At 43.8% G+C, this 124,644-nt stretch overlaps 1 protein-coding gene across 1 annotated transcript; it reads right to left on the bottom strand.

Moving 5' to 3' along the window:
- Positions 1–25,720: 25,720 nt before the first annotated feature.
- On the bottom strand, positions 25,721–73,413 carry LOC311234040 (uncharacterized protein). Its single transcript, XM_084321128.1, has 3 exons — positions 73,321–73,413; positions 59,601–59,746; positions 25,721–27,394 (listed from the first exon to the last, which is right to left on the bottom strand). Exon 3 carries the CDS (start codon positions 27,350–27,352, stop codon positions 26,138–26,140), a length of 1,215 nt encoding a protein of 404 aa, XP_084177254.1. The 5' UTR covers positions 27,353–27,394; positions 59,601–59,746; positions 73,321–73,413; the 3' UTR covers positions 25,721–26,137.
- Positions 73,414–124,644: the final 51,231 nt, after the last annotated feature.

Below are 124,644 nucleotides of genomic sequence, written 5' to 3'. Positions count from 1 at the left end.
CATGCCCGGAGCAAGCGGGGTGGGGACAAGACCGTCGGTTTCTAAACTGAGTGGCTGATAGGTACTACGGACAGTCAGCCGCTTGGGGTCCTGACTTGATGACGGACTATGAGGTCGCTATCGACTGGGTCGCCAGCCGGTTGGGAGAGCGTTATGACCCTGTTTATAGTCACAGACACGCGGGATGTGGGACCGTGAGTGACTGGACAACAGTGGCATGAATGCACCTGGCTCAATGTACAGTCAGGCCACAGTAACCTTACTAACCGATACAGGGTTAGTAGGCGAGTTGTGCTTCTGTGATCAGCAGGTTTGAAAAGAACCACTGGGAAGCAGAAGGGTAAGGGGTGTCAATTCAGAGGAATCTGGATTGTCTCTCCTAAGGTTGGAAAGGGACCCAGCCTTAAACTGCACCTGAAGGTAAAATAAGGGGACTGCTCCCGTTCATGAGAGGAGACCTTACCGCCGGAAGTGGAGACCTGCATCTCTGTTGGGGGAGAGGGGCCGACGTCGGACAAGGCAGTCCTAAGAAAGGAGCTGGTTGTTGCGTCGTAGCGGACTGCCTAAACCTTACGGGGAGAGGTGCATCTAAGTAGGGGAAGGAGTGCATCCGAACGGGAGGAGGGTACTCTTAACTGGAAGGAGGTTAAAAGGGTCAAAGCGAGGAAGCTTTAGCGCTAAATCAGAGAGAGACGGATATAGGGAAACCAACATCCCCACCTTATGTCACGCAATTGCCGGTGGGCACTGTGACAATAAGAGGAGAATATGAGGAGACGGAATTAGGGACCCCCGCTAGGTCAGAAACCCCCGCTAGATCAGAGACCTCCCTTAGGCGAGATACCCCCCCCAAACTGACCCCGCAGGATCTCTATCCGAAAGACCTGGCGGCATATGGCGAGACAGTACGTCGGAAGTTGTATACTGCAGAGGAAGAGGAGGTAGAGAACCTGGGCAGGCAGAGGGAGGGAGTCGGGAGGAAGATAGAGGAAGAGCCCCGTCAAAATGTGGCACAGCAGACATCAGAGGAACACGGAGCGTGTGGCCACACTAAACTGTTGACTGAGGAGGAAGATGAGAATGACACGAAACCAGGACAGGAGAAAGGAAACATTACAGGAACCCTGACTTTCGCCCCTACATTCGTGGGAAGTGTGACAAGCACAGGCCAGTTTCCCCTGCTAATAAAGGGGAACGATATCTTTCACATGCCATGGTCACCTCTAGACATCGATGGTTTAATAGTAAGACTACCGGACCTTTCAGAAGGAGCCTCCAGGTGGATCACGCAGTTTGAGGAAAATACGTCATCTTTTCTGCTAGCAGTGGGTGACGTCAAATCCCTGTTGACGCGTTTGCTAGGAGTTGGTGCCTGCCGGGACATCATGGGTGATACATCGATGCGAGTGGCATGCGACACGCAGGCCCATGATGGAGACATATTCAACGCGCATAGAGCGGCGTTGTGGTACAAACTCAGGAATCAATATCCATCACGTATTAATCCGGCAAAACTGGCAGGCAACCCCATAATGGAGACGGAAGGGCCTGGCGCCTATGTGAACAAAGTACTGAAGGAGTGGAGAGGACACAACCCAGAAATTGACCCGTTGCAGAGAGCGATGTTTAGAGAAAGTGTGATGAGAGGGCTTCCAGAGGTGGTTAAGAATAGACTGGAAGACGTGGTGGGGTTAATGGACATGACTTATCCTTTGTTCTGTGCACATGTAACACATAGTGTGGAGAAGCAAAGGGCTCAGGAGCAGAAAGTCAGGGATCAGGATAGAAATGACGCAAGGAAGTTAACTCAGCAACAACTGCAGCCCCAAAGCAGGCTGCAGGCAGTAATGGTGTCATCTGCTACCTCTCCACCCATGCAGGACCAGGGACCCCCGCCTGCACCTCAGGTAGTGAGAAGCTATGGCTATAGTTCACAGAACCAGGCGTCCAGGCGGCAGGCAGGGAATGGGCAATCAGGCCCACGGTTTACACAGGGACCGGGGAACGAACAACAGTTTCCCCGTTTTCACTGTTGGAACTGCGGCATGCAGGGACACAGGGAAATGAGATGTGGGCAACCATACCGTCCCGGCTCGGAGTATGGAAGACCCGTGCGCCAGGGGGAGTCACAAGGGCCCTACAACCAGGGGGAGACAGGAGGGCCCCGAAACCAGGGGGGTAATCACTAGGGGTGCCCAGAGAATGCGACGGGGGGAAATCAAATGATTGTGGTTTCCAAGGGAGCTGAGCAAGAACCTATTCTGCAGGTCCTAGTGGAGGGCAAATTAACAGAGATGATGGCAGACACTGGAGCAGGTTTTTCCTGCATAAAGCAAAAATACGCCGCTCACTTACCCCAGTCTGGACAGTATGTTCGGACGGTCGGATTCTCGGGAAAAACACAATTAATACCCACGTCAGATCCAATCTCTATGACGTATAACAACAAGACCATAACAATACCTGTATTAATTTCGGACAGCACCCCGCGCAATCTCTTGGGACGAGATGCAATGTGTAAACTAGGCTGTAAAATCCTATGTACGCCTGAGGGGATTCAAATTGAACAAGACGTGTACCAAATGATGTTACAAGGGACAGGGGAGAAAGAGGCCACTGTGTTCTGGCTGGGCAACATAGATGCAGAGCTGCAAAGGGTCTGTGACCCCTGGGAGCCATTTCTGAAAACCCAACTGCCTCAGTCTAGACAAACAAACATGGAGGCACATTGCACACTACAGTATTTGACGAATAGTGACCTAGTTAGGAACAAGGCATGGTTGCAGGGACAGCCCGAGCAGGTGCAGATTAACTCATCTACGATAATTGTAGGGAGACAGGGCGCGGCGTTGAGGGTTAACACAAGTACGTATCTACGGGAACAACATAGACTAAGAGACGCCGCCCCACACATCACTCTGAGAATAAATCCTGGTTACGAATCCGAACATCTAGGTTCAATGATACAGGAATCCGAGACTCAAAGGTGGGTCTCCACGGAATCTCCGCTAATTTGGAACAGCGCAGATGGGAGTTTCATAAAAATAATGATTTCCTTTTCAGTTTTGGCAAAACCGCAAGTAATCAGATTACCAGGAGACCCTTGCGTTATTCCAGAGGCGGATGCTTTGCTGGAACAGGACATGTTGGCGCGCACCCCAGAACGGTTGTGGTCAAAACACGACACAGATGTGGGTCTAATATTGTCGGCACAGCCAGTGAAGGTCAGGTTAAAGAAGGGTTGTAGACCACCCTTTATCAGACAGTATACAATGAAGCCAGAGTCGGAGGAAGCTATATCACATCAGATTGAGGGACTGTTAAAGGGGGGAGTGCTCGTCCCTTTCAAATCCAGATGTAATACACCTATCCACCCAGTGCTAAAGGCGGACAGGGCTAGGTACAGACTGGTACACGATTTGAGGGCGGTGAACGACGTGGTGTCTGGACCAGAGGCGGAAGTCGCTAATCCACACACCCTCCTGACAAACATCCCGAGTAGCTCGCAGTACTATACGGTCATTGATCTCACGCAGGCATTCTTCAGTGTTCCATTGGAAAAAGAGTCTCAGTATCTGTTTGCTTTTACCCACAGGGGGAAACAATACTCTTACACCCGGTTTCCACAAGGGTTCGCGCACTCGCCACATTACTTCTCGAAGGCGCTCAAGGAAGACTTGCAAGGAGTGTGCGACACACTACTCAGCACGGTCTTACTGTATGCAGATGACATTCTAATCTGCTCGGATACACGTCAGCAGTGCCATGAGGACTCCATCAAAGTTTTGAGTGGATTGGCCGTGGGAGGCCACAAGGCATCCCGTTCAAAACTGCAGTACTGCCAGCCAAAAGTTGAGTACTTGTCTCGCGTCATTCAAAAGGGCATAAAAAACATCTCACCCACGCAGCTCGAAGCTGTATCCAAGGCACCTAGGCCATTGACGGTCCGACAGATGATGACGTTTTTAGGGATGACTGGGTACAGCTCTGAGTGGGTGGAGGACTATACGATAGCGACAGCGCCGTTGAGGATGATGATAAAAGAGGCGGGTACAGACAAGCTTCGCGCTCCCTTGACATGGACCGAGGAGGGGGAGGACACGTTCATAAACATTAAGCGTCTGTTGTTACAGGCCCCTGCCCTGGCGCTGCCGGATTATGAGAAGTGTTTCCACCTATTCGTCTCACATAGAGCGCAGCATGCGACAGCTGTCCTGACTCAAACACAGGGGGGGAGTGGGAAAAAACAACCGATAGCATATTACTCTAGAGCTCTTTCGCCGGTAGAGCAGGGTCTGCCACCTTGTTATCAGGCCCTGGCCGCAGCACATTTGATGTATGAGAAAGCAACGGCCGTGACAATGGGATATGACATTTGCATTTGGACACATCACAAATTGGCAAACTTGATTGAAAGAGGCAAATTTGTTCTGACCAGCCAACGGCAACAGGCTTACATGAGGCTCCTGCAGTACTCGGATGTTACGATAAAAACATGCCACGGCAGTAACCCGGCGGATCTGGTACCACTCCCGAGCGAGGGTCAACCGCATGAGTGCGAGGTGGAGGTACAGGCTTTCGTGAAACTCCGTCCTGATTTGGGAGTCGACCCGCTCGCGATAGCAGAACTCTCGCTTTTTGTGGATGGGTCCTGCTATCGGGAGGGGGAAAATTTAAGGTCAGGATACGCCGTCGTACAGTGCAAACCTAACGGAGAAACACTAACAAGAAAGGCCGGACAATGCATGCAACCATGTTCGGCCCAGCTTGCAGAACTAATAGCACTAACAGAAGCATGCATAATAGCTAAAGATCGCACGGTTAACATCTTTACAGACTCTGCTTATGCGCATGGCGTATGCCACCTATTCGCGGCCATTTGGAAGGCAAGAGGCTTTAAGAAATCGGACGGCTCACCGATCCTTCACCACAAGCAGGTTGTGGCGCTTATTCAGGCTGTAAAGTTGCCCAAAAGCATTGCTATCGTAAAGTGCCAGGCACACAGAAAAGACCTGTCCTTTGTGACGACGGGAAACAACGCGGCGGACGAGGCCGCGAAGGCGGCGGCTGCGGTGCCGTCCACGGCTGTTCTGATGTTTGCGGCCGAACTGACGACTGAGGTAACTGAGGATAATTTGAGTGATCTTCAGGACTCAGCCACGCAGGCAGAGAAACAGTCGTGGACGGAAAGGGGGGCTGTAAGGGGGGCAGATGGTCTGTGGAGGAGTCATAACGGTTTGATAGTCGCCTCCATCGATCTTCTGTCCTTGGTGATACCTGAGGCTCATGGTGTTGATCACTGTGGAAGAGCAGAGACCCTGAAACGAATCACGAAAATGGGATTTTGGTCCCCAAAGCTTCAGGCACAAATTGACGTTACACTAGCCAGGTGTTTAACATGCTTACAGGGCAATGTGCGCAAAGGAGTACCGACAGTGGCGGCTTACACACCCCTCCCTGAGGGACCATTCAGACACCTGATTATGGACTACACGGATATGATAACGCCAGTGCAGGGCAAACGATACCTCCTGGTAGTAGAGGACTGCTTTAGTCGCTGGATTGAGGCCATTCCATCTAAACACAAGAACGCGGACACAGTGATCAAGTTCCTGTGTCGCGAGGTCGTTCCGAGATTTGGAATTCCCACGATATTACAAAGCGATAATGGCCGTGAGTTCATCGACAAGGTGGTTAAAGGGCTGATGCAGAAATTAGGTATAAGACAGCGCCTTTCCTGTGTCTATAGTCCCGGGTCGCAGGGAAAGGTGGAAAGGGCCAATCTGGTCATTAAAAACAAACTGTTGAAAATCTGTATGCAAACTAAGCTTAACTGGATTGATGCTTTGCCACTTGCTCTGATGGCTATTAGAAGCAGCGTAAACCGCCAAACACAGCTAACACCGCATGAAATGCTTACAGGCCGCAGCATGCCAACACCGCCATTTAGACACCTGGCTAGGGGCCCGGCATTAGATATTTTTGAGCAAGATCTGAAAAAATATCTTCAGCAAGTGACTAAAATACATGAAGCTGTGTTTCGACAGGAGCAGAGAAAGGAGAAAAAGGGGGTGAAGGAGGCGGAGAAGGAAGCCACCAAACCGAGGCTGATCCCTGGGGACCTGGTCTTTGTAAAGGTCCACAAGAGAAAGTGGTCATCACCCCGGAGAGAGGGCCCGTACGAGGTGATCCGATCGACTGGAACGGCAGTCCAAGTCAAAGGATCAGCGACCTGGTTCCACTTCAATCACTGCATAAAGGCCAGCGGCGATCTCTTGGGGGATACAATCGATCGCAGTTATGCAGAACCCGACATGGAGGGCCCGAGACGGCAACTGGAAGGTGCAGTGCCTGCTGATGCTCCCGCAGATGTTGGCAGCAGTGTGCGGACGGTCGGCCGGGGGCAACGACGTCATTGAGAACCGTCACGGTCGACCCGTCCTTGAGGATGACGGGTTTGAGTGGGTAGGAGTCCCACGGGGTCCCGCTCAGGCTCAAGTACCGGCAGGCTTTCATGACCAGGCTCAGAATCAGGCGCCCCCTCTGCCCTCCATCGAGGAAGGGGGGGAGAAGATAAGACTACAACCAAAAGGGGTGTTTCCCGGAGGACCGCAAGGGCATGTTTTTGATTTTGACCATTCCCCCGTTACAGGCGGGGATACTTACCACTATACTAACGAGGATCGGGTTGTGGGGGTAGATAGGAGGGTTGAGCCTGTCCCGAACCAAGCACAGGGGACAGGGGTGAGGGGAAAAAGGGAGGTCAAGGACACTGAGTCGGAAGAGGTGGGGGGACAGGATATGTTCCAGAGGATAGCCGGAACGTTGAGGGACTCAGTGGGCTCACTCTGGGCCAGGTTGAGGGGTTTGCTTCCTTCCGGGGAACAAGATGGGGGCGACTATGACTATGACGAGGAAGACCCGGAGGCTGACCCCATTTATAGGGCGGCTTTAGGGAATGAGTGGTTTAAGTGGGTCCAGTACACGAGCGCGCAGAATCAAATAGAGGATTGTTATGTCTGCTCCAAGGCACGTCTGGATAGGCTGCTGGTGAAGGGCACGAAGTTCAGTTGGGCTCAGTGTGACAGGGACGCAGAGGCATGGGAGGGGCCCCATAATAGTCGCCCTTGGTGCGAGGCAGAGTGTTTGGGGTTTCTCGGCTCTAGTCGTTTTAAGGCGGCAGGAAACGTCACGGATTTCAAGGATGTCACTATGCGGGAACGTTGTAGGAAATTGGATGTACGTGTGCAGGGGGTAGCGACGGGGTTGCCAATACCCAGAGGTGTCAAACTATGGCTGACCAAGGATTTCGAGTGCTTGCAAAAGGAGGGGACCCGGGACGTAGGGGAGGTGGCAGAGGGGCGGTGCACTACTATTTGGAGCATCACGACTAACTGCACGAAAGAAGGAAAGTGTGGACACGGGGTCGTGTTAAAGGGAGTGGATACCAACCCACGGCCTGTAGCTTGCCCTTTTCATGTCCAGGATATAGCACTGGCGGACCAATACTGGCGGACCAATACTGGCTCTGCGGCGGTAGGAGGTTGAGGAATACACTTCCTTTAGATTGGTCAGGTAGATGTGCCCGGGTTCAGGCGATCATGCCAATGGTGGTCCTACCATTATCAGTGACGGAAGGACCTTCTGAGTCTCCTATCTCTCGAACGAAGCGTAGCTACAAGGCAGACCCAAGGGTGTATCTGGACAGCATAGGACAGCCAAGGGGCATTCCAGCCGAGTTCATGGCTAAGAATGAGATTGCGGCAGGGTTTGAGTCTATTCTGCCATGGATATCGGTCAATAAGAACACCGGGTGGATCAACTATTTGTTTTACAATCAGCAGCGGTATCTCAACTACACCGAGGAGGCGTTGGATGCAATGGGGGACCAGATGCACGCGACCAGTACGGTGGCGTGGCAGAATAGACAGGCTCTGAACTGGTTAATGGCGGAGAAGGGTGGAGTCTGTTCCATGTTTGGACAGTACTGCTGCACATTCATTCCGACGAATGTGGGGCCAGGGGGAAAGTTCTCCGAGGCCATGGCTAAGCTGAAGGATTTGAGGGAGGAGTTGAGGGGGAATTCTGGCCGGAATGAAGAATGGTGGGGGAGTGGGGTGTTGGAAAGATTGGGACAGTGGGGAAGCATAGTGATGCAGACGGGGATATCCATTGGGGTGGCAGGGTTGATATTGGTTCTCCTTTTCTGTTGTGGTATGCCTCTCTTGGGTAGGCTGGTAACTTCACACGTAACGAGCCGAATGCTGATGGTGGGGCAGAAAGAGATTGAGCCACAAATCGGGCCATGCCCTCAGCTTTATGCTGCCTTAGAGGGAGACGAGGGGATAGAGAATTAGGGGTATGGTGAGGTAGGGACATTTTCTTTCTGTTTGGTTCAGTTTTGTTTGTTTTATTCCTTTAACTAGGCGTATGGTGAGGAAGGGACATTTTCTTTCTGTTTGGTTCAGTTTTGTTTGTTTTATTCCTTTTACTTCAAAAAAATAAAAAATAAAAAAAAAAACATGTAAAGGTTTTTTGAAGACATTTTGTATTGGTTCTTTCCTTTAAGAGTGACGGGGGATGGTCTGAGTGATGGTTTATTTTTTATTATTTTTGTTTATTTTACTCATGGTCCTGGTCAAACCGGAATGGGAAGGGGCATCGGTATGGAATGGTACGGAGTGTCGGTTCTGAGCCTGAGGAAGCATTGAGAAGAAGTGTTCTGGGGATCGGTTCTGGGGACGGAAGGGACAAAGGGGGGGCTAACGCAGTGGGCAAGATGGGCACCTCCCGTCGAAGATGGGGGGACACGTGGTGAGGTCGGGACCAGCGCCTCCCGTCCAGGCATGGGGACATGCTTCTACGGGGACTGGAGGTGTGGCGTGGTGGTTGCTGTATTGGCAAAATGTGACTTTTGGCAATACGGTGAGGAGACTATGGCGTGGGCATGGAAGGGGGGCTGAGCGATGGACACTAGGACTCAATGTTATGGAAGAGACAATGTCATTTTTTTTTGGGGGAGGGATGTTCTATGTTTAGTTCTGACGGTCAACTTCTCCTTTCCCTGATGAGAGTCGCGGTTTCCGGCCGGAACTGTGGCTCATTTGGTAAGCGGTGGAGGTTGGGGGGATTTGTCTGTCAGGTTAGGATTATAAGTTGGGGTGTTTTTTTGATGTTTTATTATTACTCTTGTTTTGAGCGGTTTTGTGTTTATTGTGAGAACGGTAGTCAGCCTTTGTTGGTCCGTTAGGGGTCCAGTGAATGAAGTAAGCGTTCTTGTTTAGTTAGACATTTAAAATGTATTAGGTTTCTTGTTTAGATTAGGCATTTAAACTTTTATTATGTAAATATGGTTTCTCATTTAGTTAGACGTTCACATTTTCTTGGTTATATGATTTGGGTGGGACTAGGGATAGCCCCAAATGGGGGAATGTTGGGGAAAATGTGTATATGAAGTGAACTAGTTTAATATGGGTCAACTAAGCAGTACTGAAAGACGGTCTGGCTGATGTTCTTAAAACAACTTGGAGATAGGCAGATAGACATTTCAGTACATCACGTCGTGTGCTTTTAATCTTGTACATCATATCGTGTGCTTTAATCTTGTACATCATATCTTGTCCTTTTCTCTCTTTCATACACACACATATACACACACACATCTCACTAATCTTTTCTCTCTTTCATACACACACATATACACACACACATCTCACTAATCTTGACTCTCTCTTTCATACACACACATATACACACACACATCTCACTAATCTTGACTCTCTCTTTCACACACATACATATACACACACACATCTCACTCAATCGCATCTCTCTTCGATGTTAAATCTATGTGTCATTTTAATGTACGTCATGTCATATCTGATATAATATGTCACGTCATCATATCTGTCATGGGGGGGCAGGGCTGAGAAGGGATTTATGGGACAAGCAGAGGGATTGAGAAGTCAGAGTGTTTTTCTTCAACTGTGGTGACCGTCTGCTGATCCATAGCTTCTGCTGTTAAACCTTCTGTCCTTAAATAAATTGCCTGTTGAAACTGGAAATAACGTCTCCTGCTGTGTTAAACGACTACTCAGCCACAACAGTAGCCAGCTCACAGACTAACGTTACGTTAGCATTTTAACTTTCTCAGATAGCAATCTAACATTACGTTAGTGTAAATCAAACAACTCTAACCCAATACTAATAATAGTAACTTGTTTCACATTCTTGCTGTGTGTTACACTATGGTATAGCGGTATGTGTTGTTGCCTGTGACGTTGTACTGCTACATCTATTTATGACATACCAGATTTGTAAATACAGTACTGTTTGTCACAAGACGTTGTCGCAACCGTTACATATGTACAAAATATACTGTCTCATAAATATACTCTTCCAATATATAAATATACATATAAATATATTGTTTTAGATGCTGTTGTCACTATGAATTACAAATGGGGGGCCCTGATGTAAACAAGACAAACGTCTTTCTCTGGTCTGCATCCCCTTAACAATAGTTTGATATTGGATGGTCCCTGTGCTGTTGTTTACTGTCTATCTGTATGTCATGTATGTAATATGTTATGATGAATTGAAAATGGGGGACCCTGATGTAAACAAGATGAAAGTCTTTCTCTGGTCTGCATCCCATTAACAATTGTGTGTATTGAGCTGTACTGTACTGTACCCATTCTGCAATCTGTTAATATGATGAATAACGTTATCTATTGTAGTAACAATGTTCCAAAATGTATTGATTGTTTTTGTTTCCCCAGATGATCAACCCTGGACCACACAACAGATATATTCTAGGCCTAATTAACCCTAGCCTGAGGGTTCTATAGTAATCAATCATGCAAGCTCAAAGATTGAGCTCTTGAGGTGACTGGCCCTGCTCTATATCAAGAACCATTATCAGAGTGGCAACTGCAGGACCTGTATTTCCCAAAACAATGAATATCATGATTGAATGAGAGGCCATGGTAAACAGCACAGTGAATAAACAATGTGCAGTCCCCTTATATATTGTTCTGGATATGTATATATTGAACACTTGTCTACGTACTTGACTTCTATTTTATACTTATCTATTTTTATCTAGCACAATCTCTGGAGAAAAACAGAAAGAAGCATTTTATATAAAAGTATTCTGTACTTCTGTATGACAACTAATAAAGAAACTTGAACATCAAAAAATCAACATTCTGTTCTCTATGCCAGGCTAGATCTGACCTTGACTCATTTACATTTACATTTACATTTAGTCATTTAGCTGACGCTTTTATCCAAAGCGACTTACAAGTTCTGTACGACAAGCCATCAGGAAGAGCACAACTCTATCAGCTGAGTAACAATGTTCATCAAAGTGTTGAGTGCTACAGTGTAGGTTAGTTTATTAGGACAAGTGCATGACAGTATGGTTAGTTAGGGTTAGATTTTTTTTTTTTTTTTTTTTTTTTTATTCAGATAATGGTTGAAGAAGTGAGTCTTTAGTCGACGGCGAAAGATTGGACGTGTTTCGGCTGTCCTAACTGGGGTGGGTAGTTCATTCCACCATTGTGGGGCAAGGACTGAGAATAGGCGACTTCTCTTTGATGACCCTCCCGGAGCTTGGATAGGAGTAGGTCTGAGGCGGCCAGAAGATGCAGAGCGTAGGGGTCTTGAGGGTGTGTAGTTAGAGACCATTGACCGGAGGTAGGCGGGATTAATACACACTTTATACACAAATTGCATATAGCATTCTCTTTGGTAGCATTCATTCTGTGTTTATTGTGTCATACTGGGGAATAATATTAATATTATTATGTCCTATTGGGGACATAATTTTAAATTCTGAGCAATTCAATCGTTTTTTTTATAGAGGACGTCTGACATTGATTGAAAACGGTTAACAGATTGCAGAATGGGTACAATACAGTACAGCTCAATACACACAATTGTTAAGGGGATGCAGACCAGAGGAAGACTTTCGTGAGAGACCAACAAAGTGAGGCATGTAATACATTTCGAATCAAATTGTGGTCGGTTAGATCTAACGTTAATATCACGTTATCCATCTAATGGATAGCAAGCTCACCTGACGTCGGTATGGCTTGCGAAATACAATCTTATAGTAAGAAACAAAACACAAGTTGAACATAGTTTTGAACGTTTTATTTAGAGCTGGGCCGTTAACGGCGTTAACGTGCTGCGTTAACGCTATACTAGTATCGCGCGATAATATAATTAACGCATTAATCTAAAAAAAAAAAAAAAAACACACATTTTTTTTTACCTTTATTTACCCAGGGTAGGTTCGCTGAGCACAGATGCTCTTTTTCAGGAACACCCTGCTTCACATTCACACAGTTCCATTCACACCTGGGAGCTGCCCAGTACAACCACAGTTGACACCATTGGCCACTGAGCAACTCCACTGGAGCAGTTGATTCAAGCCATGTCACATAGTTCAAGTTTGAAATGATTCTTTCTGTTTTGCTCCTGAGCGTGTGCTAGATACTGTACTGGTAATATTATTTATTTGTGTTAACTTCTGAATAAAACAACTTATTAAACACAAGTACATCTTATTGAACATTATTTTGATATTTCATTACCATTTATCATAGCAAAACAGCTTTTTCAAACAGTCTGTAATGCATTTTGGAAACGGGAGATGGGCTCATGGTGTAATGGGCCACCTGGCCTGAGAAACATAAGGAGGAAAGAAAAAGTAAGGACTTACTTCTGGTCATTATTTGGGTAGAACACACATATTTTGAATGCCTTCGGCAGGGTTTTTCTTTTTTTTTGAGCCATTTTAATCTAGATTAATCTAGATTAAATCCAGGATTGCAGATAGATTAATCTAGATTAAAAAAATTAATCTATTCCCACCTCTAGTTTTATTACAATAGTATTTAGGTCGGACCGTCGGATAGATCTAACGTTAATATCACGTTAACCATCTAAAGCTCATCTGTGACGTCGTTATGGTTAATACAGTGCGAAATACAATCTTATATAGTAACAAAACAATACACAAATTGAACATAGTTTTGAACGTTTTATTACAATAGTATTTACTGTCTCATGTTGTGTATAATCCAGCTAGCGTTCCAGTCAGATCCATTCTCCGTTGTTCTTGTTGACAATTTTGGGGTCCCGAAATCCCGTTTCTGTATCCTGATTGGTTTATCAGCTAGAGGTGTCCAAAGATATGCATGAGCAAACATTTAATTTAAATGTAAGATTACGAACACCGATGACCAACAGACGGCTGGCCAACAAACGTATTTTGACTCAACATAATAACTAGATATCACACACAAAGAATTGTGTAGTCTGCCAACATGGATCAATCAAGTTCACTTTAGACAGACTCGGCCTCCCATCTAAACTGTACAACTGTGCTTCTGACTGTTGACTCCATTGTTTACTACTGCCTGCGACCAGTGACTCAGCCGCAAAAGGAGCTCCAGTTGGGGCAACGGCTGACTGGGACAAGATGGAGGGTGTAGATGTGGAAGAGTTGTGTTGAACCTAGCAATTACATTGTTGCTCCAAACGCCGTGAACATTATCATTGACACACCTATGCCTTGGCTGTGTTGAACCTAGCAATTATATTATTGCTCCAAACGCCGTGAACATTATCATTGACACACCTATGCAGGGCTTGACGTTAACTTTTTGGCTCACTAGCCACTGTAAAAAAAAATGGCAGTGCATTTTTTTTTCTTCAAAACTGGCCAAGTGACAGCTCTGAGCTCTCTGATCAGGCCTGATCATAACTGCAGTAATGGCCAGCTGTCAATCACTCAGTGCAAAATAACTGCACTGGGTTGGGCTTAAGAATGTAATTATCCAATCAAAATATGATAGGGTAGGCGGTCTAGTGAGACTTTGCGCACGAGACTGATTGGCGTTCACGCCGTGCCACACAAACTTAAGATCCAATCAGAGACGCACAGCGGCGTGATTTTTTTCCGTAGCCTCTTCGCAAACATAGGCTATGGAAAAAAAAACACGCGGCTCGTTCTGTCCAGGAGGCGTGTAGCCTTTTTACAACGCATCCGCATTTCCGGCGCTCTGATTGGCCAGGTCATGTGACATGTGCGCCCAATAGCGTGTTTGCCCATTTCCGCATCGAACAGCCTGCAAACTACCTGGCGTTCTATCGCCATGCTCTAAGACAAACTCTAACCTTAACCAACTTCGAAAGAGTGCCTAATCTTAACCGGCGAAAGAACTTGCCGTCACGCTCTAAGACAAACTCTAACCTTAACCAACTTCGAAGAGTGCCTAAGCTTAACCAGTGTAGAAACTTGCCGTCCCACGATTGGCGCTCATGTCACATGACCTGGCCAATCAGAGCGCAAAACGGGAACCCGGAAACGCGGATGCGTTGTAAAAAGGCTTCAAGCGTCCAGGAGCCTGGAGAGAGGCTGAAAACCTGCAGTTCTTGCCCGACTGTTGGGAGCTGAATCGCGGATCCGATTTTGACGATGAAGACCCCCAAAACATGGAGGTCCCGAACATTTTTAAAAGTCAGAAAAACCTTTTTAATAAGTTCTTTTTTTTATATATATATATTTTTTTCATAAACATATTTTTTTGGATGAAGAGTTTGTTTTTCAGTCCGATTTCAGGGAAAGTGGTCAGTTCGGCCCGGGGAGGTCGAAGTGTGGTTTGTTGACTTTGTGGTCAACATGAGAATGTGCGAATGGGTAGGTGGTGTGGGTGGTGATGGCAGTGGAGCAGGAGGGGTGGTTGTAGTGTGGGTGGTGATGGCAGTGGAGCAGGAGGGGTGGTGGTGATGTGCGAATGAGGAGCCTGACATCTGGGAGGAATGGGGTGTTGCAGCCTTGGGGATGTTTTAAAAATATAATTTAATATATAATATAATATAATAATTTGTGCTTCACCAAAAAATTTGGTCAGCAGCCGCCACTGGTATATGCCTTAGTATCAGTATATATACAGTACCTATATTATTTAAAGGTTTCTGAAACACAAGTTAGTGGTGGTGACTAGTGGTCTCCACTCCCAGAGCAGACAATATTGATGGTCGACTCTTTGTGAACTGCAATACATTTGATTGCTAAAGATCGAAAATGTTCTGCCAAAGTGCTGTATCGTTTTAAATCAAGACGTTTCTTCCATTCAATCACATAATACAATCTTTTCTATGGCAGTTGTGTCCCGAGTGTCTTTCCACCTAAATGGAACTTTAAGTACCTGGGAGTCCACATCTCAGAGGATCTGACATGGACAACACACACTCAGTCGTAAAAAAGGCGAAGCAGCGCCTCTACCACCTGAGACAGTTAAGGAAGTTGAGAGTATCGGGGAAGATACTCCAGTCCTTCTACTCCGGAGCTGTAAAGAGCATCTTGACTGGAAACATCACTGCCTGGTATGGAAACAGCACGGCACAGGACAAGAAGGCCCTACAGAGAGTGGTGCGCTCAGCTGAGCGTACTACGGGTATTGCACTACCACCCCTGCAGGTCTTATACAACAAGAGGTGCAAATCCAGAGCCTGCAGAATAATGAAAGACCCTCACCACCCCAATAACAGCCTGTTCAAGCTGCTGCGGTCAGGCAAACGCCTGTGCACACCAGCAACTAGGACAGAGAGACTTCGGCTCAGCTTCTTCCCCCAGGCCATCAGAGTATTGAACACTGAACTCTCCACACATGAGCACACACACAACACACATACTGTATACGCTCACACACTAACAGTCACTTTAGCACAAACACACACACATGCTGCACACGCTCACACTAAACGGTCACTTTACAAAATGAAAAGGTCACATTACTTTATAAAAAAAAGAAAAAAAAACGGGAGTGGTTCTTGTATAGCAATAGATGGATATACCGTACTTTTCGCACTATAAGCCGCACCTGACTATAAGCCGCAGCAGCTAAATTGAATAGTGTGTACATATATAAGCCGCACTGGACTATAAGCCGCAGGTGTTTTAATGTTTAATTACCATATGTAATTAGCATTGGGACACAATACTGTCGGACAAATAACAAGAATTAACTCATTTACAAGTTGTATTAAGTTTAGCAAATAAGGGAACAGATAAATAACATTTCAATGCAGTCAAAAAAGCAATATTTAGATTTTTACATTTTCGGGTTTGGTCACGTCGAGTCACATATAAGCCGCACCGTTATATAAGCCGCAGGGTCGAAAGATGGGGGGAAAAGCCACGGCTTATAGTCCGAAAAGTACGGTAGCAAGATAGCATAAGGATATATAGTATAACTGTATATTGTATAGTATAGTAGTGTACATAAGACCCAGTGCCTCATCTGTAGCTTAACACTGTATTGCACTATCACAGGACCTTAGCATGTCTTTTACCATGCATTTTAAACTTTATGTACATTATACCTGTTATGTTTTATTCTTATTACTTGTATTATTGCACAATCGCTGCGGGCATGACCACTCGCATTTCACTGTATGCCCTGTATGCCGTGACAAATAAAACTCTTGACTTGAGATAAGCAGAGGTGGGACCAAGTCATTGTTTTGCAAGTCTCAAGTCAGTCTCAAGTCTTGGTACTCAAGTCCAGAGTCAAGTCCCAAGTCAAGACAGGCAAGTCCCGAGTCAAGTCCCAAGTCAAGAGTAAGACAGGCAAGTCCCAAGTCGAGTCCCAAGTCCTAACCTTTGAATTTCGAGTCCTAAACAAGTCATAATGCGCGCTTCACCAAAAAATGTCATTATCAACTTGTTGGCAAAACATAATCTAATTTTTTTTTTTTTGATCTTTTCCCCCCTCCATTTTCCTCCGATTTTCTCCCATCCCAATGTTAGTCGTTATGCCAATTCCCAATCCCCTTCCTGGTCGCTGCGCACTTACCCCCCACAGTCGGTCTGGGAGAGTGGAGGCTATCACGTGCTTCCTCCGACACACGTCCAGCCAATCAACCGCTTCTTTTCACCTGGCAGCGCAGATTCTCATTGAGAGGGCGTAGCGTGTGGAAGGATCACACTATCCCACTCAAGTCCTATCCGCGCTTAGCAGGTACCCCGACCGAACTGTAGGAGTCGCTGTTTACAACGACCCGGACCCACCCCGCCAGCTTCTCCCACCCTCTAATACTGCCAATTGTATTAGTGTGAACGGCCAGCCAAGCTGGTGACAACCCCGGAGCTGTGAGCTGGATTCGAACAGGCGAATCTAGCCGCTCCGGGGTTTGGTGACGAACGCAATCTCCGTTACGCCACCTGACCGCCCTCATAATCTAATTTCTATAAATGTAATACTATTCAGATTCATTGTTAGTCTTACAGATACATTTGGGCAAGAGCTGCTTGAGAAAACCAGTTCAGGAGTATATTGGAAAAAAATAATAAGGATCACCATATCCATTTTAAAAGGTAGGATAACAATAACGAACATATTGTCCTCCCACTTGGACCAATCATTTATTTAACGTCTGCCTGCCCTGTATATATACAGTCTATGGCACATTATCCATAATAGCAGACCTCGGTTCAACTAACTAGTCTACCTTAACCCTTTATCAATTTTGGGGTATAAAAAATCTTGTATTGAAATGACAAGGCATCTCTGCTTTTCGTACACACAGGTGCCCAATAGCCCAGGACCAAGACGCACAAGATGTGGGAGGGTTGTAAACAGACCAGATTATTACAAAGACTATGTGACATGAGCACATAATATTGCACAAAATATTATAATAGATTCATAAGAAGACAAATAATCCTCTGTATTTTGTAGTATACCCACTACAGAGGGCCAGAACAACACCGGGGCCCTCATTCATCAACGTGTTCTACGCACAGATCTGTGCTTACCCTGTGCGTACGATCATTTCTAAGCAAAGAGTGGGATTCATCAATTTCGATTTGAACTTGACTCCGTGCTTACATCTACGCACATGTCAGACCAGGCGTACCTGGCGCCCAGTGGTAGAATATATTATTACAACAAGGAAATGAGCTTCTGTGCATAATAACACTGGCATGTTCTGTACGAACCGTAGTTCATTATAGTTCATTGTAAAATAGCAACAGTAGTGTAATTATGGTCAAAACCCTATAAATAGCATTTGGAATAATAGATCTTTCTCTCAGAATGAATGCAGCATGGTTTATATAGCGTTATCGGAATATACGGGGTGTAGGCTACTGACTGACTGCGCTCCGCGTAGCTTGATTGATTGATTGATTGATTGAAAAGTTTATTAACAGATTGCAGAATGGGTACAGTACACAGTACAGCTTAGTACATACAATTGTTAATTGGGGATGCAGACCAGAGAAAGACTTTCGTATTGTTTACATCAGGGTCCCCCATTTTCAATTCATCATAAATCATAAAGCTCAACTCGTTATTATTTTGCGCAGACCGCAGAAACACGGGAACGTTTTGATTATATTTAAAAGGCTTTACGTTAAACGAAACAAGTGGAATTTCGAAGCTGTAAGCAGAATACAAGTCATATGAATATAGTGTTCTTCCCCCTTTTTACTGTATAAGAAAGAATAGAAAACGCATTGCAATGACACCAGATAGTGGACAGACTATGTATATCATAGGTGTCAAACTCACGGCCCGCGGGCCAAATCCGGCCCGCCACGTCATTTGATGTGGCCCCCCAAGAGCTCAGGTAAAAAAAATTTTTTTTTTTACATTAATATTGGGTGTAAAATAGCAGTGTTAAAATAATTGTGGGTTAATGCGTTAATAAAGCTTTGACTTTGACAGCCTTAGTTATTACACATTCTTACACATACATGTATGTTGAACATCTGAGGTATTGATGAAGTAACAAAGGAAAAAAGCCAAAAGCACTTACTCCTCAGACATTCTTTGACAATTTTACAGCCCAAAATACAAAAAAGATCCAGGCGGAATAGGTAACAAAGGGTTGAAGAAATATTGTCTGAACTGTCAGATGCAAACTGGCTGTGTGACATAACCGAGCATCTCGCTCAATTGAATAAGAAGCTGTAGGGACGCAAACAAGTCCCACCCAAAACTTTACCAATATAGTTGTGAACTGAGACAACCCTTATTTTGTTATTTTTGAGTACAGTTACAGTTGTGTGTTCATGCAGACACATAATAGCAATTTCATTACGAATTGAAAATGGGGGACCCTGATGTAAACAAGTCGAAAGTCTTTCTCTGGTCTGCATCCCCTTAACAATTGTGTGTATTGAGCTGTACTGTACTGTACACATTCTGCAATCTGTTAATTAAAGTTAATAATTAATCTTCTATTAGTTGGATGTATGGCCTCTGCAAGGTTGTGTGCAGCCATTTGTTTTTGTAACATCTGCTACATCTGTCCCACGTGTTCTTTGCAGCTCACAGTTGTTAGTTCTGCCCCTCTTGACTGTGACAAAAAGGTTTTGAACAAACTTAATGTCATAGCTTGTATTTGATGATATTCTTCTTTGTTATTTACTTGAATGGTTTGATCATTGATTGATGGAGTAATATGGGGTTCTGATAAACTAAAATTATTTGTTAAAATAACATAAGCTAACATATATTTTTACATTTATGCAATGCATATGCAATATGTATAACTTGAATAAGTAATAAATACAGAAACAACATGTTTAACAATATGTAAATGAGTAGCTACATTTATTTTACATTACATTAACATTTATACGGTCTTTGGCCCTTTGAGGGCAACCATAATGCTGATGTGGCCCTCTGTGAAAATGAGTTTGACACCCCTGATGTATATGATGGGATTCAAGTTCGCGTTTTTGTTGATCATAGGCATGCTGTCAGAGTATGATATCAGAACATTTGTCGTCACAGATCATGTCCTAATAGAACATAGGCTATGGCATGGATCGTGATATTGTGTGGACTGTTATTATTACTGTCTGTACCGGTACCACCCATTGTGACAACAGCCTTGTGAGTCCCGCACACAAACATGATGGAATTCAAGTTCATGTATTGAAAGGCAGGCTACATCATACATGCAGTGAGATTCATTGCTACCCAATACTGACATCAAAATAGATTGTAGTATGCCTCTAGAAATCATATGCAGCAGGTAGAAAATTGACGGGAGATCCATCGCGATTTGGAATAAAATTGAGGAGAACTTTAATCCCTGGGTATTAATCAAACAACACGGGAAAAGGCAGTCATATTCCAGCGCGGTATTTATTAGTGTTTGCGCTGCCCAGGCAGCAATGGTTAATAGATATCATATCCGACATCACCGTAAGTGTACACGTCTGTCAGCCTGTCTCATGACACGCTTCCCTCGGCTTAGTCCATTTTTCCACATTTCATGGGTGTATTCCATTACCGTATATGGTTAATCGGGGCGTTTCTGGTATGCAAATACGTGAAAGCGTGCACGAGCCGCGGCGCAGAGCCAAGGTGGGATTCATCATGACAGGTGTGCGGAGAGCCTGCGTACGCACGTGTGATGAATCCCGACTTCCCTGTGCGTACACTAGTTCTACATTCCGTGCTTACGTGTGGAAATAGAACATGTTCTACGCACACATTGATGAATGAGGGCCCTGGGCGTAGAATATGTTCTATTTCCACACGTAAGCACAGAATGTAGAATCAGTGTACGCACAGGAAAATCGGGATTCATCACACGTGCGTACGCAGGTTCTACGCACACCTGTGATGATGAATATGACTTTGATCCTACGTTTGAGCTTGTGCACTGTTTTAAGTATTTGCATACCAGAAACGCCCCGATTAACCATATACGGTAATGGAATACACCCATGAAATGTGGAAAAATGGACTAAGCCGAGGGAAGCGTGTCATGAGACCGGCTGACAGACGTGTACACTTACGGTGATGTCGGATATGATATCTATTAACCATTGCTGCCTGGGCAGCGCAAACACTAATAAATACCGCGCTGGAATATGACTGCCTTTTCCCGTGTTGTTTGATTAATACCCAGGGATTAAAGTTCTCCTCAATTTTATTCCAAATCGCGATGGATCTCCCGTCAATTTTCTACCTGCTGCATATGATTTCTAGAGGCATACTACAATCTATTTTGATGTCAGTATTGGGTAGCCTATATAAACAATAATACGAGAGCATATACAAGAACAATGAATCTCACTGCATGTATGATGTAGCCTGCCTTTCAATACATGAACTTGAATTCCATCATGTTTGTGTGCGGGACTCACAAGGCTGTTGTCACAATGGGTGGTACCGGTACAGTAATAATAACAGTCCACACAATATCACAATCCATGCCATAGCCTATGTTCTATTAGGACATGATCTGTGACGACAAATGTTCTAGAATGTTTGATTAAGATATCATACTCTGACAGCATGCCTATGATCAAAAAAAACGCGAACTTGAATCCCATCATATACATAGTCTGTCCACTATCTGGTGTCATTGCAATGCGTTTTCTATTCTTTCTTATACAGTAAAAAGGGGGAAGAACACTATATTCATATGACCTGTATTCTGCTTACAGCTTCGAAATTCCACTTGTTTCGTTTAACGTAAAGCCTTTTAAATATAATCAAAACGTTCCCGTGTTTCTGCGGTCTGTGCGCAAAATAATAACGAGTTGAGCTTTATGATTTATGATGAATTGAAAATGGGGGACCCTGATGTAAACAAGACGAAAGTCTTTCTCTGGTCTGCATCCCCTTAACAATTGTATGTACTGAGCTGTACTGTACCCATTCTGCAATCTGTTAATAAACTTTTCAATCAATCAATCAATCAAGCTACGCGGAGCGCAGTCAGTCAGTAGCCTACACCCCGTATATTCCGATAACGCTATATAAACCATGCTGCATTCATTCTGAGAGAAAGATCTATTATTCCAAATGCTATTTATAGGGTTTTGACCATAATTACACTACTGTTGCTATTTTACAATGAACTATAATGAATTAGTGTTGTTCTACATATGTTCTGCTAAGGAAGGTTCTGCATTCTGGGAAAGTATATATGGGGCAATACAGCTAAACAGGGGGGATGTAGTAATATGCAGTAGGGACTATAATGTATATATGGGTGAACCAGTATGCATGTAAATGTCAAACTGAGTCAACTTGAGTCCAGTCTACAACTAAGTGTCTTCATTGTCTCGATAACACTTCAGACTGTGTCGATGCTCATTGATTTAACTACTGTAGCTAGCAAGCCAAGTTACTTACCGTTCTTTGTACAGCTTCAAATGTCGAACGAAGTTGGAAGTTGTCTGTGATGTTTCAGTCTGTGATTTTCATCCTGCACGTTTTGCATACTGCAATTCGTTTTATGTTGACCACCACCTCGTTTTTATAAGCAAACAAAGCAATCTTTGGTATAATTTTCCACTGGATCCGTCGTTCGGAATTGTAACGTTACTTCTTCTTCGTGTCATTCTCTCGCGCAACGTGATCGGATGCTGTCGGATTGTTTCAAAACAAAGTGGATCTGGGAAATTAAGTGTCTATTCGACTGGAAATTAATTAATACACTGCACATTTAATAACATAATTTTGTATCGTATGGCATGGGGGAAGGTATCAAGTATTCTCAAGTCAAAAGGCTCAAGTCCAAGTGAAGTCACGAGTCATTGGTGTTAAAGTCGGAGAAAGAGAGGATTAAAAAAAATTATTATAATATCAGTCATAATATCAAAGATATCAATCATAATATCAAAGTCATAATCTCACAGTCATCATTTTCTGTCATAATCATGGTCATGAAACCAGTTGTAGGGTTGAAACACCTCGTAGGATGTTTTTTAATCGTTTAGGTTTTCTGTCAAATTGGAAATAAGCAATTTGATCCATAAACCTACTGTATTTATTTAATGTATCCTTCATTTGATCAGGATAATCATATTGAGACGTCCCATCTCTTTTTCAAGTGGGCCCTGGCCAGGAAGGCAGCACACAGATAGTTTCGCATATAGAACATTAGAATGAATGGTCGTTTAACTACATTATGTTTGGGTAGTTCATTACAAACTACATATTTCCCAGGAAATGGTGCATTTTCCTGATTCCACCTCAACAATCCTCAGGAGAGCTAGAAAACACATTTCAGTCACTACCTGACGAGCCTCCATCACCAGGAGGACGGGGCTCAGATGTCAGTCCCACTAGAGGACATGAGCAGGACAGAGGACTGCAGCAGCAGCAGCCAAGACTCACTGGAGGAACCGGCAGAGACTGATGTGACGTTCAGGAACCATCCGGTTCTTTTGAGCGGCTCTTTGGTACGGACAAAGGGAACAGAGTTGGTGGGAGCCAACAGAGGCCTGTCTCCACCAATCACAAGTTAGAGATACCCTCCCCCCAGGAATGCATGTAATCCAGGGGTTCTCAAATTTTTATACCACGATCCCAATTTATTTAGGATTCTTTTTGGCGATAATAATTAAGATGTATTGCGTAATTTCAACGTGGAATATCAAAATAAAAGCACACGTTGTTGAACTTGATCATGCATATTTATTAGAAAATGAAATTACAGCACTATGTTATCAATGCAATGAATGAATATCAACAAAAGCAACAGAATTGTTTCTGTATACACATTTATAAAACGAGGCCTATTTAGCCAAAATATGGTGCCAGAACATAAAAAAAATTAAGAAAATGCATTCACATGTGAGTTTCAAAAATAAAAGAAAAAAAGACATAATGGGAAGGGTGTGCTTGTACAGTTAAACAGTTCCAAGATACGCTGCAACAGATTTTCAAAAAATTATCATTGTTGCACTTAGATGAAGCCCTTCATACAAAGTAGGTTAAAAGGTAATATTTAATTTTCATACTTCCGAGTTACAGTTACTTCTAAGAGATCAATTCACACCATCCCACTTATCTTGACGCTTACAATTCATCTATATTATTAAATGGTCAATGGTTGCATTTATATAGAGCTTTTTATCCAAATCGCTTTACAATTTGTTCCTCACATTTTTACCCATTCACTCACATTCACACACCGACGGCGGAGGCAACCATGCAAGGTGCCAACCTGCTCATCGGGAGCAATTAGGGGTTAAGTGTCTTGATCAAGGACATTTCGACACGCTGCCCGGGAGGAGAGGGAATCGAACCTGGAACCTCCGGATTACCAGACGACTGCTCTACCTCCCGAGCCAATATTATTAGCATATCATCTATTGAATCTATTGAGAATGTTTCAGTTTGGATCAATTCACTTTTTAATTCAAGATGTAGATTTTATTTCAAATATTGTACAAGTTCCACCATGAAAATGTTTTGCTATCCAACCTAATGACAAGTAAATGTGAATGGATGTTCTATCATCATAAAGTAAACAACTTGTTTTGATTTTTAATTGATTGAATTTAAAGTGAATTGATTCCAACCGTTTTGAAAACCACTAAAGATGATAAATTCATATAAAGGAACATCCATTCCTTTAAAAGAATACCAATGAAGACAATACATGGAACATTACTCTAAAATAAACACTTCTTCTTGTGTAGTACTAGGAATATTGACAATATGTGTGACATTAGATAAAAAGAAAATCACTAGTATCCACATTAAAATATAAAAATCCATACGAGAAGCAGTTTCCCCCTCCAGTGTGTACAAAGTGTTTGTTAACCATCTTGGCTTTTGGCTGGTCACCCCATACTGAGGTCAGAAAGTTCCTATGATCCCAGTATTTAAAACACCAGAACAATGTGGTGTTATATTTTATATTTTTTAACTTGACCTTCTCTCCCCAGCAACCTCCTGCAAAGCCTCACCGTCCCTCCTCTTTCTACCCTGCCCTCCAATCTCCCCCAATCCCATTCAATCTTGTTTTCTGTAGCTCAAATGTATCCCCTTGCCCCACTTTGCCTTTTATGTCTCTGTCGGTGTTTGTGTATTGTATGTTTGTTTTTGTTTTGCTGGCATTTTGGCCAGGTCTTGCTCGAAAAAGAGATCATTGATCTCAAGTGACTACCTGGTAAAATAAAGGTTAAATAAATGTGTGTTCACTCTTTAAAAAAAAAAAAAAAAATGTATCCCATCTTTCTCAGATTTTTCTCTGTTTTTCTCCCCGTCCCAATTCAGTCGTTGTGCCAAGTCGAGACCGCAGCCTCTTGCATTGGTGACGAGCGCAATCTCCGCTACGCCACCTGACCGCCTTGTGTGTTCACTCTTATACCATGACATATTGTCCCAGGAACATCCACACCGTCTGTCTCACTCAGAGCGACAGAAACACAACTGTTGTCGTCAATGAAAACCGTGTCTATGCTAGTACTGCTTCTCTCTCAGAGGCTTCTGTGCAGGTCAAAAGCTCTTGGTAGTAGTTTTACATTTCAAAAGAACGGCCAAATATTACTACCACTATTATTTTTATGATTGTTGATGGACTGATAGCTGTAATGGCGTACTGAAGCGTTTTCCAGTGGTCACAATAGTTCAAGTTTCTTTATTAGTTGACATGCAAAAATACAGAATACCTTCGCATGGAATGCTTTTTTCTGTTATGCTCCTATGAGGATCATTGGACGCTTGGATCATACACATACAGCTCATTACACAATTATTACACAATTATTACATTTTAGATATTAGTAATAATTGCCTTGAGACAAACATATGCGTATTCACCACCGCAAACAAGACTGGCAGACGTCCTAGGCAGTGCCATGCACGGGAGTGGGAGTGATCCCTCACACGAGGCAGCCGACAGTGCAGCGCCAATGCAGAGGAAGGGGGGGGGGGGGGGGGGGGGGGGGTGGGGTGGGAAGGTGGGGGGGGGGGAGTGCATGAGCCAAGTCCTGGGTGAGGGAGGTAGTGGTGCTGGGGAAAGGAACGCCATGTACCGTCCTTATCTCCTATCTCCAAGAGGGCCTTCGACTCCAGTAGCTCTCAGGTTCGACCTTGGAGTCGTCCAGAAATTTGTTTTGGCTGACTGACAAACATTTCCCCAGCCACGTCAATTTAGTTTAGTTAGTCAATAGTAGACCTTCTTCCCTGTGTGTTGTGTATGATCAGTTTGGATGGTTTTAAATTCCTGTGAAGTTTTCCCCACAGTGGTATTGTTTCTCTCCTGTGTGAATGACGTTGATATCATTCAGGAGCATCATTATGAGTGTAACTCTTCTAATATTGGTCACAGCAGTAGGGTTTATCTCCTAGGAATGTGCAGGTGAATTGACAGGTTTGACATTTCCCTGAATCTTCTCTCCCAAGTGAATTTTCTCATGTTTACTCAAATATGCCAATGTTCTGAATCTCTTATCACACAAACCACAATGATGTGGCTTCTCTCCTGTGTGAATTATCTGGTGTCTTTTTAGATGAGCCAGTCGACTAAAGCTCTTCTCACACTGGTCACAGGAGTAGGGCTTCTCTCCTGTGTGAATTATCTGGTGTCTTTTCAGATCAGACAGTTGACTAAAGCTCTTCTCACACTGGTGACAGAAGTAGGGCTTTTGTCCTGTGTGAATCATCTGGTGTGATTTCAGATTATCCAGTCGACTAAAGCTAGTCTCACACTGGTCACAGAAGTAGGGCTTCTCTCCTGTGTGAATCATCTGGTGTGTTTTCAGATGATCCAGTCGACTAAAGCTCTTCTCACACTGGTGACAGAAGTAGGGCTTCTCTCCTGTGTGAATCATCTGGTGTGTTTTCAGATTATCCAGTCGACTAAAGCTAGTCTCACACTTGTGACAGAAGTAGGGCTTTTGTCCTGTGTGAATTATCTGGTGTGTTTTCAGACTATGCAGATGACTAAAGCTCTTCTCACACTGGTCACAGGAGTAGGGCTTCTCTCCTGTGTGAATTCTCTGGTGTGTTTTCAGATGAGGCAGATGACTAAAGCTCTTCTCACACTGGTCACAGGAGTAGGGCTTCTCTCCTGTGTGAATTCTCTGGTGTGTTTTCAGACTATCCAGTCGACTAAAGCTAGTCTCACACTGGTGACAGAAGTAGGGCTTTTGTCCCGTGTGAATTATCTGGTGTGTTTTCAGACTATGCAGATGACTAAAGCTCTTCCCACACTGGTCACAGAAGTAGGGCTTTTGTCCTGTGTGAATTATCTGGTGTGATTTCAGACGAGACAGTTGACTAAAGCTCTTTCCACACTGGTCACAGGAGTAAGGCTTCTCTCCTGTGTGAATTCTCTGGTGTATTTTCAGACAAGGCAGATGACTAAAGCTCTTCTCACACTGGTCACAGGAGTAGGGCTTCTCTCCTGTGTGAATTCTCTGGTGTGTTTTCAGATTACCCAATTGATGAAAGCTCTTCCCACACTGGTCACAGGAATAGAGTTTCTTTCCTGTGTGAATGCGCTGGTGTTTATTGAGATTCATCTTTGAACTGGTCATAGCAGAGACCTTTTCTTCCATCCAAGCCTCTTGGTTTCGTCCCAGGCTTGGCAGGACAGCTATCTGGATGGAGAAGAGTGTCAGAAGAAGGAGATTTGGTGATTTATTCAGCTTAATTTCCATGTAAGAGGTTTATAATGGTATGTAGCTGCACTGTAAACCCGCACGTTCAAAATAATCAATTAGTTTGAGTAGGGTATACTCAATATTCTATGAAAGTTCTACTAACTTGAATGACTTGAGTTCGTGTGACGTGTTCTTATGTTTTGAGTAAATAAAACTCATAGTTTTTGATCGACTTGGAATTATTCACTTATTAATGACTTGGAATTATTCACCTATTAAGTAAGTATAATGTAAAAGCATAACTTAAGTACAACTTTATTAACAGATTGCAGAATGGGTATAGAGGTGTGATAGGTGTGAGAGGTGTGATAGGTGTGATAGATGTGAGAGGTGTGAGAGGTGTGAGAGGTGTGATAGGTGTGAAAGGTGTGAGAGGTGTGATAGGTGTGAGAGGTGTGAGAGGTGTGAGAGGTGTGATAGGTGTGAGAGGTGTGATATGTGTGATAGGTGGGATCGGTGTGAGAGGTGAGAGGTGTGAGAGGTGTGAGAGGTGTGAGAGGTGTGATAGGTGTCATAGGTGTCATAGGTGTGATAGGTGTGAGAGGTGTGAGAGGTGTGATAGGTGTGATAGGTGTGAGAGGTGTGATAGGTGTGAGAGGTGTGAGAGATGTGATAGGTGTGAGAGGTGTGAGAGGTGTGAGAGGTAGCTGGTGCTAACTAGCTAGCCATCGCTCCCGGCAGCTAACGCCGGTCCCCGACTGGTGCTAACTAGCTAGCCATCGCTCCCGGCAGCTGACGCCGGTCCCCGACTGGTGCTAACTAGCTAGCCATCGCTCCCGGCAGCTGACGCCGGTCCCCGACTGGTGCTAACTAGCTAGCCATCGCTCCAGGTCCCCGGCTGGTGCTAACTAGCTAGCCATCGCTCCCGGCAGCTAACGCCGGTCCTCGGCTGGTGCTAACTAGCTAGCCATCGCTCCCGGGAGCTGCCGCCGGTCCCCGGCTGGTGCTAACTAGCTAGCCATCGCTCCCGGCAGCTAACGCCGGTCCCCGACTGGTGCTAACTAGCTAGCCATCGCTCCAGGTCCCCGGCTGGTGCTAACAAGCTAGCCATCGCTCCCGGCAGCTAACGCCGGTCCTCGGCTGGTGCTAACTAGCTAGCCATCGCTCCCGGGAGCCTGCGCCGGTCTGTCTGTCGAAGACCGAGGGAACCGCATCAGGCTTCAGCTGATTAGTGGTCTTCTGGACAAACCTTCCACCCCCAACAACATAATCCGAGGCAATGAAGTGTTCGCTGGAGATCTTCATTCCCTGTCCAACAGGCTGATCGCGCCGCCTGAGTGCAGCCAGCCTGAGTGCAGCTAACAGTAGCTACTGTCTGTAACTGTGATGCATTTTCTGTTTGCAGTCCAATGTTCACCAAAACACACACCCACACACTTATAATTTGTTCCTCAACGTTATATAGACAGGTCATGTTTTGTAAACTAACGTTATGTTTAGAATGGAATGAATACATGGGTCGGGAAAGATAGTTAGCTCAAAACCCTGCTGATTGATTGATTGAATTGATTGAAAACTTTATTAACAGATTGCAGAATGGGTACAATACAGTGCAGCTCAATACACACAATTGTTAAGGGGATGCAGACCAGAGAAAGACTTTAGTCTTGTTTACATCAGGGTCCCCCATTTTCAATTCATCAGGACATATATGACATACAGATAGACAGTACTGCTACATCTATGACATACCAGATTTGCAAATACAGTACCGTTTGTGATACAAAAAGAGTCCAGAAAAGGGAGTATATACATTTGACGTAGAAACTGTACATTGGAGGAGGTTGGGTGGGGTTGTGTGGGGGGAGGGGGGGGGGGCTGGGGGGTTGGGTAGGGCCGGGAACACTGTACAACTGTACAAGCAAAACTGTACATTGGAATATTGACAAAACCATACTAGGTAAATTACTGTACATTGGAGGGGGTTGGGTTAGGACATTTACAGGGGCCAGTTTCAAATTGCAGTCTCCTGTAGGTGTTCCTTGAGTGGTTTTGACAAACGTTTGCTTATTAAATACATTCTATACTATAATAATACAAACGTTTCATTGCCTCTCTGTGACGACAAAGTTGTTTAAATAAGGGGAGAAAAGTAGCTAAAACCAATGTATTTGGATGGGACAGGAAGTGCCATTGGCAACCGGAAGTCAGCCGGAAGTGGCTACTATCAGATTGTGCAAGTGGAGAATAGATTCCCCCTCCCCCCTCCCCTCCTCCCCCTCCCCTCCCCTTCGAGAGGGTAGTCCTAAGCAACTCGCGAGACCTAGAAGATCTCACGGGACTTGAGGTATTCAAACGTAACTTGTTGGCGCGATTATGTCTTCACTACTGGCTTGACAAATAGTCTGAGCCAAACTCCTTGGTAAGTCATTGACAATATAATGTATTATGCCATTCACATACCATAATCTTGCCGTCATCGTTTGACTACATGCTACTTTGTGAATTATTACCGTGGTGGCAAGCAACTAGTAGCCTACAGTGCAGAACGAAGCTTGTAGCATTGTTAGCATTATTAGCTAGCATGCTAGATAGTATACTAGTTAACTGGTAAGTGAGTTCTTATGGGAATAGTATGATCACGTTCAGATACCATCACCGGGCTGTTATCGTTTGACTAAATGTTATCTCTGTGCCGTGGCAAATAGTTTGGAGCTTGTTTTAGCAAATAGTATTGCATATTATTACAGTAGCTAGCATGCTACTAACGTTAGCTAGCTAGCATGCTACTAGCGTTAGCTAGCTAGCATGCTAGCTAACGTTAGTCTGCCATTTTGTTTCGTGATTAAAATGTACGTTTTTAATAGTTACATAAGCATTGTTGTAACTAGTGACCTGTTCCACCCCAGGTGAAAATCTGCATAAAATGTATACCTAGGTAAATGGAATATTGCTCCACTTCTACAAGGGCTATTTGCATATTCTTGGTATCTAGGAACATCTATGGACCTCAATGAATGTATTCTCAGTGTCAGAAATATTGTGTCTATTACTAGGCTTGCTTAAATTGTGATGAAACAAAGGAAAATATGAATTATGATTTTTCTTTTCATCTTTGACAGTGAATAAAACCATGATAATAATGACCAAACTTAAACATTCAGTACCCTCTTGAGATCATGTGTACAAAAGATCTAAGGAAATTGATAAAGGGAAGATGATCAAACTGAAGGTTCTGTATATACAGTACTGAATTCTCCCATCCGGACCAATGCAATTTGAAATATTATTATAGAATATAGAATATATGCTTATACATTACCTTATTATAGCCAATTAGCACATTTATATATATATACATATAGTATATTTCAAATGGCCGAGTTCAATTTGGATATAGTATCACCAGGCGTGCATAATAACAGATACTGATATTTACTGTAATCGACTGTACTATTTTATTTCCCCCACAGTGTAACCATTTTGAAACTAATTTCAGATCTATTTATTCCTACATGGTAACAATAGTGTGGAGAAACTGACTGCGTTTCAATATTTGTCAAAAATGTTACCTTTTGTAGCTTATTATCGCGAATCATAACAATTATTGATATGATTCATTCAGAACGCTGAACTTTGAACCACCATAGTATGTGACAGGAAGTGTAGATCGGAGAAATTTCAACGCAGGCCGATAGCTAGCGATCTCCTCTACAAAATGGCAAGTAAACTACAATTCCGATGGTTCAACATTTCCGGTTCCGGGTCAGAATAGACGATCGCAAATAGAAAACTTAAAATGATATAAGTACACTTTTAACCTATTGCTAAACTATTGCCAACCTAACGTTTTACATTCTACATGTATTTGTGACATAGAAAGCTGATGCAGACCACATTTGCCCTGCGCCGACAGACCATAGTGAAGTCCAGCCCACCAGTGAAAGAGCTCATGGACCTCTGGCCTGCTCTCAAAATGGAGTCTGAGGTAATATAGATCAGCTCTCTTTCCTGTGTTAACATTTGGCACATTCTGTGTGTTTTAAAGTGAAACTTGTGATTCTTAAGCCTGGTTTATATACTCTAGCGGCGCATCTGCGTGTGTGTTCTGTGCGCCCCGCGAGCTAGTCATCAGCGACCGATTCCGCAAAGCATGTAATGACATGGTTGACCAGAAATCCCGCCGTCATGCTCTGAAGCCCAAACCAAACAAAGTAAGAGATCCACCAAGTTGAAGTGACTAATTGATGTTGATATACTATATTGTCCTGCTGTTTTTAAATATAGGTGTATGCAGAGTTCCAGCTGATTGCCAACCAGAACCTGCCCAACACATTCTACGCTGAGCTTGACCGCCATCTTCCTCGACTGATGACGTTATTCAGACAGAAGGCGTCCAAAACTGGGAACACGGCAGATGCTTTGGCTCACATTTTAAAAAATCCACGATGAACAGGTGAATAGATTATTATACATGACATGTCATAGGTCGAACCTCTGTAACATTGAACAGGTTCAATTATTCAAATGAGCTTTTGAATTTTACAATTAGTCCACCATTGTGTTTGCCATTTTTCTGATTGCATTAAAGATGTGAACATGTTATTTGTGGACATATCTGATTGGACTGTTTAAAATCCGCTTTGTTCAGTAAACATTTCCATATAATACAATTCTTTTTTTCTTCTTAATCTTACATCTTAATAGGAAATCCATGATGTTCACACCAGGCGTACCACTGTTCTCCATGCCCTGCCTGTGTATCTGCATGAGGAAGTCTCTGGATTTTTCAAAACCTGCACAGTGAGTCCGAGTGAAAATAATTTACAGTACAACTGTATATTAAGTGAACAGTTAATCAAAATGCCAGAAATCCCGCCGTCATGCTCTGAAGCCCAAACCAAACAAAGTAAGAGATCCACCAAGTTGAAGTGACTAATTGATGTTGATATACTATATTGTCCTGCTGTTATTAAATATAGGTGTATGCAGAGTTCCAGCTGATTGCCAACCAGAACCTGCCCAACACATTCTACGCTGAGCTTGACCGCCATCTTCCTCGACTGATGACTTTATTCAGACAGAAGGCGTCCAAAACTGGGAACACGGCAGATGCTTTGGCTCACATTTTAAAAAATCCACGATGAACAGGTGAATAGATTATTATACATGACATGTCATAGGTCGAACCTCTGTAACATTGAACAGGTTCAATGATTCAAATGAGCTTTTGAATTTTACAATTAGTCCACCATTGTGTTTGCCATTTTTCTGATTGCATTAAAGATGCGAACATGTTATTTGTGGACATATCTGGTTTAAAATCCGCTTTGTTCAGTAAATATTTCCATATAATACAATTCTTTTTTCTTCTTAATCTTACATCTTAATAGGAAATCCATGATGTTCACACCAGGCGTACCACTGTTCTCCATGCCCTGCCTGTGTATCTGCATGAGGAAGTCTCTGGATTTTTCAAAACCTGCACAGTGAGTCCGAGTGAAAATAATTTACAGTACAACTGTATATTAAGTGAACAGTTAATCAAAATGCCAGAAATCCCGCCGTCATGCTCTGAAGCCCAAACCAAACAAAGTAAGAGATCCACCAAGTTGAAGTGACTAATTGATGTTGATATACTATATTGTCCTGCTGTTTTTAAATATAGGTGTATGCCGAGTTCCAGCTGATTGCCAACCAGAACCTGCCCAACACATTCTACGCTGAGCTTGACCGCCATCTTCCTCGACTGATGACGTTATTCAGACAGAAGGCGTCCAAAACTGGGAACACGGCAGATGCTTTGGCTCACATTTTAAAAAATCCACGATGAACAGGTGAATAGATTATTATACATGACATGTCATAGGTCGAACCTCTGTAACATTGAACAGGTTCAATGATTCAAATGAGCTTTTGAATTTTACAATTAGTCCACCATTGTGTTTGCCATTTTTCTGATTGCATTAAAGATGTGAACATGTTATTTGTGGACATATCTGATTGGACTGTTTAAAATCCGCTTTGTTCAGTAAACATTTCCATATAATACAATTCTTTTTTTCTTCTTAATCTTACATCTTAATAGGAAATCCATGATGTTCACACCAGGCGTACCACTGTTCTCCATGCCCTGCCTGTGTATCTGCATGAGGAAGTCTCTGGATTTTTCAAAACCTGCACAGTGAGTCCGAGTGAAAATAATTTACAGTACAACTGTATATTAAGTGAACAGTTAATCAAAATGCTAAGTATCAGTCTTCCTTCCTTCCAGGTCTCCCTTGTGAAAGAGATATTTGATCTCGACAGGACTAACCTGGTTAAATAAAAATAACCTTCTCACCAAAAAAATAGTTCTAACTAAAATATAAACAACTTACAAACACAACTCCATATACTTAGCTTTGTGCTGCACTTTGTAGAAACCATGGATTTATTTGTGATTATTATGTCTCTTTCATTCCTTCAGGACACGCCTGATGAGCCAGAGCTTCAGGGTGTTGCAGTGGCCCTCCTTACTGTCATCAGTGACCATGACACAAGTCCAGTTCACTACCAGCCTGTGACAATCTCTGATTGGTGATTCCTTCCTGGTAATGTTTGGACTAATCTATGCACTACACCTCAGCTACCCCAAGGGACTTACCAACACTTTTGAATTCATTCAGAAGATTTTACTAGGTCTAGAAGCTGGTAAACTGTTGCCCAGGTTGCAGACTCAAGAATGACTTGATGATGCAATCATTTTTTTTTCTGATTTTTCAATGGATTTTCTCCCCGTCCCAATTAGACGTTGTGCCAATTCCCCCCCCCCCCCCCCTACCTGGTGCTGTATGCATGTTCTCCTACGAGTCGGTATAAGGGCGTCCCGAGTCGATCGCACGCTTCCCCCGAGACGTGCGCCGACAGCCAGTGACGTCTTTTCACTTGGCAGCGAGGGCTCTCATTGGTGAAGTGTAACGCGTGGGAGGGCACGCTATCTCCACCAAGTCCTGCCCCGCTTAGCAAGCGCCGAGACCTGACCTGTAGGCGTCGCTGTCCACAATGCCAGATTCCCACCCGCCAGCTTCCCCACCCCCTAATACTGCCGAATTGTATTAGTGTGAACGGCCAGCCCAGCTGGTGACAACGCAGGGAGTTGGATTCGAACACGCGAATCCAGTGTCTCCAGCGTTGGTGACGAACGCAATCTCCGCTACGTCACCTGACCGCTCTTGCATTAAACTTTTGAAGGTATTATTTTGACATGACAAGGAAATTAATACCTCACCCCACATCCTTCTTTCAGATGAGTTTCTATTCCTTACTGTAATCAGTGATCATGACACAAGTCCAGTTCACTACCAGCCTGTGACAATCTCTATTGTCATTGAAAGTCATATCATGATCAGCTTCCCCAGATTTGGTGATTCCTTCCTGTAATGTTTGGACTAATCTATGCACTACCCCAAAGCACTTACCAACACCTCAAAAGTGTGTCTATAGAAACTCATCTGAAATGTCTTGTCATGTCAAAATAATACCTTCAAAAGTTGCTGTACTACTTTGCAGATGTTCAGCCAATAGGTCCAAACTACTCAATGTACCTTGTTCTTTATTTTTTATGTAATATGTTTACATTTGAGAGTTTTACAGTTCGAATTTTCTTAACCGTCTATAGCTGGCATTATTGTAATTTCATCCAAGTAAGTTTTAGAGTTGAAAGAGTTTATCAGAATCTCAAAGGCAACATCCAAGTCCCAAACGTTTGTTTCTCGAGGAACAATAGGAGGCAATGGGCATAAATGCCACTCTGCTCTGACTGCTTCCATTGCTTGTAGGCAGTGGTAGAGTTAGTGTTCTCAGTACAGAGTACAAGGCGATATACCAGGAGCCATAAACGCAACACAGAAGCGTTATTATTAACATATACAGAATATGAACTTATACAGAATATGAACTGGTCAATTACACAACTAGAGTGAATAAAGACACAATAATTGATTAATAAAATAACTATTCACCATTAGCTGGACTCAGTTCCGTTTCACTTGAATGAATCGCTTGGGAGTCAGCAGCAGCAGACCATCGATCTTGTATGCTGAGAGTGGGACTGTATCCTTGAGACCTTGTAGGCAGTAGTATACTGCCCTGTCAAGGGCTAACCGCAGTAACTTGAAAAAAGTTAAAATTTAGTTATGAGTGAAATTGACCTTGTCAATAAATGTTTTATCTTGTGACCAAGTTTCAGATGTTAATGTCGCTCAGTTTTGGAGATATGGGGTTTTAAAAACTGCAGTAACTACAAAATCACACTCAAAACCCAGGCAGACCGCAGTAACTTCCAAACAGTGAAAAATGGCTTTAAAGTGTTTTGACTTGCCATCCAAAATGTGTTATAGGTAAATAGATGATAGTACCCAGATTTAACATGTATTAATGAAGTAATCTTTAGGCATACAAAAATATGACACAATTATTTTAATTAACCCCAAAAAAGCAGATATTGCACTCTGCTGCACGATTTCCTTAAATAATTATACAGGTAATGTACAGGCAAAGTGCAGTAACTTCAAATACAATGTTGTTTTCCCTCCAGCTTTCATAACTTAACCTAGCCATTTTGAAAATGAAATTTAATACCTGAATATATTGGAATGATGATGATCCAAATAAAATGGCTAGGTGAAGTTATGAAAGCTGGAGGGAAAACAACATTGCATTTGAAGTTACTGCACTTTGCCTGTACATTACCTGTATAATTATTTAAGGAAATCGTGCAGCAGAGTGCAGTATCTGCTTTTTTGGGGTTAATTAAAATAACTACGTCATATTTTTGTATGCCTAAAGATTACTTCATTAATACATGTTAAATCTGGGTACTATCATCTATCTACCTATAACACATTTTGGATGGCAAGTCAAAAAACTTTAAAGCCATTTTTCTCAGTTTCACTGTTTGGAAGTTACTGCGGTCTGCCTTGACAGGGCAGTATAGTTAGTGTACTGTATAGTGTTCTTAGTACAGAGTACTGTAGTGTTCTAGTTATCATTCTGCAAACATAGCCTGCTCTAAATGACGGATGGTGCCTCTGACATTCTGACTAACTCTTTCAATGAAAACACCATCTTGTTCCATGATACATCATGGAGCAAATACATGCAGCTGCATTTCCATATGTAGGTATGTGCACTATTAACAGTATTGCCAGCTGTATAGCATGTAATGTGGATTGGTATTTTGGTTCCACATTGGCAGGACCCAATATACAGCACAACGTTTGTGAATTTTACATGTGCCAAGCGGATTGACAATTTTCAGATAATCTATACATTTTATTCTGTACTGTACATAGATACACTGTGTTATCCCAACGGTCACAATAGTTGCCGTCAACATGTTTGCTCATTCTATGACCACACTATACAAATTTGAGTAATTCAGCCAGGATGTAAACGGCTCTGGTCATGTGCACTGCACATATTGAGACCCTTTATTATTTCAATATTTGCTGGAAATACATTGATACATCATTCAGTAACATTTTCAGAGCCTTATAACAAACATTATTACACTATTGTGACCAGAGGGATTAAATGTGTAATATACATTACATTGTATGTACATGTTATAACATGCATGTATTTATTTTCTATATATATTTTCTATATATATATATTTTCAATTTTAACATTGCCATAATGTTGGAGAGGGCAACACAATGTTTTGTAAGATAAATAGATGTATACTCTTTGAATAGAAATAAATATAAAGAGTTTGAAGTTGTAACACAATGTTTTTGTAAGATAAATAGTTTCGATGAAGAACAAAACCTCCTAAATGCATACAAAAAAAAGGGGAAAACTTCATATCTGCACTTTGCAAGGCACTAATACCTGGTCGGTATTGTTAACATATATAGTCCAAAAACAGTGTACGGTGTTTACAGTGTTATTGTACATTGCTAACATACAGATTATATATGTATACTCTTTTATACTCTTTGAATAGAAAAAAATAAAATAGTTGTTTGAAGTTGATATAATGTGCTTGTGTAGTTATTTTTCTGTTAACTTTTTCACATGGATTTTAAAACTGAACCTTAAGTTATAGTAACTGCAAATATTTGAGTTGATTAACTTAAAAATTTTTGTTGATTAACTTAAAAGAAATGAGGCATGGGATGGCCTCAATGTCGTTGAGTTCTGTTAACTTAATCACATGGATTTAAGGTTGAACCTTAAGTCACAGTAACTGAACATATTTGAGTTGCCTCCACTTGAGAACCTTAAGTCACAGTAACTGAACATATTTGAACTGCCTTAACTGAGAACTGTAAGTCACAGTAACTGAACATATTTCAGTTGACACCACTTGAGAACCTTAAGTCACAGTAACGGAACATATTTGAACTGCCTTAACTGAGAACTGTAAGTCACAGTAACTGAACATATTTGAGTTGACACCACTTGAGAACCTTAAGTCACAGTAACTGAATATATTTGCATTGCCTTAACTGAGAACTGTAAGTCACAGTAACTGAACATATTTGAGTTGACACCACTTGAGAACCTTAAGTCACAGTAACTGAACATATTTGAATTGCCTTAACTGAGAACTGTAAGTCACAGTAACTGAACATATTTGAGTTGACACCACTTGAGAACCTTAAGTCACAGTAACTGAATATATTTGAATTGTCTTAACTGAGAACTGTAAGTCACAGTAACTGAACATATTTGAGTTGACACCACTTGAGAACCTTAAGTCACAGTAACTGAATATATTTGAATTGCCTTAACTGAGAACTGTAAGTCACAGTAACTGAACATATTTGAGTTGACTCCACTTGAGAACTGTAAGTCAGAGTAACTGACCATATTTGATTTGACTTAACTGAGAACCTTAAGTCACAGTAACAGACCATATTTGAGTTGCCTTAACTGAGAATTGTAAGTCTTAGCCAACTGAAAACATTTGAGTTTATCAACTTAAAAAAATTGAGGCATGGTATGGCCTCAATTTTTTTAAGTTCTGGAAACTTATTCGGGTTTACAGTGTGGGTTTTATAGTTTAAGAACACAGTGTAGTCCAGAGTAGTCTACAGTTCTAGACTCAACGCCCACTTTGAAGTCCCCAACACCAACCAACAGAGAGGGGTTCTGACCACGGAGCGCACGCAGGACTCACCACTCACTGTGACAACGGCAGAGGTACGTACGGTTCTGAGCAGAACAAACCCACGGAAGGCAGCCGGCCCAGACAACATCCCCGGCCGTGCCCTCAGGGTCTGTTCCTCAGAGCTGGCTGACGTACTTGCTGACATTTACAACTTGTCACTAGCACAAGCTATTGTGCCCACCTGCTTTAAGACCACCACCCTCGTGCCCCTGCCAAAGAAAAACACTGTAACCTGTCTCAATGACTATCGTCCCGTTGCACTCAACCCAATAGTGATGAAGTGTTTCGAGAGGATAGTCATGTCGCACATCAAGGAGACCATCCCAGACACACTGGACAATCTGCAGTTTGCGTACCGTCAGAACCGGTCCACTGAGGATTAGGGCTGCACGATTTTGGGAAACAATCAAATTGCGATTTTTCTGACATATTGTGATTGCGATTAAAAAGAAAAAAATATTTAAAGCAGCCCAAAATGTTTCTTTTTACCTGGGGATACCGGTACCCAACGGTACCTTTTTCTGTACTTTACTCTCTCTCTCTGAAGTCTAAACTTCACAACACACAATCTAAAACCCCTCCCTACCTCCCTCTCCCAAACCGTTCCTACAACAACTTTTTTATGTTGCATGATCATGTACATTTATTTTGTATTATAATTTTGTTTAAGTGTAAAGGAAAACTCCAACATTTTGGGAAATTTGCTTATTTAACATCTTCCCTGGAGTTAGACAAGAAGATACATACCTTCTGTGCGTGCATTTAGCTTAGGGAACAGTCGCTCCGTTAGCGTAGCTTAGCTTCATCACTGGAAGTGGGGGAGGGTTAGAGCCTGACGTTCCCTACAGTCACGAAATACACTCCAAATACAACTCCAAAACGTTCCTGTAAACATGTTGTGACCTGTGTATTCACCACGTGGAGAAATAAAAAATTATTGAATTTGACAATTACGTTTTCTAAGCAGATATACTCAGAACTATTTTTTGCCAAACGACTCCTCTCTGAGCGCAGTCAGTGATTTCTACGTGAAGCCCTGTTTGTTTACATTCTCATTCATTCAAAGGATCCGAACCGATTGAAGTTTATGGATACCATGACTTAAAATCCTCTTACCTTGACGATTAAAAGCCTCCCCAATTTAGAAAACAGTAATCCAATGGCTGGTATTGATATACTACTAACTACTGCACGCTAACGGAGCTAACCGGAGCTAACACTAAAGCTAATATAATGACTTCCTTTCTGGGGGGTTTCAAAATAAAAGAGCGACGTCTATAGCAGCGGAATACGTTTATTTTGTACATTATCTAACGTTAACACGAACCTAAACTAACGTTACAACTAACCTAAAGTTAGTTTAGGTTCGTGTTAATGTTAGATAATGTACAAAATAAACGTATTCCGCTGCTATAGACGTTGCTCTTTTATTTTGAAACCCCCCAGAAAGGAAGTCATTGCTCTCGTTATCTGCTTGAGTGTCCGGTTAGCTCCGTTAGCATGCAGTAGTTAGTAGTATATCAATACCAGCCATTGGATTACTGTTTTCTAAATTGGGGAGGCTTTTAATCATCAAGGTAAGAGGATTTTAAGTCAAACTTCAATCGGTTCGGATCCTTTGAATGAATGAGAATGTAAACAAACAGGGCTTCACGTAGAAATCACTGACTGCGCTCAGAGAGGAGTCGTTTGGCAAAAAATAGTTCCGAGTATATCTGTTTAGAAAACGTAATTGTCGAATTCAATTATTTTTTATTTCTCCATGTGGTAAATACACCGGTCACAACATGTTTACAGGAACGTTTTGGAGTTGTATTTGGAGTGTATTTCGTGACTGTAGGGAACGTCAGGCTCTAACCATCCCCCACTTCCAGTGATGAAGCTAAGCTACGCTAACGGAGCGACTGTTCCCTAAGCTACACACAGAGATAAAAAAGGTATGTATCTTCTTGTCTAACTCCAGGGGCAGATGCTAAATAAGCTAATTTCCCAAAATGTTGGAGTTTTCCTTTAAATATCAACATTATCTGGCAATCCTCAGTAAATACTATCAAACTCCTCTGATGTCATCTGGTCTTTCAGAAGACCAGATATGGGGGGGGGGGGAGAAGAGAGAGCGAGAGAGAGAGAGAGAGAGAGAGAGAGAGACACACAAAGAATCCCAGCATTGAAGGCTGAGAAAATGCCATCACATCGTTGCTCAAAACTGGCGGAACTGGAAACGCTTTACTCTACGTTATTTACTTCTTTACAATACAACGACTCGGTTCGACTGGAAACTCAAATTAATGTGCTAAAAAAAGAGATTAACGCCATTTATAAACAACAATCTGAAGTACAAATACGTAGCACAAGACAACAGCATTACTCTCAAGGTTCTAAGCCAAGTCACCTACTAGCTATTAGGGATGCACGATATTGATTTTTTGACACCGATACCGATAACTTTATGCTCCTCAAGCCGATAACCAATATTTATTGTATTATAATATTTTTTTTAACTGTATATATATATATTTTTTATCAATTTTTTTTTTTTGTATTTATAAGCTCCGACGTCATCGATACTGCTATCGGTACTCGAGAAATTATGGAGGTTTTTTTTGAGGAATTTAAACGTTGCAAACTAATCTTGTTGGCCATTGTCTATATCTCTCCTGCCTCTGTGTCTCTGCCTGTGCGGGGAGCGGGCTGTGCTGTGCTCTCTCCTCTCTTCCCCTCCCTCCCACACACACACACACACACACTCACTCACACACACGGGTGCTGCGCTGCCGAGTACAGACAGCTCTGCTCTCATAATGGCGGACAGAACGAAACGTTCAAAAGTCTGGGTCTATTTTACTAAAGTCGATGATGACAACGCTCGTTGCCACAAGTGCAACAAGACATTTGCCAGTAATGTATAAGCGCTGGTACTTGTCAATGTGGCTGGCGGGGAGATAACGTTAGCTCCGAGTAGAGTAATGGCTGACAATCCGGAGGTAAATAAACGAACGAGAGCTTCTGATTGCTGGTAAGAAGAAGAGGTGGGTGCAAGCCGTGGGACGTAATTGGCAGATCGACTGTCTGTCTCCGAATGTAACGTGACTACGTCACAGCCAAGAAAGGGAGCGCTGGATTTGTGAAAAACTCCCTGTTCCTAAACCACACGCCATCAGTTTTACCACAGTACTGGCAAAACGGGAGGAGGCTATAATGAAAACAAGCGCCCTTCATCCAAATCCACCCACACCGGATTTCTTTTAACCAAAAAATGTATGATATGTTATCGGAGCTATCAATAACGTTATCGGGTTTATCGGAATGACGTCATAATTGCTGATATCGGCCCGATAATTATCGTGCATCCCTACTAGCTATGCGATTAAGAGTCAACGCAAAATTTGCAGATATAACTACCATTAAAGCACAACAAGGACTTGTTACAGACCCTAAAAAAATAAACGCGACATTCAAAGAGTTCTACTCCAACTTGTATAAATCAGAAACGAGCTTCGATCAAAACAAAATGGACACATATCTTAATCAAATTAACCTCCCCAAACTATCAGAGGATGACGCTAAACAGTTAGAAACACCCATCACACTAGATGAACTCAGGAAGGCCATATCCGAAATGCAAAGTGGTAGGGCTCCTGGAAGAGACGGTATCCCACCAGAAATGTACCTCTCATGTTGGGCCATAATTGGACCCCTATTACTTAATATGATTTTATACTCAGTCAAGGAGGGGAACTTCCATAAGAACGACAATATTGCACTCATAACAGTCCTGCTTAAAAAAGACAAAGACCCCACCGAGTGCGGTAGTTATAGACCCTTAAGCCTCCTCGGAAACCGATATCAAACTGTATAAGGTATTAGCCATCAGACTTCAAAAGCATATGACGTCTTTAGTTCATCCGGATCAGACTGGCTTCATAAGAGGCCGCTTGATCACGGATAACATAAGACGATTACTACACGTACTAGATGCCAGCAAGGACGACACCACACCTAAGGCGATGCTGTCCCTGGATGCGATGAAAGCTTTTGATAGGTTGGAATGGTCGTATCTATGGGCAGTATTAGAAAGGATGGGGTTAGGAAAAGGATTCATTGATATGATTAAAGTATTATACAAAGACCCATCGGCCATGATTACAACAGGTATAATCAGCTCCGAAATCTTTCCGGTATCACGCTCTTCTAGACAGGGTTGCCCTCTTAGTCCCGGACTATTCGATTTATCATTAGAGCCTTTAGCACAATATATAAGACAATCCCAATCCATAGAACCAATCGTAATCAAGGGCACACAACATAAAATTTGTTTATATGCGGACGACGTAATACTGTTCATGCAAAACCCTAACACCGCAATGCCTCATCTTCTCAAGTTGATTGATGACTGTGGCGATCTATCGGGATTTAAGATAAATTGGCCAAAGTCGGCTTTTCTTCCACTTAACGCCCCTGCAAAAGAAATATATACTCATTCCAGAAAAAATACCAATGGTTAAACACTTTAGATGTTTGGGAGTTGAAGTATTCCCTACCATAAGCCAAACGGTGAAGCACAATTACATAAAAATCCCAAATAAAATCAAATACGACTTTGACAGGTGGTCAAAACTTAAAAACTCAGTACAGGCACGGGTATCAATAGTTAAGATGGATGTCCTACCTAGAATCAACTTCATCAGCTCAATGCTACCGTTACCCCCTCCAGATGGTTACTGGAAAAAATTACACTCTTCCGCATACAGATTTATTTGGAATAACAAACCACCACGTATAAAAAGATCCACCGCACAGAGAAACAAAGCCGACGGAGGTATGGCATTTCCAGATTTTTTCCACTATTTTAAGGCGTACACTTTAAGACCACTGACAACCTGGTTTGATCCCCAAGCATCAGTATCCTGGAGAAATGTAGAAGTAAATATAGTAGCACCACATAGACTGCAGGACATAGTATACACCAAATTATCAATTAAGCAATGCGAACTGAAATGTGGCCCCATTATTACTCATGCGATCCGGATATGGCGTGAAACACAAAAAAAATATTCTAACCCACATAAATGGCATAATCATACTCCCTTATTCAATAACAATGCACTCCTGATTGGAAACCGACCTATACGATTCCCTAGATGGGAAAAGCAGGGCATACACACATTATGCCCTGCATAATGTTTTCAACAAACAGGGTTTTTGTAGTTATGAGGAAATACACAAAAAAATTTAATCTCACCAGTTCCACATATTATTTTTACGCACAGAAAGATGGCGCCGCTATGCCCGGTCGCCTGTCTGTTCGCTCCGTCGAGATTGTGCTTACTTTTGTTAATATTTATAGTTTTAAGAGTTTTGTCTGTACCAACAGTAGGTGCATTTAATGTGTATGACCGTCAGTCACTTATAGACATCGGATTACGGGAAACTTACCGATTGGATTACTCCCTGAATCAGCTTTCCGAACCGCAGCAATGGCCTTTGGAGATTCTCAGAACAATGGGACCAGATCCTGATCCCAGGAACAAAGGAATCACCAGGCGGCGAGGGAAGAGAGCTGGGATCCGTAACAGGCTGAGATCCAGACGACACCGAACACCACTACCCAGTATATTGCTAGCCAATGTACAATCAATTGACAATAAACTGGATGACATCCGAGCAAGGATTCAATACCAAAGAGACGTTAGAGACTGTAGTGTAACGTTCTCTGCTTCACCGAGACGTGGTTGACGCCGGACGTCCCAGACCACGCCATACAACCGGCCGAACACTTCTTCATCCACCGCAAGGACAGATCAGCATTGTCCGGCAAACAACGTGGAAGATGTATTGCCTTCATGTTTAACAACAATTGGAGCGATCCAGCTAACGTGAAGGAATTATCAAACCACTGCTGCCCAGACCTGGAATATATAACCATCAAGTGTCGTCCTTTCTTCCTCCCGAGGGAGTTAACGGCGATCATCCTTGTAGGAGTGTATATTCCACCGCAAGCCAGCAATAGTGCCGCGCTCTCCAGGCTTCACAACGAGGTAAACAAACTCCAGGCAGCGAACGTTAATGCCGCCATCATAGTGGTGGGTGATTTCAATAGCGCTGTTACAAAGGGTCAGATTAAACCGAATATATATATTTATTGATTGATATATATTGCATAGTATTTGTATATCGTTTGATATCCCTTGTATATTCCTTGTACATATACACGGAATATCCCTTTAGCCCAGACCATAATATTTCATTCTCCTATTGGACAGCGGTCCACCGGCGCCAGGGACCAGCCTCCAGAGTCAGGTTCAAAGTCACCGTCAAGACATGTCTGGACATGCCCGGCCTTGCCCAGGGATACGCGACAGAAATGAGATTGGCACTAGTTTGTTCACCGTGCATATAAATACGGCGCAGGTGAATACAGAAGCACTTAGTCTTAGTCTTACTTAGTCAGAAGTCAAGAGTTACCCAATAAGTTGAAGCCTCACCCACGATACAACGTGCGGTGAAGTATGGCCTGTTTGGCCCCAGAATAGAGCATTGAGACCGCGTGCGAATTAATAACTGAATTGTCAGAGTTTGGCGCTATACCGTCGAGTGCGACATATTTCTATTAAGTCAATAATAGTCTATTTGTGTATAGTGTATCGTGCGGCTAAAGTTCTACAGTGACCAGCATCCCCAACGCTTCCTCGTATTAGCTAGAGTTCTTATCCAGGCTGGGCTGCTGTCATGGCGCTTTCACCCGAGGAGACCTAGACGAGAACCGTGTGGACATGTACACTGGATTAATCTACCCGACGACTACATAGCCCTTTGCGGCTGGAATATATTTGCTTTGGTCCTGTGATTTATGGAGCGGAGAATCGCCGACGCCTGCACGTGTTGGATTTACCCCGCGAGGAGCCAAGTCGAGTCGGCGCCTCAGAGAGCCTGAGGCCGGCTAGCTTTCTTCACTGTGGAGCTACAGTCTACGGAGAACAGCTGTATTCGTCTGTGGATCAAGAGGCTATTGCACCGGCTCCTGTACCTGGAGTCTCCTTAGTCATCGTTGACCAGACTCTACTACCGACAGATCTTCTACCCCTGCTGGCTTACAACCAGGGGGACCCTTCCAGTATCTCCCGCTATATTACTAGTGTACCATAGATATAATTCCCTAAGATTCAGGTTGTATAATTACCTCCTGCGTAACCAGAGAATGGACATTCATTGTTGATTTGCCTACGCACATTCCTTTGCCTTACAAGTGCATTCAAAGTATATCGAGAAGTATTATGTACCTTTTGCTCCATTAAATACTTGATTATACCTTTGTGTGGAACCGATTTCATTGTGGGAAGTGTTCATCATATTCATATATCATGTACTGTATGGCCAGTAATTAAAGTACATAAAGCGGTAGTGGTTTAATGATACCATACTTATCAATACAGTCAGGGAATTGTACCCCTCAGTTACAAGCGCCAATCTGAGAAAGGTATTACCTGACTTCTATCAGCATGTGACTTGTAACACCAGAGGCGGTAACATCCTAGATCACTGTTACACGCAATTCAAAGGTGGATACAAGGCTCATTCTGCTAGTGGCTTTGGTAAATCAGATCACGCGTCCATTTTCCTTTCACCAAAGTACAAACAAAGAATCAAAAGCACTCCCGTAGTCTCGCGAGAGGTGCAGAAATGGGATTTGACGTCAGAGGAGACGCTACAGGCTGCGTTTGACTGCACAGACTGGAGCGTGTTCCGCGACACAGATAACATTCATGTCTACACGGAGACAGTGCTGGACTATGTTCGTACTATGGTGGAAGAAACAATCCCCACTACCAAAATGAGAGTTTACCCAAATCAAAAACCCTGGGTAGACAAATCCGTCCGTGAAGCTGAGAGCGCGCACCAAAGCATACAACGACGGCCTAGTGGCAGGCAACATGAATGACCACAAGGTGGCGCGATACAACGTAAGGAGGACAGTGACAGAGGCCAAACGACGCTACAAGGATAAAATTTAACTCCAGTTTGAACAGGCTGACTCTAGAGCTATGTGGCAGGGGCTCAAAACGATGACAGACTACAAAGGCGTCTCCCTCAAACTGAACAGTGACATCTCCTTAGCAAATGACCTCAATACCTTCTATGCGAGGTTTGATGCTGGTAATAACAACACCAGCCCACAAGCCACGGCAATGGGGGGGGGGGGGGGGGGGGGGTCGGCTGCTGATGGAGACGCAGTGTTCAGGGTAACAGAGCATGAGGTGAGGCGGACCTTTAAAAAAGTGAATATCAGGAAGGCAGCAGGTCCGGACGGCATCCCCGGCCGCGTCCTAAAAGTCTGTGCCGACCAACTGGCCCCAGTATTCACTGACATATTTAACCTGTCCTTAGAACAGGCTGTCATCCCCACCTGCCTGAAGAAGTCCACTATTATTCCTGTACCCAAAAAATCCAAGCCTGCTTGCCTCAACGACTACCGCCCTGTAGCTCTCACCTCCATAGCCATGAAGTGCTTTGAGAAGCTAGTAAAGGGCTACATCTGCTCCTCCCTCCCCATCAACATGGACCCCCTGCAATTTGCATACCGCCCCAACAGGTCCACAGAGGACGCCATAGCCCATGTGCTGCACACAGCAGCATCACACCTGGACAAGAGGCAGGGGAACTATGTGAGAATGCTATTCATCGACTACAGCTCGGCATTCAATACCATAGTCCCCTCCATACTCATAGCCAAGCTCAGGGACCTGGGCTTGAACTATGACCTCTGCCAGTGGGTCTTGGACTTCCTGACTGGCAGACCCCAGGTGGTGAGAGCAGGCAACTGCACCTCCTCATCCATCACCCTCAACATAGGGGCCCCCCAGGGCTGTGTTCTGAGTCCCCTCCTCTACTCCCTGTACACACACGACTGTGTGGCTCAGCGGAGTAGCAATACAATCATCAAATTTGCTGACGACACAGTGGTGGTGGGCCTGATCTCTGCCAACGACGAGAGGGCCTACCTGGAAGAGGTCAAGGTCCTGGCGGGATGGTGCCAGGAAAACAGCCTCTCCCTGAACGTCAGCAAAACAAAGGAGATGATTGTGGACTTCAGGAGGTCGGGGGTCAAGGACTACAGCCCCCTCAGCATCGACGGGGCACCGGTTGAGAGAGTCAACAGCTTTAAGTACCTCGGAGCCTACATATCCGAGGACTTGACATGGACCACACACATTGACAGTGTTGTGAAGAAGGCACGACAACGCCTCTACTTCCTCAGGCGCCTAAGGAAGTTCCAAGTCAGTCAGAAGATCCTTAAGAACTTCTACTCATGTACAATAGAGAGCATCTTGACTGGCAACATCACCTCCTGGTTTGGGAATAGCACTGCACAAGACCGAAGCAGACTACAAAGAGTGACACGTTCAGCCGAACGCACAATTGGAGGGGGGCTCCCCACCCTCCAGAACATTTACAACAAGCGTTGCAAGGGCAAGGCTAAGAGAATCATTAAAGACTCCAGTCACCCGAACAACTGCCTCTTTGAACTGCTGCGGTCAGGCAAGCGATACCGGAGTCTCAAGGCGAGCACAGAAAGACTCAGAAGAAGCTTCTATCCCCAGGCCATCAGGCTGCTAAACGAACAATGAACACTACACAACAACAACCACCAAACGCACATAGCACACACATCCACACGCACACACTCACTTTAAACAAACACACTGTAGCACCCACTCCACACACTTTATAGCACACACCCACTTTAAACAAACACACTGTAGCACCCACTCCCCACACTTTATATTTATTGATGAAGGATTGCACTACAACTCGTACACCTTACTGTAAATTGTACCTAAATTGTACCTCATCCCATTTCTGCTTTGCACTATATAGTACTGTACATTAGTACACTGCATAGTATTGTATATTATATGGTAACTCAGTTACGTCTATTCTGCATCGAACATTGTACATATGTCTATACCGAACACTGTGACCTCATTTTCAAGTTCAAGTTCTTTAATAGTTGTCATACAGAAGTACAGAATACTTTCATACAAAATGCTTCTTACTGTTACGCTCCAGAGACTGTGCTAGACAAGATAGTATCAAATAACATAATAACATAATATAGCATGAATTTAGAAGAAGAAAATGAGGTCACAGTTGTTCGGTATAGACATATGTACAATGTTCTGAGTTACCATATAATATACAATACACAATACTATGCAGTGTACTAATGTACAGTACTATCTAGTGCAAAGCAGAAATGGGATGAGGTACAATTTTAGGTACAATTTACAGTAAGGTGTACGAGTTGTAGTGCAATCCTTCATCCATAAATATAAAGTGTGGGGAGTGGGTGCTACAGTGTGTTTGTTTAAAGTGGGTGTGTGCTATAAAGTGTGTGTAGTGGGTGCTACAGTGTGTTTGTTTAAAGTGAGTGTGTGCGTGTGGATGTGTGTGCTATGTGTGTTTGGTGGTTGTTGTTGTGTAGTGTTCATTCATTGTTCGTTTAGCAGCCTGATGGCCTGGGGATAGAAGCTACTTCTGAGTCTTTCTGTGCTCGCCTTGAGACTCCTGTATCGCTTGCCTGACGGCAGCAGTTCAAAGAGGCAATTGTTCGGGTGGCTCGAGTCCTTAATAATTCTCTTAGCCTTCCCCTTGCAACGCTTGTAGTAAATGTTCTGGAGGGTGGGGAGCCCCCCTCCAATTGTGCGTTCGGCTGAACGTGTCACTCTTTGTAGTCTGCTTTGGTCTTTTGCAGTGCTATTCCCAAACCAGGAGGTGATGTTGCCGGTCAAGATGCTCTCTATTGTACATGAGTAGAAGTTCTTAAGGATCTTCTGGCTGACTTGGAACTTCCTTAGGCGCCTGAGGAAGTAGAGGCGTTGTCGTGCCTTCTTCACCACACTGTTAATGTGTATGGTCCATGTCAAGTCCTCGGATATGTGGGCTCCGAGGTACTTGAAGCTGTTGACTCTCTCAACCGGTGCCCCGTCGATGCTGAGGGGGCTGTAGTCCTTGACCCCCGACCTCCTGAAGTCCACAATCATCTCCTTTGTTTTGCTGACGTTCAGGGAGAGGCTGTTTTCCTGGCACCATCCCGCCAGGACCTTGACCTCTTCCAGGTAGGCCCTCTCGTCGTTGGCAGAGATCAGGCCCACCACCACTGTGTCGTCAGCAAATTTGACGATTGTATTGCTACTCCGCTGAGCCACACAGTCGTGTGTGTACAGGGAGTAGAGGAGGGGACTCAGAACACAGCCCTGGGGGGCCCCTATGTTGAGGGTGATGGATGAGGAGGTGCAGTTGCCTGCTCTCACCACCTGGGGTCTGCCAGTCAGGAAGTCCAAGACCCACTGGCAGAGGTCATAGCCCAAGCCCAGGTCCCTGAGCTTGGCTATGAGTATGGAGGGGACTATGGTATTGAATGCCGAGCTGTAGTCGATGAATAGCATTCTCACATAGTTCCCCTGCCTCTTGTCCAGGTGTGATGCTGCTGTGTGCAGCACATGGGATATGGCGTCCTCCGTGGACCTGTTGGGGCGGTATGCAAATTGCAGGGGGTCCATGTTGATGGGGAGGGAGGAGCAGATGTAGCCCTTTACTAGCTTCTCAAAGCACTTCATGGCTATGGAGGTGAGAGCTACAGGGCGGTAGTCGTTGAGGCAAGCAGGCTTGGATTTTTTGGGTACAGGGATAATAGTGGACTTCTTCAGGCAGGTGGGGATGACAGCCTGTTCTAAGGACAGGTTAAATATGTCAGTGAATACTGGGGCCAGTTGGTCGGCACAGACTTTTAGGACGCGGCCGGGGATGCCGTCCGGACCTGCTGCCTTCCTGATATTCACTTTTTTAAAGGTCCGCCTCACCTCATGCTCTGTTACCCTGAACACTGCGCCTCCATCAGCAGCCGACCCCCCCCCCCCCCATTTCCGAGGCTTGTGAGCTGGTGTTGTTATTACCAGCATCAAACCTCGCATAGAAGGTATTGAGGTCGTTTGCTAAGGAGATGTCACTGTTCAGTTTGAGGGAGGCGCCTTTGTAGTCTGTCATCGTTTTGAGCCCCTGCCACATAGCTCTAGAGTCAGCTTGTTCAAACTGGAGTTCAATTTTATCCCTGTAGCGCCGTTTGGCCTCTGACACTGTCCTCCTTACGTTGTGTTGCGCCACCTTGTGGTCATTCATGTTGCCTGCCACTAGGCCGTCATTGTATGCTTTGGTGCGCTCTCTCAGAGCTTCACGGACGGATTTGTCTACCCAGGGTTTTTGATTTGGGTAAACTTTCATTTTGGTAGTGGGGATTGTTTCTTTCACCCTAGTACAGACATAGTCCAGCACTGTCTCCGTGTAGGCATTAATGTTATCTGTGTCGCGGAATACAATCCAGTCTGTGTTGTGAAACACTGACCGGATCGTATCCTCTGACGTCACATCCCATTTCTGCACCTCTCGCGAGACTACGGGAGTACTTTTAATTCTTTGTCTGTACTTTGGTGTAAGGAAAATGGATGCGTGATCTGACTTGCCAAAGCCACTATCAGCATGAGCCTTGTAGCCACCTTTAAATTGCGTGTAACAGTGATCTAGGATGTTACCGCCTCTGGTGTTGCAAGTCACATGCTGGTAGAAATCAGGCAATACCTTTCTCAGATTGGCGCTATTGAAATCACCCAGTACTAAAATGGCGGCGTTAACGTTCGTCGCTTGTATACTATTTACCTCGTCGTGGAGTCTGGAGAGCGCAGCGTTGTTGTTGGCTTGCGGTGGAATATACACTCCGACCAGGACGATCGCCGTTAACTCCCTCGGGAGGAAGAAAGGACGACACTTGATGGTTATATATTCCAGTTCTGGGGAGCAGTGGTTGGATAATTCCTTCACATTCGTTGGATCACTCCAATTTTTGTTAAACATGAAGGCAATACCTCCACCACGTTGTTTACCGGACTCTGATTGTGTCCGATCCTTCCTATGGATAAAGAAGTGATCCGCTGGTTGAATCGCGTGATCTGGAACCTCCGGTGTTAGCCATGTTTCGGTGAAGCAAAGGACATTGCAGTCCCTAACGTCTCTTTGATATTGAATCCTTGCTCGGATGTCATCCAGTTTATTGTCTATTGATTGTACATTGGCTAGCAATATACTGGGAAGTGGTGTACGGTGTCGTCTGGATCTCAGCCTGTTTCGGATCCCAGCCCTTTTTCCTCGACGTCTTTTCCTGGGCTCTGGGAACAAAGGATCTGGTCCTAGTCTCCGGAGGATTTCTTCCGGCCATTGATGTGGTTCGGAAAGTTGATCCAGCGAGTAATCCAGTTGGTAAGTTTCCCGTAATCCAATGTCTATGAGTGACTGACGGTCATATACATTAAATGCACCAACAGTTGGTACGCACAAAACTCTAAAAACTATAAATATTAACAAAAGTAAACACAGTCTCGACGGAGCTAACGGAGCTAATTCTTCTAAATTACATGCTATACTATGTTATTTGATACTATCTTGTCTAGCACAGTCTCTGGAGCGTAACAGTAAGAAGCATTTTGTATGAAAGTATTCTGTACTTCTGTATGACAACTATTAAAGAAACTTGAAACTTGTTATGTTTGAAGGCTCATGGTGTCCCATTAAGGATACCAATTGTACACCACAGATACCACAAATTCTTCTATGAAAGAGAGACATCGAGAGGTTTTGTATCAGATTTTTATCATCAATTACTAACGTCCTCATATGAAATCCTCCACCTAGACTCAGTCTGGAGGAGGGATATACCAGACCTGGAAATAAATTTTGATTGGCAAGAAGCCTGGGCAAATGTTCGACTTGCGTCACGTAACCCGGACCATCAACAAATCAATCTTAACTATATTCATAGGACATACCTGACTCCTATAAGACTGAACAGAATGGATCTTAAACAAGACTCCAGATGCTCCTTATGTACAAATGGGGATGAGGGTACATTTATGCACATGTACTGGGACTGCCCACCAGTTAAGATATTCTGGAAAGAAGTGACCCAGCAATTATCAAATCTCTTAACTCTGAATATACCTGTACACCCCTCTGTATTACTGCTGAATGATGTTTTTGAGTTTGCAGTCCCTATACAGCTAAAGAGATTGGTTTTATCTGGTATCACAGCGGCTAAAAAGCTGATAGCATCACGATGGTTTCAACCGGAAAAAATGTGCCGGAAGGTCTGGATTCTTACATATCTCGATGTGATTTATCTAGAAATATCTACAGCAAGAATTTTGGGTCTCAGTGAATCCAAAATTACAATGTGGTTAGAAGTGGTGGAGAGAATAAAAGCTAGCATATGAATTGTAGTGCCTGGTTAGGAGTGAATAATAATGGATGGATTATCCAAGGGGGGGCCCGGGGGGGGGAGCGAGCGAGAGCATATGCGTGTAGGGTATTAGATAGCAAGTATTAGGTGTATATCTTGTATAATACATTTATTTAAATGGTGATTTCATTGGATGTGCACTGTTAATTAATGCTTGTATATCTAATTTTATGTTGTTATGTTTATGTTTATGTGTTTGTTTAAAAAATAATAAAAAAAAATATAAAAAAAAAAAAACAATGAATGAATGAATGAAGAATAAATAAATTAAGTTAAAAGCAATGGCATTCAATGTGCTGGAGAACTTTTTTTGCACTCAAAACAGTTGCTGTACAAGGTTTCTGAACCCAGCTTTCTTAACTGTATATATATTGGAACTTGGTCCATACAGATGAACTCTGCGACTGCCCTGTTGAGCCTTTTATCATCTTTGGACTCATTTGTGTACTTAATATGCTGCAAAATAAAAGCAGAGTTTAGGTTGCTTCTGAGTGGGGGAGTCACTCTGTGAGCCAAATGCAGCAGACTTCTGTAGTTAAAAAAAATTCAAGGGGTAGAAAAAGTATGGTTGTATTATTATACATTTGTCATTTGTAATTAGTTTGAGATACCATAATAACCTAGAAAACATTTTGATGAGTGAGACTGATTATAGCCTATCATAATCTAGAACTAGGTTATGTCATATTGTAGGCTGTTTAACAAAAATAAAATAGATTTCCGTTGTCTTTATACAGTATGTATGAACCATTAAATGGGCAATTGTCAAATGTCTCTGTATAAATCATGTTTGTGACTAAGCCATAGAGATGAGATGCACGTGTGCATCAATTCATTTCTGTTGTGGGTAGGCAACAAACAGGGGATGCTGTGTTTACTAGCTTTCAGCACGGCAGTTTAGGCTATGTATAGCTTATTATTAGGCTTTTCAATTTGTTTTCTATTCTTGCGAATAGCATTGTGGACATTTTCCAATGCTCGTATAAGGAAATGGAGCCTCTAATAATTGCCCAAAACGTAAGCTGTAAAAGATAAGCTAAAACGCATACAAAGCCACTTATTCTGAGATGATAATTCATGTATCTGGATCACTGATTTTGTCGAGGCCGGTAGCGTTATTTCGGGGAAATTGATCTATAGTCTGGTGTCGTTTTCATCCACGAAAAATGGAGGCTGTAATAATTATTATTGCCCGAGAGTCTCTATGAATAATAATAATTAGAGCCTTCATTTTTCGTAGATGAAAACTACACCAGACTATAGATACCAATTTCCCCGAAATAACGCTACCGGCCTCGACAAAATCCGTTCATTGGTTATCCAGATGCAAATGAATTAGCATATTAGAATAACAAATAAGGCATAAAAGACACACGCAACATCCAATTTGTTTTTTCTCCAGCGCGACCATCACGTCTTTCGTTATTGGCATGTCTAATAATGCTGTTATTAGAAAATGTGCGTGCACGGGTACAACAGATCAGTCAACAATGTCGAGCTAAAAAGTGAAGAAGATGAGGCTTCAATATCTTTTCCGTGGTTTGATGCAGTGGACGGCATAATCGACCAAAACCAACCAGTGATCCCTCCGTTGTCCACAGCAATGTGGCCGGTTAGCCCATCCAAAGCGCCCGACGTTGTGACTAGTTGTGTTCAGCGGGACTATAGCGATCAAGTATATATGCATATTATCTTTTACGTTGGTTCGTTATATATCATATGTTTTGTCTAGAGAGAGAGAGGGAGGGAGGGGGCTGCTAGAGTGGAGCTAACGTTAACTTGCTGAGGCTACATCAACATTTAACATTACATAAGGTTTTAGCGCGACGTGGGCATTCAAGCCAAAGCATGTTAGACGATTGGATCCGTTGCAGAGTTTACATAGAAACTGCGCGACTCGCGAGAGAAGTTGTCACACAGCCTTCAAACGCAGGGCGGAAGAGCTAGTTTACTTTTAGAATTGAAGGTCCGCTCAGTTCCGTGTGTGTCTATTATGAAATGACAATTGCGCGTTGACACGCCCACTGCGCGAAGCCTCTGTGCTCCTAAATAATCTATTATCTATATCTAATTCTATCTATTTTTAGGGGCAAATGCGAGTGAAATAGTTGCACTGTCGAGCCCTGGCTGTGGTTACGTGACGTCATTGCTATTTTAGAGATGCTCTAGTCTACCGGTTACAAGGTATAGTCAAAATCCATACCGTAGCGCAAATTCATACCGTTTATACCATATACCGTCCACCCATACATGGTCTCATCCAATGCAAAATCATCCAATGAGACTATCCAGAATTTACAAAAGTGTGAAACCTAACTGTCCACGATGTAATCTGTCCCCAGCAAACCATGTGAACATGTTTTGGAGCTGTCCATCCCTAGTGGATCTTTGGAAAAATATCTTCAATACTCTCTGAAATATGCAGTGCTCAGGTGGAACCAGACCCTTTGACTGCGCTATTTGGTGTTTCCTCACCCTTATTACAACCGACAAATACTAATAAAGAGGTCTTGGCTTTTGTCACTTTGTTAGCGAGATGGTTAATCCTACTTCAGTGGAAATCCTCCTCACCCCCTTCTCATGCCCTTTGGATTAAATCTATTCTTAACTGTATTAAACTGTATTGACCCTGTTTATTCTATTTTTACTTTTTATTTTTTATTTATTATTATTAACTTTCTTTTTAAATATATTTCTTATTACCATTACTATAATCTCTCTCTGAAACTGTTTGTTTGTCTGCTTGTCACTTTGTCTTGATGTCTGCTGTCCTTTGTATTCCGTGTTGTGTTTCAAATAGAAAATGTTCAAGTACATATCATTTGTAAATGTTGGTTGCACTGGAAAAGAACCCAATAAACATATATTAAAAACGAAAATTGTTTGTATTGAGCTGTACTGTATTGTACCTAGGGATGGGTACCGTTCACATTTGAACCGATACCGGTACCTGTGAATCGATACCGGTACCCAACGGTACTTTTTTTCTGTACTTTAGTCTCTAAAAATGTAATCAACCTACCTCAGTTGTAAAAAAAATATTCAAAACTTAAGATTTAATAAATAAATAATGTATTATTATTACTTTATTATTATTCATCTTACTGATGTAAAGCACTTTGAACTGCAATCCCTTGTATGAAAGGTGCTATACAAATAGTTATTTTGTTATTTTATTTAGAACATGTATATATATATTAAAGGGGAACTATTTTACTATTTCTTTCACTATTTGGGCACTTTTATACAATTCCTGTGGGTTTATGGAACACCTCTGTAATTTTAATTTTTTTAATTAATTGTTTTGTATTTCTAATCAAGTCCTCAAAAACAGCATTTTTCTACCTCAAGATCTTAAGCCGTTTTGAGCCTGGGCTCCAACCACAATGGTAACTGTGCTTAGTGTGTGAGTCTCAACATGCAGCTGAGTCTCTGACATCACAAATCAGCACATTTTCAGATGACTCAGTTCAGTGAGGGTGAATATTGTGAGAGGAGAATTGGAAGAATGCGCCAATATGAGAATTAGAGACATAGATCATATTAATATAAGTCCACATAGCTAGGAAACAATGCTAAACACTGAAAAAGGCCATTTATAAGATAGTTCCCCTTTAAGGCTGTCAAAGTTAACGCGGTATTAACGCAAGCATTTGTTGACTCATGTTGATAAGAGTATTAAAACTTGGAACTTGAAAAAGATCCGTTTAAGGTAGATAAAGAAACAATTTAAGAAATGCGATTAATTTGCGATTAATCGCGAGTTAACTATGGACAATCATGCGATTAAATATTTTAATCGATTGACAGCACTAATATATATATATTAGAGCTGGGCCGTTAACGCCGTTACCGGGCTAAGTTAACACCGGACTATTATCGCGCGATAATACAATTGACGCCGTTAATCTATTCTCAAACTTGGGTCTCCTCTCCTCTCTCCGTCTGCACGAGAAGTGAGCCGCAGCGACTCAGCGAGCCACACACTCACAACATACACATACCGGTACTTCAGGGCGGGGCCTGTCTGTGGCTTTGTGTTGAAGCGCGGAGGACACAGACAGAGCTCTGCGCTCATCATGGCGGAGAGAACAAAACGAAAGTTTGGGTACACTTTACGAAAGTCGATGCCGACAACGCACGTTGCCACAAGTGCAATAAAACATTTGCAAGTATGGGTGGAAATATAAGCAATTTGTCAAAACATCTGTTGTCAAAACATAACATTAGTCTGCAGAAATGCGCCGTTTTCGACTGCTTTGCTCGCAGTGTTCCATCTCCATCCACGTCCACTGCAGGTAAGCCAAGATAATACGGAGTTAGCTAGGCTAATAACAAATTATTACGAATAGGCTAATAAATCAAATATAATTGCTTAGCTAATTGTTTAGCATGACAACTTTTTATAGATCGCCATTCATCAGCCTGAGGCTGCAGCCAGCCACCATGTCCCAGCCCACCCCTCCTCCCTCTACCACCACTGGTCCCAGCCAAGCCAAGTCCCTTCACCCTAGCAGCTAGGAAGGATGACAGAGCATAGGGTGAATGAGTGTCACAGGGCTGTGACCCAGTCTGTTGTCAAAGGCCTGCACCCCTTCTCTACAGTAGAGTCCAAGGGCTTTAGGTAACAACTAATCATTCAGTGTATATCGTTTTTTTTTATCTTACATTTGTTGTTTATTATAAAAAGTATAATTCAGACACAATTAAAACATTGTTGCTGCTGGTGCTGAAGAAATAATATTTATTTATTATATTTATTTATAATTTATTTATAAAGTTATATAAAATAACATTGCTGCTGCTGTTGCTGAAGAAATAATATTTATTTATAAAGTTATAAATAATAAAGCAATGTCGATAAAGTACCGAACCGTTAACACATTCGGGGCCATTGGGATGCGTCTAATAAATCTCTAGAGGACCAGCAAATGTAAACAGACTTGGGGCTGTTTGTAGAGCTAAATCTAAATCTATACTTTATAGTATTGCTATCTGTCCATTCTCATTGTCAATTGAGTCCATAAACCGTCCCTTCAAAATGGCTTAAAGAAAAAAAAATTATCAATACGTTCTCATTTTATAGCGCCGTGAATATAAGCGTTATACGGCATTTGGTCTAGTATATTTCCTGGAAGGCTAGATAAAGGGCTAATAGCTACTAACGTTATAGCCAATGGCATTTCCGTTATACATAAGCTACAGTTAAAACTCAAACTGCATATGATCGGCACGATCCTCAAGCATGTATGCATGGAAGGGGGGGGGGAGGGGGGGGGGGGGGCGGGGGACGTCGTTTCTTATTATTGATTACCAATAACCGTGTTTGTCCAAGTAGCCACATACGCTGATCGTATCGTATCATAACAAGGCCCGATCGGGCTGTAATTTACGTGAAAAAGATCTTACCATGAGCCGGTTGGATCCCCCCGAGCATTTCCCAGTTATCGATCGCCATCTGGTAGATCGATATGTCCATTGGCTGATGATAAATCCCCTTATTGCATAGTGAAATCCGCGATCCAAAACGTATTCCGTGCAACAGACAATAGCCATCGCTTCAGGTGAGTAGAAAACTACATTAGAGATCAAAAAAAAAAAAAAAAGACAACTTCGGCCACAGGGAACACTGCATTATCGTGATAGCGCCCCTAAGAGGATCTGGCCGGTAATGCACTCTCGAATTCAAAGAGTAGGGTACATCTGCAGTGCAGCTCGGCGACCTTGAATAGGTTATTAAAATGGAATAAAAGCCAAAACAACTTGCCACGGATATATCCGTGCTTCTGTCCACAACGGGTGGAATCGAAACACGGATATATACGTTGTTGGGCGGGATTGTGTTAAGCAGTATCGATAAGAGTAGTAGTATCGATAAAATCTTAACGATACCCATCCCTAGGTAGAACACACATATTTTGAATGCCTTCGGCAGACTTCAAATAAGCCATTTTAATCTAGATTAATTCCAGGATTGCAGATAGATTAATCTAGATTTAAACAAATTTACCAGGCATTCTGGTAAATGTAGTCATTGTAGTTCTCCCTCTTTCGCCCACTGTTAAAGGGGACATGACATGCAGGTTTGATTCGAATGTATGAAATGTATAGTGTATGTATATTCAATAGTAGTATTGATAGTATATTAATATATATATATAATATAACTATTAATATTATGCTTAATTAATGTGTATGCTACTGTGCATTTTGTTCTGTTTCACAGGTTTTTGACCAATGGTAAGCTGTGGAAATCTATCTATGGACAGTTATCTGTGGAAGTCGTAACTATAACCTATGGACAGTTAAGCTATCTAAAGAAAGAAACTATATATAACTGTGGTCATCTGTATTGTGGGAAAACATCTCAACTGGTCTGTTTAAAATTAGGGATGTCCGATATTATGGGCCGATATCGGCATGGAAACCCTGCATATATCGGTATCGGTTGATATCGGTATTGGAAATTAAGAGTTGGACAATATCGGTATAGGTAAAAAAGCCAATATCGAGCATCCCTATTTAAAATAAACAAACCAATGACCAACCATTGAGTCATCCATTGTGTGGTGCCTGTCAGACCCTTTTGGAGGGATTCAAATGAACATTTTTGAAAGATCCGAACACCCAACAAACACACGACGACAGGCAGGAAAATACGACAGGAATTAAATGTAAACCCAGTAGGTAAAATTCACCTGCAGGTGACTTGCTTAATCCTCCCTGTGTCCGTCTCTCTCCACTGGTGAGCGTTGTGGGGCTGTGTGTGAAGGAGCAGGTGAGCTGGTGGAGTGATGACTGATGTGGAGGTTTCCAGGGGTTAAGAGCTGGCTTCCCCTGGCTCCTGTGGGATTTATTCAATAACAGGTAGGGGTTATTAAGTCAAACGGATTCATACAATGGTGAGTGAGAACTGTATCTCCACTACAGTGATAAAACACAGTGTGCTCTGATTCAAAGGGGTCTTACGGTGAAGGGAGAGGAATGCATGTACTGACGGTCTCCATAATCAAATACAGACATCATTGTTGATTGCACATTGGGCTTCCAAAAGTGAAAATAAACTATTTGATGTATGGTGTACAGCCTGTTCTACTGCTGTGGTGCAATGCTTTATATTGGCCACTAGATGGGAGTAGAGACTGCTGTAAATTATATTTAACTTCAAGACTGTAAATTGCAGTTGAAAAACAGTAATAAATCGCAAAACACTGCAATATGTGGCTAAAAGGGGCACGTCACCAGAAGAGAATGCTGAGAGAGAATTTATTTTGGAGGTAATCACACACATCCAAAATATCTAAATAGTTTTGCATTTCTTTAGTTTGACAGTTATTGAGAGTAAATACGTTTGAATATGGTCACCAGTGATGTCATCGGGGACATTGAATACTTTTTTTGTATCCACTTTTTCTCCTCCTATTTTTCTGTATTTTTCTCCCATCCCAATTTAGTCGTTATGCCAATTCCCCCCTCCCCTTCCTGGTCATTGCATGCATGTGCTCCCCACTGGTCGGTCTAGGGAGGCCTGAAGTCTAGCAGATGCTTCCTCCGAGACATAGGAGACAGCAGCCTCTTTCCACCTGGCAGCAAGGACTCTCATTGGTGAGGTGTAACGCGTGGGAGGTCACATGCACTACCTTCACCATTTACCTCCCTCGCTGTGCAGGCGCCCTGACTGACCTGTAGGAGTCGCTGTTTACAACGACCAGAATACCACCCACCGGCTTCCCTCCCGCTGACTCTGCCAATTGTGTGTCCATCTACATATCATTTCATTGAGCTGTAATTAACACAAGGATTCAATGTTGCTGATGACATCACTGTTGGCCATATTCAAACACATTGACTCTCAAGACACTTAAACCTGAAATGCTCCCAATGAGCAGGCTGGCACTAAGGATGGGCAAGAGTAATGTTTTCCCAGATCAACTACTCGCATGAATTACTCAAAATCTATTGGGAAATCAATGTTTAGAATGCATCTTAAAGCGCATGACAATAACAAGATATTGCGTGGAGTCACACACACACACTACCGATTTGATTATGTCTCGCTCCGTGGACATAACAATGCACAGCAATATACACAATGAATGCTTAATGCGTATTGTCATTTAAAACAGTCAGTTACGCAGCCCAGCTGAGGTACGCCGTTTACTGGTGCTCAAGAACATACAGGGCCAGGTGGAAGGACATAGAGACACACCTAGAGCGGGTCCAACCTCAGGCCAGACTGGGGGGGAAAGAACACACAGCACAACAGGGAAGTAATTCAATAGTGGACCACACCCTGGCGGTTTGGAAAGAGGTGGTCAGGAAATATAAATCAAAAGAAGACAGTAGACTTCTGATTTGGCCTTCCCAGACCCCCGGTTTTGGCCTGGGGTCACTGGACGCCACTTTTGACGGGTGGAGAGATAGGGGTATTAACAGCCATATGTACACTTTTAGAGGACCACAACTTCATGTCTTTTGAGCAATTTAAGAAAACAATTGATTTGGGTAATGACAATTTGTTTAGATATCTACAACTGCGACACTTCTATGATACAGAAATCAAGAGTAGGATATCGGTAGGGGGTAACGGGGTGATGGAAATGATGGAGCTGGCGTATTTGCGAACTCCAGTGAAAATAGTATCGGAAATGTACAAAAGTTTACAAGTTCGCAACAACTGCGATTCATATAATGTGAAGAAGAAATGGGAAAGTGAACTGAGTATAATCTTGACGGAGGATGATTGGTGTAACTGAGGGGTACAATTCCCTGACTGTATTGATAAGTATGGTATCATTAAACCACTACCGTCTTATGTACATTCCTACTGGCCATACAGTACACGGGTATCTAATGATGAACACTTCCCCACAATGACTCGGTTCCACACAAAGCTGTATTTAAGTATTTATTAGCAGCAAAAGGTACATAATATACTTTACTTTACTTTGGATGCGCTTATAAGGCAAAGGAATGTGCGTAGGCAAATCAATAACGAATGTCCATTCTCATATTACGCAGGAGATAATCATACAACCTGAATCTTAGGGAATTATATCTATGGTACACTAGTAATATAGCGGGAGATACTGGTAGGGTCCCCCCGGTTGTAAGCCAGCAAGGGTAGAGGATCTGTCGGTAGTAGAGTCTGGGTCAACGATGATAAGGAGACTCCGAGTACAGGAGACGGTGCAATAAGATCTTGATCCACAGACGAATACAGCTGTTCTCCGTAGCATGTAGCTCCACATGGAAGAAAGCTAGCCGGCCTCAGACTTCTGAGAGGCAGACTCGATGTGGCTCCTCACAGGTTAAATCCCACACACTTGTGGGTGTCGGCGATTCTCCGCTCTATTAATTACAGGACCAAAAGCAAATATAATCCAGCCGAAAAAGGCTATGCAGTCGTCGGTAGGTTATCCAGTGTACATAATCCACACGGTCCTCGTCTAGGGCCCCTCGGGTGAAAGCGCCATGATAAGCAGCCCAGCCTGGATAAGCACTCTAGCTGATACGAGGAAACGTTGGTGATGCTGGTCACTGTAGAACTTTAGCCGCACGATACACTATACACAAATAGACTATTACTGACTTAATAGAATAGGTCGAACTCGACGGTACAGCGTTAAACTCTGACACTTCAGTTATTAATTCGCACGCGGTCTCAATGCTCTATTTGGGGCCAAACAGGCCATACTTCACCGCACGTCGTATCGTGGGTGAGGCTTCAACTTTAGTTACTAAGACTTCTGACTAAGTGCTTCTGTATTCACCTGCGCCGTATTTATACGCTTAGATGAATAAACTAGTACCAGCTTTATTCCTGTCTCATATCCTTACGCAGTACCGTTCATGTCCAGGCATGTCCCCGGCGGTGACTTTGAACCCGACATTGAAGGTATGGCCATGGCGCCTGTGGACCGCTGTCCAATAGGAGAATGAAATAGTATGGTCTGTACTAGGCTAAAGGGATATTCCGTGTATATGTACAAGGAATATACAAGGGATATCAAACGATATACAAATATTATGCAATATATATCAATCAATAAATATATATATTCGGTTTAATCTGATCCTTTGTAACAATTGGCATTCTATATGTGAGACACAACACTCATCCACTTAGACTAGCTCTAGAGGATGGAGAGAATTCGGTTGGAAAAATGTGATGAGATTTTTTATCACACCGCAAATTAAGAGTAAACAATTAAAAAGGGCAACAACCCTGCTGGAGACAGTGTGGACAGATGAATGCCAACCACTCTCACATATTTTGGTTATGTGATAAAGTGCAACCATTTTGGAAGAGTGTTACACAGGAAATGTACAGAATTCTTAGCTATGAATTCCCCATGGAACCCCAGTTGATATACCTGGGTTTGATCACAGAGGAGACCATACATAATGAAGACTTGTGCCTGTTCAAAATCATGACAATAGCTGGTAAGAAGGCTATCACAAGGAGCTAGTGTTGTCACGATACTGGAATTTCGAACTTCGATACTGTTACAAAGGGTCAGATTAAACCGAATATATATATTACTTGAGATATATTGTATAATATTTGTATATCGTCTGATATCCCTTGTATATTCTTTGTATATATACACGGAATATCCCTTTACCTAGGTACAGGCCAGACCATAATATTCGTTCTCCTATTGGACAGCGACCCCCCTAGGCGCCAACGGCCATACCCCCAATGTCTAGTTCAAAGCCACCGCTAAGACATGTCTCAACATGCCCAGGTTTGCGCAGTAATACGAGACAGAACTGAGGTTGGCACTAGATTATTCACCTTACGTATGAATACGTCGCAGGTGGATACAGCAGTTAGTTAACCCAACAAGTTGAAGCCTTCACCACGAGTCAACGACCAAGTGAAGTGAGCAACCTTGCGTCTAAATAGAGCACTTGAGACCGCGTGCGAATAGGATAGTAAAAGTGTCAGAGCTTAGTGAAATAACGTCAAGTTCGACCTAGTTAATGTGAAGTACCGTGCACAGGAGAATCTACACCGGTGAATGCAGAGCCTTTTCCGGCTGGATTATATTGCCTTTGGTACTGTGGCTGCTGGAGCAGAGAACCGTCTACCCCACTGCTGTGTGGGATCTACCGTGAGGAGCATCACTCGAGCCCGTCTCTAGGAAGAGGCTGGCTGGCTTTCATCTATGCTGTCGCGCATACTTGGATTATAGCTGCTGCTTTTGTCTGCCGATCGAGGGGAGTATATGTACCGCCTCCCGTAGCTGGAGCTTATTGATTCCCCGTTGATCCAGACTTTTGCTCCCGAACATTCCTCTCCCCTGCTGGCTTACAACCGGAGGGAACCCCCTTAGTATCTCCAGCTGACCTACGAGTGTGCCTTATATAATTCTTATGCTACAGGTGGTATTAATTATCCCCATCGTAATATGCTCATGGACTTACGCTCTTGACCTATTTATGCACATTCTTCGCCATACAAGCGTGACCCTAATTCTCAATACTGTAATCTACTATTGCTGCTCTTCTAATAAATATTCTAAACAGGACTTTTTGTTAAGCTGTATTCTTGTGTGGGTGTTCACCATATATACCGTGTACTGTATGGCCAGTAATTAAAGTACATAACTAAGTAGTGGTTTAATAATACCATACTCTCAATACAGTCAGGGAATTGTACCCCTCAGTTACAGATACGATACCTTGAAAAGTATCGATATCCGATACCATTTTCGATACCACAGGGAAAAAGGTTCAATCTTAAAATATATATAAAAAAAAAAAAAAAAAAAGATAAATATATATATATTTATTTTTTTAATAAATGTCGCTTTTGTTGCTGGTCGATTCTCCTCAGCTTCTCTCTGGTACTATAAGAGAAGATAAATATAACACTTTTAAAACACTTTGTTTATCTTTAGATCAGACATTTAAAAATAACTAAATGATATAATCTTAAAAGATTTAAGTAAAGTTAATAGTACTGCGTGTTAAGCATAACAGATTGAAAATTGTATTAACAGATTGCAGAATGGGTACAGTACAGTACAGCTCAATACACACAATTGTTAAGGGGATGCAGACCAGAGAAATACTTTTGTCTTGTTTACATCAGGGTCCCCCATTTTCAATTCATCATAACATTTATGACAATACAGATAAACAGTACTGTTACATCCAGACATTTATGACATACAAGATATACAGTACTGTTTAAGAGACAGAGTTTCTAAAAAGAGAGTATATACTAGGGATGCCCCGATCACGTTTTTTGCCACCGATACCGATCACCGATCGTCGTGAGCCATATCGGCCGATACCGATACCGATTGTTTTTGATTAAAAAGAAATTAAAAATTATTTTATATACATTTTTTTTTTTTTATAAAATATATATATTATATAATTAGACTTGTACTTGTATTATCTGCGAGACATCGCCACCACGCAACAAGTCAAAATGCTCGCTATCTGCAAACAGCTCCACTGTCTGTGTGTACTCTAGTAGCCTCCAGCTCAAAAAAGGATTCTCCGGCGCTGCAGCGGGACCCTATTGGTAACGTTATTGTGCTTTGGTCATTTCACATTCAGCAAGCCCTCCGCTTGAATACGCATTAAATCAATGTTATAAGACATTGATATCAAGAGCTATCTGTAGCTACTGCTAGCCGGCTAGATGACGTTAAGACAGAACTTTAGTTCAATGGGACATTTCGTTTTGAACAGTAAACTAACGTCAGCTAACGCAAGCTAACGGAGGTATGAACATGGACTACTAGACTTTCTGGATCATTTGTTGATATCAGGAGCTATCGGTAGCTAGCCGGCTAAATACCGTTAGACAATGCCTACTAAACGTGAATAGTTGACTGGGTAATTTTGTTTAAACAGTAACGATAGCTAGGTAGCTAACGTTAGCGCAGGTCGAATGCACTACAGACTCGAGCAGAGGAGCCGCCTCTCAGTCCTCTTTGTTTACAAACTCTACACGGGGCGGGCGGGGCTAGGGAGGAGGAGCAGCGGCAGTTTGCAGGTCGTGTGTGTCTGAGACAGACAGCGAGTGAGAGCTTCGCTTGATCGGTTTCCGCGATCGGCGAATATGACTCATTATCGGAATTCACAGATTGCATATTTATACTGAGTATCGGCCGATAACGATCGGTGGCCGATCGATCGGGGCATCCCTAGTATATACAGTTAATTTACTTCTGACCATTATAGTCAAAGTATTTTCCTATGAACTGAAACTCATAAGACCACATAAGGCTAGCATCATTCAGTTACAGTTACTGTATATTGGCCAACATTAGCCAGCTATCCAGCCAGCTACTGCATCATGAACTGCCAGCCAGCCAGCTAGCTACCTTAACCCAGAATACAACAGCTATCCAGCCAGCTACTGCACCATGAACTGCCAGCCAGCCAGCTAGCTACCTTAACCCAGAATACAACAGCTATCCAGCCAGCTACTGCACCATGAACTGCCAGCCAGCCAGCTAGCTACCTTAACCCAGAATACAACAGCTATCCAGCCAGCTACTGCACCATGAACTGCCAGCCAGCCAGCTAGCTACCGTAACCCAGAATACAACAGCTATCCAGCCAGCTACTGCACCATGAACTGCCAGCCAGCCAGCTAGCTACCTTAACCCAGAATACAACAGCTATCCAGCCAGCTACTGCACCATGAACTGCCAGCCAGCCAGCTAGCTACCGTAACCCAGAATACAACAGCTATCCAGCCAGCTACTGCACCATGAACTGCCAGCCAGCCAGCTAGCTACCTTAACCCAGAATACAACAGCTATCTAGCCAGCTACTGCACCATGAACTGCCAGCCAGCTAGCTACCTTAACCCAGAATACAACAGCTATCCAGCCAGCTACTGCACCATGAACTGCCAGCCAGCCAGCTAGCTACCGTAACCCAGAATACAACAGCTATCCAGCCAGCTACTGCATCATGAACTGCCAGCCAGCCAGCTAGCTACCTTAACCCAGAATACAACAGCTATCTAGCCAGCTACTGCATCATGAACTGCCAGCCAGCCAGCTAGCTACCTTACATTTACATTTAGTCATTTAGCTGATGCTTTTATCCAAAGCAACTTACAAGTTCTGTACGACAAGTCATCAGGAAGGGCACAACTCTATCAGCTGAGTAACAATGCTCATAAAGTGTTGAGTGCTACAGTGTAGGTTAGTTTATTAGGACAAGTGCATGACAGTAAGGTTAGTTAGGGTTAGATTTTTTTCTTTCTTTTTTTTCTTTTTTTTTTATTCAGATAATGGTTGAAGAAGTGAGTCTTTAGTCGACGGCGAAAGATTGGACGGGTTTCGGCTGTCCTAACTGGGGTGGGTAGTTCATTCCACCATTGTGGGGTAAGGACTGAGAATAGGCGACTTCTCTTTGATGACCCTCCCAGAGCTTGGATAGGAGTAGGTCTTAACACAGAATACAACAGCTATCCAGCCAGCTATTGCACTGCAAACTGCCAGCCAGCCAGCTAGCTACCGTAACCCAGAATACAACAGCTATCCAGTCAGCTACTGCACTGCGAACTGCCAGCCAGCCAGCTGGCCACCCCCAATCCAGCCAACCGTACACATTACGGTCTCAGCCAATCACATCGATATGTACAGTTAGTTAGCTAGCCATTCCATTGCGAATTAAAAGGTAGACAGCCAGCCAGTATTAGCTAGATAGTAGCTAGGTAGCTAATGTTAGCCAACTGAGAAAGATAGCTAGCTAACCAACAGCTAGCCAACAGCTGCAAGCCTGCAACGAACGCCACGAAGGCCAACATTAGACAACGCCTCATGTATTAAACTAAAGTCAATCGTTTAATATGAGTCATTTTGTTTAATGATTCAGGGATGTTGAAAGAAGAGCTGTCGAGGCTCTGCACTTGGAGCGAGTGAGAGCCTGAGGATGGTGTCGACACAAGACAGGTCCGTGAGCGGAGGGGGGAGGGGCAATGCCCCAGCAGCGTGTGTGTGTGTGTCAACAAGGAGAGAAGCTGTAGGAGAGAAGACTGCGAGAACGCCAGCTGGTATCGATAGTGCAGAAAGTATCGATATTGCGGGAAATTAGTATTTAAACTGTCATCAACTTCAGTAGGAAGACAGTGAATGTCTCTCCTGTCATCATTAGGGGGCAGAAATGGAGATAGTCCAGTTCTATAGGTATCTTGGTGTCCAACTGGACAGCAAGCTGGACTGGAAGAAGAACACAGATTCTGTATTCAAGAAAGCCCAGTCTCTGCTTTTTCATTTGAGGAAGCTTAGATCCTTTGATATCAGCAGGTCACTTCTTCATGTGTTCTACCAAGGTATCCTTGCTAGTGTCCTGTTTTATGCTGTGCTCTGGGGGGGGGGGGCAGCATCATGGACAAAAAACGTATAAATTAAATCATTAAAAAGGCTGGCTCAGTGATTGGCCTCCCTCCTGATTCCTTGGAGATCATTATTGCCAAGCGAACTAGGACTAAATTGAACACATATCTTTTGAAGGCCACCCTCTGTACAATATATTTGATGCTCTGCGAAGCTCATTAGCGATAGGTTTCTGATGCCTCTATGCTCTATTGAGCGATTGAGAAGGTCCTTTGTTCCTGCTGCGGTTACATTCTTTAACGAACACCGCTAGCTCTGTGTTGAGACTAGAGGCTCTCTTCTTATCTTCTATTTACTGTGTTGTGTCATTTGTACTGTATGTAATTGTTTCTTGTTTGTGTATTTGTATTCGCTCTGGTGGCAAACCATGTTTCCCCTCTGGGATTAAGAATAAAACCAGACCATGAATCAGGCAGGAGGCAGTAATGGGTATCAGGCTCATTTACTGGAGGTCTCTGTGTGACACATCAGATGCACAATTAGGTTTGGTGTCCAGTTGCTTGGTTTCACATCATAGGCATCCGAAAATACTGTGTTACAAATTACACTATTATACTGTATATATTCTGTTTGGCAAAAAACTAAATTAAATTCCATAAACATAACAAAAAAATATTAAATTACCCATATTCACTTCTATAACAAATATGAAAATAAAACATTATAATCACACAGTATCATTCTTAACATTCAAATAGGGCTTTAGTGACCTTAGAACAACATGTAACTGTGTTGTGTTATTATAATAACAATCACACCAGCCAGACTCACCTTATATAGCTGGGCCCTATTCCCCGTACCTGGCTAACTGAGTTAGCCGGATAATTTTCAGCCAGACATTTCCGTTCCCCGACGTCGGATTTTCTAAGTCGCTATGGTAACAGATCAGAATGTTTGAACCTGCTCCGGAGCAGGGTTAAGTTCAGTTAGCTGGGATAAACCATGGCCACACCCTCGCAAAGAAATGCAGCTCCCTTCCTGAAATAATTATCACAGTCTGCATCCATTATACCATTCTGAATTATGTTTTTGTGCTTCGTTTTCCTAGAGGGGGCTTTTGAAATGTAAAATAATAGACCTAAAATGCTGATACTAAATTTACTTTGTCCTAAATAATGCACGTGACGTCATAGTTATACGGATACGGCGCTCGCGACAGTTATTTTAATAACGGACTAAACGGATCATTGCAAATGTGAATCCCGCAGGGATATTTTTAATGAATGAATCGGGCGTTTGGCTCCGATTAGTTTAATATTCTTCGCTGTGTATTTGCTTAACGGAGCGCCCGGATTGTGTTTCATTCAAGCATATGAAGCGTCTATGCACAGATTGTGGATATGAATTATGAGGAATCTGAATCTGTGGAGTGTTTAATTGTATCACTGTCATTGTGATATTGTAACTGGGTTTAAAATATATGAGGAGATGCACTGTTTGATGGATTTGATGACTTGACGTGACTTGATAAATTGAATGAGCAATTGACGTTTTTGATGAATGAAATTTGAGAAAATGCATTTATCTTTTCAAGCACTGTTATCTGATGATGAACATGAGTTGTCACTGGTATAAACCAAAGGGTAATCAATTCAATGCAGATTAAAACCTGATTAATAGTGTAACTGCGTGCAAGCCTCCCTCCAAGCCTCTCTTTGGGAACCATGTATTTATATAGTACATAATACCTAAGCACATACAGTACAGATATCCTCATAATATAATTCGCATCAATTAGATACTATTTGGGCTTGTTTTTATCCTTATTCTGAAAGAGTTGAACTAATTATTTTCGCTAGCAAGATCTCATTTGATTATTCATCCCATTAAGCCTACTGCCAGCAGCACATTTAAAGAAATATAATCTGATTGATTGGGGTAATGAGGGATTTAAAATTAGCCTATAGATTATGCATTTAACTTGTCAGCGAGGCTATTGAGCCGTACTGTATTATACCCATTCTGCAATCTGTTAAAGGGGCTATGTATTGCTATTCCTAGCACTATTTGGGCAACTTTACACAATTCCTGTCAGTCTATGTAACACATCTGTAAGGTTTATTCCAAAAATAATCATTGTTTTATATTTCTAATGGAGTACTCAAAAGCATCATTTTCCAGCCTCAGGATTTCAGCCAGTTATTGGCTTGGCTCCGCCCATAAGCACTTTCAGTGGCAGTCAACCCACACAGTCTGCGAGTGGCAGAGAGAGAGAGAGAGAGAGAGAGAGAGAGGGGGGGGGGGGAGAACTGTGTGGACGCTCTGCGTGCGGGTCCCCTTCTCTCTCTCTCTCTCCCGTTCGGGGGGTCTGCTGCTGTGCCGCGCTGCAGCTTGTGCTCCCGAATGGCGGGGGGGACCTGCGCGCGGAGTGTTTTCACGGTGGTCTCTCTCTCTCTCTCGATTCGGAAGCAGCTGTAGCGCCGCGGCACAGTGTGTATGTGTGCTCTGTCGTGAGGGTCTATCTGATTCTCTCTCTCTCTCTCTCTCGCTCGCTCTGTCAAACCCTGTTTGGTGCGTTTCATAATAACTTCAGCTGTAGCACTGCGGCACAGTGTGTATGTGTGCTCTGTCGCGAGGGTCTATCTGATTCTCTCTCTCTCTCGCTCGCTCTGTCAAACCCTGTTTGGTGCGTTTCATAATAACTTCAGCTGTAGCGCCGCGGCACAGTGTGTATGTGTGCTCTGTCGCGAGGGTCTATCTGATTCTCTCTCTCTCTCTCTCTCGCTCTGTCAAACCCTGTTTGGTGCGTTTCATAATAACTTCAGCTGTAGCGCCGCGGCACAGTGTGTATGTGTGCTCTGTCGCGAGGGTCTATCCGTCTCTCTCTCTCTCGCTCGCTCTGTCAAACCCTGTTTGGTGCGTTTCATAATAACTTCAGCTGTAGCGCCGCGGCACAGTGTGTATGTGTGCTCTGTCGCGAAGGTCTATCCGTCTCTCTCTCTCTCTCTCTCGCTCGCTCTGTCAAACCCTGTTTGGTGCGTTTCATAATAACTTCAGCTGTAGCGCCGCGGCACAGTGTGTATGTGTGCTCTGTCGCGAAGGTCTATCTGATTCTCTCTCTCTCTCTCTCTCGCTCTGTCAAACCCTGTTTGGTGCGTTTCATAATAACTTCAGCTGTAGCGCCGCGGCACAGTGTGTATGTGTGCTCTGTCGCGAGGGTCTATCCGTCTCTCTCTCTCTCGCTCGCTCTGTCAAACCCTGTTTGGTGCGTTTCATAATAACTTCAGCTGTAGCGCCGCGGCACAGTGTGTATGTGTGCTCTGTCGCGAAGGTCTATCTGATTCTCTCTCTCTCTCTCTCGCTCGCTCTGTCAAACCCTGTTTGGTGCGTTTCATAATAACTTCAGCTGTAGCGCCGCGGCACAGTGTGTATGTGTGCTCTGTCGCGAAGGTCTATCTGATTCTCTCTCTCTCTCTCGCTCTGTCAAACCCTGTTTGGTGCGTTTCATAATAACTTCAGCTGTAGCGCCGCGGCACAGTGTGTATGTGTGCTCTGTCGCGAGGGTCTATCTGATTCTCTCTCTCTCTCTCGCTCTGTCAAACCCCGTTTGGTGCGTTTCATAATAACTTCAGCTGTAGCGCTGCGGCACAGTGTGTATGTGTGCTCTGTCGCGAGGGTCTATCTGATTCTCTCTCTCTCTCTCTCGCTCTGTCAAACCCTGTTTGGTGCGTTTCATAATAACTTCAGCTGTAGCGCCGCGGCACAGTGTGTATGTGTGCTCTGTCGCGAAGGTCTATCCGTCTCTCTCTCTCTCTCTCTCGCTCTGTCAAACCCTGTTTGGTGCGTTTCATAATAACTTCAGCTGTAGCGCCGCGGCACAGTGTGTATGTGTGCTCTGTCGCGAGGGTCTATCTGATTCTCTCTCTCTCTCTCTCTCGCTCTGTCAAACCCTGTTTGGTGCGCTACAACCACAGAGCCAATCGCATCACTGTGCGCTACCCAGCGGCCATATGACGCGTATTGGCCGTTCAAAAAAAATATGACCTGATTTACTAGACAACGAAAGGGGCTGGGCTGAATCTGAGCAATCCGCCAATATGGTATTTAGACCCTAAATCACATTGATACGAACTCCTATTACTATAATACAATGCTAGAGACTGAAAAATGACATTTATAATACATAGCCCCTTTACTAAAGTTTTAAATCAATCAATCAATGTCACAAACAGTACTGTATTTGCAAATCTGATATGTCATAAATGTATAGATGTAGCAGTACTGTCTATCTGTATGTCATGTATGTCATATATGTTATGATGAATTGAAAATGGGGGACCCTGATGTAAACAAGACGAAAGTCTTTCTCTGGTCTGCATCCCCTTAACAATTGTATGTATTGAGCTGTACTGTATTGTACCCATTCTGCAATCTGATAATAAACTTTTCAATCAATCAATCAATCAATCAATCAGCCGTTAGAAAATCAGGATTTCTGCGATCGACATCTGCTGTCTTTTCAGCTGAGGCGGAAGTCTGGTTTTGATTGATTGATTGAAAGCTTTATTAACAGATTGCAGAATGGGTACAATACAATACAGCTCAATACACACAATTGTTATGGGGATGCAGACTAGAGAAAGACTTTCGTCTTGTTTACATCAGGGTCCCCCATCTTCAATTCATCATAACATATATGACATACACGACATACAGATAGACAGTACTTCTTCATCTATACATTTATGACATACCAGATTTGCAAATACAGTCCTGTTTGTGATACAAAAAGAGTCCAGAAAAGGGAGTATATACATTTGTTAAACATTTGGAGGAGGTTGGGGGGGGGTTGGGTGGGTTACTGCGGGTCGAATGAACGAGACTGAATCAGGGTTCGAGGAACAGGGAAAGCGCGGATTCAAACATCAGGTTAATTGAATCTGGATAATGGGACTTTTGATCGACTTAGTTGAACCAGGTGCGGGGAATAGGGCCCTGAACTGGTGTGGATTAGCTAGAAGGCTACTAGGCCTACAGCCTTTCATTCCACATAGAACAACGTGTTGAAAAGAAACAGACACAAACATCTCCATACCTGTGTTCCACACATCAGATGCACATCACTGGGTTTGGTGTGAAGCAGCTTGGTTCCAGCTGATCAACAGAACAGAACTTGACTGCAGTCAGCTGGAGCTCTGGAGCTGAGAGGAGAGAGAGCTAACAGGAGCTAGTAGCTAGCTGTACAGGAGCTAGCGTTAGCCTACTTTCTCCCAGACTAAACTAATACTAAGTGAGTTAGTGGTCTTGGATGCGAACACAATGACAATGTACACAGGATGAGTGGAATGTTTTACGGAACATGTAGCAACAAGTAGATAACGTTTAAAACACGAATTACAACTTTTATAAGCGTTTATCAGGCGGAGTTTCAGCTCACCTCTCGTAGGCATCCGGAAAGCGTATTTGCACTACTGCGCACTATTTTCAACTTCACTTTCGTCTCGTTTACATAGATCCCCCATTTTCAACTTACCTTCCCCCATTTTCAACTTAACTTTCGTCTCGTTTACATAGGTACATAGACAGTAATGTTACATGACATGTATGACATGTAATAATAGAGTAAACTTGTACATAGACAGTAATGTTACATCTAGACATACCAGATCTAGTAATAATAGAGTAAACTTAACTTTAGTCTCAGTAACAATGTTCATAAAGTGTACATCTAGACATTTATGACATACCAGATCTAGTAATAATAGAGTAAACTTAACTTTCGTCTCAGTAACAATGTTCATAAAGTGTTGAGTGCTACAGTGTAGGTTAGTTTATTAGGACAAGTGCATGACAGTAAGGTTAGTTAGGGTTAGATTTTTTTTTTTTTTTTTTTTTTTCAGATAATGGTTGAAGAAGTGAGTCTTTAAGTGCATGACAGTAAGGTTAGTTAGGGTTAGATTTTTTTAATTCAGATAATGGTTGAAGAAGTGAGTCTTTAGTCGACGGCGAAATAATAGAGTAAACTTAACTTTCGTCTCGTTTACATAGGTACATAGACAGTAATGTTACATCTAGACATTTATGATTAGCCGACGCTTTTATCCAAAGCGACTTACAAGTTCTGTACGACAAGCCATCAGGAAGGGCACAACTCTATCAGCTGAGTAACAATGTTCATAAAGTGTTGAGTGCTACAGTGTAGGTTAGTTAGTTTATTAGGACAAGTGCATGACAGTAAGGTTAGTTAGGGTTAGATTTGTTTTATTTAGATAATGGTTGAAGTAGTGAGTCTTTAGTCGACAGCGAAAGATTGGACGGGTTTCGGCTGTCCTAACTGGGGTGGGTAGTTCATTCCACCATTGTGGGGCAAGGACTAAGAATAGGACGACTTCTCTTTGATGACCCGACTTCTCTTTGATGACCCTCCCGGAGCTTGGATAGGAGTAGGAATAAACTGTACATATACAGCACTGTTTGAACCTGGCACACAACATACTTCACATGTCATTTTTCTTTTTGTGGAGACGAAGATGATGAGTACCGGTCTTCTCCTCAGACATATAAAATGAGTTTTTCAATACAAGTACGACTCAAGACACAGAACATTAGTATGCAAAATAAAAAATGACCACAGATTTTGAGTGTGAATGAAAACTTTATTTCAACAAGATTGCAGAATGGGTACAATACAGTACGGCTCAATACACACAATTGTTAAGGGGATGCAGACCAGAGAAAGAAGTTTTGTCTTGTCTTCTCGTACTGAAAACGTGACTGTTAGCACAGAGACGGCTGCAGTTACACACAGGGCCATTTTCGTTTAGTTTTCAGGGTCAGTTTCGCTTTTCAGAACGCAACGTAATGGCAAGCAAGTTAGGCCCAGTCCACACGAGCACTGGATTTAATATAACCATGATTGTATGTGCGCAGTTGCACTGTTCGGCCACACACAACCGGGGATTTGCTACACTGCAACCCCGGTCTTTGAAAACCGGAGTCCAGGGTGAAGTTTTGCGGTTTTGTGTGGTGGGCATAGCAACCAAGGTTATTCCCAGTGTTTACAGCAGAGCTGTCGCAATTATTTCCCATGTTCACGGCAGACTGTCAAAAAACAATAGCAAGTTAGCAACCGAGCGCGGGGTAGAGAGATTAGTGTCTCGTTTACATCAGGGTCATATCGACCCTGTACCCGTTGCTCTTGAAGGGTTCATCTATTAGACAAGTACAGTACAATGAGAGAGGCCTCTGGCTGGCCTCTTCGTATCGTTATGTGGTCCTGGAAAAAAGAGAATATAATTACTTTCAAAATATGAATAAAAGGTTGTGCCTCTAATCACCACATCACTTGCCCACTTGGAGATGGCTTACTACTACACCATGTACTTGCAAGTTTATATTTAGTAAAGATAGCAGTCCTACTACACCATGTACTTGCACGTTTATATTTAGTAAAGATAGCAGAGAGAGCAGAGAGAGAAAGAGAGAGCCAGTTAGCTAATTAAATTCGATTGCACAGCTGGTCTGGTTTTTACTGAAAGACATCTTGTTCTGCCGGCGCAGTGTGAAAAGAGTTCTTCTTCTTCTTCTTCTTCTTCTTCTTCTTCTTCTTCTTCTTCTTCTTCTTCTTCTTCTTCTTCTTCTTCTTCTTCTTCTTCTTCTTCTTCTTGTTGTGATGTGAGAAAGAGTTAGGAAAAAATGGACTCTTTATACTCTCACATGCTCCAGTCCACACGCATGCGCATACACATTGCGCACTCCAACACATAGCGAGAGAGCCCCCCCCCCCCCCCCCCTCATCCGCAATACTTGTCCAGACCACTAATACTTGTCCAGACCACGAAGCCCCGCCTCCAACCCGTCCAGCCTGGCTCTGCGGCTCTGCAGATACCCCCTACTCGTATATCTGCAGAGCCGCAAGCCCAACGTCTGGGCGGGGCTTCGTGGCTTGAACTAGGTCTCTCTCTCTCTCTCAGACAGCTGTTCTACTGTGTTTGTAGCAGAGCAACCACTGGCGGACTCAGGGTTGAAAAACGCGCGCTAAAGTGCCCTTTTGAGTGGCGAAAGATTAGAGGGTGTGCCCTATTGGTGGCCCTCCAATGGTCTAAACTTGACCATGTGCCCTGATGGTTAAATAATGTCATGCAAAAGTGCCCTTTTGAGTGGAAATAATGTGCCCTATTGGTGCCCCTCTAATGGTTAAACGTGACCATGTGCCCCCACCCACAGTTGAAAACATTGCGCTAAAGTGCCCTTTTGAGTGGCGAAAACTAGGGGACGTGCCCATTAGTGCCCTTCCAATGGTCTAAACTTGACCATGTGCCCCCACCCACAGTTGAAAATATCGTGCTAAAGTGCCCTTTTGAGTGGCAAAAGCGAGAGGACGTGCCCTATTGGTGCCCCTCCAATGGTTAAACTTGACCATGTGCCCCCACAGTTGAAAATATTGGGCTAAAATGCCCTTTTGAGTGTCGAAAATGAGAGGACATGCCCATTGGTGCCCTTCCAATGGTCTAAACTTGACCATGTGCCCCCACAGTTGAAAACATTGCGCTAAACCTAAAGTGCTCTTTTGAGTAGCAAAAGCGAGAGGACGTGCCCATTGGTGCCCTTCCAATGGTCTAAACTTGACCCAGATGGTTAAATAATGTCACACAAAAGTGTTAGCTACAACTCTGAGCAGCCCCGTCACTACAATATTCCATCCATTTAAATGTTCAGTTTTAGACACATCCCCTCTTGAATGTGCAGATGCCAGAGGGCTTAATGCAGTCTGAGCTGTAACCCTGCTGTGTGTGCGGTAGGTAATACAGCAAGCTTTCTTTGAAGTTGCAAAGATTGAGTTTTTTTTACCAATTATGCATTTGTAGCACCCTGAAAATATGGCTATTATTCAGAAGTGCTGACTTGCCTTTTATCTCCCCTGGTACACCAAGACGTATTAACTAGTTTCCCTTAAATATCCCCTTGATCAATGACGCAGGTTTCTCCTTCTCCTGCCCATCTGGAATATGGATTATACACAATAACCCTGGATCATATTCTCCACTCAGTGTTTCCCTTTGGGGCTAGTAGGCGGTACCAGCAGGGGGCGCCGGTGGCAGGCAGAGAGCGTACGAGAGAGACGGAGAAGGAAGCAAGCCAACTGAGACGGAAGTGCGAGGAACCAGCCTCTTCGACATTGGACTTGGATGTGTTCGGTCGTGTCTGGACAGAGCCCCGTAGTGGACACACGGGTGAACGTATTGAACTTGAGTATATTACGGGTTATCCTATAAAAGTAACCGTAGTAGCGTGTTGCATGTTTTCCCTACTGAATACCCTAGCGATACAACGAGTTATCCTAGAAGAAAGGCGGTATAGCCAAGTGTGGCTTAAGTTAATGATATTAGGCTTCCGGTTCCGGGTCGGAAGGATGTGAACGTTTCTGAGCCACGCTGCCGCTCCCAAACTTTTATTTTACTTTAAAAAGCCTTTTCTTTTTCTTTTCAAGATGATTGAACCATTAATATACAACATCCATATCTAAGACTGTACTATTCGACCCAAAAAGGAAAAAAAATAACGAGCGTGATGACTGCACGAGTCTTGAGAAGCGAGGCCGCCCCTGTGGATGGGGCTACCATGGCTAAGCTAATGGAGGAGCTCAAACAGGCCTTCACCACGGAGTTCAGAACGTTTGCTGCCTCGCTCGAGTCTAGACTCGACGGCTTCCAGCAGGAGATCGCAGACCATTCCCAACGCTTGACCTCCGTGGAGGACGGCATGGATAGGTGGTCGGATAGGATGGCGGAGCTAGAAGTAAGATGCACAGCTCAGGATATAGTCATCGACAAGCTAAGAAACAAGCTAATTGATGTTGAGTCACGTAATCGGCGTTCTAACATACGCATCCTGGGCCTGGACGAATCCCTGCACAGCAACCGTCCCAGTGTCTTTTTCGCGGAGGTCCTGGTGGAAATCATGGGGAAAGATGTCCTCGCTACACCACCGGAGCTTGACCGTTGCCACAGGACGCTAACACCCAGACCAGCACCAGGCTCCAGGCCTAGGGCCGTAATTGCCCGCTTACATCACTACAAGATCAAAGAGACTATTATCCTGGAAGCTCGCAAGAGGAGAGGGAATCTGACGTACAGAGGGAAACCGGTCGCTATCTTCGAAGACTATCCCCCCGAGGTGGTCGAGCAACGATCACAATACCGTGATGTCATGGGGCCCCTGTACAAGCGCGGATTTAAACCATCGCTCCAGTTCCCTGCGAGGCTAATCATCCGAACCAAGGAGGGCAGGCTGCATCTACCGTCGCCCAAGGACGCCGTGGACTTCCTGAGGACCCGACCCAGAGGGACCTCGACACCGGTTTCGCCAAGGCGAGACGCAGACCCGACACTGGCTTCACCAGGGCGAGACGCGGGCATGACGCTGGCCCCACCGGGGCGAGACGCGGACCCGACACCGGCTTCACCAGGGCGAGACGTGGGCCTGATGCTGGCTCCACCGGGGCGAGACGCGGACCCGACACCAGCTTCACCGGGGCGAGACGCGGACCCGACGCTGGCTCCACCGGAGCCGAACGCGGACCCGACACCGGCCTCATCAGATCCTGACGTGGTAGTAGCGATGGACCGCTAGCATACTGCTACGGCTATCACACAGAAAGGGGTCGCATTTGGTATCTTATTACATATGTGAGTATGGATGACTACTTGACATTAGGCCTCGCCTGGAAAGTTATCTTTTTATTTTTCTCCTGCTATCTGACATAAGGGGAGGAGGGGGACAAGTATGTTGTATTATGACTGTTGTACTGATGCACGACCATAGCCATGGGCTGGGTTGCTAACTGTTAACGTTTCGGATGGAGCGGGACCTATTCTATTCCGTTTCGGATATTTCTGCCACGCTTATGATTTTTTATTTTTTTTTTTACTTTGACCAGTCAGCTGGTTCTTTTAGCGTTTATCGCTTTTTTTTCATCGCATTCATACTTGGTCAAGTTCGACCGACAGAAGCAGGCTGAAAGGGTTCAGATGGGGGGGAAGACACTCTGGGAAAGGCACGGCTGCCGTCCGGGATTCGAACGTGCTCAGCCCCAGATCCGTGACGAGCACGGTTGTCCACAGCGCTGAAATAGCACTCGCGGTACGTGGTGAGCTACTGGAGCTCCCCTACGCTTATGACTTTTACGCGATATACCAGCTCCCGGCCATGTTTTTGATCATTGCCACCAGGATGCATTTACTGTTGATTACACGTCGAGCGAGATGGGGTCTCGTGACTGCACCACCTGCTTGACTCTCAACCGGTCCATGCAACCCGCATGGCTCCCATTAATGTTTGCTGCTGACAATGTGCTCGCGGGAGCGGCGGGCGGCCCCCGGCACAGCGCCCTCCTCTGGTAGGGAGGCATAACTGTGTGGGGTCGAACCAGCGTCAGGGGAGATAACAGTCTCGCGGACAGGGTATCGCCCCCTCCCGGCCTGGTGGTGGTACTGCGCGCCTGTTTTGTCGCAGCATGCCTGGCAGATACACCCCCCCCCCCCCTTTTACCGACAGTTCTGGGTTCCAGCCGTTGACCTTACTATTGGCTTATGGTTCAATTTGATTTTTTCTTGTTTGCTTTACACTCTGAGGCACTTTTGTATACAGGGAAATGTGGCAGTTGGCCACGGAGATGGTTCTACGAGTGGTAGGTTTGAAGTCTCTGGAAATGTTGGTGAGTCCCTGTGATGTTGGGGAAAGACCCACCGGTCCCACACATTTATATGTTTTTTATGTCATTATTATGTGTTTTATGTATGGCTCGAAATACGTGTGCATAGTGTTTAGGTTAAGTGAATTCTACATGCCCACAGGCTTGCCCAGGTCTGCCCCACCTACACGCCCTTCAATGTTCTATGGCTACGGCTAACTCTGAGAGCTTTAAGCTCTGCTCCTGGAATGTTCGAGGCCTGCAGAGGTTGGCTAAGAGGAAGGCGATTCTGACCTTTTTAAGGAGGGAAAATGTGTCGATTGCTTTTTTACAAGAAACTCATATGGGGCCCAACAACACTGCTAAACTCCAAAAGAGCTGGGTAGGACAGGTCTTTGCTACAAACTATTCTACGTTTAGTAGGGGCGTGGCCATATTGATCAATAAAAATCTCCCCTTTAGACTTATAACTTCCTCTGTGGATAGCCAAGGTCGCTATGTGATTATTAAAGGGGTTCTTAAGGGTAAAGAAATGACATTTATGAATGTATACTGTCCCCCAGGCTATTGCCCTGACTTTCTATCCAAGATATTTGCTGAATTTAATGGCCTGGCCTCTGAGAACGCCTTTGTGGGCAGAGACTTTAATTGTCACCTCATACCGTCTCTTGACAAACTCCCGCCCAGTCTGGCTCCCCCCTCTAGGCAAGCAAAGATGCTCACCTCCCTATGCGAAGACACTGGATACTCAGATGTCTGGAGAACCCTTTGCCCATCAGAACTGAAGTTCACCTTTTTTAGCGGCCCACACAAGAGCAACAGTAGAATAGACTATTTCTTCATCCCTTCCTCTAAGCTCTTTCTAGTATCGTCCTGCACAATCGGAAGCATCGTTCTATCGGATCACGCCCCTATATATCTGGTCTACTCCCTGTCAGAAGAGAGAGCGCTGTCGAGGCGTTGGCGCCTCAACCCATACCTCCTCAAAGATGATATATTTGTCTCCTATTTCGAATCGGAATTTAAAATGTTCTACTCAATTAACTTTCGCTCTACGGATAACCCGTCTCTACTCTGGGAAACATCTAAGGTATTTTCTCGTGGACTGATTATATCTTATGTATCATCCAAGAAGCGCAAGAAAAATGAACAATGTAAACTTCTTGAATCCAAACTAGCCGACCTTGAAAATCAGCATGTTTCAAACCCAGCCCCGGCTGTGCTTACGGAGCTTACGGCCACCAGAGCGGCGCTAAACACTCTTCTGATCCAGGACGCAGAATATTCTCTTAAATTTGCCAAACAGAGAATGTACGAACACGGTGACAAGCCGGGTAGGTGCCTGGCTAACTTGGCGAAAAAAAGGGCTGACACCCAAGTAATAGCCTCAATCTCCGACTCCAACGGGGTCAGGTCCTTTGACACCAAAACTATTAACAAAGAGTTTGCCTCTTTCTATGCCCAACTCTATAGGACCGAGCGACCCGATGGTGCTCTCGCTGACATGCAGGCCTTCTTCGCTGAGTTACACCTCCCTAAGGTATCGAAAGATCAGAACTTGCTCCTTAACGCCCCAATTACGAAGGAAGAAGCTCTGGGCGCCCTTAAGGCTATGCCATCTGGTAAGGCTCCGGGCCCGGACGGTTTCGGATGCGAGTTTTATAAAGAGTTCGGTCATATTCTATTAGATCCCCTGCTGGCAATGCTTAATCACTCCGCTGAGGTGGGGATACTGCCCCAGTCTCTACGGGAAGCTAATATCTGCCTTCTCCTTAAGAAGGGTAAATGCCCTGAGGAGTGCGCCTCCTATAGGCCTATAGCCCTACTCAACTCGGACCAAAAGTTGCTTTCCAAGATCCTGTCCATGCGCCTGGAAAAAGTACTCCCTTTTATTATTAATGAAGATCAGACCGGTTTTATTAAGGGTAGGAACTCTACCAACAACATGAGACGGCTCCTCAATATCATCCAAATGACTCGTGAGACAGACCACCCCGCGGTGGTTCTGTCTCTCGACGCGGAGAAGGCGTTTGACCGTGTAGAATGGCCGTATCTATTTTTAACCCTTGCTGAATTTGGCTTAGGTGACACCTTTATTGACTGGGTCAAGGTTCTTTACAACTCGCGGATGTCGGCGGTCCTGACTAATGGACTTAGGTCTAGCAACTTTCCTTTGCAGCGGGGGAACCCTCAGGGGGACCCTCTTAGCCCTTTACTATTCGACATGGCCATAGAACCACTCGCACAGGCCGTAAGGCAGTCAGCCGAGATCTCAGGTATTAGAGTGGGCGGGAGGGAGCACAAAATCACTCTTTACGCGGACGACGTGCTGATCTTCGTGTCTAAACCTGACTCTTCAATTCCATGTCTAACCCGCATGATTTCCACATTTGGAACCTTCTCGGGGTACAAAATAAACTTTTCCAAATCCGAAGCAATGCCACTTGGGACACTCAAATCTGTCCCGATACTGCCCGAGCCCTTCCCATTTCGCTGGTCGCCCTCCGGCTTCGTTTACCTAGGAGTATTTGTGACACCCACCTATGATACATTGTTTAAGGCCAATTTTCCCCCTCTTTTAGACACCATAAGGGTAGACTTGGTTAGATGGGCCCCCTTACCGATCTCCTGGCTGGGTAGGATTGCCCTCGTCAAGATGAACGTACTCCCCAGACTGTTGTACCCTCTCCAAATGATCCCAGTGCTGCTGACAAACAAGGTTATCAAGGTGCTGGAATGCTGGCTAAGCTCATTCATTTGGAATGGGAAGAAACCGCGTCTGAAAATGGCCAAATTACAGATGGATAGTGAAGATGGGGGTCTAGACCTACCTAATATTAGACACTACCAGCTGGCGGCACACCTTAGGGTGCTGGTCGGCTGGTTCAGAGCAGACCCACTGTCAATATGGCTGGACGTTGAATCCTCGCAATCTAAGTCCCCCCTGTGGAACCTACTATTTATCAAAGACTTTAGGTCTGTGAGGAAGGTGTGCTCCAACCCCATCACATTATGTTCCGTCAAGGCCTGGAAGACTGTCCGTAAGGTGGAGGGCCGAGCCAAGCTGACCTCTCCTCTTACCCCGATTGTAGACAATCCCGACTTTAAGCCAAACCAAATCGGCGGCGGCTTCAAGACCTGGTATAAGCAGGGCATAACCGATCTTGGCCACCTGTTTGATGGCCGGACCCTAATGTCCTTTACACAGCTGCAGCAGCGATATGGTCTATTGAAAGCGGAATTTTTTAGGTACCTACAAATTAGGCAGTTTATCACCAAGGACACCTCACTTTTAACTGACATCTCCACCTCGCAGGTGGAGAAGGCCCTCTCCTTACAGATCCCCAAAAAACAAATATCTATCTTCTATAGTACTCTGAACCTTAATTCATCTTTATCTTCCTATGTTACTAAACAGTCCTGGGACGAGGATTTGGACATAGAAATCACAGATGCAGACTGGCAGGATACGTGGACCTACGCAAAAAAAATCTCGGTTTGTAACCGCACCAAGGCCATCCAAATTAGAATATTGCATCGCATTCATATTACCCCCGCCCGTAAAAGTAAAATGGATCCCAATACGTCCCCACTTTGCTTTAAATGCAAGATAGAGATTGGAAATCACGTCCACTGTTTTTGGACCTGTGTAAAACTACAGAGCTACTGGTACGACGTTGTAGAAGTACTGTCTGACATATTTCACACCCCCATCAAGCTGGATCCCCTCTGCCTTTTGCTGGGCCTCCCAGATATTCATGTTACCAATTCCAAACATAAGAGACTGTTCAATTTGTTGACATTTGCTGCTAGAAAGAACATCCTGTTGTTTTGGATCAAGGACGAGGTCCCGTCAATAAGGTCATGGCACAATATCATAATGGAATGTATCCCCTGTGAATATATTACGTGTATGCTGCATTCCAAGTTGGACACTTTTTATGAGATCTGGGACCCCTATCTGTCACATATTGGGCCTGCACTATCCACCACTGTACTCGCCGGATTTCCCCATTACCAGTAACCTCCCACTGCTGCCTTGTTTTGTCTGACGGTACTGGCATTGTAAATACTGTACATGTCCTATTGACTACGGTGGTACTATACATGTTCTCTTGACTGCGGTAATACTGTACATGTTCTCTTGACTACGGTAGTGCTGTTCGTGTACCCTTGACTACAGTAATACTGTACATGCCCACTTGACTACATTGATACTGTACATGTCCTCTTGGCTACAGTAGTGCGGTGCATGTTCTCTTGACTACAGTAATGCTGTACATATACCTTTGACTACAGTAATGCGGTACATGCCCACTTGACTACAGTGATACTGTACATGCCCTCTTGACTATAATAATACTGTACATGCCCACTTGACTACATTGATACTGTACATGTCCTCTTGGCTACAGTAGTGCGGTACATGTTCTCTTGACTACAGTAATGCTGTACGTATACCTTTGACTACAGTAATGCGGTACATGCCCACTTGACTACAGTGATACTGTACATGCCCTCTTGACGGTAATAATACTGTACATGCCCACTTGACTACATTGATACTGTACGTGTCCCCTTGGCTGCGGTAGTACTGTACATGCACTCTGGGCTACTAGGGAATACACGGTCATACGCACACGTTCACAACACACATATATGCATGTACACATAAAACGTATACATAGGTAAAGCGCACGCACATATGGGTAGGTAGGACACACATATATATAGCACACGAGATAAGGCGCACACGTGAAAGCCACACTTATTTTATTTTATTTTTATTTTATTTATTTTATTTATTTTATTTATTTTATTTATTTTATTTATTTTATTTATTTTATTTATTTTATTTATTTTATTTATTTTATTTATTTTATTTATTTTATTTATTTTATTTATTTTATTTATTTTATTTATTTTATTTATTTTATTTATTTTATTTATTTTATTTATTTTATTTATTTTATTTATTTTATTTATTTTATTTATTTTATTTATTTTATTTATTTTATTTTCTATTGTCATTTCCTTATTTATTTTCATTGTCTTTTTTCTTTTCTGTTTGCCTGTCTTGTAATGTTATTACTGTTGTTAGTGTCATTATTTTTGTTATTCTTGACGGTATTGTATTGTGTTGTGATGTCTTGTTCTATGTTGAAAATTGAAAATAAAAACATTTATAAAAAATAAAATAAAAAAGTTAATGATATTCTCTCTAGTGAGGTGCCCCGCCAGCGTGGCATGAAGAGGACCGGTGTTTAGAGACACCCTGCGTCATTATATATCACGGCTAGCAGGTGGGCTGTTTGGGGACCCAGAGAGTAGCTTCAGTGTGAGGTAGGGCCAGTGTGTGGATGCGCGTCAACTCAGCGCCGGCTGTCAACAACCAGCCTTCGACGCCTGCTCTGCACCGGCTGTCTGCACCGGCTGTCTTCAGGCCAACACGGGAGTCCTTCCCGACCAGCAGAGGTCGCCATCACCCAGCACGCGCTTTCAGCCCACTACTGCCCCTCTGCTCCAGCCCCGCTTGCTAGCGCCCGTGCCGAGAGCGTTCAACGCCATCTTGCTACCGGACGGTGGTGGCGCGGCGAGGCCGCCATCTTGGTTGAGTACATTAGGGCTTCGGTGCCCAGGATCTTATTGCACAGTACACAGTGTGATGCGGCCTAAGGGCGAAGCTAACGTTGCTAACTACAGTTCATAGGGGTACCCCATCAACAATATATGCCGGCATTAGTATAGGACTTTTGTTTGGTATTGTGGGCCCACATTTTTTATTTCCTTTGAGTGTGATAACGTGTTGTGTCTTTAATAATAATTTCCCATCTAATCAACCCTTTCCCAGTGGGGAGGTTACAGACTAGAGGTCTTATACATGGTACTGACCCAGACGTGGGCGATGAGTCAAATGCATTAAAGTATATTATTCCTGGTACTAACACAGAGGTGTGTGTAGAATATACGTAGACATAAGGTATTGAGTTACAAATTGGGTAATAGTAAGATTTCATTCTATTTGACCCAGTGCCTTTAAATCTTTGTAACTGACCAGTATAATTAACTATAAAGAATTGGATGGGAGTTCTGTGTGCGTGTCCATTCATGAGCCGTTTAACAACTCTTTTGGTGTGGGTAACGTTAATACAATTAACCCCTTCCTATTCCACCTTTTCCTTTTTTTATTGTAAGGTTTCTAGTGTCACTGAGGGAGGGTACTGCTTGCGGGGGGAACCAAGTTATTTATTTACAATACAGTCACTAGGTGTGGGAGGGTCACAGGAGAAATTGGGGGAAGTGGGAGCGTGTTGGGGAGTACTGCTGACCGCCCTGCTGCAGGGGAGGAAGACCAGAGTACCAGACCAGGTTGGTAAATCCCGGGCCCCATCCACTCACACTGCCAGCCTCCAGTTGAAGCTCCAGACTCAAAGACGGAGGTGCAGTCAGACAGAGCTCTACTGTGTCTCGCTACCCAGTGATTGTGCCCACCCGTTCCCACGAAGCAGGGATAATCCACCCTGCTACACATTACTAAATACTAATGTATGTACACTGCAAGTGCTTTTATTGATGGCAGTATGTTTTAGCCTAGGCTAGCTGTATTACTACTGTAGCTAGTGTCGAGTTTGCAAACCTTGAAACCCGATCGGTAATAAGATTTAAAAAAGAAGTAAAGAATGAAACACTTTTGAGGTCGTTTATTATAAAAAAATTAATGAACAAGGTATAAAAGTGAATAAAGTATAATAGGTGAATACGGTATTATAGGTGAAATAATCAAAGTACTAGTTCTCGAACACAGAGTGATTTGACCGGCCGGCCAAGTGTGCTCCAAAATGAAAAAGTGAAGAGATCCTCTCCCTCTGTTCCCTTATCTTCCCTCTTCATGGCACATCATATAATTGGTGTGTGTGCGTGTGTGTGTGTGTGTGTGTGTGTGTGTGTGTGTGTGTGTGTGTGTTGGTGTGTGTGTGTTGGTGTGTGTGTGTGTGTGTGTGTGTGTGTGTGTGTGTGTGTGTGTGTGTGTGTGTGTGTGTGTGTGTGTGTGTGTGTGTGTGTGTGTGTGTGTGTGTGTGTGTGTGTGTGTGTGTGTGTGTGTGTGTGTGTGTGTGTGTGTGTGTGAGAGTTAAAATGGGGGTTCTGGCCTGACTGTGTGATAAAGGGAGGGAGATTTATATGTGTATGTGTCTTATCGTTGGTACTTAAACTCTACCTGGCCCCGTCTTTTATTTTTTTATAATTTTTTAAACAAACACATAAACAAACATGACAACACACGATTAGATATACAAGCATTGTTAACAGTGCACATCAAATTAAATCACTGTTTAGATAAATGTCTTATACAAGATATACCCCTAATCCCTGCTATCTATTCCCCTACATGCTCTTGCTCGCACCCCCCACCCTGGACCCCCCAATGGATAATCCATCCATTATCATTCGCTCCTAACCAGACACTACCATTATATGCTAGCTTTTATTCTCTCCACCACTTCTAACCACATTGTCAAGTGTGTGTGAGTTTTTATGGTCACTGATAAGAATCTGTGAGTGGCCATCTGGCTGGCTAGAGAGAGAGAATTTAAGGGAAACAAACTGGGCTTTGTATAGTGTAATGATGGGAGAATGTCTCTGCTCTAAATGTACGTGATATACGTCATATTGTCATATTTCAACACTAGCTAACTAAACAGGTACCTTGCTTAGCTGATTCTATGCTAACCTGTGTTCTCAATTTAGAAATAAAGTGTACAAATTATTTTAGGATTATTTGCACAAAATATACCCATAGCACTTTAAAGTTCAGTGTGAATAGCTTTTTAAAGCTAATTTAAGAGTGGTAGTAAACCCCAAAATTGGCCATTTTAGTTTTCGTTTTTGAGGACTGCATACTTTTTTCCAAACCAAAATACTATACTTTATACTTATACCACATGCATGAGCCTGGTCTCTTTTGAAAGATAACATTCTGGGGTTTCTGATGAAATAAGGACAACTCACCTTTAGTGCTAGTGAAATAGAGTAACATAGGTCTGAACTTGAGTTGTAGAAAAACGTGTTACTCACGTTTTTCTGTAGTAGTCCAGAAGTAGTTTTCCCCAGAATGGCTGGAGGCTGAAAAAATACCCGAGATCCATAGCTGCCCTGAAGTCTTATGTAGATCATAACGATCCGTTCAGAAATGAGTGATTAGGAGTGATTCTGGTCAACTGTGTACAAAAGAAAAGCTCAGTTTTCTCATAGACTTCAACTAATTCTGCGGTTTTTCTCTTCCTGTTTTCGCTCGTGACTTTTCACCTAGATCCCTGATTCGTAGCTCCCCAGTTGGGATATCATTGGAAAGCCACACTCATTGGCTACAACCCTGTCAAATCATTTTCGACATCGCCAAATGATTGACAGAACTAGAGCCCCAAGAGTCGGGAGTAGTATTTGCGCAATACCGTGTACTTCACGCAAGCCTCACATATCGGCATGTAACTCGAGAACCCCTGAACGAATTTTGTCACCTGAAAGGGCTATCGACAGGCAACTAATGGGGCTTTAATTCGATATATATATTGTATTAAAAAATATGCACAACCGAGCCACTAGACGTCGCCAAAGTGCAGGTGGGCAAATCGTCCTCAAGAGGGCCCACATGTGGGCCCCCACCTGATAAGAAGTGGGTTTAGCATTGGCCTATATTTTATGATTAAGATAAAGAAATCGGAAGAATATTAAAAAGCAGCTGAAAAATGCTCTTTAAAAAATTGGGTCTAAAAGCAACAATAGTAATGGAGGAGATAAGGATACAGTTATGTATTTGTAAGTCCTCACTACTAGATACATGTACAAGCTTGTCTCACAGAGCCATAGTTTGGATTATAACTGAGAATCTGGTGCTAACATGGTCAATAATGCTTATTTTGGACAGACAATTGTGTCTTAAACATTTAAATTGACCAACCATAGACCCTTTTTATTCCAATCAAGGCAAGAGGGCTATATAACATATTATTTTATAATACAATTATAACATTGTAGGCTACAGTACGAATATTATATACAGTATAATTATATTACTATTATAAAACAAATATTATTTGCTCCACCTTAGATAAAGACAGTACAGACAATGAAGATGGAGATAGTCAAGAGGGAAATAATGATATCAGGAAGAGAGATGGTGAAGAAGTGGAGGAAAGAGAAAATGCAGATGATTCTATGGAGAGAAATTATGAAGAAGTGGAAGAAAGAGAAATGCAAATGATTCTATGGAGAGAAATGATGAAGAAGTTGAGGAAAGAGAATGCAGATGATGCTATGGAGAGAAATGATGATGAAGACGGTCATGGAGATGCTAAAGAAAGCGAGGATGAAAATTATGATAGGGAGAGAAATGATTCAAACGACACAACAAAAAATAGCTTGAATGCTCTCCTGTTGCCATTAAAATATCCCACTGATCCAGCCAGTATCCAGGTACAATATATTCACTTTAATGGAGAGAATGGGGAAGATAGAGAGGGGGGAGGGAGAGATACAGTAGAAGATAGAATGAGAGGACAGGATGAGAGAAGGAGAGGAGAGCTCATGAGGAGAGAAGGAGAGTTAGGAGAGAGAAAGGAAGAAGCTCAATGGCACTCAAATTAACTTTAACTGTTAAACTGTTTTATATCCTGTAAAATATATGTTGTAAATAGCTTTTAAAGAATAGGTTCACTATTTTTCAACCCAGACTATATTAAAATGCTGTTTCCCAAATATTTATATTCCTCACTGATATCTTTAGCATTGAGAAATGTACCACTGCAGCAATGGTTTAGGCCTTCAAACACCATGATAATCTACTTTTCAAACACCATGATCTGAACTGTAAAACCCCACAGTCAGAGCTACTGTACCAGATCTGTCTGAACTGTAAAACCCCACAGTCAGAGCTACTGTACCAGATCTGTCTGAACTGTAAAACCCCACAGTCAGAGCTACTGTACCAGATCTGTCTGAACTGTAAAACCCCACAGTCAGAGCTACTGTACCAGATCTGTCTGAACTGTAAAACCCCACAGTCAGTTGCGGGGAGGAAACCTACAAAGACACAGGGAGAACATGCCAACTCCACACAGAAAGTACCTGGATTCGAATAGAATATTTGCATCTCCTTATCAAAACAATTGCTTATCAAACCCATTGTGTTTACTGATATATACCATATAAACCATTAAGAGTGGGTGTCAGACAAGAGGGAAGACTGTCAGGTTTTAAACTGTGGATACCAAACAGAAGGTAAAGATGACTTTGAACTGTACAGTAATCCAGAACTATTTCATTGCACTGTAAATAAACTGATTTTATAGTATGTCACATCATTCATGTCTTTCACATTCTACTAAAACTTAATCAACCCATAAACAAGGTGGCCTGTTGGGATGTTAAATCCTAATGTGAAAAACTGATTTTATATGTCAGGAGAAGACTGGTACTCATCATCAGGTCCACAGACGGGCCTCCCATCTTCGTCTCCACAAAGTACTGGGGGGGTCTACTGTATGTGAGACATATTCCTTAGAGTGAAAGAAAAATGATATATGTGAACAAGTATGTTGTGTGCCAGGTTTATGTGCAGTCATGGTAAAGTGGGAGGTGACGGATGGACCACCACTTATGTCATGTGTCCAGGCAGGCCTCAGGTACAAGTCATTTTATCTCCAGCAGCCCATTACGTACCAACCCGTTTCTTTTCCCATGAATCCCTGCACAGCCACAGACACTAAACCCAAAGAAGCTTTAGCTGTCATGACAAAGATGCCAGACATCCATACATCTGCTTATAGATCTGTTTGATAATGTCTAGCTCAGGAAAGGCTAAAGTAATCTTGTGTGCATTTAACATCCTGCTATCCTCAAATTTACAATTTACATTACATTTGGTTTCCTTGAGGTAAATTTCCCCCCAGCAATTTAAACCTCTAGAAAATTATTAAAATGTTAACCAAAGTTTGTGTCTGTGATGCTTGGGGTAAAACAATTAGATTTTAGAATATTTCAGATAATGAAATTAAATGTTTATCATCAACTATCTAGTTAGTATTTATAGGTACATTGAGTCCATCCTCACCTCCATCACACTATGGTACGCTGCAGCCAAGGACAAAGGCAGGCTGCAGCGTGTCATCCACTCTGCTGAGAAGGTGATCGGCTGCAATCTGCCATCTCTCCAGGACCTGTACGCCTCTCCAGAACTCTGAAGCGTGCAGGTAAGATTGTGGCCGACCCCTACCACCCCGGTCACAACCTGTTTAAGTCACTCCCCTCTGGAAGGAGGCTGTGGTCCATCAGGGCCAAAACCTCACCCCACAAGAACAGTTTCTTCCCCTCTGCAGTGAGCCTCATCAACAAGGCTCGGGACCCTCACTGACACCCCCCCACTGTGTTACATTAACACACCCTACTGGACTATATACTTGCCCACCGCATTGTTACTCATTCTAATTAGTGTATATAATTTACCACATCTGCCCAGTTGTACAGCCCTGGCCTATTCCTATTTTATTTTTTATATATGTGCTATATTTAATTTAGTTTATATCCCATATAATTTTATTCAACCTCTTATTTACTGATTCTGATGTAACTCTAACCAGTTAATTAACAGTCTCTCCATCTATGTAACTCTAACCATATTTGCATATCTTGTATGTCACAAACTTAAATGTCCAAACCCAATGCAGTCCCCCCCACCCAACCACCTCCAATGTACAGTTTTCCCCACCTACCCAACCGCCCCCCCACCCCACCTACCCAACCTCTTCCAATGTACAGTTTCTTCCCACTCAAATGTATATACTCTCTTTTTAGACTCTTTTTGTATCACAAACAGTACTATATATTACTATATATTTGTAAATCTGGTATGTCATAAATAGAATAGAATAGAATCTTTATTGTCATTGTTGGTACAACGAAATTTAGTTTGGAACATCACCACTGGCATACAAACATAAAATATAGCATGTGCAAAATAATAATGTCAATAATAATAATATAATAATAGTATCCATGTCCCAATGTCTAGATGTAGCAGTACTGTCTATCTGTATGTCATGTAGTATGTCATATTATGTTATGATGAATTGAAAATGGGGGACCCTGATGTAAACAAGATGAAAGTCTTTCTCTGGTCTGCATCCCCTTAACAATTGTGTGTGAATGAATGAATGAATGAATGAATGAACACTTTATTTAACAGATTGCAGAATGGGTACAATACAGTACGGCTCAATACATACAATTGTTAAGGGGATGCAGACCTGAGAAAGATGTTTGTCTTGTTTCCATCAGGGTCCCCCATTTTCAATTCATATTGACATTTATGACATACACAACATACATGACATTTATGGCATAGGGACATACAGGTATTTAGTACTGATACATTTGTGACATAAACGGTATTCAAATATACAGTACTGTTACCCATAGATCCTGACAGAGTATATACATATGATGGGGAGGGGACTGTACATTAGGAGGGGGTGGGTGGGTGGGAGAGAAATATACATACGGTGGGGAGGAGACTGTACATTTGGAGGGGGTGGGTGGGTGGGAGAGAAATATACATACGGCGGGGAGAGAATATATACATGCGGTGGGGAGGAGACTGTCTATTAGGAGGGGGTGGGGGGGTTGGACATTTACGGTGGCCAGTTTAGAATTGCAGCCTCCCGTAGGTGCTCTTTAAGAGCGGTTTTGAATGTGGGTAGGGAAAGATTTGCCTTTAGGATGGAACCCAGGTAGGTAATTTCATCTTTCCTTGTGACAATATTGTCACCCACTGTAACTGAGAAGCCGTCGGTCTTGCTGAGTTTGTTATTTGAACCGAAGAGAATGGACTCCATTTTGCCCATGTGTAATCAGCGAGCCGTATGCAGATTTTGCCTAGTTCTGAGCTGAGGGTTTTTTCAACCTGCAACTTGTTCTTGTCAGAGACCAGCAGGGCTGAGTCGTCCGCAAACAGGAACAATTTTCAGTCACAAGCTGACGACATGTCATTTGCATAAATTAGGAACAGTAGCGGTCCTAGTATGCTTCCTTGTGGAACACCACAGCTCACTGGGGGATTGAGTACTGTTTACCTAAAGGGCTAAATCTGTTCTAGTCGGCACAATCTACAGACCGCCAGATCAAACTGGCTTTTATGATACTCTGGATGTGTGCTTAGCTGGAGCTGAGGATGCTGAAAATATTCTTATTGGGGATTGGAACACGGATATGCAACAAAAAGATGCACCCATCTTCAAATCCTTCAATAGGTTTTGTGATCTGCACGGCCTCAGCCAGCTAATCACCCAACACACAAGGGTATGTGAATCAACTCAGACTACCATTGACCTCATCCTGACCTCTGACAAGTCCAAGATCTCCAATAAAGGGGTTATAGCATGTGGGTTAAGTGATCATTATATGATATTCTGTACCCGCAAAAAGCTAAAGCAAAACAGTCACATCTAGAGACCTCAAAACCTACTCTAGCGAGGCCTTTAACCTTGAACTGGATAGTCTGGACTGGTCAGATGAACTCAATGGTACACTGGTTGAAGAAACCTGGCTTGGCTTCAAAACCACATTTTCATCAATACTAAACAACATGGCCCCCCTAAGAACCACCAGGGTAAAAAATCGCACTGAGCCATGGATGCACACTGAAATACTGACCGGTATGAAAGCCAGAGACAAAAAATGCTCTGAGTTTCCTAAAAGTCAGTCAAAGCTTACCAAAAGCACGAGCAGTGAACTCCAAGACCACGTGACTGAACTCAAACTAGAAAGAAACAGACTAAGAAATGACGTAAACTGATCAAAACTGCTAAAAAGATTTTCATTAATGACAAAACTGAGGAAAACAAAAATAAACAATCAACTAGGCTGCAGTAAAAAACTTAAAACCAGGTTCTCAAACATAAACATAAAGACGGACAACACGCATGTAGCCAATTACTTAAACACTTTCTTCACAAACATAGCCACAACACTGGTAAACAAACTACCCTCCCACTCAGGGCAGTATGGGGTAGAACACATAGTAGCATACTACAAGAACCTAGGCGTCCACAAAGACGACTTCAAACTGGAAATGGTAACTACAGATAAGGTACTCAAAAAACTGAGCGCCCTCCAACCGAACAAGGCCACTGGCCATGACAACATCCCCTCCAAATTCCTCAGAGACTCAGCAGCCGCCATCACCCCAGTCATTACACACATAATAAACCTCTCCATAAAACAGGGACACACACGTCTCCAAGGACTTCAAAATTGTGAGAGTAACACCCCTGCACAAAAAGGGCAGCAAATTAGACCCAGGCAACTACCGCCCTATTTCTATCCTTACATCTATCTCGAAAGTCATGGAAAAAATTTTATACGAACAGATCGAAAAGTACCTCGCGGAAAAAAATCTAATCTACGAATTCCAATCTGGCTTCAGAACATCCCACTCCACTGACACATGCCTTCTCTATTTGAACGACCACATCAAACAAGAGGTGGACGCGGGCAAATACTGCGGCATGGTCATGCTGGACCTACAAAAGGCCTTCGACACTGTCAATCACACCATTCTGATTGACAAGCTAAAAGCAATTGGTTTTGATAATGAAGTAGATTCCCAAGCTAAAACGGTTCTGCTCTGTACCAGAACCGGGCGCTGATCTGCTCTGCGTTGTGATTCAATAACTCTAAGGCTCTGGGAAATACTTATGAACTTCTCAGCGGTGCAGGCAGGAGAAATCAGGAAGCAAGAGGGTTATTTCAAACGGAGTGGTTTATTAAACCCACAAAGTTATACAAAAAATGATCTTTTTCAATTAAAAGTAAAGAATGCTATAGCTGTGATCAAAGACACTATGCCGTCTTGATCACAACCAGACTAATATTACAGTAGAGTTGATAAGTCGTTGATGGCTTTGTTCTCTTGGCTAGTGAACAAAGTATAGTTCTGTTTTTCCCTCCAAAAGCGATGTCCTTTGTTGTCCTGCTGACCTGCCCGCGTCGTGTGTAGATGGGTGTGTTCCTCCTTGGTCGGTTGGGTTTCAGAGTTCCTCTCCCCATCACAACATCCCATTATATCCCCAAGGCCCAGCGTCTCGGTGTGATGACATCATCAAATTCTTTCCTCCAATGTCAGGCCTGCTAAGCTTGAATTTGAAAATAGGGGTTTGGCTTAATAGGCCAACCCTCTTCTTAGTTTAAGCCCAGAGAATAGTTTCCCTGTATTTTTAATACTTTGATTGATGAACCTCAAGATATATTGATTACATAAACACAGATATATCATACTTAAACACATTATTTGTACACATTCTGTTATTTTTAAGACTAGTTTCACCTTAAGTGAAACTAATCTTCTTTACCACAAAGTCGGCTGACTTTCAATAAATTGCTACCAAGTCTAATCATTCTGTTAGCTTACATCAATATTTTATACAGTTTTAGTATGACTTCAAAATTATTACCACAATGTAAACAGGCCTAATTATACTTTATATCAAACTAATCTAAATGGGTTACCAGACCTTTGAAGATGTACTTAGTTTTTAGCAGACCAGGTGACCACATATGTTCATAGGAACATATGTGTTTAGTTAGGGCTTCCTGTCCCCCACTCAGGTGGCGAGCCTTTGTTCTGACAACCCCCTAAGAGGAAGTAGGTTATCTTCCTGATTAGCCACCGAACCATTGTTACTTCAGCTGCCACTAGCTGCCACTATATGCAAATGACCTCCTGGAGTGAACACAAGGTCTTTGTAAACACACACACTCTATATTTGATTGCCAATTGTTCCACTTTGACTGTTTCTATAAGACTTTTACACATTAGTTTGATTTGAACTCCCATTAGGATGATCTATGTTCAAAATCTACCACAGTTTCCACACTCGGATAGTTTATCTATCCTTAATTATGTCAAACATAGATCCTAACTTCTACACACTACTATCTGGATAATACTTAAGACATTTTAAATCATATTTGGATAAAATACATATGGTTTGCCACACTCAGATCCTAAAATTCAACCGTACATTCTTTTTTCTAAATCTCCTTCTTATGTATACTTATACAATATAACACCTTTATTAGCAGTCCATTTTGGTTATTTGTGCCCCGTGTACAGTCTTTAATAAGCTGTTTCGTACCAAGATCAATTTCCATTGGTTTCAACTGTGATTTGTCAAATTCTGACTTAGAACAATGAGGAGGGGGGTCAATGTTTTCTAGATTGACCTGGCCTCCTCTTTATTTCTCAGAGCTGGTGCAGTTCACGACTGCTGAATGCTACGACCAACTCTGGGCGGTGGAATTAGAAAGCAAATTGCCTTTCTATCACACCCCGTCTTCTGTCGAGACTGCATGTCTCGTGTTGAACTCTATAGGGGTAGGCCCCCTGCTGTATTTCTCTGTTGCTTTCACAGCTGTGAGGAGGTCGTCGCTGGCTGCTCAACCCCCGTTGACCCTCGGATTAGTGGAAGAGGTTTGCTTCTCTCCCCCTCCGCCTGGTCGTTGATAGGGGCGATAGCAGCTCCCCCCTTTCGCTTGTTGACCCCCTGGTCAATGGTTAAGGCCTTGCAGCCTGTCTGTTGACAGCCGGAATTGTTGCTGAGGCCTAGCCGCCTGTCTCCTCGTTGGTTGCCTGTCGTTTGGTTCCTCTCGTTCCCCTCTGAAGCCTCAAGACCCGGTCACTGCGTTGGCCGGAATTCTCCAGGCCTGAGAGGTAGGCTTCTCCTGGTTCTTCTCTATGGCCTGCAGTATTGTGATTCCCCATGGACCTCTGGGTAGACACTAGCCAGTATCTGGTTCCCCAGTACCGATGGAATCCTTGGGTCTGCTTCGTACCATACTCGGATGCATTTCGGTTCCCCAATCTCCCATTTGTATCCTGTAGTGAATATAGATTTAGCTTCGGGACAGTGCAGGTCACTTCTACCACAACAATTGATTGAGAATCCATACTTTTCCTCCCTCAGACTCTCTTTACTGGTCTGAGTTTTGACAACTTTCTATTCCAAATCATATTTCTATATATTTTATGGCTTCTTGATCGTTTAATATTCAAAATTCAGAAAAATTCACATGGCTCTCTTTATATTATGCTGTCAAAACAGTATAACCCCACCACCCTTCGATGCGGAATTACATTCAAACATCGTTACCTTCGTCCCTGGACAGCTGCACCCCGGCCCGGACAGTCAGCACTGACACATCCACTCTCGCAGTAGTCCTGTGTGTATGGCAACAAATCACAGTCCGCCTTAAACACACATCTTCTACACTCTCCGCCAGCCTTCACCAAGCCAATGGAGTCCCCCACAAGCCAATCATCAATTGCACATGTTCACACCCTACACAAAGACTCATTTGGCCAATAGCGACCAAACCTATTGAGCTTATTAATGTACAGAGAATCATGCTTCCCAACACTTTCACCAATCACGACACACCCCCAGCCCCTAAAACCGGGTATTCAATGGGCGGAGAACAAAAATCCATGAACCAGCTCATGTCCATTCACTTTGTTCCCAGTCCATTCTATAGACATATACTACCCCGTCCTGATGTGTCGAGATGACTCCCAGCTTGCCAGGTACCCTAAGAAAAAATATATAGAAAGAAAAGAAACAGAAAACAAAACATACAAAGAAAAACCATGCCAACCCAATAAATGAAAAAAAAAATTAACTAAACTTGTGAGCTTTTCTTTTTTCTTTTCAACTCATTTTTAACCTATTACCTAGAGGCTTATGCACCCCCGTATTAACTAAGAAACAAAAAGGGAAAATCAAATGAATAAACAAAATGAACGCTCCCGGCCTAAGTCAGGAATTGCTCGTAATACACTAGAAAAGAGAATTTCTACAGAAAATAAAAGTAAACACCTATTCCTATTACTCATAACTGTTAATATCCGTCTATCAATACCATAAAAAACTAGAAACAACTATGGGTCTTTTTAATTTCTTAATCATACATGTTACAAAGGATCAGATTAAACCGAATATATATATTTATTTATTGATATATATTGCATAGTATTTGTATATCGTTTGATATCCCCTGTATATTCCTTGTACATATACACGGAATATCCCTTTAGCCCAGACCATAATAGTTCATTCTCCTATTGGACAGCGGTCCACCGGCGCCAGGGACCGGCCTCCGGAGCCAGGTTCAAAGTCACCGTCAAGATGTGTCTGGACATGCCCGCCCTTGCCCAGGGATACGCGACAGAAGTGAGAGTGGAACTAGTTTTGTTCACCGTGCGTATAAATACGGCGCAGGTGAATGTAGAAGCCCCTTAGCCCCTTACCTCCGTACCCTTCGTCCTTAGTATGTTACCGATAAGTTGAAGCCTCACCCACGATACAACGTGCGGTGAAGTATGGCCTGTTTGGCCTCAGAATAGAGCATCGAGACCGCGTGCGAATTAGTAACTGAATTGTCAGAGTTTGGCGCTATACCGTCGAGTGCGACATATTTCTATTAAGTCTTTAATAGTCTATTTGTGTATAGTGTATCGTGCGGTTAGAATTCTATAGTGACCAGTATCTCCAACGCTTTCTCGTATTAGCTAGAGTTCTTATCCAGGCTGGGCCGACCACATGGCGCTTTCACCCGAGGAGACCTAGGCGAGAACCGTATGGACATGTACACTGGATTAATCTACCCGACGACTACATAGCCCTTTGCGGCTGGAATATATTTGCTTTGGTCCTGTGATTTATGGAGCGGATAATCGCCGACGCCTGCACGTGTTGGATTTACCCCGAGAGGAGTCAAGTCGAGTCGGCGCCCAGCGAGCCTGAGGCCGACTAGCTTTCTTCCCTGTGGAGCTACAGTCTACAAGAGAACCAAGCTGTATTCGTCTGTGGATCAAGAGGCTACTGCACCGGCTTCTGTACCTGAAGTCTCCCTAGTCATCGTTGACCAGACGTCCTACTACCGACAGATCTTCTACCCCCCCTGCTGGCTTACAACCAGTGGGAACCCCTCCAGTATCTTCCGCTATATTACTAGTGCACCATAGATATAATTCCCTAAGATTCAGGTTGTATAATTACCTCCTGCGTAACCAGAGAATGGACATTCGTTATTGATTTGCCTACGCATATTCCTTTGCCTTACAAGTGCATTCAAAGAATAATGTAAAGTATCCTATGTACCTTTTGCTCCATTAAATACTTGATTAATACCTTTGACTGGAACCGATTTCATTGTGGGAAGTGTTCATCATATTCATATATCGTGTACTGTATGGCCAGTAATTAAAGTACATAAAGCGGTAGTGGTTTAATGATACCATACTTATCAATACAGTCAGGGAATTGTACCCCTCAGTTACAATTGGTCCTTCGAGCCGGAGGGTAACTAGTGTAATATTAATATAGTGGTATTAATATTGACATGGCCTATGATGAACACTCCACAAAACGGTTCTCCTAAAGTAGATCGCCCGCAGCGTAGACGGCAGACACCTCAGTACTTAGAGGATTACGTTGCCAGTATACTACCTAGCCTTCTACAGACGGTAAACGCGGAAAAAGTAGATAGTAAAATTATGTCCGACCCTATCGCCCAGGTTACCCCGCCAATAGAGGCCCTAGTGGGTTCTAACGTAACTGACCAAGCTCACGGTAGGGACCAGGAGGGACCTGACACGACTTTACCCCCCGCCAAGACCGAAGAAGTAGTCCCCGGAGAGCTCCAGGATAAAGACGGCTCTCCAGGGATGGAACTCTACCCGCTACAAGAAGAAGAGACCCCGGAGATGGATCTCCAGGACTCGCCACAGGAGAACAGATCTCCAACGAGAACTGCCAGGAGCGGATCACCCCAACCAGCGTCTTCCCCCAGCGGGGCGGACAAGATGCTGGCACAGGCATTCCTCGCCAGCCTAGCAGCCTCTACAGAGCGCGATCGACTCCAAGCACAGATGCTTAGCGAGCGCGAACATTCTTCCATGGAAAGAGAACGCATTCAAGCGCAGCAACGGAGCGACGAAGATCGTATACGTCTTGAGACGTCTAGACGCCTTCAAGCGGAAGAGAATATGGTAAGAGACCGGGCCGAAGCAGAGCGCGCCGCCGCCGAAGCAGAGCGCGCCGCCGCCGAAGCCCAGCGCGCCGCTGCCGGTGCCCAAAGAGAAGCAGAGCGCGACATCGCTCTCACCAAGCGCGAAGCAGAGCGCGACATCGCCCTCACCAAGCGCGAAGCCGAGCGCGACCGATTACAAGCGCAGATAATGGAGCAGCTGATCGCCAGGGCGACACCCCCTCCCTCCGCACGGGGTTCCAGGGCCTCGTCAAGACACGGGTCAAGGGCACCCTCCCCTACCCGATCAAACGACCCTGAGCCTGACCACCAGAGAGAGCCTATACCCCCCTCCGAACTCCTTCCCTGACCGGTCCACGCGAGGACCAGCTACAAGGAAGAAACGGTCTACACCGCGGAGAGGCTAAATAGACGACTACAGGATCTAGAGGACCTGCCAGAGCAAGAAGAAGAGGGAGAGGAGGAGAGTCAAGCCCGACAGCAGCACAGAACTCCACAGGACCAGGAGGTCCAGTACAGCCCAGGCTCTACCCCCGCGGCTCTGCGCTACAGATCCCCGACTCAATTCACGGGCGAGCTTGACGCACGACCAGCCCCGAGGAATAGCACCTGGATACGCGGGCCATGGTACCCAGCAGGTACCAGCCCACCAAGAGGCGTAAGCGGAGACTCGCCTAGGAGGCCTCTCTTCCAACGCTCACCAATGTGCCAGCCATCCATGGCATCATACATTGGCACACCGACGTTTCCGGACTTCACCCACGAGAACAGAGCACAGTACACCGAGCTACGAATGTGCCTAGAGACAATGATGTCCGATGTAGCAGACGAACCGTACAAGTATGCTATCCTACTGAAGCACCTCAAGGTGCCCCGAGCGCACAATATAGCGCTGGCCTATGCCACCTCTACTACCCCATACACAGCGGCTCTAGCAGCACTCGACCAAAGATATGGACGTATATGGGATTACGTAATACAAGAGATAAGGCATATCGACCGCCTACCCCCAGCCACAGACAATCGCTCACTAGATGACCTGTCTATCAAGGTACAATCCCTGGTAGGGATGCTGGGGGCGCAAAGAGAAAAGGGTATGCACGAACTGTACGCAAACTCTAATGTCGAGAGGATTTTAGAGAAGCTTCCGCCCGCCCGACAAGAGCGCTTCAGGCGGCAAAGAGACCACCGTGATCCTAACGGTCCCGAGCCATCCCTCCTAGACCAAGCCGACTTCCTGGCGAGAGAAGTCAACAGCCTACGGTTGGATACGTTCATGCGGAGCACCCCAAGCTCCAGAGAGGGACCTAGGAGAGCAAACGATGGCCGAAGATTGGTGACCGGCATGCACCAATCAGAACCAGTACCGAGCAGCAAGAACCACAGTACCCCCTCGATGAAAGAGAAGTGGAAGATGGTGTGCCCGTACTGCGAGAAAGAACACTGGTTGTCACAATGTGACACATTCAAGAAGATGACCGCCGACGAGGTGGGTCAATGGATAAAGTCCAACCGACGCTGTTACCGATGTGCGCGCAGTCACATGGCAGCCGACTGCCGCTTAAAGAAGAGGTGTAGCCGGTGTGACGGAGCCCACCTAGATGTCCTACACGACAGTAACAGAAGAAAGCCCGCACCCTCAAGCAGCACAAAGGCAAGTGTTATGTACATTGACCCCGCCAGCAGCGGGGGCGCCCGAGTGCTCTTAAAGGTGGTCCGCGTAACACTGAGTTACCAAGACAAGGTCATGGACACTTACGCCGTCCTTGACGACGGGTCAGAGAAGACCCTTCTCCTCGCATCCGCTGCGGCCCAGCTGGGGCTGCGGGGGAGCGAAAACCAGATGACGATTCGGACAATAAGAAGAGATCTAAAGACGATAAAGGGCGAGAATGTCTCCTTCACTATCGCAGCAAGCGGGCAGCCAGAGAGACGGTATAGGATTACTAATGCTTTCACCAGCCAAGAAATAGGCCTGTCGCAGTACACCTACCCCATCGCCAAGCTGATGGATAAATATGTGCACCTGCGTCAACTACCTATCCCGCTCATAGACGGTGCCACCCCGACCCTGCTGATAGGCTCCGACCATGCAGACCTCATCGTCCCGATTGACCGGGTCCACACAGGGCCCAGAGGCTGTCCTGCAGCAGTCGAGACCCGCCTAGGATGGACATTACAAGGCCCCCTCGCTAAGTCTCTTAACCGAACAGCAGCCACTAGCTGCCTCCACTCCAGAGTGACAGAAGAAGACACCACCCTCCTACAGCATGTCGAGAGGCTATGGACACTAGAGACAATGCCCTTTAAGAACGAAAAGAAAGACATTCGTTCCAAGGAAGACATTTACGCCATAGCACTCCTCGAGCAAGGGACAAAGAGAGTCAAAGTCAACGGAGTGATGAGATACGCAACTCCACTCTTGAGGCGAGAGGGTATGCCCACCTTCCACGCCCCAAAAGAAGCGACGGAGCGGTATCTATTGAACACAGAGCGGCGCCTAGCCAGAGACCCCGCTCAAGAGACTGTGTACCGCGCTGAGATTAACAAGCGAATCACAGCGGGACACATAAAGAAAATTGACTGGCGACGTCGTGCGCTGCTCCGCGCCTCCCTGATCAAAGACGGCTTTGATCTCCGGCAGCGGGCCAGCAGCGACCCCCCAGTATTGCGCAGCCTCAACCCAGAGGACAAGCCCCTGCTGCGGTTCCTATGGAGAGAGAGGATCGGGGATGAGCAACCAGCCATCTATCAATGGGAAGTCCTCCCTTTCGGAACCACATGCAGCCCATGCTGTGCTACGTTTGCACTGCAAAAACACGTCGCAGAGGACCCAGCAGCTGATGAAGAGGTCCGAAAAAGTGTAGAAAATAGTTTCTACGTGGACAACTGTCTGCAAAGCGTCTCGATGCCAGAAGAAGCCGAGGCCCTTCTACTCAAGCTCCGCGCCTCCCTGATCAAAGGCGGCTTTGATCTCAGGCAGTGGGCCAGCAGCGACCCGCAAGTATTGCGCAGCCTCTCCCCCGAGGACAAGGCAGCAAGCAGCGAGACCTGGATGGCGACCATCCCAGGAGAAGCCCAAGAAATGACATTAGGACTAGTCTGGCGCTTCAAAACAGACTCGCTCCATTATAAACACACACCCCTGACCAAGGAGCAGGGAAGGTCGACTGCACTACCGACCACCAGACGGAGTGTATACAGAACACTCGCCAGACAATATGACCCGTTGGGATGTATTCTACCTTACACCACCAGGGCAAAGATGATTGTAAGAGCGCTATGGGACAAGGACCAGGGCTGGGACGACCCCATACCCGAACACATTGCATCCACATGGAGAGAGTGGGAGACGGAACTCAGCTCACTCCCAGGTGTTAACATACGCTGCAGCTACTTCCCACCCACAGAGAGGCCGGAGACGTGCCAGATGGACCTGCACGTCTTCAGCGACGCCTCCGAAGTAGCCTACGGTTCGGTGGCCTACTTGCGTGCCCGAGAGGAGGGAGGAGAAATACATACTGCCTTCATCCTGGCCCGCTCAAGAATAGCCCCACGAAAGCAACAATCTATCCCGCGTCTAGAGCTCTGCGCAGCCCTAGCAGGAGCGCAACTCGCCACGTTAATCCAACGTGAACTCACCATTCCGGTGCAAAGAACAATCTTGTGGTCAGACTCCACGACAGTACTCACATGGATCCGGTCTGATTCGTGCAGATACAAGGTCTTCGTGGGAGTCAGAGTCACAGAGATTCAAGATTTAACAGAAGTAGCAAGCTGGAGGTATGTGGACACAAAACACAACCCAGCTGACGTCATCACCCGGGGAATGTCCCTGGATGACCTCACCCGTCACAACCTATACAGTGACGGGCCAGAGTTCCTCAAGCTCCCGGAAGAAGAGTGGCCTACACCCACCCCACGGGAAGCGAGTAAAGAGGAGGCAGAAAACAAGAAATCTATGTTCTGTGGATTGAACACATTCGTCTCCACAGACCCCGACATAGACGATTGCCTCACCCTAGAGAGTGCGCAGCTAAAGACATTCCTGTGGCACCACCCAGAGGTTCAGCTCACTACTGACATTACTGCAGCTGACTACGAAGAAGCGGAACTTCTTCTACTACAACGAGCCCAGAGAGACTCGTTCCCCGATGAGCTAGACTGTCTACAGGGAGCAAAGCCAGTCCCATCAGACAGCAGACTGCTCCACCTAGCCCCCGAGAGCGACGCCCATGGTCTCATCAGAGTGGGTGGTCGTCTGCGGAGAGCTCCAGACTTACCGGATGACGTCAAGTACCCGATAGTCTTAAACAGCCGACACAAGGTCACAGAGCTGATCATAAAGAAATACGACGAGGATGTGCATCACGCCGGGGCAGAGAGAGTCTTCGCGGAGATCAGACGTCGTTATTGGATACTGCAAGGGAGAGAAGCAGTGCGGCGCTTCCAGCGAACCAGTCTAGACTGTCGTAAGTGGCGAGCGCAGCCCAGTATACCCCGGATGGCTGACCTACCTCCCTGTCGCCTCCGACTCGGCGACAAGCCTTTTCACTCCACCGGTATGGACTGTTTCGGCCCGCTGTATATAAAGAAAGGAAGAGGCACCGAGAAGCGGTGGGGTATTGTATTCAAATGCATGACCACCCGAGCGATGCATATAGAACTCCTTCCAACCATGAGCACAGACTCATTCCTTATGGCCTTCCGAAGATTCACATCGCGGAAAGGTAAACCGTCTATATTGTTGTCTGATCACGGGACAAACTTCAAAGGCGGAGAAAGAGAGCTGAGAGAGAGCTTCCAAGCTATGGGCCCAGAACTTAAGACCCACCTCGCTCCATACCAGATTGACTTCCAGTTTAATCCCCCGAACGCACCTCACTTCGGTGGAACTTGGGAACGAGAAGTACGTTCAATAAAGACAGCCCTGTACGCCGTGCTTGGGGCCCAGACCGTGGCGGAAGAAGTCTTAATGACAGTCCTCACGGAGATCGAGGGAGTATTGAACTCAAAGCCCCTCGGTTACGTCTCAAGTGATGTAGCAGATGTCGACCCAGTCACCCCCAACACACTCTTGATGGTGCGGCTGGACCCTGCGCTACCACAGACAATGTACAGGCCTGAAGAAGCGAACGGCCGAAGAATGTGGAGGTACAGTCAAGTATTGGCTGACAAGTTTTGGAACAGCTTCCTACTCCACTACCTACCGTCTCTACAGACCCGCCAGAAATGGGTGAAAGAGAGAGACAATTTGACAGAAGGAACAGTCGTCATGATTATCGACCAGTCACTACCCCGAGCTATGTGGCCGGCTGGCCGCGTAAGCAAAGTGATCACCGGTGCCGACGGAAAGGTCCGAGCAGCCGAAGTGCTCGTCCAAGGGCGGATCTACACCCGACCCGTGGCGAGGCTAATAGAACTGCCAAGGCTCCCCGATACCATCGATGACGACCATGACCCCATGACTTTGTGAACTGACAGACCCCTCACAACAGACATTGAGTAGAGGACAGTGCGGTTAATCTGTCTCTGCTTAGCTAATTAGGTGGGACTAATTAGGGGGCGGCTGTTACAAAGGATCAGATTAAACCGAATATATATATTTATTTATTGATATATATTGCATAGTATTTGTATATCGTTTGATATCCCCTGTATATTCCTTGTACATATACACGGAATATCCCTTTAGCCCAGACCATAATAGTTCATTCTCCTATTGGACAGCGGTCCACCGGCGCCAGGGACCGGCCTCCGGAGCCAGGTTCAAAGTCACCGTCAAGATGTGTCTGGACATGCCCGCCCTTGCCCAGGGATACGCGACAGAAGTGAGAGTGGAACTAGTTTTGTTCACCGTGCGTATAAATACGGCGCAGGTGAATGTAGAAGCCCCTTAGCCCCTTACCTCCGTACCCTTCGTCCTTAGTATGTTACCGATAAGTTGAAGCCTCACCCACGATACAACGTGCGGTGAAGTATGGCCTGTTTGGCCTCAGAATAGAGCATCGAGACCGCGTGCGAATTAGTAACTGAATTGTCAGAGTTTGGCGCTATACCGTCGAGTGCGACATATTTCTATTAAGTCTTTAATAGTCTATTTGTGTATAGTGTATCGTGCGGTTAGAATTCTATAGTGACCAGTATCTCCAACGCTTTCTCGTATTAGCTAGAGTTCTTATCCAGGCTGGGCCGACCACATGGCGCTTTCACCCGAGGAGACCTAGGCGAGAACCGTATGGACATGTACACTGGATTAATCTACCCGACGACTACATAGCCCTTTGCGGCTGGAATATATTTGCTTTGGTCCTGTGATTTATGGAGCGGATAATCGCCGACGCCTGCACGTGTTGGATTTACCCCGAGAGGAGTCAAGTCGAGTCGGCGCCCAGCGAGCCTGAGGCCGACTAGCTTTCTTCCCTGTGGAGCTACAGTCTACAAGAGAACCAAGCTGTATTCGTCTGTGGATCAAGAGGCTACTGCACCGGCTTCTGTACCTGAAGTCTCCCTAGTCATCGTTGACCAGACGTCCTACTACCGACAGATCTTCTACCCCCCCTGCTGGCTTACAACCAGTGGGAACCCCCTCCAGTATCTTCCGCTATATTACTAGTGCACCATAGATATAATTCCCTAAGATTCAGGTTGTATAATTACCTCCTGCGTAACCAGAGAATGGACATTCGTTATTGATTTGCCTACGCATATTCCTTTGCCTTACAAGTGCATTCAAAGAATAATGTAAAGTATCCTATGTACCTTTTGCTCCATTAAATACTTGATTAATACCTTTGACTGGAACCGATTTCATTGTGGGAAGTGTTCATCATATTCATATATCGTGTACTGTATGGCCAGTAATTAAAGTACATAAAGCGGTAGTGGTTTAATGATACCATACTTATCAATACAGTCAGGGAATTGTACCCCTCAGTTACAATACAGTCCACCCTTTGACCAATCTGAATATTGACCAAGCATGGATAATTTACTGACCACTAGCTTCCGCAGTGTCAATATTAACTGTTTAACATAATTTGATTTTCTTGTTAGTCTGATTAGTTCATGCATTTGTCAGTTAATCATACATCCATTTTTAGGAACTTCCATTCATAATCTAATGACCTAACCCCTCTATTTATTTTTTATTCTATTTTTATTCTAATCTAATCCGGAGCATATTTTATTATTCAATCTATCCCATCTTTACCCTAATCAGTTGCATATATTTTTATTCTGCCAGTGGCCTCTGCAGACATGACCTTTGTAAATTACCTTTCAGTCCACAGATCCAGCAAACCTGGCTGCATCCCCTGGGTTTTGGGGCCCAGCGGGTCACCCGCCTGTGATCGGATGGCCCTGGGGACATCGGGCCCAGAGCATGTCCTCGCTGTATGCCATCATCGCCATGGTTCCCTTGAGCCTGTTCTGAGGAGAAAGCCACGTACCTATTTGGTTCAGTCACAGTTCCTTGAGCCTGTTGTTGAGAGGGGCCCGCTACCAGTTCTTGTACAAACGCTCCCTGTTGTCTATAGGACGCCGCCTCTTCCCCCATCTCAGCGCTGGTGGCTTGACTTCCCATTGCTGGGCCCCGCCTCTCATCTTGGCTTTGGTGCTGCGGGGGTCCTGGACAGGGGGAGCTTGCGGGCTGTGGGCATTGTTCTTGATACTGACCCTGGTTTGGCCCACGCCCACTTCCTCTGTACACCCATCGAGGGCCTCCTGTTGTGGATAGATAGTCCCACTCACATTCCCGAGAAATGTGTCCGAGATTCCCGCACCTCCAACACACAATTGACTGTGCTCTGGATCTCTTCGCACTCCCTCTCTTGTTTCCACCTTGTCCCCGTAACTGCCAGGGTGTCCCTCTTGGGGTTTGTTGTTGTTCCGGCGCAGGACCCCCTTGTGGCCCCAACTGGGCCCGTCTCTGGCCATCTGGTTCTCCATTGGAACCTGTCTCCCCTCCGGGCTGTGTGGACTGGATTAGGCCTTGGAGGTATTCCACTACCTGTCTAGCCTCGGTTAGCTGTTGTCCTAGAGGGAGGCACGTCTTCCCCTCTTCCTCCACCCTGGCCCTTGTTGACTGGCTCCTAGTCATCGGGCCACATCTCTCAGTTTGGTACTGATGGTGGGGGTGGAGAAAACCTGGGCACGAGACACAGGTGGACTGTAGAAACTCTTCATGTATTATCCCATACCTGTTGTCGGTCTCTATTCCCACCGTACGGCCAGCGTCAACTCCCTGGGACTGCTGTAACAACATCGCTCTCCTCAGTCGCTTTCGTTGTCCCTTGGTTAACTGGCAGTCTCCCGCAACGGACACTTCAGCGTGGATCGGCTCGGGTAATACAGTTGTCTCTGGGTCGCTTGCTGCAACGACTCCCTGTGGCGGAGTTAAAGACATTATTTCCAGTCCCTCCGTCACACTGGACTCCAGAGGGGAGTCGATCACATTCAAGTCAATCAGGTTAACGTCACTGTTCAATTCGGTCAATGTAATGTCTGCAGAGGTTATCGGCATTACCCCACTACCGGCATTATTTCTTTTCATCACCTTTCGTAATCTCTTTTTCTGCTTTTTTTGGGTACGCATTCTATACCGGCCTCCTTTTTTACATTTAAATACAAGGTTCTGTAATGGCCTGAATACCTTTGGCCATTGTTTCGTCACTTTTATTGTGACATCTCCAGTCGTTGAAATAGACAGATTGTCTACCCTTTCTATGGTTAGTGCATCTAACCCTCCAGTTGCTCCTATCTGTGTATTTTCCATTCTCACCCTTCTTCAAACACTCGTAATATCACCGTTTGGAAAGCAAGTTTCTCTGTATTCAAACTATTTTTACCAAACTTGAGTTAATTTCACGCACACTAATATATTGGTGCAAACAGGAATTGATAACTCGCTGTGTGATACTATACCCCCGACTTTAACAGTCCATTTGATCTCCCTGTCTGGAATTCGAAATTGTCAGCGCTGGCCGTCCGTCCTGGAGCAGCTGTGAAGAGAGAAGAAAAAACATACACTTAATTATCAGTGACATTTCCCGTTCACAATCCATCATTTATCTTTAAGCATGGAATGGCGGGCATCTCCTATACTAAAATCACTTGAGAGCATTTGTGCAATTTTCGTTTTGATTTATCAATGACACAGCCTTAATCTTTTTTCAGTTGTCTCCATTTGAAAACTAGATCTCTCAATCCCGTTGTCATGATCCTTCTTCACACAACTCCGGGGAACTTATTTTGCATCAGCCTTTTCCTTCTGTTGGTCAATCAGAACTTTGTTATTTACAGCCTATCATTTCTAAACATCTGTGCTGGACATGGTAATTTAGGTGAATAAACTCACTTTTACTCTAATAATATAGGTGACTAAAAGCACTTTAACTCTTATTGTTCTTTGCAAATGACTATGTGTATATTTAATCCTTATCTTCGCTTCTATGTGTAACTATATTTATTTCTGTCCGTGAAAGCCTAAAAATTTATTCCGCTCATATTACATTATACATATCAGTAACATACATATTTCACACACAATTTCTCACACAATCACTATACTTCCCCCGTAACACCTAACCACTTAGGTGTTAAAACGCGCTTCTCACGAGAATAGAAATACATTTTCAGTGCCTTATGTCACTGAAGTCCCCGTGCATTTAGAACAGTGTCACACAACCCGTTCATTAAAATCACAGGCGCCGACACCACCCCCACATTGAAATCCCTGCAGACCAATGACATCATCACTGGTCAACCTAACTTGTAGCCCACGGTGTCCCCCTCCAGTTTGCAATCCCGGAGCGTGGCACCCCGGGCTTCCTACTCAAGGATATCCAAAGTTCATATCACCCATCACCACTGCTGCTCACACACATCACCTCCGACACCAATCAACCACCGTAACCACCGTCACCCAAATACCCACACACAATATAACCCAATGCGCGTAGTGTGGCAGCGAGCTTTTGACGAGTGCACGCATAGTGCTTCCCCGCCAACGCGCGGTGGCAGGCAACGAGCCCACCCCCGCCAGCCAATACCACTATCAGCACCAGAAATTACCCCAACAATAACAACAAAACTGAATATCGAACAACAACATACACCAAACAAGCCCCAAATACAACCAACTGCCTTTGAATCCTACAGTAAACAGCATTAAACAATAAACCCAGCACTACACCGCGTTTGAAACCCATAAAGAAAACAATATACAATATACAGGGCCTAACTAGGAGAGAAAGAGAGAGCGCTTCGGGGGGGCCGAGGGGGGAAGAAAAAATTGAAGAAAGGGGGTGTGGGAACGAGAGCCCCCGTTCATACAACACCACATCACAATATAGCCTGTGCCCATAACCATGCGGGGAGTGAGGGGGAGGGAGTGAGCGAGAGAGAGAGAGAGAGAGAGGGGGGGGGGGGGGCAAGAGAGAGAGAGAGAGGGGGGGTAAGAGAGGGAAGGAGGGAGAGGGAGCAAGAGAGAGAGAGAGGGGGGGGGAGGAGGTGAGAGGGAGAGGGAGAGGGAGGGAGGAGAGAGAGAGCGAGGAGAGAGAGAGAGAGAGAGAGGGGGGGGGTGAGAGAGAGAGAGAGAGAGGGGGGGGGTGAGAGAAAGAGAGAGAGAGGGGGGGGGTGAGAGAAGGAAAGAGAGACAGAGAGAGCGAGGAGAGAGAGAGAGAGAGAGGGGGGGTGAGAGAGAGAGGGAGGGAGGGAAGGGAGAGAGAGGGAAGGAAAGAGAGAGAGGGAGCTCGGCGCCCCCACGAAGATGGCCGCCTCATCGCGAGACATCCCGAGAGCCCCGTCATGCTATGACGTCAGCACAGTTAGCTTAGCATATTAGCCTTGTTAGCTTCAACCCAGCGCGCGCAGGCCGCCAGACCGCGCACCCTTATGACGTCACAACCGGCGACCGCTTTAGCCGTTAGCGCGGCTAGGTAGCATTAGCTTAGCTTCTCCCATGATCCCATAAAAACGTTCCCCAACGACCCATCGACCCGTTTTCCCCTCAAAACGCCAGTGTAGTGATCTAAACAGAAATATAAAAACATAACAACCTATAGGCCGCCACAAAACACTAGCTTGACCCCGCCGCCATCACTACCGGTGTGCTCAGAACGACTTCCGGGTCCCCGTTACATACTATCCCGTTCACCTAAAACACTTAACAACTAGTTCATCCGCGCCGAATATGAAAATTTTAAAGTGCCTAACACATCCCCGTAATCCCAAGACACTATCGATCGACCTCATACATTTGAACCTACGCCTATTTTTCACCAGCATCCTCCGGTCACCCCCCGGCTAACACAGTAGCCACCCGCGCTGCGTTCCACCGGCCTTCGAAAAACCGGCGTTATCATTACATATCCCCACGGCTAACCGGTGACTTAAATTACATAATAATACAACAATAACCTCATACGTACCATCAAACACACCTAACCATAGCCATTTACCAAACATTCAATCATACTGCCACTCCTAACCACAAATAAAAATACAAACATCCATTCAGACTCACATACTATTGTCCCTCGAACGTCGCGCGGCAGTTCTCACATTCCGTTTCACTCTATTCAATAACTTCCGCGCGACTATTAAACACGAGACCAAGTGTAATCGTACACATTACTATACTGAATGTTTAAGTTTACAGCTTTGTAATCGAATCCCCACTAAGTACTTAATCAGTCTCTCAACCGAAATGTTTCTAAGCACATCGTTCGCCTCTCATCACAGCGCACGTAATCAATTAATATGCCGGCGTGTTTAATATATTAAATCTCGAATACGTCCTAAAAACGAACATATTTCTTCATTTAATTCGGCCGATAGTCTCCGCAGATACCATGTCCAGTCTTCACGCTCAGCCAGAAACCTATATTATTGCAGCCCCCTAAACACACTAGCCCCGCTTATATTAATCATTCCGTGATATTCCTGTAACCGCACAACACGTTCCCTGATTCATGCTGATCCTACTTCGTCTTTACTATACCTGATTTGCTCTCCCACTATTCAGACCCGCCAAAATCACCAACATCATAGCACCCGTCTCCTGAGAAATGTTTTAGGGCTCCCATAACTCAGGACGCGCTCCTGTCGTACGCCAACCAGATTACCAAGCCTTATGATCGGTAAAGCCTTTCATCTGTTGCCATCCGACGCTTTGACCATCCCATAATCAGATAGTTGTGCCACCACTATACGTCTTCATATTACAATAACATGAGGCTTTATCTTTACTTCATATACTCCTATATGAGGCAATATCTTAGCAACCCCCCTCTAGGCTCGAATTGAACTCCCGTAAACTCCATAATCACTCACCTGTGCATCAGCTCCGGTCGGCGATGGTTCCTTTGTTGAGTGACAAAAATGAAGAAGTAAAAAAAAAATGTTCTCGTTCGAACGGTCGTAATAATTCTAGGGCCACGACACCAATAATGAAGTAGATTCCCAAGCTAAAACGGTTCTGCTCTGTACCAGAACCGGGCGCTGATCTGCTCTGTGTTGTGATTCAATAACTCTAAGGCTCTGGGAAATACTTATGAACTTCTCAGCGGTGCAGGCAGGAGAAATCAGGAAGCAAGAGGGTTATTTCAAACGGAGTGGTTTATTAAACCCACAAAGTTATACAAAAAATGATCTGTTTCAATTAAAAGTAAAGAATGCTATAGCTGTGATCAAAGACACTATGCCGTCTTGATCACAACCAGACTAATATTACAGTAGAGTTGATAAGTCGTTGATGGCTTTGTTCTCTTGGCTAGTGAACAAAGTATAGTTCTGTTTTTCCCTCCAAAAGCGATGTCCTTTGTTGTCCTGCTGACCTGCCCGCGTCGTGTGTAGATGGGTGTGTTCCTCCTTGGTCGGTTGGGTTTCAGAGTTCCTCTCCCCATCACAACATCCCATTATATCCCCAAGGCCCAGCGTCTCGGTGTGATGACATCATCAAATTCTTTCCTCCAATGTCAGGCCTGCTAAGCTTGAATTTGAAAATAGGGGTTTGGCTTAATAGGCCAACCCTTTTCTTAGTTTAAGCCCAGAGAATAGTTTCCCTGTATTTTTAATACTTTGATTGATGAACCTCAAGATATATTGATTACATAAACACAGATATATCATACTTAAACACATTATTTGTACACATTCTGTTATTTTTAAGACTAGTTTCACCTTAAGTGAAACTAATCTTCTTTACCACAAAGTCGGCTGACTTTCAATAAATTGCTACCAAGTCTAATCATTCTGTTAGCTTACATCAATATTTTATACAGTTTTAGTATGACTTCAAAATTATTACCACAATGTAAACAGGCCTAATTATACTTTATATCAAACTAATCTAAATGGGTTACCAGACCTTTGAAGATGTACTTAGTTTTTAGCAGACCAGGTGACCACATATGTTCATAGGAACATATGTGTTTAGTTAGGGCTTCCTGTCCCCCACTCAGGTGGCGAGCCTTTGTTCTGACAACCCCCTAAGAGGAAGTAGGTTATCTTCCTGATTAGCCACCGAACCATTGTTACTTCAGCTGCCACTAGCTGCCACTATATGCAAATGACCTCCTGGAGTGAACACAAGGTCTTTGTAAACACACACACTCTATGAAACTATATTTGATTGCCAATTGTTCCACTTTGACTGTTTCTATAAGACTTTTACACATTAGTTTGATTTGAACTCCCATTAGGATGATCTATGTTCAAAATCTACCACAATAGTCTATCAGTGAGCTGGATACAATCCTACCTGGAGGGGAGAGAACAGATGGTGGAGGTAAACGGTACCCTATCCCCCCCCCTCACAGTCAGCTGTGGTGTTCCACAAGGAAGCATACAAGGACCGCTACTATTCCTAATTTATGCAAATGACATGTCGTCAGCTTGTGACTGCAACTTGTTCCTGTTTGCGGACGACTCAGCCCTGCTGGTCTCTGACAAGAACAAGTTACAGGTTGAAAAAGCCCTCAGCTCGGAACTAGGCAAAATCTGCATATGGCTCACCGACAACAAACTATCATTACACATGGGCAACACAGAGTCCATTCTCTTCGGTTCAAATAACAAACTCAGCAAGACCGACGGCTTCTCGGTTACAGTGGGTGACAATATTGTCACAAGGAAAGATGAAATTACCTACCTGGGTTCCATCCTAGAGGCTAATCTTTCCTGTGACAAAATGGCATCCAATGTAATAAAAAAAAGTCAAGCAACGAACTCGATTCTTGTACCGGATCTCCTCCCTGGTAAACAAGAATACCCTGAAGACTCTGGCAGGAGCACTCATTCAAGGGTACTACGACTATGCTTGCACCTCATGCTACCAAAGCACCTCAAAGGCACTAAAAAACAAATTACAAACATCTCAAAACAAGCTAGTCAGACTACTGCTTGACCTGACTCCTAGAACCCACCTCACCCCTGCCCACTTTGACAACCTAGGATGGCTTAGAGTAGACGACAGAGTACAGCAACTTGCAATGGGCCTGGTCTACAAGATACACTACGCGACCAAGGTACCCATGTACATGTCAAAATACTTCCCAAAGGTCAGTGAATACCACGATCACAACACCAGAGGGAGCTCCACAAATCATGTTAAACCCAGATTCGGCTCAAACAAGGGACTAAACACGTTTTGCAATTATGCCACATCAATGTGGAACGCCCTACCCAAAGCTGTAAAGGAATGTAAATCACTACCCACTTTCAAAAACACTCTGAAAGAACACCTACGGGAGACTGCAATTCAAAACTGGCCCCTACAAATGTCCTAACCCAGTTGTACAGTAAATGACCAAGTATGGCTTTGTCAGTATTCCAATGTACAGTGTACAGTGTCCCCCCCCTACCCAACCCCCCCCCCCCCACCCACCTCCAATGTACAGCCCCCACCCACCCACCCAACCCCACCCACCCAACCTCCTCCAATGTACAGTTTCTACATCAAATGTATATACACTCTTTTTCTGGACACTTTTTGTATCACAAACAGTATTTGCAAATCTGATATGTCATAAATGTATAGATGTAGCAGTACTGTCTATCTGTATGTCATGTATGTCATATGTTATGATACATTGAAAATGGGGGACCCTGATGTAAACAAGACGAAAGTCTTTCTCTGGTCTGCATCCCCTTAACAAAATTTATGTTTTGAGCTGTACTGTACTGTACCCATTCTGCAATCTGTTAATAAAATGTTCAATAAATTTTTTGGGGGCGGCTACGTGGCGTAGTGGGCAAGGCGCTCGCCACGAATGCAGAGACGCTGGGCTCGAGCCCAGCGCTCCACATTGCTTTCAGTTTAGCTGGTCGTTCATACTAATACACATTGGCCGTATTAGGGGGTGGGAAACTGATGGGTGGGGATCGGGCGTTGTGGACAGCGACTCCTACAGGTCGGTTGGTGCGCCTGCGCAGTAGAATCAGGAAGTGTCTGGGGCAGCGTGAGCCTCCCACGCGTTACTCCTCGCCACTGAGAGATCGAGCTGCGCAGGTGAAAAGATGCGACTGCTGTTGTTACCTCAAGTACCGGAGGGGACTTGTGCTATGTATGACTTAGTCCACATTGCAGCCGGCTTGTGGGAGGCAAGAAACAGCGTTCGTGACAGGGGAGGGTTGAATTGGATGATACGAAATTGGGATGGGAGAAAATATAGAAAGATGGGAGAAAAAGTGGATAAAAAAAAAATTCAATCAATATTCTTTTTTTTTTTAACCTTTATTTAACCAGGAAGTCCCATTGAGATACAAGATCTCTTTTGCAAGGGAGACCTAGCCAAGATGACAGCAATAACACCCGCAAACATCAGACGGCAATAAAATGTGCGGTACATCACACAAGAACATAATAAAAGTGCATGTACACAATACATCACACGTAAACATAAAAACACAATGAATGAATGAATGAATGAATGAATGAATGAATGAATGAATGAATGAATGAATGAATGAATGAATGAAAACTTTATTTAACAGATTGCAGAATGGGTACAATACAGTACAGCTCAACATGTATTCTTTCGTCGGTTAAGGTTAGGCATGGTTAAGGTTAAGGTTAAGGTTAGGCATTGTTTCGGAGTTGGTTAAGGTTAGAAGGGTTAAGTTTAGGCGCTGTTAAGGAGCTGGTTAAGGTTAGAGTTTGTCTTAGAGAATGGCAATATTCTTTCTATGGTTAAGGTTAAGGTTAGGCATGGTTAAGGTTAAGGTTAAGGTTAGGCATTGTTTCGGAGTTGGTTAAGGTTAGAAGGGTTAAGTTTAGGCGCTGTTAAGGAGCTGGTTAAGGTTAGAGTTTGTCTTAGAGAATGGCAATAGACAGCCTATTTCCGCACTGCCGCTCTCTCGCGCTGCCGCGGTCACATGGGCGTCGGTGACGAATGCGGAAGCATTCTTGCACTCTTCCGCTGGCAATAAGCTACACGCCTCCTGTACAGCTAGCTACTAGCTCCTGTTAGCTCTCTCTCCTCTCAGCTCCAGAGCTCCAGCTGAAGCCTGACTGCAGTCAAGTTCTCTTCTGTTGATCAGCTGGAACCAAGCTGCTTCACACCAAACCCAGTGATGTGCATCTGATGTGTGGAACACAGGTATGGAGATGTTTGTGTCTGTTTCTTTTCAACACGTTGTTCTATGTGGAATGAAAGGCTGTAGGCCTAGTAGCCTTCTAGCTAATCCACACCAGTTCAGCTATATAAGGTGAGTCTGGCTGGTGTGATTGTTATTATAATAACACAACACAGTTACATGTTGTTGTTCTAAGGTTACTAAAGCCCTATTTGAATGTTAAGAATGATACTGTGTGATTATAATGTGTTTTATTTTCATATTTGTTATAGAAGTGAATATGGGTCATTTAATATTTTTGTTAAGATTGTTTATGGAATTTAATTTCGTTTTTTGCCAAACAGAATATATACAGTATAATAGTGTCATTTGTAACACAGTATTTTGGGATGCCTATGAGGTGAAACCAAGCAACTGCACACCAAACCTAATGATTGTGCATCTGGTGTGTGTCACACAGAGACCTCCAGTAAATGAGCCTGATACCCATTACCCAGTACTGCCTCCTGCCTGATTCATGGTCTGGTTTTATTCTTAATCCCAGAGGGGAAACATGGTTTACCACCAGAGCGAATACAAATACACAAACAAGAAACAATTGCATACAGTACAAATTACACAACACAGTAAATAGAAGATAAGAAGAGAGCCTCTAGTCTCAACACAGAGCTAGCGGTGTTCGTTAAAGAATGTAACCGCAGCTGGAACAAAGGACCTTCTCAATCGCTCAATAGAGCATAGAGGCATCAGAAACCTATCGCTAAATGAGCTTCGCAGAGCATCAAATATATTGTACAGAGGGTGGCCTTCAAAAAATTGGTGTTCAATTTAGTCCTAGTTCGCTTGGCAATAATGATCTCCAAGGAATCAGGAGGGAGGCCAATCACTGATTAATGATTTAATTTATACGTTTTTTGTCCGTGATGCTGCCCCCCCCCCCCCCCCCCTTAGCAGAGCACAGCATAAAACAGGACACTAGCAAGGATACCTTGGTAGAACACATGAAGAAGTGACCTGCTGATATCAAAGGATCTAAGCTTCCTCAAATGAAAAAGCAGAGACTGGGTTTTCTTGAACACAGAATCTGTGTTCTTCTTCCAGTCCAGCTTGCTGTCCAGGTGGACACCAAGCAGTGGAGGTTTCTCTATGACAACACGTGAAACACAAATTCACTCATAATTCATAATTATTATTCATTTACATATACATTTATTTTATTTATATATATATAAAAAAAAAAATTAATTATTATTATTTTATATTTTTTTATTAGAAAAGTGTTCCTCTGTAAAAAAAAATGCCAGTGAATTTTTTCTTTTTAAAAAATGGCCAAAATTGACAGCTCTGAGCAGGCCTGCACTGCAGTAATGACTGCAGTAATTATTCGTGAAGAAAACTTCACAGGTGTGACCCAATGTTATATAAATAATAAATAACAGCCAATCGAAATAGGCTATTAACTTCGTCTAAGCACGGTCTGTGCAGTTAAACTCTTGCCATTGAATGGAGGATTGAATGATTGACAGCCCTTGCCATCCAATACATGGAGGTTGAATATGATTGGCAGCCTTGCAAATCCAATCAGAGATTGCTGCATTGCAAAGTCAAAACGGGTCCATCTGCAGGTTAGGTTTAGCTCTGGCCAATCTCAAGTTTCTCAAGTTTCTTTATTAGTTGTCATACAGAAGTACAGAATACTTTTATACAAAATGTAACAGAAATAAGCATTTTGTATAAAAGTATTCTGTACTTCTGTATGACAACTAATAAAGAAACTTGAGAAACTTGAGATTGGCCAGAGCTAAACCTAACCTCCGACCCTGCAGATGGACCCATTTTGACTGTTTGAAAGAGCAAGGAAGTAGTTTAGTTGTTGTTTAGTAGAAGTAAGCTGTACAGCTATAACAAGTAAAGTCAGGCTAAATTAAACTTTGCGCCAACATTAGGACCGAAGTATAAACCAGCAACTGAGCAACATGAAGAAGTGGACTTATGCATCTGGATCAGAAAAAACGTTGTGGATGAAAAAGTAAGTAGGCTAGTGTTTGTAAAAGCTTGTATGCTAACAGTAGCTAGCCAGCTTAGCCTACATCACAATGATAATCACCAAGCTAACTTACTGTACACACTGTAGGGCTGGGCAATTAATCAAAACAGAATCGCGATATCAATTCATAGACCTATGCAATCTCATTTCTAAGTTATGACTATTTTTTTTTATTAAATTTTTTTTTTTTTTTTTTTTTACTTTTTAAATTATTTTATCTGGGTTGAACATGATTTGTGGAACTCCCTCTGGTGTTGTGGTCGTGGTATTCACTGACCTTTGGGAAGTATTTCGACATGCACATGGGTATCTTAGTGGTGTAGTGTATCTTGTAGACCAGGCAAGTTGCTGTACTCTGTCGTCTACTCTAAGCCATCCTAGGTTGTCAAAGTGGGCAGGGGTGAGGTGGGTTTTAGGAGTAAGGTCAAGCAGTAGTCTGACCAGTTTGTTTTGTGATGTTTGTAATCTTGTTTTTAGTGCCTTTGAGGTGCTTTGGTACCATGAGGTGCAAGCATAGTCGTAGTACCCTTGAATGAGTGCTCCTGTTAGAGTCTTCAAGGTATTCTTGTTTACCAGAGAGGAGATCCGGTACAAGAATCTAGTTCGTTGGTTGACTTAGTTTTATTACATTGGATCCCATTTTGTCACAGGAATGATTTGCCTCTATAGGATGGAACCCAGGTAGGGAATTTCATCTTTCCTTTTAAGATAAGATAAGATATTCCTTTATTGATCCCCTTGGGGAAATTCAGGCATCATAGCAGCATGGGGGAAGGGGGGAGGGGGGGTACAGGTAGTGAAAACAACACAAGCAGTGTAAACAAATAGGTCAATATAATTTACTATCTAACTAACTGAAATATATTTTCACAGTGTCACATAAGGTGCAGTATGCATAAGGTAGTGTTATAATTTACTATCTAACTAACTGAAATATACATTATTCACAGTATCACAGTATCCACATAAGGTGCAGTATGCCTAAGGTAGTGTAAGTTGTCCTCCTTGGGTTCCTATAAGTCCCAGGTCGATGTCTGGCAGCAGTTGCTGCCCACTGTTGTGGAGCCTGATGGCCACTGGTATGAAGGACTGTCCGAGGCGGTTAGTTGAGTGTCGGGGGGGTATGAGTCTGTGGCTTCCTTGTCACCTTCACCTAATATGTTTTGATCTGGTCAGGTGCGCTGTCACCTAAAATGTTTTGATCTGATCAGGTGCGCTGTCACCTAAAATGTTTTGATCTGATCAGGTGCGCTGTCACCTAATATGTTTTGATCTGGTCAGGTGGGCTGTCACCTAATATGATTTCATCTGGTCAGGTGCGCTGTCACCTAATATGATTTCATCTGGTCAGGTGCGCTGTCACCTAATGTTAATATGTTTTCATCTGTGTCCACTGACCACTGACACACAGTGGGGGATGTTTTAAAAATATAATTTTATATATAATATAATATAATAATTTGTGCTTCACCTAAAAAATTTGTCAGCAGCCTCCACTGACACCAAGATACCTAAAGAACTGGACTATCTCCATTTCTGCCCCCTAATGATGACCGGAGAGACATTCACCGTCTTCCTACTGAAGTTGATGACTAACTCTTTGGTCTTTTTGATATTAAGTTCTAAAAAATTGGCATCACACCAGTGGACAAATCAATCAAGTCAATCTCCTTTTTATAGGCCTGGTCATCGCCTTTGTTGATGAGACAGATCAGAGCCGTATCATCTGAGAATCTGTATATGGCACATGACCTCGCTGTGTCTGCAGTCCGCAGTAGGGCTGTCACGATTCATCGACCTGGTCGACGAGTAAATGTAGTCGATTTGCATATTCATGATCGACGCGTCGTATTGTTAATTGTATGTGCCTTTTGCGTTGGAAATGGCAGACGTTCAAAGTCATAACATGCAAAACGTGTAATCTAACTAATGCACAGTGAATCACGTTCAAATAGAATTAACTTCTCTTAGACCACTATTCGTGATTCTGCCTAGAGCCAGGACTCGACAGTCACATAGATTCCGTGTTTCGCTCCAGCTGGAAGCGAGGGGCTGAGCCGGATACCCACACTTTACAGTTTAGAAGCAGCTTGGCAGCTCTTAAGCCCTGCGTTCTACAGCCTGTGATAACTCCTCTTGGGAGTCGCGCTGTTTCTATGTAAACTCCACGAGCAACGGGTCCAATAATTGCGTCTTTAACATGCTTTATATCCTCGCCATTACTATATGCCAGTCGAGGTTAAATCAGTTTCATGGAGTTCTAATAGTGAGGAAAGGGGAGGTCTCCCTCTCTCTTTCTCTCTGTACGTTCAATGATGATAATCAATGAAGTAGCAAAAATGTACACTATAAAAACGAACTTCATAGTTGATGATAATAAATATTTCACTTCATTAGCAAAAATATTTTAACATCAGACATTAAGTCTCCTATAAGCTATTCTCCCTCTCGTGTGTGTGTGACTGTGTGTGTGCATACATTTACTATATGCTACTCTTTTTCACATGGATTAGGCTAATTAGCTTTACCAATCCTGATTGCTGAGCCTATTTGCTTCAAAAGAAAGATATTGATTTTAAATATGTATATAGTCTATATATAAAAAAAATATTTTTATCGTATCTCCTGTGCTGGCACAAGCACTTTCATAGTGTGGAGTGGAGAGATAACACACAATACATAATAATTCATGGAAATATACTGAAAAGCTATTTATGGCCGGTAATAATCTCTGGCTGGTCTTTTTTAAATCTAAAGCTCCAGTTTTTGTCCAGATGGCATCTGATACTATATCATCCAGCCTAACAAACTGAGGCAGAGGAACAAGATATTTCATGCACCAGGTGCTGGTTGAGTTATGCAGTTTAAACTGGATATTTTTGTTTGCTAGGATATGTGGCTGGATTGTATTGAAGGCGCTAGAAAAATACAAATCAGTGCATCGTTGACTCCTACACTCTTCCTGTATGCAAATGGGAAAAGGGGTCTAAATAAGGTGCTTAGTGAGGCTCTTACGCACGTTGTTCTTTTTAGGAATAGGGACAAGACATGATGTTAACCACATTGCAGGAAAAACAGGTGAAGACAGAGATAGGGCCTAACAAAAATAATGGTTTGTTTCCGGTTGCCGACCGACCCTGCCGATTTAGGTGCGACCCAATATATTTTATGAGTTTTAAAAAATATATATATAAAAAAAAAAAATCTTATTTATTTTTTTTTTTTTAGAATAAAGTTTCATAGAAATCTTAGTCAATCAAACCTTTAGTATTATGGATATTAAACATGCTGGCAGAGTACATGCATCCATGTTGTTGTGAACATTTTAATTAAATAAAGAAATTCCCTATCCATAGTCGCCGTGGGAAAGAATAAAATAAAAAAATAAAATAAAATAAATTGGCCTAACTCAGTGGTTCCCAAAGTCGGGGTCGCGACCCAAAGGTGGGCCGCGAGCAGCCACGGGAGGGCCCCGAGATGATTAAAAAAAATAAAAAATCAATTTTTTTTATTTTTATTTTTTTCAGGCCACTGAACTTAGAAGCAGGCCAGGACAGTGTTTCTAGTTGTATTCTAAAATTCTATTCTATTGTATTCTAAAATGTGACTATATGGTTTTATATTAACTTAATAAATAAACAAAAACGAAAAATCTACTTATTTCAACGAACATTTCAAACTAAATAACAGATTATGCACATAAAACGCTGAAAACAACCGAAGCAACAATAGTATTTTAATGAGGCTATTATTATTATCATTATTATTTTGCAACAAGTTAGCCCTCTCATAAATAGCACATATAAATGAATAACTAACTTGAACTAACTTAATAGGATGGAAGTGATATTTGGCTTAAAAAATCGGTCGCCTGGCAAAAAAAAAAAAAAAAAAGCCTGACGATGTGCATTGGGCCGCGGCTCTCTGACGCCTTATTTTCTGGGTCCCGGCCTGAAAAGTTTGGGAACCCCTGGCCTAACTGACAACCAACAGGAAACAAACAATATTTTTTTATGCCTAGAGAGAAAATAATGAAAAACATGGCACAACTGGTCAGCACAGACCTTAACACTTTGGATGCCATGGTGAACATGGTCAAAACATGGTTGAATCCCATCACCCACTTCAATAGCGTTGTGAGCGCATAATCTATGTCTTAAATTATGGCTATGTGTCTAATCTGGCCGTCGCTTATCAATGACTTGTTTGCAGTCAACATTGTCAAAACGGATTGTTTTTTAATCTGTTCATTTCTGTTTTATACCATTTTGAAAAGACGTCGTTTTCTTGAAAGTTTCAGGAAAATATAAAGATTCCGTGATAAACGGCATTTACTGGAATATTCTGGAATACACAAAAAACATTGTAATTTTTCTGCCTATTTATGAATCGTTTTCAAATAAACGCTAGATTATCGATAGTATATGTGTACTTATGCATGCTAGAGAAGCGAGCTGAAAAATATATTCTCATTTCCTGATCAGCGCACACACACACACACACATATGGCACACGCTGATATCTTTGTGAAAACAGATCTGATTATCCTAAAACTGGTCAAATAGATTCCTTACCTCAGATCGGATGTTCTCCAAAAAGATTATTCCAATTCCTGATCGCCATTCCAAATATCAATCGCATTTATTGATTCAGCGCTGGGTACTGGAAATATGTATTCCACGCTGTTTTCCGGCTCTGCAATCACTTCGATCTCTTCGGATGGCTTGCTGCATAAGTAAAATTAGGAAACTGGATTTCCCCCCCACATCACTCTAATCCAATGGGGTGCAGTTACACAGGGAGAGACAATAGGGGGCGGTATTTTCCCAATGGAGCTCAGAGAGAGGTTGCTGCACTAACAGGAGGCTAGAATGATGAAATATGAATCGAAATCGCTAATAAAAAAAAAACTACAAACAAACGCTTTATAGCGTTGCTGGCATTCAATGGGCGGCATGAACTAACGACATATAGCGTCGTTGGCACTCAAAGTGTTAAGGGTGCAGCGTGGATAAATACCATCAGGCCCAGGGCCCTGTTTACCTTGATGGAGGTTAGGGTTACTGGTCACACAGACCTTAACACTTTGAGTGCCACGGACGAGAAAGCTCGTTATTTCATGCCAACCGTTGAGTGCCACCCAACGAGAGATCTCGTTTTTAATCGTTTTTTTTTTATTTATTAGCGATTTCCATTTATATTTCATTAATCTACCCTCACGTTTGGTCTGGAACTCTCTCTGAGCTCCATTGGGAAAATACCGCCCCCTATCGTCTATACTTGTGGTACTGCAGCCTTTGGAATGGATTCGATGAATCCACATTTTACTTCTCAGCCATGTAACTTGAGCCGATCGGATTCATTGTGGCACATCAGAACAGCGTGGAATCGGTGTTTCGACCACCCAGCGTTGGATCAATAAACGCGATCGATATTTGGAAGGCGATCAGGAATTGGAATAACCTTTTTGGAAAACATCTGATCTTTTATTTGAAATCGATTTATAAATAGGCCGAAAAATGACTGTGTTTTGTGTATTCCAGTAAAACGCGATTCCTGCAGAATCTTACATTTTTTCTGAAAGTTTAAAAAAACAAGGGTTTTTCAAAATGGTATAACACGGAAATGAACAGATATTTTTTTTTTAAATATCCGTTTCGACAATGTTGACTGCAAACAGTCATTGACAAGCGACGGTCGCATTAGACACACAGCCATAATTTAAGACATAGTTTATGCGTTCGCAAATATGAGAGCTCTATCATTGAAGTGGGTGGTGGCACGCAACAGGGTTCCGGGGCACCGGACCCGTGGCAATCAAAGTGTTAAGGGTGCAGGATAAATACCATCAGGCCAGGGATAGGAAATGTCCATTGTGTTAAATTGCGCACCAACCCCGAAGCCGTCATCACATACGTCACCGATACGCGCCTCGATACACGCTCCACTTAAATATTTAAATATGACTAGGATTACTCGACACGAGCATCGATGCCTCGCTT

The sequence above is a fragment of the Notolepis coatsorum genome (assembly GCF_963971535.1).
Source record: "Notolepis coatsorum genome assembly, chromosome: 1".
Lineage (NCBI taxonomy): Eukaryota > Metazoa > Chordata > Actinopteri > Aulopiformes > Paralepididae > Notolepis > Notolepis coatsorum.
The sequence above is the reverse complement of the archived record's forward strand: the minus strand, read 5'-3'. Positions and strand labels throughout refer to the sequence as shown.

What these genes read in the sequence shown, in the direction of transcription:
- LOC311234040 (XM_084321128.1), bottom strand. Translation starts at nt 27,352, where the DNA reads ATGGAAGAAAAGGTCTCTGCTATGACCAGTTCAAAGATGAATCTCAAT.